Here is a 144,179-nt window from a genome sequence, read left to right as displayed (position 1 = left end):
TAAAACTTGACCGTGTGGAAGACAGACCGGAGGTGGTGGTGCCCAGGTAACTGGAAGTATTATCTGCTATCCAATTAATAACCTGTTCACACTGATCAGTTCGCAATACTGGTGTTGTAGTGTGCTTCCCTAGTAATTCGGTCAAGAAGTGGGAGTGAGAAGATGTGGCTGTTGGTTGTGGCACATTTTCACCTTGGCCACGGCCCTGTCCTCTGCACGCACCATCACCAGAACGTCCAGTTCCACGTCCCTCGCCACGCGCCTTGCCCATTTTAAATAAAGTAAAATAGCTTACACTCGCACTATCAATGGCAAAAGGGTAATAAAAAGAAGATTAGAACCACAGTTCTATTTCTCTGGCCTACACCCGACTCTTTGAAACAGATATATTGGTGTCTGACCAGTCACAGAGACACTGTTACAGTTTTTTTTACGGCAAAAAATGCCAAAAGCAGGATAATACAGAGATTTAGCCCGTGGAACTGCAAAACCACAGTTCTATTTCTCTGGCCTACACCAGACGCTTTTAAACAGATATATTGGTGTCTGAACAGTCACAGACACACTCAATTTTTTTTTTTTGGGGGGGGGGGATAATAAAAGGTTAATAAGACGCATATTTGGACAGTCTGACTGAGGAAAAAGAAAAAAAATACAGGATTTAGATGAAAAAAAAAAGGATTTTTCCTGGCCCCTGAGACCTGGGGATAAGTCTAGCAATTTGACCAGCAGGAGCACACAGGACTGTAATGCAGCGTTTGCTGGTATAACCACTGCGTCTCCTATACAGCCTGCCTGCCTGATATCTGGGATGGATATTAGTCCTGAGAAGGACTGTTTGTTTGATTTGGCAGCCTTTACAGACCCTACGTACTATATATCTCTCCCTTACTCAGCAGCACTGACCCTACACTGGCTGATACGGAGCGACTGTGCACAAGATGGCGGCGCCCGGTTTTAAATACTCGAGGTGACGCTGTGCGGCCAGCCAATCACTGTAATGCCCACAAACAACATGGCTGTGGCATTACAGTGACTGGCAGGCAATCCCTGCATGTTCATTGGCTCTGTAAAGAGCGCCAAACATGCAGGGTGGAGACCCGAGCTCCCGCCCGAGTAACCTGGAAATGCTCGGTGCTCGCCGAACATCCCGAGTAGTGAGATGCTCGGGCGAGTACCGAGCAGTGTCGAGCATGCTCGCTCAACACTACTTGCAATATTTTATCACTTATTTTTACTTAATCCAGATTTTTACCATAACCCTAACCTGAACCCTAAACGTAACCATAACCGTATTCTGAATTCCAACACTAAAGGATACCTTTTTTTTTACACTTGACTTTATTTATAACCATAATTACACCTTGACTCCAGATTAAAGCTCTAATCTTAAATCTAAACAAATTCAACTAATGTGAAAGAATTCCTAAACTCTCAACCGAACCTTAACTGTGAGCAAAGCCTTGTGTAATCTTTACCTACAGATGTCACCCTAACTATCTATTATTTAAGTCTTTAAGGCTGAAGCGTGTGATGATCGAGGTCATTTTAGGAAACACCTGCAGGGTTCACTCTTGGGAGAGTCTCGACCTCTTCGAAATTCTCGGGTGTAGCAAACAAAGAAATGTGAAAAGTGCGGTTTTTGTAATCTTGAAAGCAAAAGTGAAATTATGTTTTATGATATTTGTTTATCTTTCACTTATGAACTTACGGGAAACTGCAGGGTTTATTACAAGAAATCATATCAATGGTTCCTGGAAATAGATAACATTGTCCTAATCTGTTCTTTATGGTACAAAATAAAGGATTTTACCTGCGATCTGTATCAATGATTTCTTTGCAATATTCCTAATGCATCATCGTTCACTGCAGGTATACAGAACATATATGAGGACACTCTATATCAGATCGCAGCTTTGTGATTTAACTTTAAATATTCATTTTATTCATATGGCCAATGAGAAATCTTAACACTGACCTAACTTTAAATATAACCCTAAAATTTGCTCTAATCCCTCTTCTAACATTCACTTTTAACCACAGTCAAAAACTGTAACCCTAACCCTAGCCTTAACTCTAACCCTAGCCCTTACTATAGCTATAAACCAAACTTAAACTGTAATCCTCATTATAAATCTAATGTAAATTCTAACCCCCCTCAAGTTTGTGGATAACTTATTCTAAGTCTGAAATTAACTCCAAACATGACTGTTGCCTTAACTAAATTTAAACCTATCCTTAAAGGTGTTTTCTGGTCTAGGGCTACTTTTTGTCTTACCCTGTAGTATGCCAAATCCTAACCACGTGTAATATGCACACTGTCAGGATTCGGCTCTGGTCGCATGCTGGAGCGGTCATCAGAAGATCACTAATATGTGATTTGCAATCATGAGCTCACCAGTAGTGTTGAGCCACCCCCGTAGTGTTCGAGTTCGGTTCGGTTCGTCGAACACCTGTGTGTTCGCCGAACTGTTCGTCGAACTGTTCGTCGAACACCTTCGAACACCGTTAAAACCAATGGCAGGCAAACAAAAACACATAGAAACACATAGAAAACACCTTCAAAGGTGTCCAAAAGCTGACAAACTGCTCAGAAGACATAACTAACACATGGAAAAGTGACAAGTACATATAGTCATGCGAAAATAAAAGAGGTGGAGGAGTAAAAGGAGGGGGAGACACAGATATAGGCATGTCATGCCCTTCTAAAATCCAAAAAGTGAGAAGCCGACACGGCCAGTCCGCTCCTGCCCGTGCCACCTCCGTGTCGCCGGGTTTGTGCCAGAGCCGCGGTGAACCCTGATGGCCAGCCCCCCTCTCCCAATACTGGTGCCTGTCCGCTGGTGGGTCGAGCGAGCCCCCCTGTGGTGGAGGCAGCTCTAAGCTTTTTAATTTAAATTGTCTCTCTAATTTGAATGAATACACTTTAAATCCATTTACAAGGATCTATTGGAGGGCAAGTCTCATGCCAGCAGCCGCGTAATTCCAGCTCCAGTAGCGTCCACTAAAGCTGCTGCAGTTAAAAAGCTTTTATAAGGATCGAGCTCGGCTGTCCACTGCAAGGCATCCTACTGCCAGTCCCAGCCCCTATGCCTTGGGGTGCCTCCTGATGCTCTTCACTGAGTATCCCATGGTCCCGAAGCATTTCCTTTGAAAAAATTAAGCGTCTAAACTACAGGTGGTGTAGCTTGCTTAACAGCCGGGATAATCCGCTGACTAGCAGACACTGCTACTAGGCACAAAGTATTTCCTGGGCTAGATGCAGTTAAAAATTTGTAATTAGATACTCTCGTTGGATGCTGAGAAAGCATTCCATAGAGTCTCCTGGCACGCCATATATGATTCTCTTAAAAAGCTTGGGGTAGGGGTCTAGGGGACCCTTTTATAGCCAAAATCACGGCCCTGTATCACAATACGTCACCTAGGCTGAAGATAAATGGAACTGTAGCACCCTGAGGGCTCGGTTGCTACAGAGGTATTGCACCTCACCCAGAGGTGTGATATCTCACTCTCAGGTAAAGACGGAGTGTGGATCAGGACCCGACACCTGCATGCATTACACCACATTGCCGTGGGGCAGGGCGACCAATATGCCTCTGAGATGGGCACGACAGTCCCTGTCCCTGGCTGGAGTGGGGGGAGGGAACACTGAGGAAGGGGAACCCTGTAGTGCAGGAGCAGGGAGGAAGCAGTTCCTGGGTGCATTGAGAAAGGAGTATAAAAGGTGGGCACCATCTTAGTTCAGTGCAGAGAAGTCTGAGCAGAAGTGGCAGGGAGCAGGGGCTCTGCATGAGCTCTGCTCCGGAGGCGGGCCTAGTAACAGAGGCCCAGGCCTGGAAGAGGGAGAAGGAAGGAAGAGGAGCGGAGAAGGCTCCAGGAACGAGGAATGAAGGGATCCCAGGGGTGCGGACGGGCGAGTCGCCACCGCACGCCCGAATCCACCTGCGTGGAGGGGTCAGGCCAAAGGGGGAGACCGGTCCCCGAAACTAGTGGAGGCAGGAAACAACCCTCAGCTAGAAACCGGAGGCTGTGACATTTTATGTGGCGCAGCCCCTCGCTACACCCGCTAGGAAGACACCACATAGGGTCAGGGAAACTGGCGCCAAGTTTACCAAGAGGAGGCCCGAGGCAGCCGGACAGAAGGGTTGGTAAGAAAGGCCAGACAAAGGACACACAAAGGGGGTCCTGTGAAGCGCTCCAAAGTTATCTGGGAGTTGTCTGAGCCCCTCACCTGGTGAGCACAGTACGACGTGGGCAGCCGTTACCTGCAGACGTGGTCTGGATAATAAGAACTGTGAGTAAAGGCCCTGGACTGCATCACTGACTCCGTGTCGTTACTGCTGCTGCCCTGCACCATCACCCCCATCCTCCGCATACACTGCCCTGAGGCTATACTCCTCCCGTGGGGAGTTATGCTACGCTCTGCTGCACCCACAACACCAGCCTCAGCGGTCTGCCCTACAGCGGCGGTTCATTCTGACCGCAATCCACGGGTGGCGTAGTCGGACATTTAAACATCAAAACCACATAAATAGTTCCGCCACTGGTTTGACCACCCTGAGCCATGGAACCGGGTCGCCGCCACGAAGACTACAACCACCAGCATCCACCAAAAAGGGTCCGGCTCCGGGTGTCCCAAGGCCCAGGGGGTGCATCAGAACATTTTCATCACCTTTCACAATCACCAATGGGACAAGGCAGGGATGTTCTCTGTCCCCTCTCTTATACATCCTAGTGACGGAGCACCTGCTCTCATCAATTCGCCATAACCCCAATATTAGGTGGATTGAGGTGGGAGGCACCGAGTACAAGTGCTCTCTATTTGCTGATGATGTCCTAGTATATATCACCCAATCACATATATCCATCCGTGCTGTTATGGCTGAAATAGATCACTTTGTTACATGGTCAAATTTTAAAATCAATGCAGCGAAGTCTGAGGCCCTCGATGTCTCCCTCCCCAAATCCATATAGGATTCCATCCAGTCCAACTTTCCCTTTGCCTGGCCCTCACAGGGTATCAAATACTTGGGAATTCCTATTCATAGAGACCTCTCCCATCTATGTTATCTTAATTTTGGGCCCTTTATTGAACAACTCCATACAGACCACGGTTGGCAAGTTAGAACTGTAAGATTCACTACGTGAACCACTGGTGTTTTGTGGAAAAGCACATGTACACTGTGTTCCAAATTATTATGCAAAAAGTGTTTAGGAGTGATAAGGGAAGAATTTGTTTGTTTGTCAGTTAAACTCATTGATGGTGATGTGTGTCAGGGCTCTTTATATCACTGTAAGCAATTGCAGACACCTGTGCTAATTAGTTTGGCAGGTGTGTCCAATGAAAGGCAAGAGTACTTAAGAAGGCTCTCTCACATTATTAAGCAGCCTACATTTTCTGCCAAAATGGGAAAGAAAAAGGATGTGTCGGCTGCTGAGAAGCAACAAATTGTGGAGTGTTTAGGTCAAGGCATGACTACAATCAACATTGTGCGATGATCAGGATGAAGTGTCTTGGCAATCAAGAAGTATGTAGCTGATTCACAGTACACACGTGTGCGTGCTGATAAGGGCAAATTGAGGACTCTTTCCTACAGGCAATTATGTCAGGTTGAAAGAGCAGCGGCAAAAAAGCCTTGTCATAGCAGCAGACAAGTTTTTGAAGCTGCTTGTGCCTCCAACGTCCCCCGAACAACAAGATGCAGGGTCCTTCAGAGGTTTGCAGCTGTGCATACGCCATCCTGTCGACCTCCTCTATCCACTTCACACAAGCAGAAACGGCTCCAGTGGGCCAAACATTACATGAAGACTGATTTCAAAACTGTTTTGTTCACGGATGAGTGCCGTGCAGCGCTCGATGGTCCAGATGAATGGAGTGGAGGATGGCTGGTTGATGGACACCCCACGCAAACACGGCTACAGCGCCAACAAGGAGGAGGTGGAGTAATGTTTTGGGCTGGAATCATGGGGAGAGAGATTGTCGGCCCCTTTAGGATCCCTGAAGGCGCTAAAGATGAACTCCATAATGTATGTGGATTTTCTCAAACAGCACTTCCTGCCATGGTTCAAGAAGAAGAACCGTGTATTTCACAGCAAGATCATTTTTCTGCATGATAATGCACCATCTCATGCTGCACATAAAACATCTGCATCTCTGGCTGATATGGGCATAAAAGGGGACAAACTTATGGTGTGACCCCCATGCTCCCCTGACCTGTACCCCATTCAGAACCTTTGGAGCATCATTAAAAGGAGTGTCTATGATGGCGGGAGGCAGTTCACATCTAAGCAACAGCTCTGGGAGGGTATTCTGTCCTCATGCAAAACAATTGAAGCAGAAACCATCCAAAACCTGACAAATTCAATGGACGAGAGAGTTCAGAAGCTCCTTTCGAACAAGGGGTCCTATGTGAAAATGTAACATCACCTAGAATAAAGTTTTGAGTTGAAAACTGTTTGATTTCAGTTTCTAACAACCTGCTAATGCTTATAATTTTAAAAATGACCATTTTTTTGGTCTTTATTAAAATGAAAAGGTTGATCGAAAAGTTTGGGGGATCTAAGAGTGTGGCAACCCAGTAGTCATGATTACTTCGAATTCTGACAATATGAGGGTCATGCTGCAGGTAGTGCAGCAAGAAGGCACTTATGTGTCTTGCGCATCTCGGAGCCCCAAAATTATTTTCCGGGCTAGATGCAGCTAAAAATTATTATTAATTTTAAATCTGGTGAAGCTTTAGTATAGATGGCCTAATAGGATCAGTGCTGCACACTGCTACAAAGCCCAAATTATTTTCCAGTCAAGATACAGATAAACATGATTAGTAATTTTAAATCTGGTGGAGCTTATTATAGATGGCCTAATAGAATCAGTGCTGCACACTGCTACAAAGCCCAAATTATTTTCCAGCCAAGATACAGATAAACATGATTAGTAATTTGAAAGCTTAAAACGGTTGGTAGGGTGATTTTAACCAATCATCAAGCTTTTACTCTCCCCAGGATGACACAGGGGTAGAAAAGTCGTTTCGGATCCATGATTTGTTCATCTTTATGAACGTGAGTCTGTCTACATTATTAGTGGAGAGCTGCGTGCGCTTATCTGTCAGCACACCACCAGCAGTGCTGAACACACGTTCAGACAGAACGCTGGCTGCGGGGCATGACAAGATCTCCAAGGCGTAAGTGGCTAGCTCCGGCCATTTATCCAGATTGGAAGCCCAAAAAGAGCAAGGGTTCAGTGACACAGTCGTGGCTTCAATGTTTACTTGGAGATACTCCTGTACCATCGTCTCTAGGCGTTGACTATGTGTCAGACTTCTTGTCTCCTGTGGCCTTGCAAAGGATGGGCTAAAAAAGTGGTGAAATGATTCCGCAAAATTGATGTTACCAGCAGATACTGTGGTTCTGTTACGGTTTGAGTGCTGAACACTTGACGGTCCCACGGTTGGCAAGTTGGAACTGTGAGATTCACTACGTGCACCACTGGTATTTTGTGGAAAAGCACATGTAAGATTCTGCAACAGTCTCTGCTGATACTCCTGCATGCGTGCATCCCTTTCTATGGCAGGAATAATTTCTGCAAATTTACTTTTGTACCGGGGATCTAACAGTGTGGCAACCCAGTAGTCAGGATTATTTCTAATTCTCACAATTCGAGGGTCATGTTGCAGGTAGTGCAGCAAGAAGGCACTCATGTGTGTTGCGCATCCAGGAGCACCAAGTCCCTGTTGTGTTGGTGGCGAGGTAACAATCATGCTTCCTTCCTCTGTCCTCTCCCCCCAACCTCGCACAACAGAAATGTGATCAAGGTCTCCCTCATCTGATGAGTCTTCCATCAGTTCGTCCTCCACTTCTTCCTGGGCTCCTGCACCTTCCTCACTAGTTTGGCTGCTACCATGCGCCCTGGTAAAACCATCTCCCCCACCCTCACATGCCTGCCGCCTTGGTGCTGCCGACCGTCTGGACCTTGCAGATGTTAGCCCTTCCGCATACAACTCCTCCTCCTCTACTTCCTCCACCTCCTCTTGTGCCACCACCTGACTCCGAATTCTGTTTAACATGTGCTCCAGCATGTAAATCACCGGAATAGTCATGCTGATAATGGCATCGTCAGCACTAAACATCTTCGTCGCCATTTCAAAACTGTGCAGAAGGGTGCATAGGTCCCTGATCTGAGACCACTCCTCCAGCGTGATTTGCCCCACCTCTGAATCTCGTTGGCCCAGGCTATACGTCAGAACGTATTGCACCAGGGCTTGTCGGTGCTGCCACAGTCGCTGCAACATGTGCAGAGTTGAATTCCACCGGGTAGGCACATCGCATTTTAGCCGGTAAAGTGGCAGGCCCAACGACTTCTGTAGAGATGTAAGTCACTGAGCTGCGGGATGCGAACGGCGGAAGTGAGCACACAGCGACCGTGCCCTCTGCAGAAGGCCATCTAGTCTGGGATAGTGGGCTAAAAATTGCTGGACAACCAGGTTCAACACGTGAGCCATACAAGGCACGTGTGTGACATTGCCCCGGCGAAGGGCCGCACCCAGGTTTGCAGCATTGTCGCACACGGCCTTCCCTGGTTTCAGGTCCAGTGAAGACAACCATTCATGAAATTGGTTCTCCAGAGCTGACCACAACTCCTCAGCTGTGTGACTCACATTTCCCAGACATTTCAATGTAAAAACCGCCTGATGACGTTGAGCCCTACTGCCAGCATAGTAAGGAGGTGTGCAGGATCCCTTCTGCGCAGTTAGAAAGCTTGTGGCATGACCAGACAGGCTTTGGGTGCAGGTGGAAGACCGAGAGGAGGTTGAGGAGGCAGAAGCAGTGGAGGAACTTTGACATAAAGAGGATTGACGCACAACTCGTGGGGGGACGGCAAGACTTGGACAGCAGCCCCTTGTCCTGCTGTCACCATAGTTACCCAGTGCCCAGTCAGCAACATGTAACGCCCCTGTCCATGCCTACTCGTCCAAGTGTCTGTGGTGAAATGCACCCTGTCACACACAGAGTTTCTCAAAGAAGCGGTGATGTTGTGTGCGATATGCTGGTGGAGCGCAGGCACACCTTTCTTTGAGAAGTAGTGCCGACTGGGCATCTGGTACTGGGGCACTGCGACGGACATAAGGTCTCGAAAATCCTCTGTGTCCACCAGGCGGAAAGGCAGCATTTCTGTAGCCAAGAGCTTGCAGATGGTGAAATTCAACCTCTTAGCTTTCTCATGGCTAGGAGGAAATGGTCTTTTACTTGTCCACATCTGAGGGACGGAGGGCTGGCTATTGTGCTTAGACGGGGTTGATAAGGGTGTCCCCGGCAAACTGCCGGTCTGTGAGGAAGATGCAGGCGGACATGTTAGGTTGCCTTGATCCAAAGGTGGTGCTATCGATGTCGGACAGCGCTCAACACCAGCTGGTGTTACCACCTCCAAAGAAAATGATGACCTGCCAATCACGCTGGCTGTTGCGGGTAAAGAGGTGGCAGGTCTGCGCCCCAAAACAGGTGTGACTGCTGTCCCCCCAGTCACAGAGGATGAAGAGGCCGCGGATGCACAAGATATGGCAGACGGTGGTTGGCCCGGCCGGCTAGGCCGCATTGTAGCACACTGAGCTTCCCACTGCAACTTATGCTTCATGTCCATGTGCCGGTTCATGCATGAAGTACTCAAACTATGTATTTTTTGGCCTCTACTTAGCTTTTGCTGACAAATGTTACAGATAACACGAGTTGGGTCATCTTTATCGATCTGAAAAAATGCCCAGGCTATGCAAGGCTTAGCACCCATGCGACCTGAAGAGCCACCACGACTTGTGGTGAGAGGCAGAGTTGTGTTTGAGGATGCAGTTGTTGACGTGCTTCCAGTACTATGTCTCTGTCCAGGAAGGCGCAACCTGACCTCGTCGTCACTAGCATCTTCCTCCACCTCCTCTGCTGACCTCATCTCTTGGCTGACTGTGGGTTAACAGTAAGTGGGATCTCCAACCTCATCATCATCACCCTGTGCGTTATCACACCCGTCGTCCTCAGAGCCAACCTGTTCCTGCCCTGACAAAAAACTAAAGTTGTTGCTCCAATCAGGTATTTGAGTCTTATCATCGTCTTCCTCATTGTCTCCACCAACAGGAGTTACAGTTTGGGAATGAGGGTCTACATTATGGTCAGAACCTTCTGCGTCTGGTCCTGGATCCGACTCATAAAGATTCTGGGCATCAGTGCAGATCATTTCCTCGTCTGGATTCACAGAAGCGCTGGAGTCGACCTCTGATTCCCAGGCTATAGTATGAGTAAACAGCTCTGCAGACTCAACCATCTGTTCTACCTCATACTCAGACGGGCAGCTGGAGATTTGGGAGCTGTGAGGAAGCAAGTGCGATTGGGGTGACACCTTTGAGGACTGGAGTATTTGTGATGTTGAAGTTGATGTGGAGGAGAGCCCACTTAAAGGAGCACTTGATATCCGTTGAAGCACCTGCTGTTTTTGTGCCTCATCTGGAATTTGTAGCGATTGGCGTGGCCGTAAGAAAGGGATCTTATCACATTGTCCGCTAAAAGAAGTAGACATTTTAGTTTGGCTGGAAGATGGTCTTTCTTCTGCAGATGTTACTGTTGCTTTAACACCTACCCCATGGACACAACCTTTTTTCCCCTTCCCAACACGCCTATTCCCCTTTCCACCAGCAGCAGGCCTTTTTCCACTCATTTTGGTGGTTAACTAATTCACAACTCTGGAGTTGTTTGCACAAAAAAACAATGGATGGGAACCGAGCAGAGCTGAGTGGCCAAACTGTGGTATTAGGCCAAAACTATTGGCTGGGTTAGATGCAGAAAAAAATTATATTCAATTTGCAACCTGATTGAGGTCTGTATAGATGGATTAATAGAACAAGTCCCACACACAGCTAGAAGCCCAATATTTTTTCAGAGCTAGATGCAGAAAAAAATATATTCAGTTTGCAACCTGATGGAGGTCAGTATAGATGGATTAATAGAATAAGTCCCACACACAGCTAGAAGCCCAATATTTTTTCAGAGGTAGATGCAGAAAAAAATATATTCAGTTTGCAACCTGATGGAGGTCAGTATAGATGGACTAATAGAATGATGCTATGCCCAAAAGATTTTACTTCACTAGGTGCAGTAAAAAAATTGGTATTCTATACACAGGTGGTGTAGCTTGCAACACAGATAGGCTACTCCACTGACTAACACACTCTGCAATAGGCCAAAAAGGATTAGCTTTGCTAGATTCAGCCAAATGCTGTGAAAAAAACTTGCACAGCACTGGCACAGACCTGCCTGGCAAAAACTGATAGGAACTGATGTAACCTAGTCCTGAAAAGGACTCCAATTACAATTAGTCTTTACTCCCACAATCTATCTATTTAAGAGCACAGACCTGCCTGATAAAAGTCGTAGGAAATGCTGTAACCTAGTCCTTAAAAGGACTGCAATCACAACTATTCCCTACTCCAGGGCCGGCGTCAGCACCCGGCGCACCCGGGCAAATGCCGGGGCCCTGAGCAGGCAGAGGGGCCCACTGGCGGTCGCGCACCCCGCTGGGCTATGGGCGGAGGAGAGCGGTGTCAGCGCCCGCCCTTCTCCGCCGCTTGCTCAGGGCCCCGGCAGCCCGATACTTACCTCTCCCCGTGCCTCCGCAGATCAGCTGTCTTCCTGCTCTGCGCTCCCTGTGACGTCTCAGGTCAGAGGGCGCGGTGACGTCTTTACACCGCGCCCTCCCCTGAGCCGTCACAGGGAGCGCTGAGCGGGAAGACGCCGACAACGCTGGAGTTCGGAGCCGAGCAGCGAGCGGCGGGCAGCAGGCAGCGGGCAGCAGGTAGCAGGTGAGGAGAAGGGAGGTGAGTATTTGATTTTTTTTTTTTTTTTAATGTATGGAGGCATGGGGCATTATAAAGAGGGGAGGGGGGGCATCCTGCATGGGGCATTATAAAGAGGAGGGGTGACAGCCTGCATGGGGCATTATAAGGTGGGGAACAGCCTGCATGGGGCATTATAAAGAGGGGGGTATTCCTGCTTGGGGCATTATAATGAGGAGGGGTGACAGCCTGCATGGGACATTATAAGGTGGGGACCAGCCTGCATGGGGCATTATAAGGTGGGGAACAGCCTGTACGGGGCATTATAAAGAGAGGGGGGGCATCCTGCATGGGGCATTATAAAGAGGAGGGGTGACAGCCTGCATGGGGCATTATAAGGTGGGGAATAGCCTGCATGGGGCATTATAAAGAGGGGGGGATTCCTGCTTGGGGCATTATAATGAGGAGGGGTGACAGCCTGCATGGGGCATCATAAGGTGGGGACAAGCCTGCATGGGGCATTATAAGGTGGGGAACAGCCTGCATGGGGCATTATAAAGAGGGGGGGATTCCTGCTTGGGGCATTATAATGAGGAGGGGTGACAGCCTGCATGGGGCATTATAAGGTGGGGACCAGCCTGCATGGGGCATTATAAGGTGGGGAACAGCCTGCACGGGGCATTATAAAGAGAGGGGGGGCATCCTGCATGGGGCATTATAAAGAGGAGGGGTGACAGCCTGCATGGGGCATTATAAGGTGGGGAACAGCCTGCATGGGGCATTATAAAGAGGGGGGGATTCCTGCTTGGGGCATTATAATGAGGAGGGGTGACAGCCTGCATGGGGCATTATAAGGTGGGGACAAGCCTGCATGGGGCATTATAAGGTGGGGAACAGCCTGCACGGGGCATTATAAAGAGAGGGGGGGACATCCTGCATGGGGCATTATAAAGAGGAGGGGTGACAGCCTGCATGGGGCAGTATAAAGAGGAGGGGTGACAGCCTGCATGGGGCATTATAAAGAGGAGGGGTGACAGCCTGCATGGGGCATTATAAAGAGGAGGGGTGACAGCCTGCATGGGGCAGTATAAAGAGGAGGGGTGACAGCCTGCATGGGGCATTATAAAGAGGGGGGGATTCCTGCTTGGGGCATTATAATGAGGAGGGGTGACAGCCTGCATGGGGCATTATAAGGTGGGGACCAGCCTGCATGGGGCATTATAAGGTGGGGAACAGCCTGCACGGGGCATTATAAAGAGAGGGGGGGACATCCTGCATGGGGCATTATAAAGAGGAGGGGTGACAGCCTGCATGGAGCATTATAAAGAGGAGGGGTGACAGCCTGCATGGGGCATTATAAAGAGGGGGGGCAGCCTGTATGGGGCATTATGTGGGGGGTAACAGCCTGCATGGAGCATTAAAAGGGGGGGGCCTGTATGGGGCATTATGTGGGGGGGAACAGCCTGCATGGAGCATTATAAGGGGGGGGGCAGCCTGTATGGGGCATTATGTGGGGGGTAACAGCCTGCATGGAGCATTAAAAGGGGGGGCCTGTATGGGGCATTATGTGGGGGGGAACAGCCTGCATGGAGCATTATAGGGGGGGGCAGCCTGTATGGGGCATTATGTGGGGGGTAACAGCCTGCATGGAGCATTAAAAGGGAGGGGCCTGTATGGGGCATTATGTGGGGGGTAACAGCCTGCATGGAGCATTATAAGGGGGGGACAGCCTGTATGGGGCATTATGTGGGGGGTAACAGCCTGCATGCAGCATTATATGGGGACCGGTATCCTGTATGGAGCGTTATATGGGGGCCAGTATCCTGTATGGAGCGTTATATGGGGGCCAGTATTCTGTATGGAGCCTTATATGGGGGCCAGTATTCCGTATGGAGCCTTATATGGAAGCCAGTATTCCGTATGGAGCCTTATATGGGGGCCAGTATTCCATATGGGGGCCAGTATTCCGTATGGAGCCTTATATGGGGGCCAGTATTCCGTATGGAGCCTTATATGGGGGCCAGTATTCCTTATGGAGCCTTATATGGGGGCCAGTATTCCATATGGAGCCTTATATAGGGGCCAGTATTCCATAAGGGGCCTTATATGGGGGCCAGTATTCCGTATGGAGCCTTATATGGGGGCCAGTATTCTGTATGGAGCCTTATATGGGGGCCAGTATTCCGCATGGAGCCTTATATGGGGGTCAGTATTCCGCATGGAGCCTTATATGGGGGTCAGTATTCCGCATGGAGCCTTATATGGGGGTCAGTATTCCGCATGGAGCCTTATATGGGGGTCAGTATTCCGCATGGAGCCTTATATGGGGGTCAGTATTCCGTATGGGGCCTTATATGGGGGCCAGTATTCCGTATGGGGTCTTATATGGGGGCCAGTATTCCGTATGGGGTCTTATATGGGGGCCAGTATTCCGTATGGGGTCTTATATGGGGGCCAGTATTCCGTATGGGGCCTTATATGGGGGCCAGTATTCCGTATGGGGCCTTATATGGGGGCCAGTATTCCGTATGGGGTCTTATATGGGGGCCAGTATTCCGTATGGGGTCTTATATGGGGGCCAGTATTCCGTATGGGGCCTTATATGGGGGCAAGTATTCCGTATGGGGCCTTATATGGGGGCCAGTATTCCGTATGAAGCGTTATATGGGGGCCAGTATTCCGTATGGAGCCTTATATGGGGGCCACTATTCTGTGTGGAGCGATTCACCGGTTTCTGAGCTATTGTGGAATTTACAATAGATATCACTCATGAAGTGAAATCTTTGCATTGTACTATATATATATATATTTCTCCGCCGTATCTCTGCATCATGAATCGTAGTATGTGTTAAAGGGGCCCACTGAGACTCTTTCGCCCGGGGCCCAGAAAAACCTGGAGCCGGCCCTGCCCTACTCCCAAGCTATCTGTAGATTTGTGCGAAAATTGGCTTGAAATTAACAAGGTATAGCGCACACAGCAACAGCGGTGCCGTCTAACACGCAGCTGCAGCAGTGAGAAAATGGTGGCGACGGGGAAAATGGCTTGGTCTTATAGGGCAAGGACATGTGACATACACTGCCAATGACACATGCCCTTGCTTGTGTGAAAAAAAGCACTTCGCTCCGTGTGTGCGCTGCTGATAGGCTGACAGATTGCGCCTCCCCACTGCAAATGCGGGAAAGAGAAAAAAAAATGGAGATCTTCATTGTTCCTGCAGAGATCCATCCCCTGCCCCTCCCCCCACCCCGCTGTACACTCAAACTGCGGATTAACATTAATTTTCATCATTACTGAGAAAAAATCCAGTTATGATTTTGGTGCACGAACAGTTATCGAACATAACCTCGAACAGCCGAATTTTTCTCAAATTGTTCGTGTTCGCCGAACGGCTCGAACACCGCCCAAAACAGCTCGAATTTGAGATTGGCGAACAGTTCGAGTAGAACAACGCTCATCTCTACTCACCAGCTTCCCTTCTTGCTTCCTTCAACTTTAATTGAAAAAGGCAGGAAAAGAAGCAGGCAAGTATGAGGGGTCACGTGACGACCACTTGAACAGCAGATCATAATGCGACTTTTCGGCCAGAAACAGCATTTCTCAAGCCACATATAGACAAGCCTGTGAAATACTGGGAGAATATAATCTGGTCAGATGAGACCAAAATTGAACTTTTTGGATGCCATAATACACACCATATTTGGAGGCCAAAAGGCACTGCATATCACCCCAAAAACATCATACCGACTGTTAGGAGGGCGGTTGCAAACAACTTTAATAAATGGAACCCAACCGACCCCGGGGTCCGCAATGCAGCCTGGTGGACTGCTGCCAAACACTTTCCGGGTGGAAAGGAAAGCGACAAACTTAAATGTTAAACCCTTCCGTGTTTCTGCACACAGGAACGGGTATAGCGGTTCGCTCTATCTCCGTTAACTGCACGGGAGAAGAGTGTCCGGGATAGTACCTACTGAACTGATAAACCACTCCGTGTTAAAGCACATGGAGCGGGTTTCAGCGGTTCACACAATCTCCAAGAACCGCAGGGAGACGTGCGACCGAGGGAAAAGCAGTAGCCCTGTCTTCGATACAGGCGCTACGCAATAGGAGTTGGCGCTAAGATGCGTGTGTGACTCACGCCGACGGTACGTGCCCTCTGCCAGCGTGCTACCGGACAGAGGAGTATTTCTCCACGTGGTCCACAGGTGCCTACAGGGAGCAGGACGTCTGCAGGCTGCTCGGGGTGTAAGGCGACCCCCTCTGACAGAGCCAGACTGCAACACAAAGCTACCTGCCTCTATGGAGCTAACCTGCCTCTATGGAGCTAACCTGCCTAGCGGAAACTACACGTGGAGCACAGACGTCCACACAACAGCATTATGCTCAATGATCCGAGCGCGCCGCCATGTTTGTGGGCGGGCCTTTTAAAGACTAAGCCCTGCCAACCGACGCGCCATTGGTGACGATACCCGTGGACCAATCAGGCTGTGCCAGGTCACCGGGTCAGGTGGGTGCCAAACCACCAATCACGATCCCCCAGGTCACGGGCATGCTCAGTACGGCGAATCCTGGACTTAAACTCCAAACACCCTGTCTCCCTCTGCAACCTATGCTTAACCTTGCTAGGTGCCAATACATGGGAGACAATCTGTATGTCTCGTGGACCAGCTAGGCGTTGGGGCTGATGATGATGCTGAGCAGCATCAGCCCTGGCTGGACTGAAATGGGAGACCACAGAAGGTCCTGGACCCATTTTGAATCCAGAACCAGACTGACGCCTAACACCGACAGTGAAGTTTGAAGGTAGGAACATCAAGGTGTGTGGCTGTTTTTCAGCATACAGCACTGGCAAACTTCATATAATTGAAGGAAAGATACATGTACAAAGAGATTCCTGATAAAAATCTGCTGCCATCTACAAGAATGATGAAGATGAAACAAGGGTTCCATTTCAGAAAGACAATGATCTCAAATACACAGCCAAGAAATCTCTCAATTGGTTTCAGAGAAAGAAAATAAATCTGGTAGAATGGCCGAGCCAATCACCGGACCTGAATCCAACAAAAAATGTATGGAAGGAATTAAAGCTCAGAGATCATCAAAGGAGCTCACGGAAGCTTAAGGATGTGACGAGTGTTTATATGCAAGAATGGGCCAAGATCACACCTGAGCAATGCCTGTGACTAGTTTCTCCATACAGGAGGCGTCATGAAGCTTAGAATCATAAAATGTTAGAGTTGGAGGGGATCTGCAGGGTCATCGTGTCAAACCCCCCGGCTCAATGCAGGATTCACTAAATCATCTCAGACAGATGTCTGTCCAGCCTCTGTTTGGAGACGTCCATTGAAGGAGAACTCATCACCTCTCATGGCAGCCTGTTCCACTCATTGATAATCCTCACTGTCAAAAAGTTTTTCTACTATGTATCTTCTTCCTTTCAGTTTCATCCCATTGCTTCCCATGTTTCCATGTGCTAATGAGAATAAGGATGATCCCTCTACACTGTGACAGCCCTTCAAATATTTGTAGACAGCTTCTTTTTCGCAAGCTAAACATTCACAGATCCCTTAACCGTTCCTCGTAGGACATAGTTTGCAGTCCGATCACCATCCTGGTCGCTCTTCTCTGAACTTGCTCTGGTTTTTCGATGTCTTTTTTACAATGTGGTGCCCAGAACTGGACACAGTATCCGGATGAGGTCTGACCAAGGAGGAGTAGAGGGGGCTTCATCACCAACAAAGGCTTTTGTACGAAGTATTAAATAAATGTCAGTAAGTGTGTTCAATACTTTTTCCCTCAGTCATCCCTCATTATTCCACATAATTTATGGACATCTATGGTGATTTCTTTGCCTGTGTGGACTGGATGGGTTGTTATCAATATTTGGTGAGAATTTCATGTCCGTTAGAAATATATTTTACTTAGAAAAATTGGTGACGTGTCCAACACTCATATAACCCGCTGTATATTTGTGTATATCAACAGAAATAGTGATGGTTGCATGTAAGTACATTGTTTCCGCAGTCTTTCATAACATTTTTTATACCTCCATGGAATGCAACAGTTATGATGTTAAATATCGAGGGAGAGGAAATAGAAGAAATGGTGGAGTGGAGAGGAAGGAAACGTAAGAGGACAAAGTATGGGTAGAAATTAGACAGGAACAGGGATACATTGTTCCTGCTTTACGCTTGAATTGTTTCCTAAGTGTATATACACACTATCACTACAGCAACAAAATAAAAAGTAACATAACAAAGACGGAACCAGCTCTGTGTCCTGATAATGTCACATCTCCTCCTGGACCTGCTCCAGCTTCTGTCACCAGGCGTCGCTGGATTTATTTTGCAGGCAATGCTGGTAAAGGAGGCATCAACACCCCCGGGTGCGACCGGCACATTGCAGCCAGAGGTACAGGTGTGACAGGCAGTCTGGGTGTGTGCTATCAAACAGCTGCCTGCTGTTACCTACATAGCAGCACCACACCCTACTTAAACTCCCAGCTTGCTGTGGAAGTCCCCTAGTGATTAGAACTGTATTGTGACTCAGTGGTTAGCACTGTATGGTGGCTCAGTGGTTAGCACTGTTGCTTTGCAGCACTAGTGTCCTGGGTTTAAATTCCACCTGTGTTTTATCTTCCGCAATGTCAAGGGCCAGGCGAAAACCCGGTAGCGTCACTTCCTTTTCTTCCCAAGGCCAAGCTTCCGATAGACCTGTGGGTGGATGGTAATTTTGTATTTTAACTCCTTTTTGAGCTATGATGTAAATTTTTGTCATAGGTTGAAGCTGACTGAGGCGCTGAAGCTGCTTCACACCACATAGATGCTGGCTGTATTACACAGCCGGCATCTGCTTCTAACTGCAGCGACCAGAGCTAGCTCCAATCACTGCACTTTCTCCATTTTAATGCCGCTGTCAGTCATCAGCCAGGTCAGTAGTCTGTGGACCCTGAATGGAGCTCTGCGAATCTACATATCTCCCAGATTTTCTATTGATGAGCCAGGTTAAAGCGACGTCGTGTGTGTCACGCCACAATGATAACAGCGCACCAGCCTGGCCAACCAATGGAAAAGTCAGGAATGCCAAGAGTTAAGGAGATGTGCAGAGCTCCGTCCAGAGGACAAGGATTACTGACCTGACGATGGACCTGGAATCCAGAAAATCAATTCTCTCATCTCTACTTCTGTGAAGCTCAGGTGTAATAGGTAAACCGCGATTTCACAAAATACTACAATGCTACAGTCAAACCCTGGTTCTCCTATGAAGCCCGACCCATGCATAGTATAAGGGGTTAAACAATTGCAGGTCCAAGTCCCCTATGAATGCTAAAAGATAAAGTACAGAATTTTAAAAAAATATTTCCACAATTGGATGTTTAAAATAATGTTCCTGTGCTGAGATAATCTCAGAAATGTGTACTGTGTTATGGTCGTGTCTGACCATAAAGGGACATGGTCTGATCATACCACATCTCCTGGACGGGGAGAAGAAAAAGAGTATACAGACATTACAGCCGGGAATCACAGCTGATGCTTTCTGTGAGGTAAAACATCTCACTGTTTTTCAATGTTTTACCTCACAGAGAGCAGCAGTTGTACACCCTTGTAGTGATGGCCTTTCTATTTGTCTGATCTGCGCCCATCATCCTAAGGCTGTTAATAATTACTGCTGGATCCTCCCTGACCTTTATATTTGCGGCTTTTGTCCTGGGAGAGACGTGTGTGGTAAATATTAGGTTAGCGTTCCCCATAGAAAAGTCTCCTTGTTGCGGCTGGTGGGCTCTCGTGAATTGGCCTTTTTATGCACTTTATTTTATAAGTATCTGTGTGTATGATATGTATGATATATATCTATTAGTGATGAGCGAGTATGTTCGGTTAAACCTTTCGGCGAGTATACTCAGGCGAGTACCGAGTATCTTCAGCGTACTCGGTGTTATGTTTGAATCGCTCCCGTGTGCACGATTTGCGACTGTTTGACAGCTTTAATACATGTGAGGAATGCTTGTTTCTTTCGCATTCCTCACATGTATTAAAGCTGTCAAACAGTTGCAAATCGTGCACACGGGAGTGATTCAGACATATCACCGAGTACGATGAAGATACTCAGAGCTCGCCCGAGCATACTCGCCGAAAAGGTTAACCGAAAAAACTCGCTCATCACTAATATCTATGTATGACGATCTAATCCAGCTATGTTCAAGTATATATTATGTATCTACCCGTATGTATGACTGTATTGTTTTGTATCTTTTAGATATAAGCGAATCTTTTGAGGTTCAATTTCGGCAGAGAAATTTAATTTGCATCAAAAGTCATTCGATTCAAACTGGATATTCCTATTAATGCTCTGGGGTCTCTTCAGAGCATGATAACTGCAAAAGGAAGAAATAAAATTGCTGATACTCACTCGTCATGCCACTGCCACCACCACCACCACCAAACAGCCAGTCGGCAGTGGCCCCTGCTGCACCTCATCTTTATCCTTTAGTTGGGGTCCGTAGGTCTCAGATGTCCTGACACATGATGTTCTGGTACTACATGGCATCACTACGAGCACTGAGACGTCTGAGGTCTAACAGACACCATTATTTATGGATGAGTGCGCCAGTATTTATGTGTATGATATGTGCCCATGTGTGATCATATAACATGTGTCTACTTATGAGGGTATGATATATATGGGAATATTACAGTACGTGCCTACAGGCAGTGTCGGACTGGGGAGCCAAGGGCCCACCAGTAACTAATGCTAGGCTCCCACTTTTTTTCAGCTACATGTAAATGTGACATTATCCTCAATCACAAATTTATATAACAATGAACTGGGTAGATTATTAAATTAATAAGATGCCACCTTAGTCTGTACATAGTGATTCACGTACATGGTGCCAAGAACTGCTGACATAAGAGGTTGGTGGCCCACCAGAGGATTCTCCTGTTCTCCAGTGGGCCAGTCCAAGCCTGCCTACAGGTGTCCTGTTTTCCATGAGTAGAGAAATATATTATGCACTCAGTGTTGATGAGGAGGTGCAGGTTCAACTGGGAGACCCAAGTAGTAGACTTGTAGATAATCACCATCACCGGAAGCGGTGGAGCTCGAGTAACGCTGATATCCCACTCCACCACATTCCAGGATGCAGCGATAAATTTGGAAAAGACCCAGAACGGGTCGAAACATCAAACTTCTAGCACTACTTTTCTCTGTTCTGTCCCCTTATCCAGTACAATGGGGAAATATTGTGGAGATAAACCGGTATCGAACTGAAATCCTTCGTGTGAGTGCGGTTGATTTTCTACAAGTCTGTTTTCCATTGTACAGTCAGTCATCGTTCGCTGGGACCACGCTCTCTGTGTTAGGTGTGGTCTGCTATAACACGTTCACACTAATTGTATCCTTGGACTCTGAACTGAGATAAGAGGGTGCAGATGAGAAGAAGCAATAAACCACCAATAGGAGCGACTATCGAGAAATACTCAGATACAAAGTTCTCCTAGAAGACGCTAATGTCCATCGCATCCTAAACCTCCATTATTTCACCTCTGCTTCTTCTATAACTCTGCTCCTGTGATAAGATTTCTACTAAGTATAGATCCCGATGGTTTTGGAGGTAAACATTTATTCACATTTCCATGATTAATGTTGTTGTTGGAGCAATTCTAACTCCAGTTTAAAAGTTTATGGTCTTGAGATCCAAGAAAATGTACAGATGTGACTTCCAAGATCCTCCACTCAAGGAATGAAGATCTCGTTCATTTATACCCTTGATGAATATAGACGATCCACACATAAATTTAGGCGTTTATTACATAATAGCAAATATCAGAATACATAGCTTCATGAAAAAGAGTGAAAAACAGATGATAAGCGCTCCAACAAGGATAAGAATCACCATAAAATGATAAAATGAAGCTAGGTAGGGATTAACTTGGCCGATATAGTAATATAAGCCTGGCCAACTGTAGCCTGATGGGGACTTATACATTTTTTTCTTGGAAATACTTCTTTATTCCAACAATGTAAATGTGTCAAGTTCTAAATTACCATAAATAATAAGGAAAAATAAAACTTGATCAAAAAGATAAAAAAAATGTAAGAAAAATAAATGGGGGGTGTGAATCCGATCATAGAGGTCATATCCTCATATCATTTATCGGGACCGGAAGTCGTAGAGAAGGACACCTCCATCTGCCTTTATTACATTGTCCCTGCTTTCTTCATAAGAAAACTCAGCCATTCCTGACGTTGTTTTTGGAAATCTGATACATTTTTTATATGGAAATCGACAGATTCCAGGATTTCGTAGAGAATCTTGAGGATTCTGCGGTGCTTATTCGGGAGAGACAAACAATCAGAGAGGATGTAGTTTTCTAAGCAGTGAACATTCTCCATTCCCATTCCAAAAAATGTGTCCTTCAGGGCAGATTTCTCCATGATGCTTCTGGTTAGGACAACGATGGGCAGGATTCCTGGCAATATTAAGCAAAAGATTATTACTACAGCTATGGTTAACGTATCACAGGGACACCGATTCCAGCAACACCGGCCAACAACCTAATGTATAAGGGAGGCTCTCAACTCTAAACTGAAGATGTCAGGGGAAATAAGGATTGAATAGTTTTAATCCAAATGCCCAATCCTTTAGAGAATCTGCCAAATGAGTCTTGGGGAGAAAGAGGAGTCTGGAGGGAACAAAGGTGTCTTGAGGAAGACAAGAATCTGGAGGAAATAGCCAATATGAAAGACAGAGTAGTCTGGAGGAGACAAAGTCGTCTAAAGGAGGAAAGAGCAGTCTGGAGGGGTGACAGAAGAGTCTGGATGGAAGGTACATGGGTATGGAGATGACAGATCAGTCTGGAGAGGACAGAGGAGTCTAAAGGACTGAGAAAGGAATAGTAAAGATGGTTGAAGGAAACAGATGGACCTGGAGTGGAACAATGTGTCTGGAGTAGATAGTGTAGTCTGTCAAGAGCAAAAAAAAGTCTGAGAAAGACAGATAAGAAAAACCTACAAAAGACAAAAAATATATCTCATACCATACCATCATTATATATAAATGTAAAGCAAAGTTGCATATGAAATATAGGGTACTTAGTGAACTATTTTTGATCAAAAAAAGTAAACAAGCCGTCCCACCAGCGACAAGGTGACCCTAAATTGGGACGGTCCTACACTGTCTATATTAAAACCTTACTGTATATCAAAGTTGAAGTAATGCATATGAAAGGGTAGACAAATAGAACCGGGTCCCAATATCAGACCACCTAAGCCCGTGGTAAGCTACATATATGCTAACCAGCTCAACAAGGGGGATGCCACACCCCTAATTTGCACAGAATGCAAACAAGACAAAAAACCAAGCAACGGTCCTATAGACAGTGTAGGACCGTCCCAATTTAGGGTCACCTTGTCGCTGGTGGGACGGCTTGTATACTTTTTTTGATCGAAAATAGTTCACTAAGTACCCTATATTTCATATGCAACTTTGCTTTACATTTATATATAATGATGGTAGGATATGAGATATATTTTTTGTCTTTTGTAGGTTTGCATCTTTTTGCTAGTGTGAACATGCTCCTATTTCTTGCATGTGTACCATCTTAGACCTCAGTTCACATTGCTTGGAAGACAGATAAGGTCTGGAAAAAGAGAAATTAGTCAGGAGGAGAAAAGGGGGTTTGCAGAGACACACAGTAGTCTGGAAGGGTGAAAAAAAGAGTCTGGAGGTGCACAAGAGTCTGGAGAGAGGGGACAGAGGAGACTGGAAGAGACAGAGAAATCAATAGAGAGCAGAGAGGTCTAGTGAGAGGGTACAGAGGGATATGGAGGAGACAGGGATGTCTAGAAAGAATAGAAGAGCATATAGCGGACAGGGGAATTCTGGATGAGGACAACGGAGTATGGAAGCAATGGAGATGTCTACATGGGACAGAAAAGTAGGAGAGGATTGAGGGAACAAAGGAATCTGTGGTAGACAGAAGAGGTATGACAGAGTAGACAGATGTTTTGAGGGAGACTGAGGTGTCTACCTGGAAAAGAGAAGTCTAGAAGAGGCAGATTGTGTTTGGGGCAGGAAAAATGAGTCTAAAGGAGGATGATAATCACCGGAGGAGGACAAAAGAGTCTGGAGGCAGACAGAGGGGTTTGAAGGCTATAAAGGAATCTGGAGGGGTGACAAAGGAGTCTGATGGTGAACACAAGCATCAAGAGGGAGGAGTGTGGAGGAGGAAAAGACTGTAGAGAGAAGATACAGAGTGGTTTGGAAGAGATAGAGAACACTGAAAGAGACAGAGGAATCCAGAGGACACAAGGGTTTGGATGGTAAAGAGGTGTGTGGAGTAGACAGAGGTGTCTGGCAGGGACAGAGAAGTCTGGAAGAGATAAATGGAACAGTGCAGAGGAAGGATACCGAGGGGTAAGGAGAAGGAAGAGGAGCCTGTATGGAACAAAGGTGTCTATCTGGGAGGAGAACTGAGGTCTGTGATATACTGTAACCTAATAATTACCTGTGAGTTTTTGGGCTTGTTTCAGGAATTCTCTGATGTTTCTGTAATACTCATCACTCAGGTTTTGTTGTGAACTGTATTGAAAAATGGACAAAATTTTACAAAATTTTACCATCAATGAATAAATGGTGATTTCCAGCAAAAGAGGCTTTTTATGACAAAACTTATGATGTATCATCCAATTAATTGTTAACAAAGTGTGAAGCCTCACACAAAGAACGAGGATTGGATCGCAAAATTTGTAAGGCACCAAAGGGAGAACTTTATCAAAAACTTTCATACTCTAGTCTTGTTTCGATTCCCATTGGAGTTAGACGCACCAATTATTGATGGCAGGTAACTCTTAACACATTGCTGCCCCTTTGGGCTGTCCATGCGCCACCATTAAGCATCAGTTTCTCGTGTAGATGGTAGTGAATCTGTTGAACAGTGTTTGCCCTCACCCCTTCCACTAGCCACAACTTTTTTCATTCCTTTTTTCAAGTGAAATTTAAATAAAAAAATGAATTCCCTCCCACGTCTCAAGTGTTTAATTTACAACCAGACTTTCTGTAGGTCACGAGGCCATCACCCTCCACCCTCTTCTCTTTCTAGCTCTTTTTACTTCTACTTCTATATCTTTTTCTTTCCTCTCCTTTATCTCCCTATTTTACTTATTTTCTCCTTTCTTTTCCTTGGTTTTTTCTTCCCCTCAATTCCTTTCTTTGATCAACTTGATCTTTTTTTCCTTTTCAATAGAGCTGAGTAAAAACCTTCGTAGGACCCTGGTCCAGCAGCCACCAGTAGCCACGTCAGTAATCCATGGCCAACAGGACTGAGTCCTACAAAACTTCTGCTACCTGTGACATCCCTGACAACTCTTCTGATTAATAGGTTATCATGATGTCATGCGTGACCTGTGCCGTAACGTAATAGGGCTATTATAGTCTACTGATCAGGAGAGGCATTGAGGAGGTCACAAAAAAATGGAGGTTCGCAATGCTCTGGCCGAGTGCCATGGACTACTAAAATGGCCACTAGACCTGGATACTTCCAATATTATTACCCAACTCTACATTTCACTGATACCTGTAAACCAGGACCGGCACAATCACATCAGTGGAGCCCTCTGTGATTCTTTTTGTCACCAGTTTGAAACGATCATTTTGGCTTCTATCCCAGGACACAACTTCATTCAGAGGCACACAATTACCTTAAAATAAGAAAATAATCAGCTAATTTTACACTGTAGAAATAAATATAAGGGTTTTTTTTTTTAATAAGGAAAAGTCTACAAACCATGTTATATCCATCCAGTCGACAGTGTAAAGTAAATTTGACATTGTCTTGCAAAATGGTTCATTTGCCTTTTCTAACAGGCAGAATGGAACATTTTGGTTAAATTTGCATAATGGTTTATTTGCATATACTTACCCCATCCATTTATGTAAGTTGTAAGGATTTCACGCTCCTTTGGCAGCCGTTAACGTTCACACAGGCAATGTCTCTGGTCCAAATGAATTTTGCTTTCATAAAACTTCAATGGTTACAAAAACAAAACAGCCTCTTCTGGGCACAAAAATATAACAGAAAATAAACAGTTCCTGCCCCAGCCAATGTATGGCAGTTCGGACTCACTAGAACAGATTAAAGTCCACTCTGATTCTCTGGCAGAGATTAACCAATTCCACAAGGTCCTTCCCTCCTTCCACACATAGAATAGTGAATGAGCAACTCAGTTGCCTTTTAAACGGATTGTAAAGCCTGGCGTAGGAGCATATGGGAACAGCCAGTGCCACCCAGCTGTTTTGGCCATTCCTAAAACCCGGACCTAAAATCTGGGGTCATTAAAAAACCTGTCAGCAGTAACTATGCAGGAGCCTGCTTTTTTGGGCTCACATAACCGAGGTTAACCACCTTGGTGACACATATCTCCCATCCAGGATCTGTACAGCTGCCACCTTACAACGTGTAGCGGTTTATTTGGTTCATGTATGGAGACCTCTGAAAAGATGAGAGGTGGGAAAAGTTGGGCTTGTTTAGTTTAGAAAAAAGACACCTCAGAAGAGATCTCACTTACATATATAAATATATGTGTGGTCAATACAAAGGTCTAGCACATGACTTATTCCTTCCAAAGACCATACTAAGGACCAGGGGGCGCTCATTATGGGTAGAAGAAAGGCGATTCCAGCAGCTTTTTACTCTCTTACGTTTGCACGTTTGCACTTAAGTATTTGTTCACTCATTAATTATGTGATATTGTTAGTTTTTTTAAGGCATCCCTAATTGTTTTGTGCATATTCTACACTGACTTTACATCACATCACATGGTAATTTTTTTAACTGCTATTATAACGGAGAAATTTTTCGTTATCATATGGGTGGGCCGCTTTGGGTTTCTCCATAATTATTATACTATGAGAAGTTTGTGAACTTTTGTAAATGGTTTCATATGTATGTATATTATATATGTTATAAATGTTATTTTAAAAAAAAATAACATTTGCATTTTTGTATACTTTGGCTGCGTGCAGACCACAAGTTATGGGGCTCTTTCCTTTTCTTTATTACATATTACTATTTTGCCGCAATGTCCTGCTGCACCAAGTTCTGCATATTTTGCTCATTTGTGGAGCTCATCCTCCCTCCTTCTTTCAGGTAAAATCACATCTGTCAGAGGTTCTGGTTATGTGAATCATTACAAAATGTAAGCAAGATGCTGTATAGACAGAGATGGTGGTGTAAGGCTCAGGAGTGCTGGAGGCTGCGTGCATCATGTCACAGGCAGTTGGTAAACTCCACCCACTGTAAGGAGGAGCAGAGATGATTGGTTGTTAATAGCTGTGGATCATCAATAGCAGCTGCCTAGAGGAGTTTTGATCTTTATAGCAGGTTACACAGGGCTGAGAAGATCTTTGGGTTTTCAACCTGGGATTAATTCCTAGAATATTGCTAATTACAGCCTTGAAACATTTTGCCTGATATTGCAGATCAGAAAGTTACAACATACATGATATTTCATAAAGGCCGAGCGGTTCTTTAAATGTGATATATGGAACGTTTACATTTTTGGAAACATTTTGTTGTGTTTGAGTAGTAAGAAAACACTTACAAAGCTGAGCGTAAACTTCCCATTCTTGAGTGGAGTCCATCTTAGAAAGGCCCCTGTTGTCGACAATAGTAATGCTGTTGGTGAGCTTGTACACCCTCCGGTCCATGGTCTTCCCTCCCTGGGTTGTAGCCTCTCCAGCGTAGTCATGAAATCCATCACTGCTCAAGGTAAACAGGCAGGAATTTACGAAGGAAGACTTCCCGTGACCGGCAAAGCCAAAGAGCTGGACGAGAATACGACTGAAGGACCCTTGAGGTAACTGGTAACCCTGTATATACTGCGTCAGTTGTTTAATATTTCTTGGATCGGTCACTTTGAAGATCTTGGACTTTGCAGCTGATAAGAAATGGAAAATGAAAAATTAACAGGAAGAAAGTAAACTTCTTTGTGATATGAGATTACTTTAGGATGATTTAATTTAGAGCAGGTCGAATGAATGTGCCGCGTGTGAAATTCACCATCTACAGGGTGAAGAGGCAGAAGAAGATTTATGAGGGTTCAAAGGAACGGTTCCTCACCTGACATATCTTGGTCAGTCTTTAAGATGCCTTTTTCTATAGGTTCTAATAAGTTCAAAAAGTCTTGGAGGACGTCTGCAGCCTTTTAAAAATGAGAGGAAATGTTAGCTTAAATGTTACATGAATGAAAAACCTGAAAACATGAAATCTCCTTAAAGAAATGCACATCTCAAAACTGATTCATGCCTAGTGCAGGTTCTTCCTGGTGGAGCTGATTTATATCTAGTGCAGGGTCTGCAGGGGTGGAGCTTATTTATATTTAGTGAATGGTCAGCAGGGGGTGCTGATTTATATCTAGTCCAGTGTGGATCTGATTTCTACCTAGTGCAGAATCTGCCTGGTGGAGCTGATTTATACCTACTACAGGGTCTGCGGTGGTGGAGCTGATTTATACCTAGTGCAGGTTCTGCCTGGTGGAGCTGATTTGCATCTAGTGCAGGTTCTGCCTGGTGGAGCTGATTTATACCTAGTGCAGGGTCTGCCTGGTGGAGCTGATTTGCATCTAGTGCAGGTTCTGCCTGGTGGAGCTGATTTATATCTAGTGCAGGTTCTGCCTGGTGGAGCTGATTTATACCTAGTGAAGGGTCTGCCTGGTGGAGCTGATTTATATCTAGTGCAGGTTCTGCCTGGTGGAGCTGATTTATACCTAGTGCAGGTTCTGCCTGGTGGAGATGATTTATATCTAGTGCAGGGTCTGCCTGGTGAAGCTGATTTCTACCTAGTGCAGGATCTGCCTGGTGGAGATGATTAATATCTAGTGCAGGTTCTGCCTGGTGGAGCTGATTTATATCTAGTGCAGGTTCTGCCTGGTGGAGATGATTTATACGTAGTGCAGGGTCTGCCTGGTGGAGCTGATTTATATCTAGTAAGGTTCTGCCTGGTGGAGCTGATTTATATCTAGTGAAGGTTCTGCCTGGTGGAGCTGATTTATATCTAGTGCAGGTTCAACCTGGTGGAGCTGATTTATATCTAGTGCAGGTTCTGCCTGGTGGAGCTGATTTATATCTAGTGCAGGTTCTGCCTGGTGGAGCTGATTTATATCTAGTGCAGGTTCTGCCTGGTGGAGCTGATTTATATCTAGTGCAGGTTCTGCCTGGTGGAGATGATTTATATCTAGTGCAGGTTCTGCCTGGTGGAGCTGATTTATATCTAGTGAAGGTTCTGCCTGGTGGAGCTAATTTATATCTAGTGCAGGTTCTGCCTGGCGGAGCTGATTTATACCTAGTGCAGGTTCTGCCTGGTGGAGATGATTTATATCTAGTGCAGGTTCTGCCTGGTGGAGATGATTTATACGTAGTGCAGGGTCTGCCTGGTGGAGCTGATTTATATCTAGTAAGGTTCTGCCTGGTGGAGCTGATTTATATCTAGTGAAGGTTCTGCCTGGTGGAGCTGATTTATATCTAGTGCAGGTTCAACCTGGTGGAGCTGATTTATATCTAGTGCAGGTTCTGCCTGGTGGAGCTGATTTATATCTAGTGCAGGTTCTGCCTGGTGGAGCTGATTTATATCTAGTGCAGCTTCTGCCTGGTGGAGCTGATTTATATCTAGTGCAGGGTCTGCCTGGTGGAGATGATTTATATCTAGTGCAGGTTCTGCCTGGTGCTGATTTATATCTAGTGAAGGTTCTGCCTGGTGGAGCTGATTTTTATCTAGTGCAGGTTCTGCCTGGCGGAGCTGATTTATACCTAGTGCAGGTTCTGCCTGGTGGAGCTGATTTATATCTAGTGCAGGTTCTGCCTGGTGGAGCTGATTTATATCTAGTGCAGGTTCTGCCTGGTAGAGATGATTTATATCTAGTGCAGGTTCTGCCTGGTGGTGCTGATTTATATCTAGTGCAGGTTCTGCCTGGTGGAGCGGATTTATACGTAGTGCAGGTTCTGACTGGTGGAGCTGATTTATATTTAGTGCAGGTTCTGCCTGGTGGAGCTGATTTATATCTAGTGCAGGTTTTGCCTGGTGGAGCTGATTTATATCTAGTGCAGGTTCTGCCTGGTGGAGCTGATTTGTATCTACTGCAGGATCTGCCTGGTGGAGCTGATTTATATCTAGTGCAGGTTCTGCCTGGTGGAGCTGATTTATATCTAGTGCAGGTTCTGCCTGGTGGAGCTGATTTATATCTAGTGCAGGTTCAGCCTGGTGGAGCTGATTTATATCTATTGCAGGTTCTGCCTGTTGGAGCTGATTTATATCTAGTGCAGGTTCTGCCTGGTGGAGCTGATCTATATCTAGTACAGGTTCTGCCTGTTGGAGCTGATTTATATCTACTGCAGGTTCTGCCTGGTGGAGCTAATTTATATCTAGTGCAGGTTCTGCCTGGTGGAGCTGATTTATATCTAGTGCAGGTTCTGCCTGGTGGAGCTGATTTATATCTAGTGCAGGTTCTGCCTGGTGGAGCTGATTTATATCTAGTGCAGGTTCTGCCTGTTGGAGCTGATTTATATCTAGTGCAGGTTCTACCTGGTTTAGCTGATTTATATCTAGTGCAGGTTTTCCCTGGTGGAGTTGATTTATACCTAGTGCAGGTTCTGCCTGGTGGAGCTGATTTATATCTAGTGCAGGGTCTGCCTGGTGGAGCTGATTTCTACCTAGTGCAGTGTCTGCCTGGTGGAGCTGATCTATATCTAGTGCAGGTTCTGCCTGGTGGAGATGATTTATACCTAGTGCAGGTTCTGCCTGGTGGAGCTGATTTATACCTAGTGCAGGTTCTGCCTGGTGGAGCTGATTTATATCTAGTGCAGGGTCTGCCTGGTGGAGCTGATTTCTACCTAGTGCAGTGTCTGCCTGGTGGAGCTGATTTATATCTAGTGCAGGTTCTGCCTGGTGGAGATGATTTATACCTAGTGCAGGTTCTGCCTGGTGGAGCTGATTTATATCTAGTGAAGGTTCTGCCTGGAGGAGCTGATTTATATCTAGTGCAGGTTCTGCCTGGTGGAGCTGATTTATATCTAGTGCAGGTTCTGCCTGGTGGAGCTGATTTATATCTAGTGCAGGTTCTGCCTGGTGGAGCTGATTTATATCTAGTGCAGGTTCTGCCTGGTGGAGATGATTTATACCTAGTGCAGGTTCTGCCTGGTGGAGCTGATTTATATCTAGTGCAGGTTCTGCCTGGTGGAGCTGATTTATATCTAGTGCAGAGTCTGCCTGGTGGAGCTGATTTCTACCTAGTGCAGGTTCTGCATGGTGGAGATGATGTACAGTACAGACCAATAGTTTGGACACACCTTCTCATTTAAAGATTTTTCTGTATTTTCATGACTATGAAAATTGTACATTCACACTGAAGGCATCAAAACTATGAATTAACACATGTGGAATTATATACTTAACAAAAAAAGTGTGAAACAACTGAAAATATGTATTTTATTCTAGGTTCTTCAAAGTAGCCACCTTTTGCTTTGATGACTGCTTTGCACACTATTGGCATTCTCTTGATGAGCTTCAAGAGGTAGTCACCGGAAATGGTCTTCCAACAATCTTGAAGGAGTTCCCAAAGATGCTTAGCACTTGTTGGCCCTTTTACCTTCACTCTGCGGTCCAGCTCACCCCAAACCATCTCGATTGGGTTCAGGTCTGGTGACTGTGGAGGCCAGGTCATCTGGCGTAGCACCTCATCACTCTCCCTCTTGGTCAAATAGCCCTTACACAGCCTGGAGGTGTGTTTGGGGTCATTGTCCTGTTGAAAAATAAATGATGGTCCAACTAAACACATACCGGATGGAACAGCATGCCGCTGCAAGATGCTGTGATAGCCACGCAGGTTCAGTATGCCTTCAATTTTGAATAAATCCACAACAGTGTCACCAGCAAAGCACCCCCACACCATCACACCTCCTCCTCCACGCTTCACGGTGGGAACCAGTCATGTAGAGTCCATCCGTTCACCTTTTCTGCGTCGCACAAAGACATGGTGGTTGAAACCAAAGATCTCAAATTTGGACTCATCAGACCAAAGCACAGATTTCCACTAGTCTAATGTCCATTCCTTGTGTTCTTTAGCCCAAACAAGTCTCTTCTGCTTGTTGCCTGTCCTTAGCAGTGGTTTCCTAGCAGCTATTTTACCATGAAGGCCTGCTGCACAAAGTCTCCTCTTAACAGTTGTTGTAGAGATGTGTCTGCTGCTAGAACTCTGTGTGGCATTGACCTGGTCTCTAATCTGAGCTGCTGTTAACCTACGATTTCTGAGGCTGGTGACTCGGATAAACTTATCCTCAGAAGCAGAGGTGACTCTTGGTCTTCCTTTCCTGTGGCGGTCCTCATGTGAGCCAGTTTCTTTGTAGCGCTTGATGGCTTTTGCAACTGCACTTGGGGACACTTTCAAAGTTTTCCCTATTTTCCGCACTGACTGGCCTTCATTTCTTAAACTAATGATGGGCACTCGTTTTTCTTTACTTAGCTGCTTTTTTCTTGCCATAATACAAATTCTAACAGTCTATTCAGTAGGACTATCAGCTGTGTATCCACCAGACTTCTGCACAACACAACTGATGGTCCCAACCCCATTTATAAGGCAAGAAATCCTACTTATTAAACCTGACAGGGCACACCTGTGAAGTGAAAACCATTTTCAGTGACTACCTCTTGAAGCTCATCAAGAGAATGCCAATAGTGTGCAAAGCAGTCATCAAAGCAAAAGGTGGCTACTTTGAAGAACCTAGAATATAAGACATATTTTCAGTTGTTTCACACTTCTTTGTTAAGTATATAATTCCACATGTGTGAATTCATAGTTTTGATGCCTTCAGTGTGAATGTACAATTTTCATAGTCATGAAAATACAGAAAAATCTTTAAATGAGAAGGTGTGTCCAAACTTTTGGTCTGTACAGTATATCTAGTGCAGGGTCTGCCTGGTGGAGCTGATTTCTACCTAGTGCAGATTCTGCCTGGTGGAGATGATTTATATCTAGTGCAGGGTCTGCCTGGTGGAGCTGATTTATATCTAGTGCAGATTCTGCCTGGTGGAGATGATTTATATCTAGTGCAGGGTCTGCCTGGTGGAGCTGTTTTCTACCTAGTGCAGAATCTGGAGGGTGGAGCTGATTTATACCTAGTGCAGGGTAAGCTGGTAAAGTTGATTTATAGCTAATGCACCATCTGCAGGGGTGGAGCTGATGTATACCTAGTGCCGGAGTGGAACGTATTTATACCTATTGCAGGGTTTGCAGGGGTGGAGCTGATTTATACCTAGTGCAGGGGTGGAGCTGATTTGTACCTAGTGCAGGGTCTGCAGGAGTGGAGCTGATTTATATCTATTGCTGTGTGGAGCTGATCCACACCTGGTGTAAGGTCTGTGAGGGTGGAAAAGGGTCTGTGCGTCCTTCTCCCCTTCAGGCTCTTACTTGTCAATATACAATATATCAGCTTTGTTTGAAGTGTTCCTTTTGGCCTTCTACTCTACAAAGCCTTCATATAAAGCAAATATTCCATACAATATATTTTATGACACATAAATATCACATTGGAATTAAATATGTCTATATTTGCATGGGAACCGTATAAGCACAGAGAGAATATATAAACCCCATATAGAGTTGAATGGACGCCTTGACCTCCATGCTGGAAATCTGTAATAATAACCACCAAGCCACCATGCTATTCTCTGGAGGCATTCATGGAAAAGAGAAGAAATAATATTTAAAGACAAGCCAGGAGGACCCTCGGTTGTACCTTGATCCCTTTGTCTTGCTCCTGGTTATACTCCTCTAAAATCTCGGTCTTGTCATTAATAAATGCCTTGTGTCCTCCGGGGACGTGATATTTGTTCTTCTTCAGATTTTGGTCTAGCTTACTCTTTATCCGTCTCAGGATATCGTTACATCTGTGCACAGAAGACTCCTCACACATTTTCAAGGTTTCATCTTTTCTCTTCAGTAAATCATCCTGGTCACAAAAAAAAGCAAAAACATTTCACTTATGTGTCCACTGTTAGACAATGCCTTCTGAATCATCCCAAGGTTCATAATGTGACATAACAATGTGACGTGATTGCGAGAGGACACAGTGCCGACATCGGAGGAACGGTGCTCTTCTGGGAGGTCAATAAGCTTTTTTATATTTTCTGATGCACCTTGCGGCAATCCAGAGGGAATGTAGAATAGTCAACACCACCTTTACTTCATCGTTGTATCAGATATAATATGCCAAGTTTATTATAGCATAAAACATGGAACCCATGAGAAAATTGACAATTTATTAGGATTTATACGCAGCTAAGATTGTGCTGCTGGAAGACGTGCTGGAGCTATCTATTCTGAGATCTTTATCCAGGTTCATGTGGGCTTTGACTTCCATCTACTTCGATTACCAAGGATTCTCCTTCAAAGGTAGTTATACCTGACAATGTCCCCGCTTTGTCAGATTCTCCCTTTTGGGCAATCATGGTCGATTGTGAAAGTTATTGGAACGTTGGATGAAGGGCATCCCACAACGGGTGCAGGGTCTGTATTGGAGAAGAGAGGTACACTTTGCTTTATTCATGTACCACCGAAGCAACGTTAACTTTGGAGAAGCCCAATAACTTTTTTTGTACAGCTGGCCACCAACACTTAGGGTTAGGGAAGTCTCAACAACAATGTAGGAATAACAAAAAATCTCACGTGCCGTCAAGAATACAGTTAGGTACCAATGAATAAGGATGGTTCTCTACCTCGAGATCATGCAAATATTCCTCCTGGCTCTTTTCGTGTCTTAGATACAACTTTTTAAATTCTTGCGTGGCCTCTTCGACTGCGGCTTCATGGAGCTGCTGGAATTCTGGTTGGCTGTTCACATGTTGGGAAGATATCTTGTCCTCATAAACCTTAATAGAACTGTTCATAACTTTTATATTTTCATGAGTAAACATGTCTGAAACAGAACTTTCTAAAAAAACGCTATCAGGTCTTGTAACAACATTAATGTATGACTGAAGAAGGTATGCGAATCCTGTAAGGAAAAGAGAGGACAATACGTATTACACATACAAGTCAATGTCAATGTTCTCAACGTAGCGTAAAGTAGAACATTGATATTTATGGCTCTTTTATAACTTAAATACAATGTCACCTAACAAAATGGTTGCACAGTGTCACGGGTGTGTCAGAGGTGACAGTCGCCCTGCAATGGTTTGCAGGAGATCTCCACATTTGGCAATGCAGACAGCTGCCTAGATAGGAGCCTGTGTTTAGGACCTCCCTTTAATCTGGGTGTATATATACCTGGTGTGTCTAGGTGGGCTTCGCCGGTTATACTCCTTCCTACTTGGAACTTGGCTGAAGTAGCATCACGTCCTCTTTGGAGTCTTGAGGCCGTGTGCCCTGTTGGAGTTTCTTCTAAAGCTAAGTGGTAATTCCCCTGTGTTGTTTTCTCCTTTTGTCTTTAGAGTGCTAGCGGAGGTTGACTAGTGCTCATCTCCTTCTACCCCCACTTGTAGCCTTACGCCAGGGATAGTAGGGCGAGGCATGTGATTTGCGACAGCTGCGGAGACTGTATAGGGATGGTAGGGAAATACAGGCTGACGCTAGTCCAGTTTAGGAGGTCACCACTTCCCCTTTCCCTAGTGTGTGGGCTCCCTTCACCTTTCCCCCCTGTATTGCACTCACACCTGGCGTGACACACAGAGAACATTTTTAATGGAGCTCGCTGGGATCACAGTACAGATCTATATATGGTCAAAGTACTTGGGTCTCGAATTCTACTAAATCAGGAGAATCATCTTCTTCTCCACTTTGGTTTAACCACAATGGACAAAATATTTAGTAACTGAAACAACCAACATGGGACAAAATCGATCTACAAGCAATGACCCCATTATTACCGATGACCAACGATTTATTTTTGCATCTATCAATCACCCCATGATCGAGACATCAGACTCACTTGATCCGGTGAGGGCAATTCCTCCTTTTAGTCTTTTCTCTGGAACTTCCTCTAAAATAAATTGACAGAAATTTTTGGTCTGTTCTATAAATTCTGATTGAAGCTTCGTCTCAGAGACTTGGTCTATTGAGCTCAGAATCTCTTTGTCTGATGATGGAAAATCAAAAACAAAGCACTTTCTCTTGGGAAAAAAATTTTGAATTGTTTTTCGTGCTTTATTTTGGTCCTGTGTCCTTGGAGTTTTTACAGCTGAAATAAAAGAAGTTGAAATCAATGGTAAGAACAAAGGAATTTCATACACAGCCAATGTCCTTTCTGAAAGCATAGTAGTCCAATAGGGTCTAAAACTGGAGTGACCAAAGAGGAGAACCGTCATCCACACCATTCTACAGATGGTCAGGAGAATTGGGGTAGGAAATATATTGTTGATTCTTGTTGATGGAGATAAGGGAATCAATTTGCTACAATTTGAATTTGTGTCAAATTGTTAGAAATTCACTAAATCCAACAAATGCAAACAATATGCAATTTTCTTTGGGCAAATTTCTTGACATGATCACCATAATTTTATATAGTGACACTGCACCAGCCAGAAAAGGCTCAAATGACTTCAGGTACATGGGCTTTTCCATAATATCTTCCAGTTATATTACATGTTACAGCACAGCTAATTATCGGGGACTATCATAGCCTGTATAAAAGCAGAGGCAGGGAGTGCAGGAGCCATTTTGTGGTGAATCTGAAGCTCACAGCTTAGCCATAAAGATAGGGAGAGAAAGCCGTAAAACCCAGAAGAAACTGTACAGATAGTGTGTGACATCACAGCAGTGACGAAAAGTAGTGTGTGAGAAAAAGAGAATAGTGTCATACTCGTGTTTCTGGGGGCTTTTGATTACTTTTGCATTACAGAGAATCGAAAATCAAATTTCCAGGCAAAATTTGATGAAACCACCAAATTGATTAGATTCGCTCATCACTAGTAGCTGGGTAATAGGTCAGTGGTTTGACATACGAGTTATTTCCCGCAGAGAGTTTTCCAGGTATTCATCAGCAGTGACTGTTTGACCCTTGATCTCTAGTTTTAGGGTGGCATCCCGCAGGGCCCAAATTAAATGTGGTCTCATGTGATCCTCGCTGTCTGTCTGTGAATGTTGTCCATCCTGTTTGGAAGCCTTCTCAGTGATGAGCCGGTGCGTTCCAGTCATGGAGCTGTGTGATTTTATTTTAAGGAGAATTTTAGTTTGAGATTATATGACATTTTGGAAAAATAAGAATGGAAAATATCTTCGAAGAATGGATTATGCCAGTCTCCTGGGCTGCTGTATAGACATAGATACTACATGTGCCAAAAACCATGTTTGGGAAAATGTATTTCTACACTTGATTCCTCAACTGCTCATTGACGTCATCTATTCCCCGGAGAGCAGCAGCCAAGGGCCACCATGGAGTACCAATATATACAGCAGTACCAGATTCACACCATCAGAGGTAATCGATAAGTTCAGATGGTCATATGTGATGTTCTCCAAGCAGAGCTCCTCCTGCCTTACCTTACACTGAAACACAGACCCATTGCTCTGCGTGCTATTGGGAGGTCCATGTTACATTACGCAGGTTGTATAAGGGGTATCAATGTCTTAGAATGTGGATTTCATCTCATTTTGCTTACATTGGAGCTTCACACCCATGACCCAGCCATCATGATACACCCCAAAGGATACTACAGTTTCTCCACAGCACTTTGGTCTATAGCAGTTTTGCTGTTATAGATGACGGCACTACTCATGAGCATGGCCAGCGACAGGATCATGCGGTCATTCTGCAGGTTGGCCTGAAATACATTGTGTCAATGATTATTCTGAAGATTCCAGAACAAGTTCCCAAGTTCCCTGGTAGAAGATGGTCCTGACTTACCTTCTCCACATCCCCGATACCTTCTGTGTCCAGCAGGATGAGGGTGCGACCACTTTTCTTAGGGTGAGAGACACAACGCATCCAGATGCCTTTGGTATTTGCACTTAATGTATGCCCCAAAGAGAAGCCACCTGTAGTTGGAGAAGGGTGAAAAAGAAGATCCAAGCTCTTCCTCCCTTCATTTTCTGTTTTTCTTTGATCCTTGTTATCTTATATTACTCTTAAAACTGATACATATATCTAAAATTAATCTACACTGTGTCCCAAGTGAAACGCCATGACATCCCGGTCCTGTACAAAACAGTGACTGCTTCTCATGATATATTATACCAAAGGGGTTCTACTTATCAGTGACTATTGGGGGACTCGGGACAATGTAGGACACATTAAACCTTTTTCCATGCACCATTGGAAAGTATTACATGAGGGCACCCATAGGCAATTATGTGTGGGGAACAGCCTGCATGGAGCGTTATATGGGGGCCAGTATCCTGCATGGAGCATTATACAGGGGCCAGTATCCTGCATGGAGCGTTATATGGGGGCCAGTATCCTGCATGGAGCGTTATATGGGGGCCAGTATTCTGTATGGAGCGTTATATGTGGGCCAGTATTCTGTACATGTAAAATTGCAATATGGCGGCTATTTAGCACATGAGCCATTTGGTTAGTTAGGGGATTTAATTTAGTGATTTCATGTGATCATTCTGATTTTCTTTCATTTATACATAGACCAAACAGACCCTATGTCTCAAACCTCCCCTTTCATGGTGGCCTTAGATATCGTCCATAACGCCTGACCTGTGATGTCCGTCCTCCTCTCACCTTCTGAGTCTCCTGAGAGTTTGTTCAGCAGGTAGGATTTTCCAGATCGGTATGGTCCAACAATGGACACCACGACTAGTGGTTGCAAAATGTTCTCTAGAACTTTCTTAGCTTCTTGATTTATAGAAAATTGCTTGTTTTCAGGATTCTCCACCAGACATATGGGTTTGGAAATCTTCTGGATATCAGACATGATGATCTGCAATTGTCGGGTTCAAACATTGATAAATATTACACTATAAAACTCATCATTCTTCAGTCTGATGCCAGAGTCCCAGGGATAATAGTGGAGGTGAGGATCAAATGAAATATTCTCTGGTTTAAGGATATGTGGTGGAAAACAGACCGGCCCCAAACATTGTTTAGTGTTTGCTACCCTTTGGGTCCTGCAGATCAGCTCCTATTCAAGAAAATGGGTGGTGGGGCCACAGAGTCTTCAGCTGATTTGTAGAGGAGCTTTATGTCGGACCCCAGTCTATTTCATACTAATGACTAATCTTACGATAGATCTTCAATGGCTCCTTCGAGGCCAACCCCTTTAATGGAAACCAGACAGTCCAGAGGGCGGTCCTTCCCAGAGATTGGTAGACTTCCCTGTGATTTGGACCACCTACTGGACTTCGAAGCATAGAAAGTGCAGGAATTGTGGTGAATACGGTATGTTATACTAAATCCTTTGCCACAAACCTATATATCAATCTACTCAGCTCAAAAGGATCTATAGTATAATGTTCACAATGTTCTACCCCCCAAACATACTGACAGCTCAGAATTAGGGACCTCGGACCTCACAGCAACCAATCAGAATCCAATATTCAGAATTCTGATAGGCGTCTAATATCTAAGACCTGATTATTGGTTATTGAGTGTGATCACGAAGCTTCTAGAGATCTGAAACAGGAAGAGTTGTTATGAGGAAGCGGACAGAGACGCTTTCCTAATATTGGAATTCAAACACTTTTGACTTTGTGTTTTTTTTTGGGACAAGACATTTTATCTTACTTTATCCCACTTTTTATCATTTACTGGGTCACTAAACCACTGAGCGTGCCATTTTGCAGCTTTAGTGGCCCAGCATGCTCATACCAAACAACAAGAATTGAGAATTTGTCAGTAAAATAGCTTCCAAGAGACGGGAGATAAGTCCGGGATTCTTTGTGGTGGGCATTGTTCAGTCGGAGCTGAGGGCTGGACATTGCTTCACTGCTCATACGTATGGATTTAAACTCTATCTGCTTAAACACATGCTGGAATTTAATGACCTAAAACCAAGAGACCGGTTCAGTCTAAAGAGAATCCATTTGTACTCAACCTCACGCCTCAACCGGGAAAGTACAACGGTGGAGAAAAATAAAGACGAGGACCCAACTCTTACCTGGAATCTTGCTACTGATATCGTTGGTAGAACTTCTGACTTTTAGACCTTGTTTGATGATATATCAAAAAAGTTATAATTGGAGAAGCTTGGTAACTCCTCTTACGGTAAAGACTCTAGAATAAAAAATTATTTTCTTAAGTGTTGATGGTTTATTTTTATCGATTAAATAAATGCAAAGTGAGTGAAGAAAAGAAAAGTATAAATTTCAACAGCTGCAGAATAGATTTAGAGCCGATCAGACGCCTCTCTGATGGTTTTATATGATGGCGAAGTATCTGACGAGTTCCTTCAAAAACTGTCTGCAAGTCTTCCTAGAAGAATCGATGCTCTGATGTCTTGAAGGCGACAGGCGGTCGCCAAATACTGATGGGATTTACTTTTCTTCATTCACTTTGTATTTCTTAATTGTTACAAACAAACTATTAACTCTTCTGTTTTTGAAAGCTTCACACTCTTCAGCATTTTTTTCCAAACCTGTCTAAAACTATTGCCCAGTCCTATATGTCACCAATATTTCCTGCTACATTTTGCTTATCGTACACGCTGGTATGTAAATGAACTAAATCTGCATCTTATTGTACCTTATAGACAGGAGAGCCCCATCACCGGCGCTTCAGCCCAGAGCAGAGACGAGGAAGCAGTTATTCCTCTGCTCTCCAGTTATTTAAGGGAAGACAAACAAAGTCCCTGCTGAGAATCCAAGTAAATTCTCACCGTCGTCACTCCAGGATTCCTCTTGCTTCCGGACTGAGCAGGGTTCCTTTCTAAGTTCATTCAGAGCATAGTAATAAACGCATTAAAATGAAGAATTGAGATGTTTCCTACTTGAATTCAAACTGAAAGTGAAAGGGAAGATCAGAGTTATAAAACTAACAAACATTAGTATCGGAGCAGAGGGTGAAGGTCATCAAGAGAATGCCAAGAGTGTGCAAAGCAGTCATCAAAGCCAAAGGTGGCTACTTTGAAGAACCTAGAATATCTATATATATAATCATCTTATCCCGTCTGTCTGTCTGTCTATCTGTCTGTCTGTCTGTCCAGGAAATCCCGCGTCGCTGATTGGTCCGTCCGCGGCCAATCAACGACGCGGGATTTCAGAAAAAGATGGCGGCCGTTAGCGGCTCATCTGCGGGACGGAGGTCAGCGGCGATGCAGCAGGGAGATGAGCGGCGCAAGGCGCTCATCTCCCCGCTGCTGGCAGCACAAGTACCCCGACAGGCGGCGCCGCTCACCTCCATGCGGCTAACGTCGGGAGATCAGAGGCTTGTCCCGCTGATCTCCGGAGGGCAAGTGTGAACGGAGGACCGGGGGAGCGGCGCCGCTTCTGCTGCGAGTAGCCGCTCATCTCCCGGCTTCTCACAGCGGAAGTAGCCGCACAGGCAGCGCCGCTCCACGGTCCTCACTAATGCGACGCTGATGCGATATTGGCGCCAAATTTAAACACCCCTCTACTGATTGATCGCGACCGCCGGACGCGACCGATCTGCATTATTGGCACCAAATTGAATCACCGCTCTGCTGATTAGTCGCAACCGCCAGCTGCGACCAATCAGCGATATTGGCGCCAAATTTAAACACCGCTCTGCTGATTGGTCGCAACCGCCAGCTGCAACCAATCAGCGATATTGGCGCCAAATTTAAACACTGTTTTGCTGATTGGTCGCGGTCACGACTAATCAGCGATTTTATCGCCAAATTTAAACACGCTCTCCAGTCCTCACTAACACAGTTTGCTGATTGGTCACGGCCGCCACCCGTGGCCAATCACCTATATTGCCGCCAAATTTAAACACCGTTTTGCTGATTGGTCGCGGTTGCCGGCAGCGACCAATCAGCGATTTTGGCAGCAAATTTAAACAACGCTCTGCTGATTGCGCCCGGTCGGCCGCATACATATTCTAGAATACCCGATGCGTTAGAATCGGGCCACCATCTAGTAAGACATATTTTCAGTTGATTCACACTTTTTTGTTCAGTATATAATTCCACATGTGTTAATTCATAGTTTTGATGCCTTCAGTGTGAATGTACAATTTTCATAGTCATGAAAATACAGAAAAATCTTTAAATGAGAAGGTGTGTCCAAACTTTTGGTCTGTACTGTACATTATACAGTTGTGCTCCAAAGTTTACATACCCCGGCAGAATTTTTGCTTTCTTGGCCTTGTTTCAGAGAATATGAATGATGACAAAAAACCTTTTTCTCCCCTCATGGTTATTGGTTGGGTGAAGCCATTTATTGTCAAACTACTGTGTTTTCTCTTTTTAAATCTTAATGACAACCAAAAACATCCAAATGACCCTGATCAAAAGTTCACAGACCCCAGTTCTTAATACCGTGTATTGCCCCCTCTAACATCAATGACAGCTTGAAGTCTTTTGTGGTAGTTGTGGATGAGGTTCTTTATTTTCTCAGATGGTAAAGCTGTCCATTCTTCTTGGCTAAAAGCCTCCAGTTCCTGTAAATTCCTGGGCTGTCTAGCATGAACTGCGCGCTTGAGATCTCCCCAGAGTGGCTCAATGATATTGAGGTCAGGACACTGAGATGGCCACTTCAGAACCTTCACTTTGTTCTGCTGTAGCCAATGACAGGACGACTTGGCCTTGTGTTTTGGATCGTTGTCCAAGTACGTCCCATGTGCGAAAGAATGCTGAGTTGCATCCAAAGAACACCATACCTACTGTGAAGCATAGGGGTGGCAATATCATGCTTTGGGGCTGTTTCTCTGCCAAGGGACCAGATCGACTGATCCGTGTACATGAAAGAATGAATGGGGACATGTATCGTGAGATTTTGAGTGCAAATCTCCTTCCATCAGCAAGGGCATTGAAGATGAAACGTGGCTGGGTCTTTCAGCATGACAATGATCCCAAGCACACCGCCAGGGCAACGAAGGAGAGGTCCTGGAGAGGCCTAACCAGTCTCCAGATCTAAACCCTATAGAAAACCTTTGGAGGGTGGTGAAAGTCCGTGTTGCCCAGCGACAGCCCCAAAACATCACTGCTCTAAAGGAGATCAGCATGGAGGAATGGGCCAACATACCAGCAACAGTGTGCGCCAACCTTGTGAAGACTTACAGAAAACGTTTGACCTCTGTCATTGCCAACAAAGGATATATAACTAAGTATTGAGATAAACTTTTGTAATTGACCAAATACTTATTTTCCACCAAAATTTGAAAAAAAAAATCTTTCCAAATCAGACAAGATTTGTTTCCTTATTTTGTCATTCATAGTTGAGGTCGACCTATGATGTCAATTACAGGCCTCTCTCATCTTTTTAAGTGGGAGAATGTGCACAATTGGTGGCTAACTAAATACTTTTTTTCCCCAATGTGTATATACTGTAGTGCGGCGGTGTTCACATTGTGCAGAGAGGAGGCAGTGACCCAAGAAAAGTCCAACTTAAACGGCTTTATTCAGCAAAACTCACAGTTCAAAACAAAAGCTGTCCTCCAGATCACAGCCGGGATGTCCACACAGTTTGTAAGACTCTGTTGCTGAGGAAGACGGCAGCGCCGTGTCATTCAGGGTCTGTGAGATGCGGAGCCTTCACAGGCCTATGTTCAGCCTCACACAAGCCTGTACAGAGCAGAGCCTTTTGCTCTGCTGCTTGCAAGCCTGAAACTGACAAACCCAAACCTTTGCTGCAAGTTTTAAACAGGAATCTGTGGCCATGAACCACTTGTAAGACCCGGGCTGGAGGGAGTGGACCGCCCCACAGCCATTCCTATAGTCCACTCCAAGAATAAAAGCCCATGCCAGGTTTTATCAAATCTAACTTGGACAACTAGTTTGACCAAGTCCAAACTTACTTTTATTCTGCACTGAAAGCATAGCTATCTCTGTGACTGCAATGCACTCCAGCACATTCTAGGGGAAACATACCGTCCCTCGCATGATTCCGATCACTGGCTCACAATATGTATATAAATATATATATAATGTCTGTATATTAGCTAGAGCATGTGTGCACTTGCATATTAATTTATTATATAGGTGTTCTGGCCTTGTTTTATGTTTGTTGGTACAAATCCATGACTGTGCCATAAAACACTGCCATTGGAGATTAGCCAAGTCACCGCAGCATGATTGTGCCGCAATACTCTACCCCATGACTGTGCCAAAGACACTGCACCATGAATGTGCCCCAAGACACTGCACCATAATTGTGCCCCAAGACACTGCACCATGATTGTGCCCCAAGAGACTGCACCATAATTGTGCCCCAAGACACTGCACCATGATTGTGCCCCAAGACACTGCACCATAATTGTGCCCCAAGACACTGCACCATGATTGTGCCCCAAGACACTACACCATGACTGTGCCCCAAGACACTACACCATGACTGTGCCCCATGGCACTGCACCATGACTGTGCCCCAAGACATTGCACCATGACTGTGCCCCAAGACATTGCATCATGGCTGTACCCCAAGACACTGCACTATGACTGTGCCTCAACATACTGCACCATGATTGTGCCCCAAGACATTGCATCATTACTGTGCCCCAAGACACTGCACTATGACTGTGCCTCAACATACTGCACCATGATTGTGCCCCAAGATATTGCAGCATGATTGTGCCCCAAGACACTGCACCATGACTGCGCCCCAAGACACTGCACTATGACTGTGCCCCAACATACTGCACCATGATTGTGCCCCAAGACATTGCACCATGATTGTGCCCCAAGACACTGCACCATGATTATGCCCCAAGATATTGCACCATGACTGTGCCTCAAGACACTGCTCCATGACTCTGCCTCAATACTCTACACCATGACTGTGCCCCAACACACTGCACCATGACTGTGCCCCAAGACACTGCATCATGACTGTGCCCCAAGACACTGCACCATGACTGTGCCCCAAGACACTGCACCATGACTGTGCCACAAGGCACTGCACCATGACTGTGCCCCAAGACATTGCATCATGACTGTGCCCCAAGACACTGCACTATGACTGTGCCTCAACATACTGCACCATGATTGTGCCCCAAGACATTGCAGCATGATTGTGCCCCAAGACACTGCACCATGACTGTGCCCCAAGACACTGCACTATGATTGTGCCCCAACACACTGTATTATGACTGTGCCCCAAGACACTGCACCATGATTGTGGCCCAAGACACTGCACTATGATTTTACCCCAAGACACTGCACCATGACTATGCCCCAAGACACTGCACCATGATTGTGCCCCAAGACACTGTACCATGGCTGTGCCCCAAGACACTGTACCATAACTGTGCACCAAGACACTGCACCATGATTGTGCCCAAGACATTGCACCATGACTGTGCCCCAAGACGCTGCACCATGACTGTGCCCCAAGACACTGCACCATGACTATGCCCCAAGACATTGCGTCATGGCTGTGCCCCAAGACACTGCACTATGACTGTGCCTCAACATACTGCACCATGATTATGCCCCAAGACAGTGCACCATGACTGTGCCCCAAGACACTGCACCATGATTGTTCCCCAAGACACTGTACCATGGCTGAGCCCCAAGACACTGTATCATGTCTGTGCCCCAAGGCACTGTACCATGAGTATTCCCCAAGACACTGCACCTTGACTGTGCCCCAAGACACTGCACCATGACTGTGCCCCAAGGCACTGCACCATGATTGTGTCCCAAGACATTGCACCATGACTGTGCCCCAAGACATTGCATCATGACTATGCCCCAAGACACTGCACTATGACTGGGCCTCAACATACTGCACCATGAGTATTCCCCAAGACACTGCACCATGACTGTGCCCCAAGACACTGCACCATGATTGTGCCCCAAGACATTGCACCATGACTGTGCCCCAAGACACTGCACTATGACTGCACCTCAACATACTGCACCATGATTGTGCCCCAAGACATTGCACCATGATTGTGCCCCAAGACACTGCACCATGATTATGCCCCAAGATATTGCACCATGACTGTGCCTCAATACTCTACTCCATGACTGTGCCCCAACACACTGCACCATGAGTATGCCCCAAGACACAGCTCCATGACTGTGCCCCAAGACACTGCACCATGACTGTGCCCCAAGACATTGCATCATGACTGTGCCCCAAGACACTTCACCATGATTATGCCTCAAGACACTCCACCATGACTGTGCCTCAAGACACTTCACCTTGATTATGCCCCAAGACACTGCACCATGACTGTGGCGCAAAACATTGTACCATGACTGTGCCCCAAGATACTGCCCTATGGCTGTCCATGACTTTTTAAAATGATATTACTATCTAAAATATACGTAATCTAACAATCACCCATATATTTAGCTATATGCATATTCCAAAAAATACAATGATGCACCTAGTGTTCACAAATTCACACCTCTATGAGTTAGTACTAGCCTCCCTGAATTTCCCGAGCTTCTAGATCAGGAACTTTGGATAAGCAAAGGCATAATCTACCTAGAAAGTGTTTGCATACAGTCTGGGCTTGAGACTTTCCAGACTCTAAAGGAGTAGTACGATCATCTTAAGTCGATGTTATTTGGATATTTAGAGTCCGGACTCCCTGGAACTTCCTGACTTCTCCTACACTGATGAGTTGCCCCAAAGGTAAGATATCAATCAATTATTCCTGTTGACTTAGCAGCCCATAGTAATTCCAACTGGGAGCAGGACCTGGGAAATATAGATCAGAAGACATTCTGCTTGTGCACTCATGAACATCTCCTAGATACCGAGAACATATGATGCAGTGATTGATTATTATACGTATAGCACAACACAGAGACGAGACCTACCTCTACTAGATAGAGACATTCATCCAAAACGTGGCCAAACATCCAGCACCTTGTTTCACTTCCTATGGGATTCTGGGCTCGGTATTCAGTTTTTCCACGACCTCATGGTACACCAGTAGCGCGGGACCCCCGACGCTGCTCACTGGGCCTTTTTTGACCTGCGCCACTGATCAATGGCTAATTCTAGCTTCCTACATGAGGCCATGTTTCAGGCGAGAAAATGAGTTGCCCGATTATGGTTGAATGAACATGTTCCGTCTTTTGCTTCGTGCATTTCCTGCATAGAAAAAATGCTACCGTACCAGAAATTATAAGTTTCCAGACCGGTTTTGTGCAGTGTAGGAGCTTTGGATCAATTCTTCTCGCTCTGTACATTGCAAATATAGCGACAAACCTGGGACATGGTGGCAATTCTAGTTATGTAATATATTAACATGTCCTGATGCAGGCGTACGGCCGGGTGTGTGTAAGAGAGGGAAGGATGATCTGCACCCCCCGAGGATCATATAACAATTGTATTGTGTTATCTTCAGGCATTTTTCAGTCATTGAAAACCTATCTGCCTACCATATAATACATGGTCCGCAAATTCCTATAATAAAAGCAAAACCAAAAAGATCTATGCTGGAGAAAGAAGTTGCAATGGAGGAGAGGAGAAGCCTTTCCCTCCAAAATAGGTGATAATAAAGTCTATTGATAAATATTCTCCAAACAGACACATATAAGGGAAAATAGAGAAAATATTCTTTATTGGAAAAAATATAAATATCATAAAAATTGCAATCAATATATATATAAATAATAAAGTACAAAGTGAGGACAGCAGGGGAGGGGGAGAGAAGACAGCTAAAGAGTAATGTAATAAGATGAATAATATAACAGAGAGACTAACACCCCAGGATAGCATTCAATACATAACTGGTATAAGTATGCTGCCAATGGATGATAAATCCTAATACTGACCATATCAGATAATAATGGTTAGAAATCCTCTAGGGGAAGCTGAGAACATGTCTAGCATAAAACCGATAATCCTGTATATAAAGTACATGCAGGTAGGTATCAGAATGGTTATATGCTGTCAAATAGACTGTAATCATGATAATAAGATATACTTCCCAAAGATATTAACTTCCCATAGTTCACAAAGACCCCCTATGCCCACCAGGTAGACCTATTGTCTCAGACATGGGGGGCCTTTGTGAACCCATATGCCAATTCATTGACTTCTTTCTCAAACAATGTGTAGAAACACTTCCATCCTTTGTGAGGGATACGACCGATGTCTTAAGGAAGCTCGATGGCATAACTCTTGAAGCCGATATGTGGTTTGTCACTTGCGACGTGGAGTCCTTATATACATCTATACAACACAGCGATGGCATTACAGCGGCCAGATTCTTCCTGGAGATGACCAATACCGAACCATCTCTCATTGACTTTATACTGGAACTCTTAGAGTTCATTTTAACACACAATTTTTTCGCGTTCAAGGACCGACCCTTCCTACAGCTCCGGGGGACAGCGATGGGGGCGTCTTGTGCGCCCTCATATGCTAACCTTTTCCTGGGTCTGTGGGAGAGAGATACGGTCCTTGAAACACCTGGTCATGAGTCAGTCATCTCCTGGTCACGCTATATAGATGACGTACTATTTATCTGGCAGGGCTCCACATCGCAACTAGACAAATTCCTCTATCATTTAAATAATAATAAGCTTAACATTAAGCTAACTCACAAATATAGCCAATTTTATATTGACTTCTTGGACATATTCATCACTAGAATGGAAGACGGTAGAATTGGCACGGATATTTTTCGCAAGGAGACTTCGACGAATTCTCTATTGCATTTCACTTCGTCTCATCTCCCCAAACTCAAAAGTTCGATTCCCATCGGCCAGTATCTCAGAGCCCGCCGTATCTGTTCGAGCGATGACAGCTTTAATAATCAAGCGCAGGACCTCTCTAGGAGGTTCTTAAACAGAGGCTATAATATCCGCGATATTAATGGAGCCTATATGAGGGCCAAAAATTCTAATAGACAGAGTCTTCTTGCCACCCAATCAAATTCTAGAGGCAGAGAATCTCCAGAAAACTCATATCCAAGATTTATAACTACATTTAACAATAATTGGATGGCTATCAAAAATATTTTGACAAGACATTGGTCAGTTTTACTAACTGATAAAGAAGATCTGAAAACTCAGCTTCCCAATCAACCAGCTATGACCTGGCGTAGGTCAAATACACTGAGTGACCTACTAACCAGGAGTCACTATATCCCACCAAAAAGTCCTTCCCCATTCGGAAGTAAAGGCCCCCCCATGGGGCAGCTTCTCCTGCGGTAAATGTTCGGTATGCAGATTCTTTCCTAGAGCATCACATTTCTGTAATTCCGACGGGGAAAAGTCCTTTCGCATAGTCCACCATATCACATGCAACACTGAAGCAGTCGTCTACCACCTAACTTGCCCATGCGGACTAATTTATATTGGCATGACCACCAGAGCCTTGAAGGTTTGCATACAAGAACACATAAGAGATATAAATAATGCCTCTTCCTGTACTGATTTACAATTTCTCAAAACAATACCTAAACACTTCTTGGAAATCCACAGAGGCAATCCTCGGGGCCTTACGGTCCGGGGCATTGACCACGTATATATGGACATCAGAGGTGGGAATGTCAAAAAGAAGCTGCTTCGAAAAGAAACACGGTGGATTGTGCTATTGGACACAATTGCCCCAAAAGGATTAAACGATATGGTCAGTCTCAAGTCCTTTCTATAATAATTAGATTGACACCTTTTGTGTTTTATTATTTTTTATATGTTACTTATATTCTTCTTTTTAATAATCCACTTGATTTAGGTGCGCTGTGTTATGGCGATATGGAGGTCCTAAACGGCTTGAAAGAGTCTGACATATGTACCAACTTGACAGAAGATACGAACTATTGAACACATCTCATACAACCTTGAACGGTCAACCTAGATGACAAGAATTACGTGACAAATATTATCTTTATAGTACCTGTATAAATAAGAATGTCTTTTAGATATTAATCCCTTTGTTCCCTTAAATAGTGAATCATCATATAGCTATGGGATATTGTATAACCACTATATAGGAGGATAAATTTGTGAGTTGTTCAATAACTGCTTTATGTACTTCTTTGATGGGTCATTAATCTATTGTGATCGTTTGAACTTTGACTTTTTTGAAACTTTACAAATTGTCATGTATTAGTCCTATAGTAGGGGGTCTCCTATTACAATATATTTCTGTATGTGGTCCTTATGATTTATAAGTCTTATACCTTTTTTTATAGTCCCTCAGTATTTTATCACCCCTAGATTTATATGTAGGAGATGCTGCCCATAATGGACAGCCTTTTTCCTAATCCTTAGAGGAGACTTAAATAGGGCCCCCCCTCTACAATATTCTTCATGAGGCTCACTATTATTGCTCTAACGCTGATGGAGGCTCAGCACTTTGCGACACAGTGAGGTGGCCACTCCGTGTGCCAGCATTGTGCAGAACCTCCCACAGCTTGCTGCCTGTTCATTCAGACCTTCTGTCATGCCTCCTGCACCTTGACATACCTGTCATCGCATGTCTCTGCCCTTCCCGGCGGCGTCTCGGATGGGCTGCGTTGCCGTGGTTACATGGGAGGTGTTCCTCCCTGGCCACGTGTCATACGTGGGAGTCCGCGTCATCGCCGGGGGCGGGACTTTACTGCGTACCTAATTCTGGCCGGCACACTCTGATTGTTCCCGTCCTGGCGGCGTCTCGGACGGGCCGCGTTGCCGTGGTTTCATGGGAGGTGCTCTTGTTCCTTCCTGGCCACGTGTCATACATGGGCGTCCGCGTCATCGCCGGGGGCGGGACTTCATTAAGTACCCTATTCTGATTGGTACACTCTGGTACATAAGGTGTCCCTTTTCCTCATGATAGCCACGCCTCCTGACGAAGCCACTTCCGGGCGAAACGCGCGTCGAGGCTGCCTTGCACTCCTAGCATTCTCTCCCACGCTGCCTTGGACCTTACTGACATGACTCAAGGTAATGGAAGCTCCATGTCTGTTTCTATGACTCACTGACATGTATATCTTATTGCGCAATTATCATGATTACAGTCTATTTGACAGCATATAACCATTCTGATACCTACCTGCATGTACTTTATATACAGGATTATCGGTTTTATGCTAGACATGTTCTCAGCTTCCCCTAGAGGATTTCTAACCATTATTATCTGATATGGTCAGTATTAGGATTTATCATCCATTGGCAGCATACTTATACCAGTTATGTATTGAATGCTATCCTGGAGTGTTAGTCTCTCTGTTATATTATTCATCTTATTACATTACTCTTTAGCTGTCTTCTCTCCCCCTCCCCTGCTGTCCTCACTTTGTACTTTATTATTTATATATATATTGATTGTAATTTTTATGATATTTATATTTTTTCCAATAAAGAATATTTTCTCTATTTTCCCTTATATGTGTCTGTTTGGAGAATATTTATCAATAGACTTTATTATCACCTATTTTGGAGGGAAAGGCTTCTCCTCTCCTCCATTGCAACTTCTTTCTCCAGAATAGATCTTTTTGGTTTTGTTTTTATTTTTCAGTCATTGCAGTGATTTATATGTGCTGTAAAGCTATTGCTGCTGCAGGCATTTTGGGTAACAAAGGGATAAAGTTAGGGTAAGCTCATGGAGGAGCTCCAGATAAATAAGGTCTATTGGGACCTAGTATAGGAGTGCCTGTAGTTACAGCACAAGTGAATATCAGCCGGACTGGAAGCAAGTTCTCTCAGCCAGGAAGCCTACAAGAAAGTGGCAGAAGCAATGTCCTAGAAGTGAGTACAGCTTTGTGGGACGCTAGGAGAGGCCTGAATGGGAACATACAGTAGCTGGGAACCGTGGTGAAGCAGAGCTGTTAGAAGTCCTGAGACTGCTGTGGGCTGGACGAGGTCGTCCTGATACAGTGGTGGACTACAAGTGCCAGCCTAGTGTGGAAGATTTACAGAAGGAAATCTATTTCTTGCCTCATGGAGCATCTGGAGAGGTATCTCCTGCAGCCGCCGTGCAGGGAGAAGTAAAGATGGATTCTGCTATAATGCATTCATCTGACTGTAAGCAGCGACGTAACTTGAAGCTCATGAGCCCCAATACAAAAACTCCAATCAGGCCCCCAATTATTACAAATTTTTTATTTAAGCCAAAGGGAACTTTTGGCCCCCCTTAAGCTTCAGGGCCCTGCACCTATTATAGTTACAGCCTTGACTGTAAGATCGTCTTGAAGAAGAAATGTAAAATTCTGCCATGTACAATCATCTGGGAGCTTTCACATTGTGTTCAGGTGGCCGCTCAGAGGGCCCTTTGGGGATTGCATCTCGACCCCCCCGCAAAACAGGATTCGGACGTATGCGCAGACGGGGGGGGGCCATAGAGTGCACTAGTGCCGATGTGCATCATTTTTGGGAGTGTACACCTACTGGAGGCGGACACCCATATGCAATCTACTACGTCTGAGTCTACTACGTCTGGGTGTCCGCCTCCGGTAGGCGTACACACCCTCAAAAACCATACATGACAGAGCGCACGTTTACTCTGCCGGCACCAGTACAGTCTATGGCCCCATCGGCGTATATGCCTGAATCTAGTTTTATGGGGGCTTCGAACACAAGCCTCAACGGGGCCAAGGAACGGGTGCTTGAACGCACTACTGTGCACATGTGAATACCATCCAAGGTGATGACAGATATCTGCTATGTCTGTTCAAATTCATCTATTTCAGTAGCAGACGCTCTCCGATTAACTACAATGGCCTCTCTGGCTTCCTTGCCTGTCCCCTCCACCACACGATATCACAGACCACTGCCACTGGTCTCCAAGGGAGCATGACCGATGGTGTGAGGGAAGACGGAAGACTTGGTCACTACAGCACGCGTTCTCTGAGGTTCTTTGTTGCAAAATCACCCTCGGCCAAACGAAACCTTACATGTGGACAAGGTTATACACATTCTCTGATGCTGGCTGCAAACGAAGATTCTTTGACCCCAATTAATCTAATTGATCATATTGGTTTTGATAAATGGGTGTGAGGTGCCTGATTCATTAACAGATGTCCGCTTCTTAATGGATCCAGCGAGGTGTGAAGTAGCCTCCGTGTGCGCCCAACCACAAATCTTACTGCAGTCAGGGACATGACAAAGATTTGTGGCACATGATTTTCACAAAAAGGGTTCATCACGGCTTGGCACACCCCGTCCCGCCCAGGCTTTGCCCAATTTGCCGGAGCTGGGCGAAAATGGAATGAGAGCACCAAACGTCATAAAAGTTTTGTTCGACTTTTGAAAACTTTTGTGACTTTTCAAAGTTTTTCTCACTGGTTCTTTGGTGTAAAAGCGTTGATGTATTGGGGCTTTTCTCTCTTGTAGAGATTGTCCTAGTATAAGATGTGTCCAGAAATTTCTCAAAAGTTTATACTTTTGACCCTGAAAAGAAATAACCTCCTGTGGTGCTCAGTATATGGGTAGTAATGGCGTCTGGTCTTTATACCGTCTGGTTACAATCATAGATTGATGTAGGCCGTGCGCTCTGCTGCATTGCCACCATTCAGATCTGCATTTATTTGTTACTTCAATATAAAATGTTTAAATAAAATATAAATCTGCACAGAAATCCATAAGCACAAGAAAGGGTTTATTTTTGTCCACGGTGATTTACATCCTGCAGGGATTTACCTTGCGCTCCATGTACTGAGACCTGTGGGGTTCCCCTTGCTGTGTAAAAAGGACAGTACAAGGTAACAGATAGCTCAGGGCCCTAGGATTCTCAGGTTATGTCTTATAATCTTAAAGCGGTGTTAAAGAATTAAAAACATATTTTCGTTCACCCCCCAAGCAGCGCCACACCTGTCCATCTGACCAGGTCTGGTATTACAACTCAGCTCAATTCACTTAAAAAAAAGATAAAGAAATTATCCAGAAGAGAAAAATTAAGAAATGCAATAATACACAAATATCAGCGAATCTGTCTTATATTTTAGAATGTATGTGTAATTAAAGAATCCTCAGACACAAGTCAACCTAGAAATGCTTGCGCCAATGTTGAAACAACGAAGCTAGCGATACTGCCGTATACCGGTGAGATAGCGATGGCGACGGTGCTGAGCCCAGATATTATAATAGGCAGATAGTTAAAGGAGTTCAATTCTTCTTGCTCATTTCTCAAGTCATTGACCTGTTCCTGGTACATTCTGGCGTGTCCTTCATACCCCTGCGACATGTACATGTCCCGCTCCTGGGAAGACAAGAGAAAGCAGGAAAGGATATGACGGCATTGAAAGGAGATCCATAAAATGTCGGAACGACAACAATTATATTTCCTAGATGATCTGAAGGACAGGACATCTCAAAAAATCCTGATGGGGCAGAGGCAAGACATGAAAAGGCTCCTCAAAAAAATATCAAGTGTCTACTCTACGTCCAATGTGACGAGTAGTTGATCCCCCGAGGAGCCACCTATATGGATGTACCGCATGGATACTGTATATAGACAATAATATGGCATCTCAATGGTTTTTGCCTTCTGCATAACAACACAATGATTGTCCACACTGAATATACACTAGTGTAATGGGCTCACGTGCAGCAGAGCATCGTCCGGTGGATCAGCCAACTCTGGAGAGTGTACTAAGATAGTGTACTGTTCTGTATCTTTTATGTGACTCGTTTCTACTGGAGATGGAGGCGATCAGACTGTGATATTACACAACTTACTCTTTCCTTGTCCTTCATGACCGCCTGGAGCTGTTCCTGCAGGAGGAGCCTATTTTTTTTCTCCTTTTCTAAAGCTTCTTTGAAGTTCTCCTCCAAGATCTTCCTTTGATGCTCCATCTTTTTATTCTCCTCCAATCGTTGACTTTCTTCTATTTTTCGTTGTAGCTCCTCTTTTTCTTTATTCACTTTTTCTTCTGATTGATCAAAAAGGAAAAGAAGTAATGTCTGATGGGAAGACGTAATGTGTCTAACCGTAAGCACAAGTATCCATGTATGTGCTCAATGATCCATGAGCCTTCCATCAACATAACCTCCTTATGTTCTATGTATCAACATGGTTATATGGAGAAGACTAATTAAGCTAGGGAAGAGATCCATGACATACAGACATGACTGGTGAAATCCAGCAGAGGAACAAACAGGTACATGAAGCAGAGACGTAGAAAGGTAGATCATGAGTTCTATACTTTGTCTCATGGAGCTGATAGGTGAAGAAATGTAAAGAAGTCAATGGAACAAAGACTTCTAAACAGCATAGATGAAGCTTTAAACATGTAGCAGAGACACAAAGAAGTCCATAGAACAGAAATGAAGAGAGATCCATTGAGCAGGGATCAGTAAAAAAAAGTCCATGGAGAAGATCAGTGAAGTCCATGGAGCAGAGACATAGAGAAGTCAGTGGAGAAGAGATGCAGAGAGCCCGATGCAACAGAGATGGAAAGAGGTCCAAAGAGCAGAGATTCAAATAGGTCCAATGAGCAAACCATGGAGCTGAGTCAAAGAAAGGACCATGAAACAAAAAAAAAACAGAGATCCAAGGACCACAGACACGGAGAAGTCCACAGAAATAAAGAGGACTCCATAGATTAGAGGGCTATGGAGCAGAGACACTGAAGTCTATGGATCAGAAATGGAGTGGAATCCATGAAGCAGAGTCGTAGTGAATTACAAGTAGAATAGGTACAGAGAGATCCATGGAGAAAAGCCTGGAGTAGAAATTACTGTCCAACTTTATTGTAGTCCACAGAACTCTCAATAAAAACTTGTTCACAAGGAATTTTCAAACTAACAAAAATGTTAAGCTATATCTTGTCACAACTGGCAAGAATCAGGGTTCGATCATGGAGAGCGAGCCTGAGAAACGGCTACCAAACTGATTTAATGAGCCATTCGCAGTTTCACTGTACCGTCCGTGTGTTCTTACACGTGCATGGCTTCATCTTTGAGACAAGCATATGCTACTGACAGGATCAACCAGGTAGATGTGGCACCAATGCTGGTTTTGTCTCTTGGTGGTGAGGATACGCACATCTGTGTTACATTCAGAAATCTGCATCTTACAGCCTAGTCACCAGACTGAGTCACCCCAGTACCCAATCCACACGATCCACCTAAACTCCGCTGCCCGACTAATCCACCGGTCCCCCCGCTAACGCTATTCCCCGGCCTCTCCTCTCTGTCAATCCCTTCACTGGCTCCCCATTTCCCAGTGACTCCAGTTCAAAACCCTAACCATGGCATACAAAAACCATCCACAACCTGTCTCCTCCTTATATCTGTGACCTAGTCTCCCGGTACACACCTGCACGCAATCTCCGATCCTCACAAGATCTCCTTCTCTACTCCCTTCTTATCTCCTCTTCCCACAATCGCATACAAGATTTCTCCCATGCATCCCCCCTACTCTGGAACTCTCTACCCCAACACCAGACTCTCTCCTACCGTGGAAACCTTCAAAAGGAACCTGAAGACCCACCTCTTCCGACAAGCCTACAACCTGCAGTAACCCTCGCTCCACCATACCGCTGCACGGCCAGCTCTACCCTCACCTACTGTATCCTCACCCATCCCTTGTAGACTGTGAGCCCTCGCGGGCAGGGTCCTCGCTCCACCATACCGCTGCACGACCAGCCCTACCCTCACCTACTGTATCCTCACCCATCCCTTGTAGACTGTGAGCCCTCGCGGGCAGGTTCCTCGCTCCTCCTATACCAGTTGCCATCACGTTTTGTTCAAGATTATTGTAATTGTTTTCGCTATGTATACCCCGATCACATGTAAAGCGCCATGGAATAAATGGCGCTATAATAATAAATAATAATAACAACTGTTTAACCGGAGAACCTGTTCGGTGAGATGTTACTGCCAAGTGATTCACCCATCCCTTCATTGCACCGTGGCCACTTACCTTCTGCTTTCTTTTGCTGATCACTAAGAGCTTCATCGCTCTTCCTGATGCTGACAGCGATCAGCTCCTGACGCTCCTTAAACTCCTTAAGAATGTCATCAGCCTAAATATCATTTAGAAAAAGGGAGACTGGTCAACTCCTGTGACCATTATCTCATGGAGTATGTGACAGTGTCCTAATGTCCAGGAGCCCCCTCACTCACCTTTGTGCCCTTCCCTGGCTCATTTTTGTATTTTTCTTCTATGCGCTCCATTTCTTCTTTAAACATTTTGTACCCGCCCAATATTGCGTATGACCCTTGTTCTACTGAATTCTTAAGATCTTCAGAAAGTGTTTCAATCAACTTCTCACAATGAGCACGAGACGCCATGTCATTTTTCTTGAAAAATTCATTTTTTTTCTCCTCCATGATTTCCTATAGATACAGGAGTGAGAAGTCAATTTTGACTAATGAAACAAAAAAATTACAACATTTAGAATAAATATAAAGCAGAAAATTTCCCACCCTGTGACCACCAAATCCAACTTTGTGTCTGTAATTGGCTCATAACATTTTTCAAGGCTCAATGAACCTTCTCAGTATTTAGTGGGGTCTGCCAAACATTTTTGCGCATGCTACATTCATGTCTGAACTCGCCCCTACCACCTCTGACTCTATCACTAGAGGGTGCAGCATTTTCACTGTGAACAGCGCTGGGTGGTGCTAGCACAATAGTATAGCTGGTGCCATCCAGTCCAGGAGCTTGTGGATTGCTGCTACAGAGTACTAATAAGAGAGAAGAAAGTACAATCCGACCATAAAGTCCCAATACGTCGTGTATGGTGAGAACAGGGTAAGTTTTATTATTACAGGTAACAAAAATGGATCACAGAACAATGGCACGCGCGTAGGGGTGGACGCAGCCCGGGCAAGGGAGCCATTTGATTGCAAGTACATAGTACATAGTAGCTATCACCACATGAATCAGACATGATATGCGCGAATGATGTGTTATGAGGAGTACTTTCTGAGCCTGCTTGATTAATAAGATGACTTGATTATTTTTGCTGCTATGTTTGATTTCTACATAGCTTTTACTGCACTTGTTCTATTTTGTACATTCAGGGATGTCTGGGATGCACTAGCACTTTACATTTTTCTTTATAGCATTTACCCTGCAGGAGACCATATTTATATTCATATCTATATTTATTTGTATATATATCCATTTACAGCAGTATTTCTTTATCATTCATTTATTCTTTACTAATCATTTGTATCATCTGTATACTCTATTTGCTGATTTTACATGGTTTTGGTATAATATACGTGTGTATATTCTACTTCAGAACACGTGACATTAATATTTTTGTCTGGCTTCTCCCTTTATGATTTCTACATATTTTCTAGCTTTTAGATGCTTTTTGTTTCTTTTACTCTTCTCGCGCCCCTGTTTTTAGATGATTTTAGTTTGTTTTACTCTTCTCGTCATTGTTCTGTGATCCATTTTTGTTTCCTGTAATAATAAAACTTACCTTGCTTTCACCTTACACGATGTGTTGGGACTTTATCGTCGAATTGTATTTTCTTCCTTTCTCCGTTTTTACCGACTGTCCTCGGGTTTACACTAGTCCGGATTTCTGTTTAGGGCAATATGTATTTTTTATATGCCACCAGGATATACGAGTCCTTATATACACTTACCCATTATCAGGAATACATTTTTTGCTTACGCTTGGTTTATTATTTAGAGTAGTACTAATCAGATCTATTAGCTCTCTGCTGTGAGTATTGGTTGCGCCACACCCTATTTAATCCCCCACCGTAGGCTTCTTGCTGCCAGTTATAGGAGTATACTGCTCTTGTCTGCTGCTTAGTGAATCCCTTCTGGATGTTTCTGCTGTTGTTACTAGTTAATGGCTTGAAATTGTTCTTGACTCCCCAATTGCCTGACGATTCTGACTCTGTCTTCCTGTTATTGATCTTTTTTTCACTTTGTCCTTGACTTCTTATTCTGTCCTAACCCAGCTTTCTCTAGTTTTGACCCTGTATGTTGATTTTCCTCTGCCGGCTCGCTTTACCAGCCAGCAGCCAGTCTTTGAACATAAATGAAAGGGGTCCTGTATAAATCCAGATCTCTGGATTAGGGCTAAAGGATGAAGGTCTGGTTTCCCTAGGACTCACCAAGCAAAGTGAATTAAGTACAGCCTGTCCATAAAGCTAGAGCTGCCAGGCCTTCATGTATGGCTTACAGAGCTGTGATTGAAGAAACTAGAATGACAGGAATCATACGAATCATTTCAATTGGAATAGTCTTCCCAATTTCCCTATTTTGTGCTCCTATGAGGGTCATCATAAGCAGAGGAGACTGCAGGTGGAAATGACTTGGGAGCTTTGTGAGATCGGGGGAACCTTGTGTTTTATTCCCTGATGTACCGTATGCCAATCACAGGTCGAATGTGAACCACAAACCAAACAGGTTTTTGCATCTTCACTTATCATACAGATGTTTTTTGTATTTTTTTTCCCCAAGGTTTTGTTCTTGGGCCTTAATTTTTGACAGAACTTACCAAATATTGCTTATGGAACTGGTGATCATTGTCCTTGAAGGATCTTTTCATGAATATGCTCAGTGCCTCCTTCTCACACTCTGCACTTAGCTTTATAATCTGGTCGTGGGTCTCTGTAGGAAACTTGATTTTTGCTTTCATGGTATTTTCATAGTGTTGTGTCGCCTCTCTCACCGCTTTTGTGTTTTCCGCCACCGATATATTGGCTACCACGTCCTCCATGCAGGCGGCATTAGAGGAGCTTATGGCATTGGTGTACATCACGACCATGTTGGCGACAGCTGGGAATGATGAACAGATTACAAAAATATCCAGGACTTACATCCACACATGGTCTCAGGGCAGTCATAGACAGACATCACTGTGCTAATACTCACTTTCACCTGTTACTGTGTGCACATTATCCATGTACTTGACGTCAGCATTTTTATAAATGTAGTCACAGAATATATTAGTCTTGGTCAGAAACACAGGACTCAGTTGATCCTCAGACACCTCGTCCATGTTCTGGAGGACTTCCTTGTCTCCAGTTGGAAGATCAAACATGAAGCACTTGCGAGTCTTGAAATACATGCGGATGCAGTCCCTGTACCTGTTGTGATTCTCGATCTTCTCCATGCTGTCCTCCATGTTCTCAGCTTTACGAGACAGAAGAATAGACAAAGAATATCTCCACCATCATCAATTTCCTTCCACGCTTCCATCTATATCATTATATCTGACCCAAGACTCATTTACAAAGACGGCACCAATCAATGTAATTGATCCATGCTTCAAGATGGAAGTTGACCATATTATCTATATTCAGAGAGGGGCATCTTGAAACTCGTGAGCCCCAGTACAACATTTCCAACAGGGCCCCGAAACTATCACAGGTCTTCAAAAATATTAGACTTCTTATATGGACTAATTGGACCTTCTCGGCAGCTCCAGGGTCCCGGGTGCGAATAAAACCCCTGCACTTACGATAGTTACACCACTGGATGTATGGTAGGCAGAGCCAACTGTCTTTTTATCACCAATGATAGCAAATATTTCAGGTGTCAGATGTGGAATCGAAGATGTCTGTGGCTTAGTAATGCTGAACAGACGTCTGCAGAGCAGCAACATGAAGATTCGGGATTACGACCATGTGTAATCCCAGGATACCACCACATTCACACTTTATAACACCATCCTTGGTCATTTTCATCCATATTCATAATGACATAGTAACTGTGATGAATTTCAGACCAAGGGTCAGGAGCACGTGTACAGAAGAGAAGACCCCAAAGGGGATGGGCCAAACTGAGCCAGGTACAGCCCCACCAGGGCACCGCTATAAGTTGTACAAATCTAAAAACTAAAGCTCAAAGGCTAAAAATTAACAGGAACGCACACTAGGGCATTAACGAAAACCAATGCTTTAGTAATTAATATTTTTGCGCTCATCTCCTGTGCCTGTGAAAGCATGAAGAAGGCTTAGAATAAAACAGATCCAGGAGCTGCTCCGCTGGTTGGAGGATCCAATGTAGGTAGCCTCAAAAAAGGAATGTGAATAGAGGTTGTGCTACTCGTAAGTACAGGGTGGGCCATTTATATGGATACACCTAAATTAAATGGGAATGGTTGGTGATATCAACTTCCTGTTTGTGGCACATTAGTATATGGGAGGGGGAAAACTTTTCCAGATGGGTGGTGACCATGGCGGCCATTTTGAAGTTGGCCATTTTGGATCTAACTTTATTTTTTTCAATGGGAAGAGGCTCATGTGACACATCAAACCTATTGAGAATTTCATAAGAAAAACAATGGTGTGCTTGGTTTTAACGTAACTTTATTCTTTCATGAGTTTTTTACAAGTTTATGACCACTTATAAAATGCGCTCAAGGTGCTGCCCCTTGTGTTGGATTGTTAATGCAACCCTCTTCTCCCACTCTTGACACACTGATAGCAACACCGCAGAAGAAATGCTAGCACAGGCTTCCAGGATCCGTTGTTTCAGATGCTGCACATCTCGTATCTTCACAGCATAGACAATTGCCTTCAGATGACCCCAAAGATAAAAGTCTAAGAGGGTCAGATCGGGAGACCTAGGTGGCCATTCAACTGGCCCACGACGACCAATCCACTTTTCAGGAAACTGTTCATGTAGGAATGCTCGGACCTGACACCCATAATGTGGTGGTGCACCATTTTGTTGGAAAAACTCAGGGAACGTGCCATCTTCAGTGCATAAAGAGGGCAACACATCATCGCGTAGCAATTTCAGATATCCAGTGTCATTGAGGTTTCCATTGATGAAGAATGGCCCCACTATCTTTGTGCCCCATATTCCACACCATAGCATCAACATACGAGATGTGCAGCATCTGAAACAACGGATCCTGGAAGCCTGTGCCGGCATTTCTTCTGCGGTGTTGCTATCAGTGTGTCAGGAGTGGGAGAAGAGGGTTGCATTGACAATCCAACACAAGGGGCAGCACTTTGAACACATTTTATAAGTGGTCATAAACTTGTAAAAAACTGATGAAAGAATAAAGTTACGTTAAAACCAAGCACACCATTGTTTTTCTTATGAAATTCTCAATAAGTTTGATGTGTCACATGACCCTCTTCCCATTGAAAAAAATAAAGTTGGACCCAAAATGGTCGACTTCAAAATGGCCATCATGGTCACCACCCATCTGGAAAAGTTTCCCCCTCCCATATACCAATGTGCCACAAACAGGAAGTTGATATCACCAACCATTCCCATTTAATTTAGGTGTATCCATATAAATAGCCCACCCTGTATATCTAGAAAATAATGGTGATAAATCAATTGCAGTTTACTTTCAACGCGTTTCGAAGTCGCTCCTACTTGTTCCTCAGAAGAACAACGAGACGATGCAAACAGCAACTTCATGTCGGAATAAATAGTTCAAATGTTCAAAAACTGCTGCTAGGAAAGTTGAAATAAAACATCCATTGGAGGTGCGAGATTTGGGGTTTATTTATATAAAGCAAAACTAAAGTGATGGAATAAAATAAGTAGAGGAGAGTGTACTGGTCCACTGGGCAGTGTAATGGAAGACATAGAGAAGAGCAAGGAGATGAATTACAATCAAGTAGAATAAAAATGTTAAAATCAATAAAGTGGAAAGTGATGCTATAAAGGGGAAAAAGAGAACAACAGAAGATCGTGGGAAAAGGAATAACCTGAACTTGACTTGAACCTCAACGTGAGAATGGGAATTCCCAGTTTTGAGCTTATGGAGGAAGTTTGAACGATGTGGTCGGCGTGGTGTGACACAGAGAGAGGGGTGGAATAGGGGAGAAAAATATATTACACGGGTTTTTCCCTTCCCATCCTCTCCTTGTCTTCTCTTTTTCCCCTTTATATTATCACTTCTCATTTTATTGTTTCTAACATTTTTATTCTACTTGATTCTAATTCATCTCCTTGCTGTTCTCTATGTCTTCCATTACATCGTCCTGTGCACCAGTACACTGTCCTCTATGTTCCTCACCTGTCCCGCCTCCGTACCTCCCTCTCCGTAGTCCACTCTGTTGTGCTCCACGTCGGGCTTTGCAGATGGCCTGCTGTGATCCCATGTGAGCATCTGCGCCCGGGACTATTTAATCCAACATTAAGCCACTGTTTGCCCCATCTTGTGGTTCTCCTGAGGAAGAAGCCAGTGCGACTTTGAAACGCGTTGAGAATAAGCTGCAGTTGATTCATCTGCATTATCTACAGGAATTATCTACCAGCTGCGCAGCGCCTATTCACGATCCTTTACCTGAAAGTAACTCTAGATTCACTCCAAGGCGGCCAAGAAATTCTATTTGCTTTAAATTAATTAATTGAAAATCGAATGTGCCCGGATTATTTTTAAACCTTCCTGATTGGATTTGGAGGAATCAAATTCCTACAAGATTCAGATTCACTAGAATCAGCAAATTTTGGAAAACTGTAAATGAATTTGATCAATTTAGAATCCATTCGTTCATCCTTATACGGACGAAATAGTCTTTACTGGTCCCAGCTCCACTGACAGCATTATGATATTCATGCCTCGCCCATTATCGCACCACCGTGGCGCCGATAATTTCTTCGGAGAAGCCCGTTCTTGTTTTTTTCCTTTCTCGTGCAATTAGACGAGTTTCTTACCTTTCTTCAACGTAAGAGCATTTTCCAAGTATTCATCTTCGGTGATCGGCTTCCCATTGAACTCCAGTTTTAAAGTGACGTCTCTCACCGCCCATACGAAGATGGGGAAGAACCTGGAATACTCGGCTTCATCATCATCATTGTCTTTAGATTTTACTTTAATTAGATCAGCCAATTCCCCCACATAGCTGCACAAGTGATGTAAGGGTAAATAAATCAAGTGTCCAACAATTTCAACAGTTGCAAAAAGAAGAGTGAAGTCAGTTGGTGCCGCACTATAATCATGTGTAGCTGTTATGTTCCGCAACTTAGAACTAAGGAATAGGAGGAAAAAGCTGTCCCTGCCCTGAGACTCAGCTTAACCCTACTCTGGGGTGAGTGTCCTATTCCTTGTGAATAGCCCCACCGAAACTTCTGCACTGAACTCAAACGAAGACCTGTAGGAAGGGGAAAGGGATCCCTAAAAGATCTAAGGACAGGAGACCTCCTAACAGAAAAGTTAGATGCAGAAACGAAGATAAAAGGGAACAAAACAGGCAGAACAAGAAGTCCCAGGATATCAATTGTCCAAAGCACAAACAACTTAACAAGGCAACTTAGCCAGAGCATGAGCGTAAACAACACTGATGTCCAGCGGGGAATGGGAGACAGGTGCTGAGTAATAAAGAATGAAGGGATCACGTGACCAAGACACCCAGCACCAGAGGAAAAGACTAGAAGCCAGCAAACCACAACAAGATGGCCGATAGTAAAACAACATAGATTCTAACAATCTGTGCCACAATACTGTGTATAACTGTCAAGCTCATTGCCTCAGCTGTAAAGTGTAACCACTAAGCTCTGTACTGTACCACAATACTGTGTTTAATGATCAAGCTCTGCACCACAATACTGTGTATAACTGTCAAGCTGTGTACCACAATACTGTGTGAAACTTCCAAGCAATGTACCACAAGAGTGGATTTGACTGTCAAGCTCCTTGCCTCAGCTGTGACGTGGAATCACAAATCTCTGTGCCACAAAACTGTGTATAACGGTCAAACTCTGTACTATAATACTGTTTACCTGCTATCTTAATACTGCTTACAAGTTCTGTAACACTACACTATGTGCAATCACCAAGCTCTTAACCACAATACTATGATCAACCACCAAGTTTTGTGCTACCATACTCTGTGCAACCACCCAGCTCTGTGCCACAAAGTCAAGTGCAATTGCCAAATTTTGTGGCACGACATCATGTGCAACCACCAAGCTTTAAACCACAATACTTTGGGCAACCACCAAAATCTGTGCCACAATATTGCGTTCCGAGTGCCAATCGAAGTGTCACTATACCATGTGCAACCACTAAGCTTTGATCCACAATAATGTGTACAACCACAAGGTTTTGTGCCATCTTTACCATTTGCAACAGCCAAACTCTTTGCAACAAAATTATGTGCAACCGTCAAGGTCTGTGCCTCAAAACTGTGTGCAACGATCAAGCTCTGTGCCATAATATCATGTCCAACTACCAAGCTCTGTGCAACAACAAAACTGGAGGCAGGAAATGAAGAAAATGTTTCAACATTTAGAGGAAGTGAAAAACAAATATCTAGATGCTTTATGGATACTGTAGCTTCTCGATGGCATCTTCATCAATGACGGCTTTGCTGTTGTAGACCAGGGCGCTGCTCAGGAGGACGGCCAGGCAGAAGATCCCCATGTCATTCTTCTTGTCTCCCTGTCACATCAGAATATCACCACAATGGGGTTACATTAACCATAACTTTATAAAACTCCATCAGGTCTGCACCTAGAAATCTAGAATTTGCTTGCGATATTTTGCAGACACGTCTCGTAATCTCGTGTCGTAGATGTATATCTATCAACAGAGTATCTTCATGCTATTGACTGACCTTCTCCACATCTCCCAGACCCTCGGTGTCCAGCAGGACCAGAGTGTGACCTTCCTTAGTGGGATGAGGGAGACATCGCATCCAGATGCCCTTGGTCTGAGCTTGTACAGTTGCTCCTAAATCGAAGCCTACAAGACCAACAGATACTGTCAGACGCAGCACAGATGAGATTGTCACACTTCATTGTGATATTATTGTGCAATTCACGACTGTATAAACTCTGATACTACTGTGTATCTGTCACCCATCCCAACCTGCCTCACCTTTCTGAGATCCGGCCAGCTTGTTCATCAGGTAGGACTTCCCTGTCCGATACAGGCCCACAATGGCGACCACCACCACCGGTTGGGAGATGTTGGACAAGATGTCATTGGCTTTGGGATTAACCTGAAATTTTCCATCTGCTGTATTTTCAATCAGACAAACTGGAAGATCCATCTCGGAATGTAACGAGAGCGAAGACGAACTGACGAGAGAAATGAGAGAAGAAAAGACTCACAAGACAGAAGTGGTACTGTACAGAGTATATATACAGGAGAAGTGGTACTGTGCAGAGTATATATACAGGAGAAGTGGTACTGTGCAGAGTATATATACAGGAGAAGTGGTACTGTGCAGAGTATATATACAGGAGAAGTGGTACTGTGCAGAGTATATAAACAGGAGAAGTGGTACTGTGCAGTGTATATATACAAGACAGAAGTGGTACTGTGCAGGGTATATATACAGGAGAAGTAGTACTGTGCAGAGTATATAAACAGGAGAAGTGGTACTGTGCAGTGTATATATACAAGACAGAAGTGGTGCAGTGCAGGGTATATATACAGGAGAAGTGTTACTGTGCAGTGTATACATACAAGACAGAAGTGGTACTGTGCAGTGTATATATACAAGACAGAAGTGGTACTGTGCAGAGTATATAAACAGGAGAAGTGGTACTGTGCAGTGTATATATACAAGACAGAAGTTGTGCTGTGCAGGGTATATATACAGGAGAAGTGGTACTGTGCAGTGTATATATACAAGACAGAAGTGGTACTGTGCAGTGTATATATACAGGTCAGGAGCAGTGGAACTGTGCAGGGTATATATACAAGAGAAGTGGCACTGTGCAGAGTATATATACAAGACAGAAGTGGTACTGTGCAGGGTATATATACAAGACAGAAGTGGTACTGTGCAGAGTATATATACAGGAGAAGTGGTACTGTGCAGAGCATATATACAGGAGAAGTGGTACTGTGCAGGGTATATATACAAGACAGAAGTGGTACTGTGCAGTGTATATATACAGGACAGGAGCAGTGGAACTGTGCAGGGTATATATACAGGAGAAGTGGTACTGTGCAGAGTATATATACAGGAGAAGTGGTACTGTGCAGAGTATATATACAGGAGAAGTGGTACTGTGCTGGGTATATATACAGGAGAAGTGGTACTGTGCAGAGTATATATACAGGAGAAGTGGTAATGTGCAGAGTATATATACAAGACAGAAGTGGTACTGTGCAGGGTATATATACAAGAAAGAAGTGGTACTGTGCAGTGTATATATACAGGACAGGAGCAGTGGAACTGTGCAGGGTATATATACAAGAGAAGTGGTACTGTGCAGAGTATATATACAAGACAGAAGTGGTACTGTGCAGGGTATATATACAGGAGAAGTGGTACTGTGCAGAGTATATATACAGGAGAAGTGGTACTGTGCAGAGTATATAAACAGGAGAAGTGGTACTGTGCAGTGTATATATACAAGACAGAAGTGGTACTGTGCAGGGTATATATACAGGAGAAGTGGTACTGTGCAGTGTATACATACAAGACAGAAGTGGTACTGTGCAGAGTATATATACAGGAGAAGTGGTACTGTGCAGAGTATATATACAGGAGGAGTGGTACTGTGCAGTGTATGTATACAGGACAGGAGGAGTGGTACTGTGCAGTGTATATATACAACACAGGAGGAGTGGTACTGTGCAGTGTATACACACAGGACAGGAGGAGTGGTGCTGAGAGTAGCACCTGCCTCCTGAGCTCAAGCACTTCCAGGAGGAGGGTCGTCGTCAGCCTCTCTTCTTCCCAATGAGAGGCAGGCCTACTGGGAGGCCGGCATGGCTTCCCAGCCTCCTATCCCCCGGTCTATGCCGGCGAGGGAGAAGGAGCCTCAACAACCGGCCCAGGAGGGAGTGAGGAGATCGGGAAGGGTGAGGAAGAGTACATCCACCTGCTCCAACCCCGAGACTGTTCACCGCCTGCCCAGAGAGGGAGACCGGGGCACCCCAGGCCCCAGGAACAAGAGCCCAGCAAGATCCTGGGGGGAGATGAGCTCCAGCGAGTCCACAAGTTCCTTCTCCTCCCGAGTGGTCGCCACGTTGCAAGAGTATGAGGACGCCAGCAAAGCACTAACCCAGCTGAAAGAGGAGCTGAGGGAGGCCCGGATCCTGAACACCCGGGCGTCCAACAAGGAAAGACTCACGACCTCCCAGAGGTTTAAAGCCCTCAGAGACGAGGTGGTCAGGTTAGTGCTCCTCCGGGAGGGGATTGAGAAAAGCGCAGGTCCCTTCCTGGAGAGGTTTAAGAACCAGCGGCGGTTCTCAGAAATGAAGGGGTTAAACACCTCAGGAGAACCGCCAGCCGGCATCCTTAGTGAAGAGGAGGAGGAAGATGGAGAGGTGACTGGAGTTTCAGTTGCTGGAGCCAGTGAGGGGCAGAGCCGGAGCCCAAGTGGTCTCCCTGCAGGGCAGAGGACTCCGACAGCAGAGGCTGGAGTGTCGGGGGAGGAGGAGGAAGGAAGACTGCTGAGGGAGATCTGACTGCTGGAGTCTCCAGTGGACCTGACGCGGTTTTCCTTCGGAGAGGACAAACCAGTGGAGGAGACCAATTAGCCGGTTATCACCGGGGCTGGGGGGGCCGGGAGGGATGTGAAAAACACATCTGTGAGGAACACTGGGCACACTGCTGCAACAGGGGGGCAGTGTGCCCCAGCGCCCAAAAAGGACACTAAGACCCCAAAGTCTGTGGGTGCAGGGCAGGCAGCGGTGCCCAACAAACAGTCTGCCCAGCACAAGGACCAAAATGCTGCAGTAGGGGGGTGGGGCGCTCCAGGAGACGACCTACAGAAAGCCAGCAGCAACCAAAGGGAAACGGGTGTGGTGCTGCAGGGAAAGGAGTCTCTGGAAGTGCTCCCCTCCCCCGGCCCAGCAGGTGTGAGTGCCGAGACACCAGATACAAGGGAGGAAGGAATGGAGGTGACTGTGGAAGGTGCAGAGAACAGCAGAGGTAATGGGGCGACAAGTAAAGGGAATGGAAGTAGTGGTGCAGTAAATGATGGGAGTAGTGGTGGAGCAGATGGTGGGAGTAATGGTGGAGCAGATGGTGGGAGTAGTGGGAATGGTGGAAGTAGTGGTGTAGCAAATGGTGGGGGTAGTGGTGGAATGAAAGCTGGGAGTAGTGGGAATGGTGGGAGTAGTGGTGTAGCAAATGGTGGGGGTAGTGGTGGAATGAATGGTGGGAGTAGTGGTGCAGTGAATGATTGGAGAAGTAGTACAGTGAATGGTGGGAGTAGTGGTGGAATGAATACTGGGAGTAGTGGGAATGGTGGGAGAAGTGGTGCAGTGAATGATGGGAGTAGTGATGCAGCAAATGGTGGGGGTAGTGGTGGAATGAATGCTGGGAGTAGTGGGAATGTTGGGAGTAGTGGTGTAGCAAATGGTGGGGGTAGTGGTGGAATAAATGGTGGGAGTAGTGATGCAGCAAATGGTGGGAGAAGTAGTGGAGTGAATGATGGGAGTAATGGTCCTGCGAATGGTGGGAGTAGTAGTGGAGTGAATGGTGGGAGCAGCACTGGTGTTGGTGGGGGGAAGTAGGCGCTGGTCCCGCTGCCCCCCCCAGCATTGGCGGGGGTTTCAGCCCAAAGCTATTCAGGAGCTGTCATTGATGGGGGTAGTAGTGCGCCCTCGTCTGGTGGCCCTGGGGATGGTGACTTGCAACAGCGGCTCCTGGACACCCTGAGGAGAGGGGAGAGCTCTATCACTGTAGAGGGGAGGGAGGTTGATCTGTCTTTCTGGATAGAGAGACATGGTCTTTCAGCCTTCCGAGATAGAGGGGCAGAGACTGTCTGGTCTCTGCCAACAACGGGGCAGAGGAGTAACTGTAAGAACGTGGCCCGTCTCCAGTGGGTGAGCAAGGATGCGTGTCCTGATAGGGCGAAGGTGGTTGAGCTCCTGCTGGGGATGGGCTTTGCGGCATATGACATCTTTGCCTTGATCCATCCCTACGGGACCTCTTACTTCGATGTCAGCTTCGTGAGACCGGAGGGCATTCAGCTTTTCTGGTCTCGCCATGAGCTGGCTCGGAGTCGCCCCGAATGGCATGGTCTCTTTCCCCTGGCAATAACCCGCCAAGATTCAGTCAGGAAAGTGACCGTTTTGACTAGTAACAAGTCGCTTTCCTGTATGGACATTACCACCTGGGTGAGTCGATACGGAGAGGTCACCAATATTCCCAAAAAGAATCTGGATGACCATGGTATCTGATCAGGGGCCTGGACCTTCATGGTGAGATTGAAGGTTTCGGGAAACACTGTTACCCATATCCCCTCCTCAACCTTTTTGGGGAGGGATAGGATCTTGATTTTCTACCGGGGGCAGCCTAAGGTCTGTCACAGGTGCGGTAGCCCCACACACTTCAGTGTGCAGTGTACCACCCAGAAATGCACACTGTGTGGGGACCTTGGTCATCTTGCTGCTGCCTGTCGCAGGATTAGGTGTAACTTGTGTGGTGACCTCGGTCACCCGTTCAGTCGCTGTCCGCGTTCCTTCGCCAATGCGGTCCTGAAAGCGGCGAGTGCGGGACAGGCGAAAGCCAGGACTAATCTTGCCGGTGAAGGGACCAGTAGGGGCGGGGGAGGCAGGGAACCGGTGAGGAGCAAGCTGCCGACATCCAACACCAGGCGGCAGGAGCAGCGCCGTGGGGACAGGGGGCAGGGAGTAATGTCCCTAAACTCTGACCCAGGTACTTCACTTGCAGCTGAGGATCCTAAAGACAGCGAATTGAGCGGGAAGGTCAAGAGACTTTAAAGGGAAGAGCGAGAGGACGCCACGTCTTCCCAGGAACCCTCTTCTGATGACAGTCTAGATGAGGGAGAGGGGGAGTGGTCACAGAAAAAGAAAAAGGGTAACAGGAAAACGGCCAGAGGTAGGAGGGGGACCAGGTCTCGAGCTGCCTCTTTGGAGTGCGACCCCTCTGACTCTCTGGCCGTGATCCAAGCGCCATTGGAGGGTTCAGCCGCCCCCCCTCTGGTGGATCTCTTCAACCGGTTCGGGGCTCTCCAGGACCTCCCTCTGGAGCGGGGAAATGGGGACCCGGGGCCGGAGGTTGCGGACAAGGTGGTTGGGGCTCAGGAGATGGCTGGGTCTTCCTCTCGGGGGGCAAATACAAAGCCCTCTGGGGGGACAACTAACCCAGGACCACCAGACGAGGGCAAGAATGTATGTAAGGAGAGAATGGACGAGTCTATTTGCCTTAAGCGCACTAAAAACCCATCATTATCGGAAGAAGAGGTTGGGACTGTCAGTGGTGGGAAGAAAAAGGCTATATAATTCAATCATTCATGATGGCGGCACCAACCCCATTGACGCTGGCAACTATTAATGTTTGCAGCATAAAGTCAGATGCGGCAAGGTACACGGCCTTTCATTTTCTCGGCCAACTTGACGCCGATATTTTATTTTTGAAGGAGACCAGGTTGACCGATATATCAACCTTGCATAAAGCAAGGCGGGAGTGGAGGCATGGGCCCTCCTACTGGCCTCTTGCGGCCGTGCCGTATAGCGGGGTGGCGGTCCTTTTTAAGACCGCAGCGGTTGAATGCAGACGAGTGATCGAATTAGAAATGGGGAGATGCTTGATCCTAGATGTCTCCATGGGGGGACAAGAGATTCGGCTCATTAACATCTATGGTCCGGAGTCCAAGTGGGACCACAAATGTCTCTTCCTGAATATCAAACCTTTTTTATTTTCGAGTCGGCAGGTGGTCTTCGGAGGGGATTTCAACAATGTCACGAGATCCTGTGATAGAGGAGGTTCCGGAGACCGGCTTGCTTATGACTGCATCGCGTTAAACAGGATAGTGAGTGAGGCTCGCCTGGTGGATGTCCACATCCGGCACAACCCGGGCGACGCGGGATTCACCTATTTTAGAGGTAGTCAGTGCAGGGCTAGGCTAGACAGGTTTTATTTAAAAGAGGAGGCCGTCTCTTCACCGTTGTCGGTTGTGGAGGTGGAGTTCTCCGATCACTGTTTGATTATGTTTTCTCTGAATGTTACAGAGACTCCTCGGATGGGAAGAGGTTATTGGAAGCTGAATTCGTCACTCCTTGAGGAAGAAGCTGTAAGACGGTCTTTTGAGGAATTCTTTCAGAGCCAGGTACCATTGCTGGGCCTAAGTAACACTAAGTCAGAGTGGTGGGAGATGTTCAAACATCGAGTGGCGACATTCTTCCGGCAGCTCTCGAACCTCAGAAGCCTGAACAGGGATCGCCTGTATAAGAGCCTGAGGAGGAAACTCGAGCACCTTGTCTCGGCTGGAGGTAGCCGCGAGGAGATCTCCAGAGTGAAGTCCTTGCTGAAGAGGTGTCAGTACGATAGGCACGCATCTTTGGTTTTCGAGAGGGACTACGGGAAGTACTGCTCGCCCGACCCTTACAGAAACTTTAAGATGTCAGTGAATAGTAAGATAGTGACGGGGCTGGTGGACAGTACGGGGTCCCTGAGAAGGTCCAGATCAGGGATCTTGGAGGTCGTCAGTTCCTACTACTCACACCTCTTGGGAAGGAGGGAGCTTGATCGTGACGGGATGTCGTCTTTCCTGACTGAATCTGTTCCTGAGCCAGGGGCTGACCTCTTTCTGGGCGTTTTGGCAGAAGCGATCAAAGAAGAGGAAGTGAGACTGGCGATCGATGGGCTTAGGACCAAAAAGTCGCCTGGTCCGGATGGCTTAACATCCGAGTTCTTTAGGACCTTTAGGGACTCTTTGGTCCCCCTCTTGACTCAGGTGTTTATCGAGTGTCTCTCCTCTGGCACTCTGCCGAGATCGTTAAGGAGGTCAGCTTTGATCATTTTGTCAAAGGGTAAGGATCCGTCATGCATTGAGAACTGGCGTCCCATAGCACTTCTCAATGTGGACAGGAAGATTTTGGCTAAGATACTTTTCAACAGGCTGGTGAAGTTTGCACCCCGGCTCCTTTCGGAGGTTCAGCACTGCTGCGTTCCTGACCGTAGCACTTTTAGTGCTGTTCTAGGTGTCCGAGAGGCCGTGGAGCAAGGCAGAGCAGGCCTCTGGAAGGGGTTCTTGCTGACCCTGGATCAGGCAAAAGCCTTTGATTGGGTTAACCACGAGTACCTCTGGTCCTCTCTTTTGAGGTATGGTCTGCCTGGAGGGTTTGTGGACTGGCTTAAGACCTTATATGCAGGGGCTGAGACTTTCCCTCTGGGGAATGGGTGGATTGGACGACCTTTCGGGGTAGGATCCGGTCTCCATCAGGGCTGTCCTCTTAGCCCTTTGCTTTACGCGTTTGCAATCGATCCCTTCCTCAGAAGGATCGATTGTGGACTGTTGGCGGGGGTGCGGATGGGCGGGGCGGGGCGGCACCGGAGGCTATCCTGAGGGTGGTGGCCTACGCAGATGACGTCACCGTCTTTGTTTCATCGCAAGGGGAGGCAGCGGCGGTGATGTCAGAAGTGGAGCGCTACTCGGAGGCATCCGGGTCCAAGGTCAACCAGGAAAAGTGTGAGAGTCTCTGGCTGAGAGGCGGAGATCCCGGGTTTGATCTTCCGGACACCCTACCCGAACCCCAAGAACATGCCAAAGTCCTGGGCATCGAATTCGGTCAGGGTGATTACCCCACGAAAAACTGGGAAGGCAGAATCAAAGGTGTCGCCCAAAGAGTGGACCAATGGAGGGGTTGGTCTTTGACCATGAGGGAAAGGGTTGGCCTGTGCAAAGCTTTCCTGCTCCCCTTGCTAATCCACCTGGGCAGCATCTGTGTCTTGCCAGAGCCTCTCTGGACACGGGTCTACAGTCTGTTCCTCCAGATGTTATGGGGGAACAGACTGAACCTAGTTAAGCGGGAGGTCACTTACCGCACGAGGAGACTAGGGGGTTTGAATATCGCAAACCCCGTGGTGTTCCTAGTGAACACCTTCTTGAAGGTGAACGTGGCAAACCTCTGGAAAGAGAGGGCTCCTCCGTGGGTATTCTCCTGCAAGGGATGGTTTCAGCCTTTCTTCCAGGAATTGGAGACAGGGGGAAGATTGAAGGATCTTCACACACCACACGGGCATCTCCCAGCTTACATTACCCCGGTTCTGAAAATGATCCGCCGGTGGGGTCTGGGAATGTGGGAGGTGAGGTCCCTCCCGAGGAAACTCTTCGATATGAGGGTCTTGCTTTCTCATTTTCAGAGTCCATTGGCCCTCAAAGACTGCCCAAGTCGGGATCTGGAGGTTGGGTTGAGTTTGTTAAATTCTAGCAGGATCCCCGAGAAGTACTGGGACTTGACTTGGCGCTGCTTCCATGGTAAGCTGTATGTGAGGGACAATTTGAAGTACAGGAGCTCCGAAGACAGGAATTGCCCCTGTGAGGCTTGTGCTAACGTGCTGGAAAGCATGGAGCACTTCCTGCTTCATTGTCCCTTTAATACAGAGGTGTACAACAGGGTGGGGGCTTCCATTGGTTGGCCGCGGCTGGCTACTCTGTCCTACGCCGGGTGGGCCTATGGAGCGTTCGGAGACCTTGGGAGAAGGGACCGAGACACTTTATTCATAGTCCGCGCAGTGGTCAGGTATTTCACGTGGAACGCACGAGTAAAATCCTTCATGTAGATGAAGTCTGTAGGAACATCCTTGGTGACTTGGTGAAGGTACGTTCTCTGGAGAATGAAAGACTGGGTGCCCGGAGGGCGGCCCGTTTCTGGAGGGGCTTTTCCTTCAGGGTGCCTTAGTCCGGTAGTACTCCTTTATCCTGGTGGTGGGCTGATGTCTTTCCACCCTAGATTTTTGTTTTGTATTTCTGTCTCCTGAATAGAAGGTTTGCCGGCATCGAACTTGAGCCTTGGATGGTGAGTGTGTAGGTTGTGTTCTGTATATATTGTATATAATGTATAATAGGGGGTTTTAGTTAGGTTGGATGGGGGATTTGGGGAGGTTCTTCATCAGCGGTGATAAGAGGACTGATCTGGCCTGGTCCAGGCCCCGCCTGGGGAAAAACTCTGGGGCCTGATCCTAGCTCGGAGTAATCCTGAACTTTGTGGCCAGAGCTGGATCAGGGGTGGCGGGATTGTTAGTGTAGGTGTGTGTTTTATATATATATTAAAAAATTACAAAAAAATATATACAAAAAAAAATATACAAAAAAAATATACAAAAAAAAAAAAAGGTTTAAAATTGTTCATGTCACTATTGTATATATTGCTATTTTTGGTTTGCTGTGGTGTGAATGAGGTGCGGTAAGGGTGTGACTAAGGTCAGGCAGTGGGTCCAGTAGGTTAGTGTTAGTTCCCGGTTGTATATACGTTATATTAGGTTTAGTGTTTTATTGTATATAATCTTGTATATAGGACGGTGTTTTATGTGTATATAGGACGGTGTGAGTGTTGTGTGGGATTGTATATAGTAGTATGAATGAAGCTGGGCCGGGGGTTTTATAGGTTTTATAATAGTTATTTCTTGTATATGTATATATTCCTGGGGGGATTTATTTTCTGTGATTTGTCGTCTTGTTTTTTTCTTATGTTTGGTGTCCTGTAATGTATTATTGTTCTGTCATGTACTGTACTTATTCTATCAATAAAAAAAGACCTGCAGTGTATATATACAGGACAGGAGGAGTGGTACTGTGCAGTGTATATATACAGGACAGGAGGAGTGGTACTGTGCAGTGTATATATACAGGACAGGAGGAGTGGTACTGTGCAGTGTATATATACAGGACAGGAGGAGGGGTACTGTGCAGTGTATATATACAGGACAGGAGGAGTGGTACTGTGCAGTGTATACACACAGGACAGGAGGAGTGGTGCTGAGAGTAGCACCTGCCTCCTGAGCCCAAGCACTTCCAGGTGGAGGGTCGTCGTCTGCCTCTCTTCTCCCCAGGGAGAGGCAGGCCTACTGGGAGGCCGGCATGGCTTCCCAGCCTCCTATCCCCCGGTCTATGCCGGCGGGGGAGAAGGAGACTCAACAACCGGCCCAGGAGGGAGTGAGGAGATCGGGAAGGGTGAGGAAGAGTACATCCACCTGCTCCAACATCGAGACTGTTCACAGCCAGCCCAGAGAGGGAGACCGGGGCACCCCAGGCCCCAGGAACAAGAGACCAGTAAGATCCTGGGGCAGATGAGCTCCAGCGAGTCCACAAGTTCCTTCTCCTCCCGAGTGGTCGCCACGTTACGAGAGTACGAGGACGCCGGCAAAGCACTAACCCAGCTGAAAGAGGAGCTGAGGGAGGCCCGGATCCTGAGCACCCGGGTATCCAACAAGGAAAGACCCGCGACCTCCCAGAGGTTTAAAGCCCTCAGAGAAGAGGTGGTCAGGTTAGTGCTCCTCCGGGAGGGGATGGAGAAAAGCGCAGGTCCCTTCCTGGAGAGGTTTAAGAACCAGCGGCGGTTCTCAGAAATGAAGGGGTTAAACACCTCAGGAGAACCGCCAGCCGGCGTCCTTAGTGAAGAGGAGGGGGAGGATGAAGAGGTGACTGGAGTCTCAGTTGCTGGAGCCAGTGAGGGGCAGAGCCGGAGCTCCAGTGGTCTCCCTGCAGGGCAGAGGACTCCGACAGCAGAGGCTGGAGTGTCGGGGGAGGAGGAGGAAGGAGGACTGCTGAGGGAGATCCGACTGCTGGAGTCTCCAGTGGACCTGACACGGTTTTCTTTTGGTGAGGACAAACCAGTGGAGGAGACCAAGAGGAGGAAGAGGAAGACCGGAGGAGCCGCACAGGAGGTGGTGAGTTATAAGTATGTACCAATGTCTGATGTTGCGCCTGCCACCTTCTGTTTAAACCCCACCAAACCTAAAGGCACGGGCTCTGCAGTGGGCTCGAGGCAGAGGCAAGGTGGGGAGAGGCGAAGGACGTCCGGCGATGCTGCCATCTGTGCGGGGAACAGTGCAGGGGGCGAGGCTGTGGAGGTACTCACAGCGCCGGACATAGGAAGTTCTGTGGAGTTTCCCACACTGCCCTCTGTGGCTAAGCCGGTTATCACCGGGGCCGGGGGGGCAGGGAGGGATGTGAAAAACACCTCTGCGAGGAACACTGGGCACACTGCTGCGACAGGGGGGCAGTGTGCCCCAGCGCCCAAAAAGGACACTAAGACCCCAAAGTCTGTGGGTGCAGGGCGGGCAGAGGTGCCGAGGAAACAGTCTGGCCAGAACAAGGACCAAAATGCTGCAGTAGGGGGGCGGGGCGCTCCAGGAGACGACCTGCAGAAAGCCAGCAGCAACCAAAGGGAAACGGGTGTGGTGCTGCAGGGAAAGGAGTCTCTGGGAGTGCTCCCCTCCCCCGGCCCAGCAGGTGTGAGTGCAGAGATACCAGACCCAAGGGAGGAAGGAATGGAGGTGACTGTGGAAGGTGCAGAGAACAGCAGAGGTAATGGGGTGACAAGTAAAGGGAATGGAGATAGTGGTGCAGTGAATGATGGGAGTAATGGTGGAGCAGATGGTGAGAGTAATGGTGGAGCAAATGATGAGAGTAGTAGGAATGGTGGAATTTGTGGTACAGTGAATGATGATGCAGCAAATGGTGGGGGTAGTGGTGCAGTGAATGATGATGTAGCAAATGGTGGGGGTAGTGGTGCAGTGAATGATGATGTAGCAAATGGTGGGGGTAGTGGTGGAATGAATGCTGGGAGTTGTGGGAATGGTGGGAGTTGTGGTGTAGCAAATGTTGGGGGTAGTGGTGTAATGAATGGTGGGAGTAATGGTCCTGCGAATGGTGTGAGTAGTAGTGGAGTGAACGATGGGAGTAATGGTCCTGCGAATGGTGTGAATAGTACTGGAGTGAATGGTGGGAGCAGAACTGGTGTTGGTGGGGGGGAAGTAGGCGCTGGTCCCGCTGCCCCCCCAGCATTGGCGGGGGCTTCAGCCCAAAGCTATTCAGGAGCTGTCAGTGCTGGGGGTAGTAGTGCGCCCTCGTCTGGTGGCCCTGGGGATGGTGACTTGCAACAGCAGCTCCTGGACGCCCTGAGGAGAGGGGAGAGCTCCATCACTGTAGAGGGGAGGGAGGTTGATCTGTCTTTCTGGATAGAGAGACATGGTCTTTCAGCCTTCCGAGATAGAGGGGCAGAGACTGTCTGGTCTCTGCCGACAACGGGGCAGAGGGGTAACCGTAGGAACGTGGTCCGTCTCCAGTGGGTAAGCAAGGATGCTTGTCATGATAGGTCGAAGGTGGTTGAGCTCCTGCTGGGGATGGGCTTTGCGGCATATGACATCTTTGCCTCGATCCATCCCTACGGGACCTCCTACTTCGATGTCAGCTTCGTGAGACCAGAGGGCCTTGAGCTTTTCTGGTCTCGCCATGAGCTGGCTCGGAGTCGCCCCGAATGGCATGGTCTCTTTCCCCTGGTAATAACCCGCCAAGATTCAGTCAGGAAAGTACCTTTTTGACTAGTAACGAGTCGCTTTCCTGTATGGACATTACCACCTGGGTGAGTCGATACGGAGAGGTCACCAATATTCCCAAAAAGAATCTGGATGACCATGGCATCTGGTCAGGGGCCTGGACCTTCATGGTGAGATTGAAGGTTTCGGGAAATACTGTTACCCATATCCCCTCCTCAACCTTTTTTGGGAGGGATAGGATCTTGATTTTCTACCGGGGGCAGCCTAAGGTCTGTCACAGGTGCGGTAGCCCCACACGCTTCAGTGCGCAGTGTACCACCCAGAAATGCGCACTGTGTGGGGACCTCGGTCATCTTGCTGCTGCCTGTCGCAGGATTAGGTGTAACTTGTGTGGTGACCTCGGTCACCCGTTCAGTCGCTGTCCGCGTTCCTTCGCCAATGCGGTCCTGAAAGCGGCGAGTGCGGGACAGGCGAAAGCTGGAACTAATCTTGCCGGTGAAGGGACCAGTAGGGGCGGGGGAGGCAGGGAACCGGTGAGGAGCAAGCTGCCGACATCCACCATCAGGCGGCAGGAGAAGCGCGGTGGGGACAGGGGGCAGGGAGTAATGTCCCTAAACTCTGACCCAGGTACTTCACTTGCAGCTGAGGATCCTAAAGACAGTGAATTGAGCGAGGAAGTCAAGAGACTTGAAAGGGAAGAGCGAGAGGACGCCACGTCTTCCCAGGAACCCTCTTCTGGTGACAGTCTAGATGAGGGAGAGGGGGAGTGGTCACAGAAAAAGAAAAAGGGTAACAGAAAAACGGCCAGAGGTAGGAGGGGGACCAGGTCTCGAGCTGCCTCTTTGGAGTGCGACCCCTCTGACTCTCTGGCCGTGATCCAAGCGCCATTGGAGGGTTCAGCCGCCCCCCCTCTGGTGGATCTCTTCAACCGGTTCGGGGCTCTCCAGGACCCCCCTCTGGAGTGGGGAAGTGGGGACCCGGGGCCGGAGGTTGCGGACAAGGTGGTTGGGGCTCAGGAGATGGCTGGGTCTTCCTCGCGGGGGGCAAATACAAAGCCCTCTGGGGGGACGACTAACCCAGGACCACCAGACGAGGGCAAGAATGTATGTAAGGAGAGAATGGACGAGTCTGTTTGTCTTAAGCGCACTAAAAACCCGTCATTATCGGAGGAAGAGGTTGGGACTGTCAGTGGTGGGAAGAAAAAGGCTATCTAATTCAATCAATCATGATGGCGGCACCCACCCCGTTGACGCTGGCAACTATTAATGTTTGCAGCATAAAGTCAGATGCGGCAAGGTACACGGCCTTTCATTTTCTCGGCCAACTTGACGCCGACATTTTGTTTTTGCAGGAGACCAGGTTGACCGATATATCAACCTTGCATAAAGCAAGGCGGGAGTGGAGGCATGGGCCCTCCTACTGGTCTCTTGCGGCCGAGCCGTATAGCGAGGTGGCGGTCCTTTTTAAGACCGCAGCGGTTGAATGCAGACGAGTGATCGAATTAGAAATGGGGAGATGCTTGATCCTAGATGTCTCCATAGGGGGACAAGAGCTTCGGCTCATTAACATCTATGGTTCCCAGTCCAAGTGGGACCGCAAATGTCTCTTCCTGAAGATCAAACCTTTTTTATTTTCGAGTCGGCAGGTGGTCTTCGGAGGGGATTTCAACAATGTCACGAGATCCTGTGATAGAGGAGGTTCCGGAGACCGGCTGGCTTATGACTGCGTCGCGTTAAACAGGATAGTGAGTGAGGCTCGCCTGGTGGATGTCCACATCCGGCACAACCTGGGCGACACGGGATTCACCTTTTTTAGAGATAGTCAGTGCAGGTCTAGGCTAGACAGGTTTTATTTGAAGGAGGAGGCCGTCTCTTCACCGTTGTCGGTTGTGGAGGTGGAGTTCTCCGATCACTGTTTGATTATGTTTTCTCTGAACGTTACAGAGACTCCTCGGATGGGAAGAGGCTATTGGAAGCTGAATTCATCACTAGAGATGAGCGTTGTTCGACTAGAACTGTTCGCCAATCTCAAATTCGAGCTGTTTTGGGCGGTGTTCGAGTTGTTCGACGAACCCGAACGATTTGCAAAAAATTCGGCTGTTCGAGGTTATGTTCGATAACTGTTCGTGCACCAAAAGCTTGTCCTGCATGTCTGGCGCTATTTAGAGCACCAATCATGCAGGGATTGTCTGCCACTCACTGTAATGCCACAGCCATGGTGGTTGTGGCATTAGTGATTGCCCAAATCGATGGGAACAGTGCTCACAGTGAAACATAAAAAGCCAGCAATTCAGCAGCGGCATACACCTGTACCCGACAATTTAGAACCGAAAGAATAGAGCTTCACACATAGATTAGATAGATAGAAACATGTCAGCCACATATATACGAAGTACAGTGAAAGTGCTGCTTACTGTACTTGTCATTTAGCGTAAAGGATTTATCAAAAAAAATAATAGTGTTTTCATGCACCGTCTCTTTAAAAAAGCCGGCCGGCAATTCAGCAGCGGTACCCGACAATTTATAACAGACAGAATAGAGCTTCACACATAGATTAGATAGATAGAAACATGTCAGTCACATATATATGAAGTACAGTGATAGTGTTGGTTACTGTACTTGTCATTTAGTATTAAAATAAAGGATTTATTATTAAAAAAATTGGCGTGGGGTTCCCCTTAATTTTAGGCTCTAGCGGAGGTTAAGCAGACAGCTGGGGCAGATGTTTGAAGCCTGGGAAGGGGGTAATACCCACGGAGCTTCCCAGGCTACTAATATCAGCCCCCAGCTGAATACATAGCCTTTACTAGCTATTAAAATGGGGGACCCCCCCCAAAAAAATGACGTGGGGTCCCCCCTAATTTAATAGCTAGCAAAGGCTAGGCAGACAGCTGGGGGCTGATATTAATAGCCCAGGAAGGGAGCCATGAATATTGGCCCCCTCCCAGGCTAGAAACACCAGCCGTCAGCCGCCCCAGAAATGGCGCATTCATAGGATGCGCCAATTCTGGCACTTAGCCTCGCTCTTCCCACTGCCCTGTAGCGGTGGCAGTGGGGTAATAGGGTTGGGGTTGATGTCAGCTTATAATGCCAGCTGACATCAAGCCCAGGTTAGTAATGGAGAGGCGTCTATAAGACACCCCCATTACTAACCCCATAGTCAAAGTTAAAAAAAACACAAACACCCAGAATAAAGTCCTTTAATTGAAATAAAGACACAATCCTTTATTGTTCTAAATTAAACCATACTTACCGTCACGCCCATTCCAGCTGAAGCCAACGATCTCCTGCAATAAAAGAAAAATAATAAAGCAACCTCATCCTTACCTTTCCATGGTTCCCACGACAGCTTCAGCTCTGCTACATCGAGATGACAGGCTGGACCGCAGCAGAACGCTGCCATCCAGCCTCTCATCCCGCAGACACTGAGAAGCGCAGGCTTACTTGCGCTGCTCAGCGTCTCTCTGTGACGACATCCAGATGAGCCGAGGTCATGTCCAATGAACTCAGCTCACCTCCTGCACGTCACTGACAGCGTGGGAGAATTCTCCTGCACTCAGCGCTTCAGCGTGAGAATTCTCCCGCTGAAGCGCTGAGTGCAGGAGAATTTTCCCACGCTGTCAGTGACGTGCATAAGGTGAGCTCATGTCCAATGAACTCAGCTCACCTCCTGCACGTCAGTGACAGCGTGGGAGAATTCTCCTGCACTCAGCGCTTCAGTGTGAGAATTCTCCCACGCTGAAGCGGTGAGTGCAGGAGAATTTTCCCACGCTGTCAGTGACGTGCATGAGGTGAGCCGAGTTCATTGGACATGAACTCGGCTCATCTGGATGCCCTCACAGAGAGACACTGAGGAGCGCAAGCATGCCTGCGCTTCTCAGTGTCTGCGGGATGACAGACTGGATGGCAGCGTTCTGCTGCGGTCCAGCCTGTCATCTCGATGTAGCAGAGCTGAAGCTGTCATGGGAACCATGGAAAGGTAAGGATGATGTTGCTTTATTATTTTTCTTTTATTTCAGGAGATCGTTGGCTTCAGCTGGAATGGGCGTGATGGTAAGTATGGTTTAATTTAGAACAATAAAGAATTGTGTGTTTATTTCAATTAAAGGACTTTTTTCTGGGTGTTGTGTTTTTTTTAAATACTTTACTAGAAATTCATGGTGGTCATGTCTAATATTGGCGTGACCCCATGAATTTCGGGCTTAGGGCCAGCTGATAATGCCAAGCTGGCCCTAACCCCTTTATTACCCAGTGAGCCACCGCATCAGGGCCCTGGATGAGTTGGGTACAGCGCCAGAAGATGGCGCTTCTATGAACGCGACATTTTCCGGGGTGGCTGCGTACTGCAATTTGTAGCGGGGGGGGGCCCAGAAAGCTTGGGCCTCCCTGCGCTGCGGATTCCAGCCCCCAGCTGCCTAGTTGTACCTGGCTGGACACAAAAACAGGGCGAAGCCCCACGTCAATTTTCTTTAAATTATTTCATGAAATAATTAAGAAAAAAAGGGCTTCCCTATATTGTTGTGTCCGGCCAGGTACAAATAGGCAGCTGGTGGTTGGGGGCAGCCCGTTCCTGCCTGCTGTACCTGGCTGGACACAAATATAGTGCGAAGCCCCACGTCAATTTTTTTTAAATTATTTCATGAATTTCCTGAAATAATTTAAAAAAATTGAAGTGGGGCTTCGCACTATATTTGTGTCCAGCCAGGTACAGCAGGCAGGAACGGGCTGCCCCCATCCACCAGCTGCCTATTTGTACCTGGCCGGACACAACAATATAGGGAAGCCCTTTTTTTCTTAATTATTTCATGAATTTCATGAAATAATTAAAAAAAATTGAAGTGGGGCTTCGCACTATATTTGTGTCCAGCCAGGTACAGCAGGCAGGAACGGGCTGCCCCCATCCACCAGCTGCCTATTTGCACCTGGCCGGACACAACAATATAGGGAAGGCCTTTTTTTCTTAATTATTTCATGAATTTCATGAAATAATTAAAAAAAATTGAAGTGGGGCTTCGCCCTATTTTTGTGTCCAGCCAGGTACAACTAGGCAGCTGGGGGCTGGAATCTGCAGCGCAGGGAGGCCCAAGCTTTCTGGGCCCCCCCCCCGCTACAAATTGCAGTCCGCAGCCACCCTGGAAAATGGCGCGTTCATAGAAGCGCCATCTTCTGGCGCTGTACCCAACTCATCCAGGGCCCTGGTGCGGTGGCTCACTGGGTAATAAAGGGGTTAGGGCCAGCTTGGTATTATCAGCTGGCCCCAAGCCCAAAATTCATGGGGTCACGCCAGTATTAGACATGACCGCCATGAATTTCTAGTAAAGTAATTAAAAAAAACACAACACCCAGAATAAAGTCCTTTAATTGAAATAAAGACACAATTCTTTATTGTTCTAAATTAAACCATACTTACCATCACACCCATTCCAGCTGAAGCCAACGATCTCCTGCAATAAAAGAAAAATAATAAACCAACCTCATCCTTACCTTTCCATGGTTCCCACGACAGCTTCAGCTCTGCTACATCGAGATGACTGGCTGGACCGCAGCAGAACGCTGCCATCCAGCCTGTCATCCCGCAGACACTGAGAAGCGCAGGCATGCTTGCGCTCCTCACTGTCTCGCTGTGACGGCATCCAGATGAGCCGAGGTCATGTCCAATGAACTCGGCTCACCTCATGCACGTCACTGACAGCGTGGGAAAATTCTCACGCTGAAGTGCTGAGTGCAGGAGAATACTCCCACGCTGTCAGTGATGTGCATGAGGTGAGCTCATGTCCAATGAACTCAGCTCACCTCCTGCACGTCACTGACAGCGTGGGAAAATTCTCCTGCAATCAGCGCTTCAGCGTGAGAATTTTCCCACGCTGTCAGTGACGTGCATGAGGTGAGCCGAGTTCATTGGACATGAACTCGGCTCATCTGGATGTCGTCACAGAGAGACGCTGAGCAGCGCAAGCAAGCCTGCGCTTCTCAGTGTCTGCGGGATGAGAGGCTGGATGGCAGCGTTCTGCTGCGGTCCAGCCTGTCATCTCGATGTAGCAGAGCTGGAGCTGTCGTGGGAACCATGGAAAGGTAAGGATGAGGTTGCTTTATTATTTTTCTTTTATTACAGGAGATCGTTGGCTTCAGCTGGAATGGGCGTGATGGTAAGTATGGTTTAATTTAGAACAATAAAGAATTGTGTCTTTATTTCAATTAAAGGACTTTATTCTGGGTGTTTGTGTTTTTTTTAACTTTGACTATGGGGTTAGTAATGGGGGTGTCTTATAGACGCCTCTCCATTACTAACCTGGGCTTGATGTCAGCTGGCATTATAAGCTGACATCAACCCCAACCCTATTACCCCCTGCCACCGCACCAGGGCAGCGTGGAAGAGCGAGGCTAAGTGCCAGAATTGGCGCATCCTATGAATGCGCCATTTCTGGGGCGGCTGACGGCTGGTGTTTCTAGCCTGGGAGGGGGCCAATATTCATGGCTCCCTTCCTGGGCTATTAATATCAGCCCCCAGCTGTCTGCCTAGCCTTTGCTAGCTATTAAATTAGGGGGGACCCCACGTCATTTTTTGGGGGGGGTCCCCCATTTTAATAGCTAGTAAAGGCTATGTATTCAGCTGGGGGCTGATATTAGTAGCCTGGGAAGTTCCGTGGGTATTACCCCCTTCCCAGGCTTCAAACATCTGCCCCAGCCGTCTGCTTAACCTCCGCTAGAGCCTAAAATTAAGGGGAACCCCACGCCAATTTTTTTAATAATAAATCCTTTATTTTAATACTAAATGACAAGTACAGTAACCAACACTATCACTGTACTTCATATATATGTGACTGACATGTTTCTATCTATCTAATCTATGTGTGATGCTCTATCTTTCTGTTCTAAATTGTCGGGTACCGCTGCTGAATTGCCGGCCGGCTTTTTTAAAGAGACAGTGCATGAAAACACTATTATTTTTTTAAATAAATCCTTTACACTAAATGACAAGTACAGTAAGCAACACTCTCACTGTACTTATTATATATGTGACTGACATGTTTCTATCTATCTAATCTATGTGTGAAGCTCTATTCTTTCTGTTCTAAATTGTCGGGTACAGATGCTGAATTGCCGGCCGGCTTTTTTAAAGAGACGGTGCATGAAAACACTAATATTTTTTTAATAAATCCTTTACACTAAATGACAAGTGCAGTAACCAACACTGTCACTGTGCTTCTTATATGTGTGACTGACATGTTTCTATCTATCTAATCTATGTGTGATGCTCTATTCCTTCTTGTCTAAATTGTCGGGTACCGGTGTATGCCGCTGCTGAATTTGCCGGCCGGCTTTTTTAAAGAGAGTGTCTTCTGAGCAGTTTGTCAGCTTTTGGACACCTTTGCAGGTGTTTTCTATGTGTTTCTATGTGTTTTTGTTTGCCTGCCATTGGTTTTAACGGTGTTCGACGGTGTTCTAAGGTGTTCGACGAACAGTTCGACGAACAGTTCCTCGAACATCCCGGTGTTCGACGAACCGAACCGAACCCGAACACTACGGGGGTGGCTCAACACTATTCATCACTCCTTGAGGAAGAAGCTGTGAGACGGTCTTTTGAGGAATTCTTTCAGAGCCAGGTACCATTGCTGGGCCTAAGTAACACTAAGTCAGAGTGGTGGGAGATGTTCAAACATCGGGTGGCGAGATTCTTCCGGCAGCTCTCGAACCTCAGAAGCCTGAACAGGGATCGCCTGTATCAGAGCCTGAGGAGGAAACTCGAGCATCTTGTCTCGACTGGAGGTAGCCGTGATGAGATCTCCAGAGTGAAGTCCTTGCTGAAGAGGTGTCAGTACGATAGGCACGCATCTTTGGTTTTCGAGAGGGACTACGGGAAGTACTGCTCGCCCGACCCTTACAGAAACTGTAAGATGTCAATGAATAGTAAGATAGTGACGGGGCTGGTGGACAGTACGGGGTCCCTGAGAAGGTCCAGATCAGGGATCTTGGAGGTCGTCAGTTCCTACTACTCGCACCTCTTGGGAAGGAGGGAGCTTGATCGTGACGGGATGTCGGCTTTCCTGGCTGAATCCGTTCCTGAGCCAGGGGCTGACCTCTCGCTGGGCGATTTGGCAGAAGCGATCAAAGAAGAGGAAGTGAGACTGGCGATCGATGGGCTTAGGCCCAAAAAGTCGCCAGGTCCGGATGGCTTAACATCCGAGTTCTTTAGGACCTTTAGGGACTCTTTGGTCCCCCTCTTGACTCAGGTGTTTAACGAGTGTCTCTCCTCGGGCACTCTGCCGAGATCATTAAAGAGGTCAGCTTTGATCATTTTGTCAAAGGGTAAGGATCCGTCACACATTGAGAACTGGCGTCCCATAGCACTTCTCAATGTGGACAGGAAGATTTTGGCTAAGATACTTTTCAACAGGCTGGTGAAGTTTGCACCCCGGCTCCTTTCGGAGGTTCAGCACTGTTGCGTTCCTGGCCGTAGCACTTTTAGTGCTGTTCTAGGTGTCCGAGAGGCCGTGGAGCAAGGCAGGGCGAGCCTCTGTAAGGGGTTCTTGCTGACCCTGGATCAGGCAAAAGCCTTTGATCGGGTTAACCACGAGTACCTCTGGTCCACTCTTTTGAGGTATGGTCTGCCTGGAGGGTTTGTGGACTGGCTTAAGACCTTGTATGCTGGGGCTGAGACTTTCCCTCTGGTGAATGGGTGGATTGGACGACCTTTCGGGGTAGGATCCGGTGTCCATCAGGGCTGTCCTCTTAGCCCTTTGCTTTACGCGTTTGCGATCGATCCCTTCCTCAGAAGGATCGATTGTGGACCGTTGGCGGGGGTGCGGATGGGCGGGGCGGCGCCGGAGGCTATCCTGAGGGTGGTGGCCTACGTGGACGATGTCACCGTCTTTGTTTCTTCGCAAGAGGAGGCAGTGGTGGTGATGTCAGAAGTGGAACGCTACTCGGAGGCATCCGGGTCCAAGGTCAACCAGGATAAGTGTGAGAGTCTCTGGCTGGGAGGCGGAGATCCCGGGTTTGATCTTCCAGACACCCTCCCCGAACCCCAAGAACATGCCAAAGTCCTGGGCATCGAATTCGGCCAGGGTGATTACCCCACGAAAAACTGGGAAGGCAGAATCAAAGGTGTCACCCAAAGAGTGGACCAATGGAGGGGTTGGTCTTTGACCCTGAGGGAAAGGGTTGGCCTGTGCAAAGCTTTCCTGCTCCCCTTGCTTATCTACCTGGGCAGCGTCTGTGTCTTGCCAGAGCCTCTCTGGACACGGGTCTACAGTCTGTTCTTCCAGATGTTATGGGGGAACAGACTGAACCTAGTCAAGCGGGAGGTCACTTACCGCACGAGGAGACTAGGGGGTTTGAATATCGTAAACCCCGTGGTGTTCCTAGTGAACACCTTCTTGAAAGTGAAGGTGGCAAACCTCTGGAAAGAGAGGGCTCCTCCGTGGGTATTCTCCTGCAAGGGATGGTTTCAGCCTTTCTTCCAGGAATGGGAGACAGGGGGAACATTGAAGGATCTTCGCACACCACACGGGCATCTCCCGGCTTATGTTACCCCGGTTCTGAAAATGATCCGCCGGTGGGGTCTGGGAATGTGGGAGGTGAGGTCCCTCCCGAGGAAACTCCTCGATATGAGGGTCTTGCTTTCTCATTTTCAGAGTCCATTGGCCCTCAAAGACTGCCCAAGTCGGGATCTGGAGGTTGGGTTGAGTTTGTTAAATTCTAGCAGGATCCCCGAGAAGTACTGGGACTTGACTTGGCGCTGCTTCCATGGTAAGCTGTATGTGAGGGACAATTTGAAGTTCAGGAGCTCCGAGGACAGGAATTGCCCCCGTGAGGCTTGTGCTAACGTGCTGGAAAGCATGGAGCATTTCCTGCTTCAGTGTCCCTTTAATACAGAGGTGTATAACAGGGTGGGGGCTTCCATTGGTTGGCCGCGGCTGGCTACTCTGTCCTACGCCGGGTGGGCCTATGGAGCGTTCGGAGACCTTGGGAGAAGGGACCGAGACACTTTATTCATAGTCAGTGCAGTGGTGAGGTATTTCACGTGGAACGCACGAGTTTTAGTCTCGACGCAGAGTAAAATCCTCCATGTAGATGAAGTCTGTAGGAACATCCTAGGTGACCTGGTGAAGGTACGTTCTCTGGAGTATGAAAGACTGGGTGCCCGGAGGGCGGCCCGTCTCTGGAGGGGCTTTTCCTTCAGGGTGCCTTAGTCCGGTAGTACTCCTATATCCTGGTGGTGGGCTGATGTCTTTCCACCCTAGATTTTTGTTTTGTATTTCTGTCTACTGGATAGAAGGTTTGCCGGCATCGAACTTGAGCCTTGGATGGTGAGTGTGTAGGTTGTGTTCTGTATATATTGTATATAATGTATAATAGGGGGTTTTAGTTAGGTTGGGTGGGGGATTTGGGGGAGTTCTTCATCAGCGGTGATAAGAGGACTGATCTGGCCTGGTCCAGGCCCCGCCTGGGGAAAAACTTTGGGGCCTGATCCTAGCTCGGAGTAATCCTGAACTTTGTGGCCAGAGCTGGATCAGGGGTGGCGGGATAGTTAGTGTAGGTCTGTGTTTTATATATATATTAAAAAAATACAAAATAAAAAAAATAAAAAAATAAAAAAAAAAGGTTTAAAATTGTTCATGTCACTATTGTATATATTGTTATTTTTGGTTTTCTGTGGTGTGAATGAGGTGCGGTAAGGGGGTGACTAAGGTCAGGCAGTGGGACCAGTAGGTTAGTGTTAGTTCCCGGTTGTATATACGTTATATTAGGTTTAGTGTTTTATTGTATATAATCTTGTATATAGGACGGTGTTTTATGTGTATATAGGACGGTGTGAGCGTTGTGTGGGATTGTATATAGTAGTATGAATGAAGCTGGGCCGGGGGTTTTATAGGTTTTATAATAGTTATTTCTTGTATATGTATATATTCCTGGGGGGATTTATTTTCTGTGATTTGTCGTCTTGTTTTGTTCTTATGTTCGGTGTCCTGTAATGTATTATTGTTCTGTCATGTACTGTACTTATTCTATCAATAAAAAAAAGACCTGCAGTGTATATATACAGGAGGAGTGGTACTGTGCAGTGTATATATACAGGACAGGAGGAGGGGTACTGTGCAGTGTATATATACAGGACAGGAGGAGGGGTACTGTGCAGTGTATATATACAGGACAGGAGGAGTGGTACTGTGCAGTGTATATATACAGGACAGGAGGAGTGGTACTGTGCAGTGTATATATACCGGACAGGAGGAGTGGTACTGTGCAGTGTATATATACAGGACAGGAGGAGTGGTACTGTGCAGTGTATATATACCGGACAGGAGGAGTGGTACTGTGCAGTGTATATATACAGGACAGGAGGAGTGGTACCGTGCAGTGTATATATACAGGACAGGAGGAGTGGTACTGTGCAGTGTATATATACAGGAGGAGTGGTACTGTGCAGTGTATATATACAGGACAGGAGGAGGGGTACTGTGCAGTGTATATATACAGGACAGGAGGAGTGGTACTGTGCAGTGTATATATACAGGACAGGAGGAGTGGTACTGTGCAGTGTATATATACCGGACAGGAGGAGTGGTACTGTGCAGTGTATATATACAGGACAGGAGGAGTGGTACTGTGCAGTGTATATATACCGGACAGGAGGAGTGGTACTGTGCAGTGTATATATACAGGACAGGAGGAGTGGTACCGTGCAGTGTATATATACAGGACAGGAGGAGTGGTACTGTGCAGTGTATATATACAGGAGGAGTGGTACTGTGCAGTGTATATATACAGGACAGGAGGAGAGGTACTGTGCAGTGTATATATACAGGAGGAGTGGTACTGTGCAGTGTATATATACAGGACAGGAGGAGAGGTACTGTGCAGTGTATATATATAGGAGGAGTGGTACTGTGCAGTGTATATATACAGGACAGGAGGAGTGGTACTGTGCAGTGTATATATACAGGACAGGAGGAGTGGTACTGTGCAGTGTATATATACAGGAGGAGTGGTACTGTGCAGTGTATATATACAGGACAGGAGGAGTGGTGCTGTGCAGTGTATATATACAGGACAGGAGGAGTGGTACTGTGCAGTGCATATATACAGGAGGAGTGGTACTGTGCAGTGTATATATACAGGACAGGAGGAGAGGTACTGTGCAGTGTATATACACAGGACAGGAGGAGTGGTACTGTGCAGTGCATATATACAGGAGGAGTGGTACTGTGCAGTGTATATATACAGGACAGGAGGAGCGGTACTGTGCAGTGTATATATACAGGACAGGAGGAGTGGCACTGTGCAGTGTATATATACAGGACAGGAGGAGTGGTACTGTACAGTGTATATATACAGGACAGGAGGAGTGGTGCTGTGCAGTGTATATATACAGGACAGGAGGAGTGGTACTGTGCAGTGCATATATACAGGAGGAGTGGTACTGTGCAGTGTATATATACAGGACAGGAGGAGTGGTACTGTGCAGTGCATATATACAGGAGGAGTGGTACTGTGCAGTGTATATACACAGGACAGGAGGAGTCGTGCTGAGAGTAGCACCTGCCTCCTGAGCTCAAGCACTTCCAGGAGGAGGGTCGTCGTCTGCCTCTCTTCTCCCCAGGGAGAGGCAGGCCTACTGGGAGGCCGGCATGGCTTCCCAGCCTCCTATCCCCCGGTCTATGCCGGCGGGGAAGAAGGAGCCTCAACAACCGGCCCAGTAGGGAGTGAGGAGATCGGGAAGGGTGAGGAAGAATACATCCACCTGCTCCAACCCAGAGACTGTTCACCTCCAGCCCAGAGAAGGAGACCGGGGCACCCCAGGCCCCAGGAACAAGAGCCCAGCAAGATCCTGGGGGGAGATGAGCTCCAGCGAGTCCACAAGTTCCTTCTCCTCCCGAGTGGTCGCCACGTTGCGAGAGTACGAGGACGCCGGCAAAGCACTAACCCAGCTGAAAGAGGAGCTGAGGGAGGCCCGGGTCCTGAACACCAGGGCGTCCAACAAGGAAAGACCCGCGACCTCCCAGAGGTTTAAAGCCCTCAGAGACGAGGTGGTCAGGTTAGTGCTCCTCCGGGAAGGGATTGAGAAAAGCGCAGGTCCCTTCCTGGAGAGGTTTAAGAACCAGCGGCGGTTCTCAGAAATGAAGGGGTTAAACACCTCAGGAGAACCGCCAGCCGGCGTCCTTAGTGAAGAGGAGGAGGAGGATGAAGAGGTGACTGGAGTCTCAGTTGCTGGAGCCAGTGAGGGGCAGAGCCGGAGTTCCAGTGGTCTCCCTGCAGGGCAGAGGACTCCGACAGCAGAGGCTGGAGTGTCGGGGGAGGAGGAGGAAGGAGGACTGCTGAGGGAGATCCGACTGCTGGAGTCTCCAGTGGACCTGACGCGGTTTTCCTTCGGTGAAGACAAACCAGTGGAGGAGACCAAGAGGAGGAAGAGGAAGACCGGAGGAGATGCACAGGAGGTGGTGAGTTATAAGTATGTACCAATGTCTGATGTTGCACCTGCCACCTTCTGTTTAAACCCCACCAAACCTAAAGGCACGGGCTCTGCAGTGGGCTCGAGGCAGAGGCAAGGTGGGGAGAGGAGGAGGACGTCCGGCGATGCTGTCATCTGTGCGGGGAACAGTGCAGGGGGCGAGGCTGTGGAGGTACTCACAGCGCCGGACATAGGAAGTTCTGTGGAGTTTCCCACCCTGCCCTCTGCGGCTAAGCCGGTTATCACCGGGGCCGGGGGGGCAGGGAAGGATGTGAAAAAAACACCTCTGAGGAACACTGGGCACACTGCTGCGACAGGGGGGCAGTGTGCCCCAGCGCCCAAAAAGGACACTAAGACCCCAAAGTCTGTGGGTGCAGGGTGGGCAGAGGTGCCGAGAAAACAGTCTGGCCAGAACAAGGACCAAAATGCTGCAGTAGAGGGGCGGGGCGCTCCAGGAGACGACCTGCAGAAAGACAGCAGCAACCAAAGGGAAACGGGTGTGGTGCTGCAGGGAAAGGAGTCTCTGGGAGTGCTCCCCTCCCCCGGCCCAGCAGGTGTGAGTGCAGAGACACCAGACACAAGGGAGGAAGGAAAGGAGGTGACTGTGGAAGGTGCAGAGAACAGCAGAGGTAATGGGGTGACAAGTAAAGGGAATGGAAATAGTGGTGCAGTGAATGATGGGAGTAATGGTGGAGCAGATGGTGAGAGTAATGGTGGAGCAAATGATGAGAGTAGTAGGAATGGTGGAATTAGTGGTACAGTGAATGATGATGCAGCAAATGGTGGGGGTAGTGGTGCAGTGAATGATGATGTAGCAAATGGTGGAATTAGTGGTACAGTGAATGATGATGCAGCAAATGGTGGGGGTAGTGGTGCAGTGAATGATGATGTAGCAAATGGTGGGGGTAGTGGTGGAATGAATGCTGGGAGTTGTGGGAATGGTGGGAGTTGTGGTGTAGCAAATGTTGGGGGTAGTGGTGTAATGAATGGTGGGAGTAATGGTCCTGCGAATGGTGTGAGTAGTAGTGGAGTGAACGATGGGAGTAATGGTCCTGCGAATGGTGTGAATAGTACTGGAGTGAATGGTGGGAGCAGCACTGGTGTTGGTGGGGGGGAAGTAGGTGCTGGTCCCGCTGCCCTCCCAGCATTGGCGGGGGCTTCAGCCCAAAGCTATTCAGAAGCTATCAGTGCTGGGGGTAGTAGTGCGCCCTCGTCTGGTGGCCCTGGGGATGGTGACTTGCAACAGCAGCTCCTGGACGCCCTGAGGAGAGGGGAGAGCTCCATCACTGTAGAGGGGAGGGAGGTTGATCTGTCTTTCTGGATAGAGAGACATGGTCTTTCAGCCTTCCGAGATAGAGGGGCAGAGACTGTCTGGTCTCTGCCGACAACGGGGCAGAGGAGTAACCGTAGGAACGTGGTCCGTCTCCAGTGGGTAAGCAAGGATGCCTGTCCTGATAGGTCGAAGGTGGTTGAGCTCCTGCTGGGGATGGGCTTTGCGGCATATGACATCTTTGCCTTGATCCATCCCTATGGGACCTCCTACTTCGATGTCAGCTTCGTGAGACCGGAGGGCCTTGAGCTTTTCTGGTCTCGCCATGAGCTGGCTCGGAGTCGCCCCGAATGGCATGGTCTCTTTCCCCTGGCAATAACTCGCCAAGATTCAGTCAGGAAAGTGACCGTTCTGACTAGTAACGAGTCGCTTTCCTGTATGGACATTACCACCTGGGTGAGTAGATACGGAGAGGTCACCAATATTCCCGAAAAGAATCTGGATGACCATGGTATCTGGTCAGGGGCCTGGACCTTCATGGTGAGATTGAAGGTTTCGGGAAACACTGTTACCCATATCCCCTCCTCAACCTTTTTGGGGAGGGATAGGATCTTGATTTTCTACCGGGGGCAGCCTAAGGTCTGTCACAGGTGCGGTAGCCCCACACACTTCAGTGCGCAGTGTACCACCCAGAAATGCGCACTGTGTGGGGACCTCGGTCATCTTGCTGCTGCCTGTCGCAGGATTAGGTGTAACTTGTGTGGTGACCTCGGTCACCCGTTCAGTCGCTGTCCGCGTTCCTTCGCCAATGCGGTCCTGAAAGCGGCGAGTGTGGGACAGGCGCAAGCCGGGACTAATCTTGCCGGTGAAGGGACCAGTAGGGGCGGGGGAGGCAGGGATCCGGTGAGGAGCAAGCTGCCGCCATCCACCATCAGGCGGCAGGAGAAGCGCCGTGGGGACAGGGGGCAGGGAGTAATGTCCCTAAACTCTGACCCAGGTACTTCACTTGCAGCTGAGGATCCTAAAGACAGTGAATTGAGCGAGGAAGTCAAGAGACTTGAAAGGGAAGAGCGAGAGGACGCCACGTCTTCCCAGGAACCCTCTTCTGGTGACAGTCTAGATGAGGGAGAGGGGGAGTGGTCACAGAAAAAGAAAAAGGGTAACAGGAAAACGGCCAGAGGTAGGAGGGGGACCAGGTCTCGAGCTGCCTCTTTGGAGTGCGACCCCTCTGACTCTCTGGCCATGATCCAAGCGCCATTGGAGGGTTCAGCCGCCCCCCCTCTGGTGGATCTCTCCAACCGGTTCGGGGCTCTCCAGGACCTCCCTCTGGAGGGGGGAAGTGGGGACCCGGGGCCGGAGGTTGCGGACAAGGTGGTTGGGGCTCAGGAGATGGCTGGGTCTTCCTCTCGGGGGGCAAATACAAAGCCCTCTGGGGGGATGACTAACCCAGGACCACCAGACGAGGGCAAGAATCTATGTAAGGAGAGAATGGATGAATCTGTTTGTCTTAAGCGCACTAAAAACCCGTCATTATCAGAGGAAGAGGTTGGGACTGTCAGTGGTGGGAAGAAAAAGGCTATCTAATTCAATCAATCATGATGGCGGCACCCACCCCGTTGACGCTGGCAACTATTAATGTTTGCAGCATAAAGTCAGATGCGGCAAGGTACACGGCCTTTCATTTTCTCGGCCAACTTGACGCCGACATTTTGTTTTTGCAGGAGACCAGGTTGACCGATATATCAACCTTGCATAAAGCAAGGCGGGAGTGGAGGCATGGGCCCTCCTACTGGTCTCTTGCGGCCGAGCCGTATAGCGGGGTGGCGGTCCTTTTTAAGACCGCAGCGGTTGAATGCAGACGAGTGATCGAATTAGAAATGGGGAGATGCTTGATCCTAGATGTCTCCATGGGGGGACAAGAGCTTCGGCTCATTAACATCTATGGTTCCCAGTCCAAGTGGGACCGCAAATGTCTCTTCCTGAAGATCAAACCTTTTTTATTTTCGAGTCGGCAGGTGGTCTTCGGAGGGGATTTCAACAATGTCACGAGATCCTGTGATAGAGGAGGTATCGGAGACCGGCTGGCTTATGACTGCGTCGCGTTAAACAGGATAGTGAGTGAGGCTCGCCTGGTGGATGTCCACATCCGGCACAACCCGGGCGACACGGGATTCACCTTTTTTAGAGGTAGTCAGTGCAGGTCTAGGCTAGATAGGTTTTATTTGAAGGAGGAGGCCGTCTCTTCGCCGTTGTCAGTTGTGGAGGTGGAGTTCTCCGATCACTGTTTGATTATGTTTTCTCTCAACGTTACAGAGACTCCTCGGATGGGAAGAGGCTATTGGAAGCTGAATTCATCACTCCTTGAGGAAGAAGCTGTAAGACGGTCTTTTGAGGAATTCTTTCAGAGCCAGGTACCATTGCTGGGCCTAAGTAACACTAAGTCGGAGTGGTGGGAGATGTTCAAACATCGGGTGGCGAGATTCTTCCGGCAGCTCTCGAACCTCAGAAGCCTGAACAGGGATCGCCTGTATCAGAGCCTGAGGAGGAAACTCGAGCATCTTGTCTCGACTGGAGGTAGCCGCGAGGAGATCTCCAGAGTGAAGTCCTTGCTGAAGAGGTGTCAGTACGATAGGCACGCATCTTTGGTTTTCGAGAGGGACTACGGGAAGTACTGCTCGCCCGACCCTTACAGAAACTGTAAGATGTCAGTGAATAGTAAGATAGTGACGGGGCTGGTGGACAGTACGGGGTCCCTGAGAAGGTCCAGATCAGGGATCTTGGAGGTTGTCAGTTCCTACTACTCGCACCTCTTGGGAAGGAGGGAGCTTGATCGTGACGGGATGTCGGCTTTCCTGGCTGAATCTGTTCCTGAGCCAGGGGCTGACCTCTCGCTGGGCGATTTGGCAGAAGTGATCAAAGAAGAGGAAGTGAGACTGGCGATCGATGGGCTTAGGCCCAAAAAGTCGCCAGGTCCGGATGGCTTAACATCCGAGTTCTTTAGGACCTTTAGGGACTCTTTGGTCCCCCTCTTGACTCAGGTGTTTAACGAGTGTCTCTCCTCAGGCACTCTGCCGAGATCATTAAGGAGGTCAGCTTTGATCATTTTGTCAAAGGGTAAGGATCCGTCACGCATTGAGAACTGGCGTCCCATAGCGCTTCTCAATGTGGACAGGAAGATTTTGGCTAAGATACTTTTCAACAGGCTGGTGAAGTTTGCACCCCGGCTCCTTTCGGAGGTTCAGCACTGTTGCGTTCCTGGCCGTAGCACTTTTAGTGCTGTTCTAGGTGTCCGAGAGGCCGTGGAGCAAGGCAGGGCGGGCCTCTGGAAGGGGTTCTTGCTGACCCTGGATCAGGCAAAAGCCTTTGATCGTGTTAACCACGAGTACCTCTGGTCCACTCTTTTGAGGTATGGTCTGCCTGGAGGGTTTGTGGACTGGCTTAAGACCTTGTATGCAGGGGCTGAGACTTTCCCTCTGGTGAATGGGTGGATTGGACGACCTTTCGGGGTAGGATCCGGTGTCCGTCAGGGCTGTCCTCTTAGCCCTTTGCTTTACGCGTTTGCGATCGATCCCTTCCTCAGAAGGATCGATTGTGGACCGTTGGCGGGAGTGCGGATGGGCGGGGCGGCGCCGGAGGCTATCCTGAGGGTGGTGGCCTACGCGGACGATGTCACCGTCTTTGTTTCTTCGCAAGAGGAGGCAGTGGTGGTGATGTCAGAAGTAGAATGCTACTCGGAGGCATCCGGGTCCAAGGTCAACCAGGATAAGTGTGAGAGTCTCTGGCTGGGAGGCGGAGATCCCGGGTTTGATCTTCCGGACACCCTCCCCGAACCCCAAGAACATGCCAAAGTCCTGGGCATCGAATTCGGCCAGGGTGATTACCCCACGAAAAACTGGGAAGGCAGAATCAAAGGTGTCACCCAAAGAGTGGACCAATGGAGGGGTTGGTCTTTGACCCTGAGGGAAAGGGTTGGCCTGTGCAAAGCTTTCCTGCTCCCCTTGCTAATCTACCTGGGCAGCGTCTGTGTCTTGCCAGAGCCTCTCTGGACACGGGTCTACAGTCTGTTCTTCCAGATGTTATGGGGGAACAGACTGAACCTAGTCAAGCGGGAGGTCACTTACCGCACGAGGAGACTAGGAGGTTTGAATATGGTGAACCCCGTGGTGTTCCTAGTGAACACCTTCTTGAAAGTGAACGTTGCAAACCTCTGGAAAGAGAGGGCTCCTCTGTGGGTATTCTCCTGCAAGGGATGGTTTCAGCCTTTCTTCCAGGAATGGGAGACAGGGGGAAGATTGAAGGATCTTCGCACACCACACGGGCATCTCCCGGCTTATGTTACCCCGGTTCTGAAAATGATCCGCCGGTGGGGTCTGGGAATGTGGGAGGTGAGGTCCCTCCCGAGGAAACTCCTCGATATGAGGGTCTTGCTTTCTCATTTTCAGAGTCCATTGGCCCTCAAAGACTGCCCAAGTCGGGATCTGGAGGTTGGGTTGAGTTTGTTAAATTCTAGCAGGATCCCCGAGAAGTACTGGGACTTGACTTGGCGCTGCTTCCATGGTAAGCTGTGTGTGAGGGACAATTTGAAGTTCAGGAGCTCCGAGGACAGGAATTGCCCCCGTGAGGCTTGTGCTAACGTGCTGGAAAGCATGGAGCACTTCCTGCTTCATTGTCCCTTTAATACAGAGGTGTACAACAGGGTGGGGGCTTCCATTGGTTGGCCGCGGCTGGCTACTCTGTCCTACGCCGGGTGGGCCTATGGAGCGTTCGGAGACCTTGGGAGAAGGGACCGAGACACTTTATTCATAGTCAGCGCAGTGGTGAGGTATTTCACGTGGAACGCACGAGTTTTAGTCTCGACGCAGAGTAAAATCCTCCATGTAGATGAAGTCTGTAGGAACATCCTAGGTGTCCTGGTGAAGGTACGCTCTCTGGAGTATGAAAGACTGGGTGCCCGGAGGGCAGCCCGTCTCTGGAGGGGCTTTTCCTTCAGGGTGCCTTAGTCCGGTAGTACTCCTATATCCTGGTGGTGGGCTGATGTCTTTCCACCCTAGATTTTTGTTTTGTATTTCTGTCTCCTGAATAGAAGGTTTGCCGGCATCGAACTTGAGCCTTGGATGGTGAGTGTGTAGGTTGTGTTCTGTTTATATTGTATATAATGTATAATAAGGGGTTTTAGTTAGGTTGGGTGGGGGATTTGGGGGAGTTCTTCATCAGCGGTGATAAGAGGACTGATCTGGCCTGGTCCAGGCCCCGCCTGGGGAAAAACTTTGGGGCCTGATCCTAGCTCGGAGTAATCCTGAACTTTGTGGCCAGAGCTGGATCAGGGGTGGTGGGATAGTTAGTGTAGGTCTGTGTTTTATATATACATTAAAAAATTACAAAATATACAAAAAAAAAAAAAGGTTTAAAATTGTTCATGTCACTATTGTATATATTGTTATTTTTGGTTTTCTGTGGTGTGAATGAGGTGCGGTAAGGGGGTGACTAAGGTCAGGCAGTGGGACCAGTAGGTTAGTGTTAGTGTCCGGTTGTATATACGTTATATTAGGTTTAGTGTTTTATTGTATATAATCTTGTATATAGGACGGTGTTTTATGTGTATATAGGACGGTGTGAGCGTTGTGTGGGATTGTATATAGTAGTATGAATGAAGCTGGGCCGGGGGTTTTATAGGTTTTATAATATTTATTTCCTGTATATATATATATATTCCTGCGGTGATTTATTTTGTTTCTATTTTCTGTGATTTGTCGTCTTGTTTTGTTCTTATGTTTGGTGTCCTGTAATGTATTATTGTTCTGTCATGTAATGTACTTATTCTATCAATAAAAAAAAGACCTGCAGTGTATATATACAGGACAGGAGGAGTGGTACTGTGCAGTGTATATATACAGGAGGAGTGGTACTGTGCAGTGTATATATACAGGACAGGAGGAGTGGTACTGTGCCGAGTATATATACAGGACAGGAGGAGTGGTACTGTGCAGTGTATATATACAGGACAGGAGGAGTGGTGCTGTGCAGTGTATATATACAGGACAGGAGGAGTGGTACTGTGCAGTGTATATATACAGGACTGGAGGAGTGGTACTGTGCAGTGTATATATACAGGACAGGAGGAGTGGTACTGTGCAGTGTATATATACAGGACAGGAGGAGTGGTACTGTGCAGTTTATATATACAGGACAGGAGGAGCGGTACTGTGCAGTGCATATATACAGGAGGAGTGGTACTGTGCAATGTATATATACAGGACAGGAGGAGCGGTACTGTGCAGTGTATATATACAGGACAGGAGGAGTGGTACTGTGCAGGGTATATATACAGGACAGGAGGAGTGGTACTGTGCAGTGCATATATACAGGACAGGAGGAGTGGTACTATGCAGTGTATATATACAGGACAGGAGAAGTGGTACTGTGCAGTGTATATATATACAGGACAGGAGGAGTGGTACTGTGCAGTGTATATATACTAGACAGGAGGAGTGGTACTGTGCAGTGTATATATACAGGACAGGAGGAGTGGTACTGTGCAGTGTATATATACAGGACAGGAGGAGTGGTACTGTGCAGTGTATATATACAGGACAGGAGGAGCGGTACTGTGCAGTGCATATATACAGGAGGAGTGGTACTGTGCAATGTATATATACAGGACAGGAGGAGTGGTACTGTGCAGCATATATATACACAGGACAGGAGGAGTGGTACTGTGCAGCATATATATACACAGGACAGGAGGAGGGGTACTGTGCAGTGTATATATAGAGGACAGGAGGAGTGGTACTGTGCAGTGTATATATACAGGACAGGAGGAGTGGTACTGTGCAGTGTATATATACAGGACAGGAGGAGTGGTACTGTGCAGCATATATATACACAGGACAGGAGGAGTGGTACTGTGCAGAATATATATACACAGGACAGGAGGAGTGGTACTGTGCAGTGTATATATACAGGACAGGAGGAGTGGTACTGTGCAGTGTATATATACAGGACAGGAGGAGTGGTACTGTGCAGTGTATATATACAGGACAGGAGGAGTGGTACTGTGCAGTGTATATATACAGGACAGGAGGAGTGGTGCTGTGCAGTGTATATATACAGGACAGGAGGAGTGGTACTGTGCAGTGTATATACAGGACAGGAGGAGTGGTACTGTGCAGTGTATATACAGGACAGGAGGAGTGGTACTGTGCAGTGTATATATACAGGAGGAGTGGTACTGTGCAGTGTATATATACAGGACAGGAGGAGTGGTACTGTGCAGTGTATCTATACAGGACAGGAGGAGTGGTACTGTGCAGTGTATATATACAGGACAGGAGGAGTGGTACTGTGCAGTGTATATATACAGGACAGGAGGAGTGGTACTGTGCAGTGTATATATACAGGACAGGAGGAGTGGTACTGTGCAGTGTATATATACAGGACAGGAGGAGTGATACTGTGCAGTGTATATATACAGGACAGGAGGAGTGGTACTGTGCAGTGTATATACAGGACAGGAGGAGTGGTACTGTGCAGTGTATATATAGAGGACAGGAGGAGTGGTACTGTGCAGTGTATATATACAGGACAGGAGGAGTGGTGCTGTGCAGTGTATATATACAGGACAGGAGGAGTGGTACTGTGCAGCATATATATACACAGGACAGGAGGAGTGGTACTGTGCAGCATATATATACACAGGACAGGAGGAGTGGTACTGTGCAGTGTATATATACAGGACAGGAGGAGTGGTACTGTGCAGTGTATACACACAGGACAGGAGGAGTGGCGCTGAGAGTAGCACCTGCCTCCTGAGCTCAAGCACTTCCAGGAGGAGGGTCGTCGTCTGCCTCTCTTCTCCCCAGGGAGAGGCAGGCCTACTGGGAGGCCGGCATGGCTTCCCAGCCTCCTATCCCCCGGTCTATGCCGGCGGGGGAAAAGGAGCCTCAACAACCGGCCCAGGAGGGAGTGAGGAGATCGGGAAGGGTGAGGAAGAATACATCCACCTGCTCCAACCCCGAGACTGTTCACCGGCAGCCCAGAGAGGGAGACCGGGGCACCCCAGGCCCCAGGAACAAGAGCCCAGCAAGATCCTGGGGTGAGATGAGCTCCAGCGAGTCCACAAGTTCCTTCTCCTCCCGAGTGGTCGCCACGTTGCGAGAGTACGAGGACGCCAGCAAAGCACTAACCCAGCTGAAAGAGGAGCTGAGGGAGGCCCGGGTCCTGAACACCCGGGCGTCCAACAAGGAAAGACCTGCGACCTCCCAGAGGTTTAAAGCCCTCAGAGACGAGGTGGTCAGGTTAGTGCTCCTCCGGGAGGGGATTGAGAAAAGCGCAGGTCCCTTCCTGGAGAGGTTTAAGAACCAGCGGCGGTTCTCAGAAATGAAGGGGTTAAACACCTCAGGAGAACCGCCAGCCGGCGTCCTTAGTGAAGAGGAGGAGGAGGATGAAGAGGTGACTGGAGTCTCAGGTGCTGGAGCCAGTGAGGGGCAGAGCTGGAGCTCAAGTGGTCTCCCTGCAGGGCAGAGGACTCCCACAGCAGAGGCTGGAGTGTCGGGGGAGGAGGAGGAAGGAGGACTGCTGAGGGAGATCCGACTGCTGGAGTCTCCAGTGGACCTGACGCGGTTTTCCTTCGGTGAGGACAAACCAGTGGAGGAGACAGGGAAGAGGAGGAAGAAGAAGACCGGAGGAGCTGCACAGGAGGTGGTGAGTTACAAGTATGTACCAATGACTGATGTTGCGCCTGCCACCTTCTGTTTAAACCCCACCAAACCTAAAGGCACGGGCTCTGCAGTGGGCTCGAGGCAGAGGCAAGGTGGGGAGAGGAGGAGGACGTCCGGCGATGCTGCCATCTGTGCGGGGAACAGTGCAGGGGGCGAGGCTGTGGAGGTACTCACAGCGCCGGACATAGGAAGTTCTGTGGAGTTTCCCACCCTGCCCCCTGCGGCTAAGCCGGTTATCACTGGGGCTGGGGGGGCAGGAAAGGATGTGAAAAACACATCTGCAAAGAACACTGGGCACACTGCTGCGACAGGGGGGCAGTGTGCCCCAGCGCCCAAAAAGGACACTAAGACCCCAAAGTCTGTGGGTGCAGGGCGGGCAGAGGTGCCGAGAAAACAGTCTGGCCAGAACAAGGACCAAAATGCTGCAGTAGGGGGGCGGGGCTCTCCAGGAGACGACCTGCAGAAAGCCAGCAGCAACCAAAGGGAAACGGGTGTGGTGCTGCAGGGAAAAGAGTCTCTGGAGGTGCTCCCCTCCCCCGGCCCAGCAGGTGTGAGTGCAGAGACACCAGACACAAGGGAGGAAGGAATGGAGGTGACTGTGGAAGGTGCAGAGAACAGCAGAGGTAATGGGGTGACAAGTAAAGGGAATGAAAATAGTGGTGCAGTGAATGATGGGAGTAATGGTGGAGCAGATGGTGAGAGTAATGGTGGAGCAGATGATGAGAGTAGTAGGAATGGTGGAATTAGTGGTACAGTGAATGATGATGCAGCAAATGGTGGGGGTAGTGGTGCAGTGAATGATGATGTAGCAAATGGTGGGGGTAGTGGTGGAATGAATGCTGGGAGTTGTGGTGTAGCAAATGTTGGGGGTAGTGGTGTAATGAATGATGGGAGTAATGGTCCTGCGAATGGTGTGAGTAGTAGTGGAGTGAACGATGGGAGTAATGGTCCTGCGAATGGTGTGAATAGTACTGGAGTGAATGGTGGGAGCAGCACTGGTGTTGGTGGGGGGGAAGTATGCGCTGGTCCCGCTGCCCCCCCAGCATTGGCGGGGGCTTCAGCCCAAAGCTATTCAGGAGCTGTCAGTGCTGGGGGTAGTAGTGCGCCCTCATCTGGTGGCCCTGGGGATGGTGACTTGCAACAGCAGCTCCTGGACGCCCTGAGGAGAGGGGAGAGCTCCATCACTGTAGAGGGGAGGGAGGTTGATCTGTCTTTCTGGATAGAGAGACATGGTCTTTCAGCCTTCCGAGATAGAGGGGCAGAGACTGTCTGGTCTCTGCCGACAACGGGGCAGAGGAGTAACCGTAGGAACGTGGTCCATCTCCAGTGGGTAAGCAAGGATTCCTGTCCTGATAGGTCGAAGGTGGTTGAGCTCCTGCTGGGGATGGGCTTTGCGGCATATGACATCTTTGCCTTGATCTATCCCTACATCCCTACGGGACCTCCTACTTCGATGTCAGCTTCGTGAGACCGGAGGGCCTTGAGCTTTTCTGGTCTCGCCATGAGCTGGCTCGGAGTCGCCCCGAATGGCATGGTCTCTTTCCCCTGGCAATAACCCGCCAAGATTCAGTCAGGAAAGTGACCGTTTTGACTAGTAACGAGTCGCTTTCCTGTATGGACATTACCACCTGGGTGAGTCGATACGGAGAGGTCACCAATATTCCCGAAAAGAATCTGGATGACCATGGTATCTGGTCAGGGGCCTGGACCTTCATGGTGAGATTGAAGGTTTCGGGAAACACTGTTACCCATATCCCCTCCTCAACCTTTTTGGGGAGGGATAGGATCTTGATTTTCTACCGGGGGCAGCCTAAGGTCTGTCACAGGTGCGGTAGTCCCACACACTTCAGTGCGCAGTGTACCACCCAGAAATGCGCACTGTGTGGGGACCTTGGTCATCTTGCTGCTGCCTGTCGCAGGATTAGGTGTAACTTGTGTGGTGACCTCGGTCACCCGTTCAGTCGCTGTCCGCGTTCCTTTGCCAATGCGGTCCTGAAAGCGGCGAGTGCGGGACAGGCGAAAGCTGGAACTAATCTTGCCGGTGAAGGGACCAGTAGGGGCAGGGGAGGCAGGGAACCGGTGAGGAGCAAGCTGCCGCCATCCACCATCAGGCGGCAGGAGAAGCGCCGTGGGGACAGGGGCCAGGGAGTAATGTCCCTAAACTCTGACCCAGGTACTTCACTTGCAGCTGAGGATCCTAAAGACAGTGAATTGAGCGAGGAAGTCAAGAGACTTGAAAGGGAAGAGCGAGAGGACGCCACGTCTTCCCAGGAACCCTCTTCTGGTGACAGTCTAGATGAGGGAGAGGGGGTGTGGTCACAGAAAAAGAAAAAGGGTAACAGAAAAACGGCCAGAGGTAGGAGGGGGACCAGGTCTCGAGCTGCCTCTTTGGAGTGCGACCCCTCTGACTCTCTGGCCGTGATCCAAGCGCCATTGGAGGGTTCAGCCGCCCCCCCTCTGGTGGATCTCTCCAACCGGTTCGGGGCTCTCCAGGACCTCCCTCTGGAGGGGGGAAGTGGGGACCCGGGGCCGGAGGTTGCGGACAAGGTGGTTGGGGCTCAGGAGATGGCTGGGTCTTCCTCTCGGGGGGCAAATACAAAGCCCTCTGGGGGGACGACTAACCCAGGACCACCAGACGAGGGCAAGAATGTATGTAAGGAGAGAATGGACGAGTCTGTTTGTCTTAAGCGCACTAAAAACCCGTCATTATCGGAGGAAGAGGTTGGGACTGTCAGTGGTGGGAAGAAAAAGGCTATCTAATTCAATCAATCATGATGGCGGCACCCACCCCGTTGACGCTGGCAACTATTAATGTTTGCAGCATAAAGTCAGATGCGGCAAGGTACACGGCCTCTCATTTTCTCGGCCAACTTGACGCCGACATTTTGTTTTTGCAGGAGACCAGGTTGACCGATATATCAACCTTGCATAAAGCAAGGCGGGAGTGGAGGCATGGGCCCTCCTACTGGTCTCTTGCGGCCGAGCCGTATAGCGGGGTGGCGGTCCTTTTTAAGACCGCAGCGGTTGAATGCAGACGAGTGATCGAATTAGAAATGGGGAGATGCTTGATCCTAGATGTCTCCATGGGGGGGCAAGAGCTTCGGCTCATCAACATCTATGGTTCCCAGTCCAAGTGGGACCGCAAATGTCTCTTCCTGAAGATCAAACCTTTTTTATTTTCGAGTCGGCAGGTGGTCTTCGGAGGGGATTTCAACAATGTCACGAGATCCTGTGATAGAGGAGGTTCCGGAGACCGGCTGGCTTATGACTGCGTCGCGTTAAACAGGATAGTGAGTGAGGCTCGCCTGGTGGATGTCCACATCCGGCACAACCCGGGCGACACGGGATTCACCTTTTTTAGAGGTAGTCAGTGCAGGTCTAGGCTAGACAGGTTTTATTTGAAGGAGGAGGCCGTCTCTTCACCGTTGTCGGTTGTGGAGGTGGAGTTCTCCGATCACTGTTTGATTATGTTTTCTCTGAACGTTACAGAGACTCCTCGGATGGGAAGAGGCTATTGGAAGCTGAATTCGTCACTCCTTGAGGAAGAAGCTGTGAGACGGTCTTTTGAGGAATTCTTTCAGAGCCAGGTACCATTGCTGGGCCTAAGTAACACTAAGTCAGAGTGGTGGGAGATGTTCAAACATCGGGTGGCGAGATTCTTCCGGCAGCTCTCGAACCTCAGAAGCCTGAACAGGGATCGCCTGTATCAGAGCCTGAGGAGGAAACTCGAGCATCTTGTCTCGACTGGAGGTAGCCGCGAGGAGATCTCCAGAGTGAAGTCCTTGCTGAAGAGCTGTCAGTACGATAGGCACGCATCTTTGGTTTTCGAGAGGGACTACGGGAAGTACTGCTCGCCCGACCCTTACAGAAACTGTAAGATGTCAGTGAATAGTAAGATAGTGACGGGGCTGGTGGACAGTACGGGGTCCCTGAGAAGGTCCAGATCAGGGATCTTGGAGGTCATCAGTTCCTACTACTCGCACCTCTTGGGAAGGAGGGAGCTTGATCGTGACGGGATGTCGGCTTTCCTGGCTGAATCCGTTCCTGAGCCAGGGGCTGACCTCTCGCTGGGCGATTTGGCAGAAGTGATCAAAGAAGAGGAAGTGAGACTGGCGATCGATGGGCTTAGGCCCAAAAAGTCGCCAGGTCCGGATGGCTTAACATCCGAGTTCTTTAGGACCTTTAGGGACTCTTTGGTCCCCCTCTTGACTCAGGTGTTTAACGAGTGTCTCTCCTCGGGCACTCTGCCGAGATCATTAAGGAGGTCAGCTTTGATCATTTTGTCAAAGGGTAAGGATCCGTCACGCATTGAGAACTGGCGTCCCATAGCGCTTCTCAATGTGGACAGGAAGATTTTGGCTAAGATACTTTTCAACAGGCTGGTGAAGTTTGCACCCCGGCTCCTTTCGGAGGTTCAGCACTGTTGCGTTCCTGGCCGTAGCACTTTTAGTGCTGTTCTAGGTGTCCGAGAGGCCGTGGAGCAAGGCAGGGCGGGCCTCTGGAAGGGGTTCTTGCTGACCCTGGATCAGGCAAAAGCCTTTGATCGTGTTAACCACGAGTACCTCTGGTCCACTCTTTTGAGGTATGGTCTGCCTGGAGGGTTTGTGGACTGGCTTAAGACCTTGTATGCAGGGGCTGAGACTTTCCCTCTGGTGAATGGGTGGATTGGACGACCTTTCGGGGTAGGATCCGGTGTCCGTCAGGGCTGTCCTCTTAGCCCTTTGCTTTACGCGTTTGCGATCGATCCCTTCCTCAGAAGGATCGATTGTGGAGCGTTGGCGGGAGTGCGGATGGGCGGGGCGGCGCCGGAGGCTATCCTGAGGGTGGTGGCCTACGCGGACGATGTCACCGTCTTTGTTTCTTCGCAAGAGGAGGCAGTGGTGGTGATGTCAGAAGTAGAACGCTACTCGGAGGCATCCGGGTCCAAGGTCAACCAGGATAAGTGTGAGAGTCTCTGGCTGGGAGGCGGAGATCCCGGGTTTGATCTTCCGGACACCCTCCCCGAACCCCAAGAACATGCCAAAGTCCTGGGCATCGAATTCGGCCAGGGTGATTACCCCACGAAAAACTGGGAAGGCAGAATCAAAGGTGTCACCCAAAGAGTGGACCAATGGAGGGGTTGGTCTTTGACCCTGAGGGAAAGGGTTGGCCTGTGCAAAGCTTTCCTGCTCCCCTTGCTAATCTACCTGGGCAGCGTCTGTGTCTTGCCAGAGCCTCTCTGGACACGGGTCTACAGTCTGTTCTTCCAGATGTTATGGGGGAACAGACTGAACCTAGTCAAGCGGGAGGTCACTTACCGCACGAGGAGACTAGGAGGTTTTAATATGGTGAACCCCGTGGTGTTCCTAGTGAACACCTTCTTGAAAGTGAACGTTGCAAACCTCTGGAAAGAGAGGGCTCCTCCGTGGGTATTCTCCTGCAAGGGATGGTTTCAGCCTTTCTTCCAGGAATGGGAGACAGGGGGAAGATTGAAGGATCTTCGCACACCACACGGGCATCTCCCGGCTTATGTTACCCCGGTTCTGAAAATGATCCGCCGGTGGGGTCTGGGAATGTGGGAGGTGAGGTCCCTCCCGAGGAAACTCCTCGATATGAAGGTCTTGCTTTCTCATTTTCAGAGTCCATTGGCCCTTAAAGACTGCCCAAGTCGGGATCTGGAGGTTGGGTTGAGTTTGTTAAATTCTAGCAGGATCCCCGAGAAGTACTGGGACTTGACTTGGCGCTGCTTCCATGGTAAGCTGTATGTGAGGGACAATTTGAAGTTCAGGAGCTCCGAGGACAGGAATTGCCCCCGTGAGGCTTGTGCTAACGTGCTGGAAAGCATGGAGCACTTCCTGCTTCATTGTCCCTTTAATACAGAGGTGTACAACAGGGTGGGGGCTTCCATTGGTTGGCCGCGGCTGGCTACTCTGTCCTACGCCGGGTGGGCCTATGGAGCGTTCGGAGACCTTGGGAGAAGGGACCGAGACACTTTATTCATAGTCAGCGCAGTGGTGAGGTATTTCACGTGGAACGCACGAGTTTTAGTCTCGACGCAGAGTAAAATCCTCCATGTAGATGAAGTCTGTAGGAACATCCTAGGTGACCTGGTGAAGGTACGTTCTCTGGAGTATGAAAGACTGGGTGCCCGGAGGGCGGCCCGTCTCTGGAGGGGCTTTTCCTTCAGGGTGCCTTAGTCCGGTAGTACTCCTATATCCTGGTGGTGGGCTGATGTCTTTCCACCCTAGATTTTTGTTTTGTATTTCTGTCTCCTGAATAGAAGGTTTGCCGGCATCGAACTTGAGCCTTGGATGGTGAGTGTGTAGGTTGTGTTCTGTATATATTGTATATAATGTATAATAGGGGTTTTTAGTTAGGTTGGGTGGGGGATTTGGGGGAGTTCTTCATCAGCGGTGATAAGAGGACTGATCTGGCCTGGTCCAGGCCCCGCCTGGGGAAAAACTTTGGGGCCTGATCCTAGCTCGGAGTAATCCTGAACTTTGTGGCCAGAGCTGGATCAGGGGTGGTGGGATAGTTAGTGTAGGTCTGTGTTTTATATATATATTAAAAAATTACAAAATATACAAAAAAAAAAAAAATACACAAAAAAAAAAAAAAAAAAAAGGTTTAAAATTGTTCATGTCACTATTGTATATATTGTTATTTTTGGTTTTCTGTGGTGTGAATGAGGTGCGGTAAGGGGGTGACTAAGGTCAGGCAGTGGGACCAGTAGGTTAGTGTTAGTTCCCGGTTGTATATACGTTATATTAGGTTTAGTGTTTTATTGTATATAATCTTGTATATAGGACGGTGTTTTATGTGTATATAGGACGGTGTGAGCGTTGTGTGGGATTGTATATAGTAGTATGAATGAAGCTGGGCCGGGGGTTTTATAGGTTTTATAATAGTTATTTCCTGTATATATATATATATTCCTGGGGGGATTTATTTTGTTTCTATTTTCTGTGATTTGTCGTCTTGTTTTGTTCTTATGTTTGGTGTCCTGTAATGTATTATTGTTCTGTCATGTACTGTACTTATTCTATCAATAAAAAAAAGACCTGCAGTGTATATATACAGGACAGGAGGAGTGGTACTGTGCAGTGTATATATACAGGACAGGAGGAGTGGTACTGTGCAGTGTATATATACAGGACAGGAGGAGTGGTACTGTGCAGTGTATATACAGGACAGGAGGAGTGGTACTGTGCAGTGTATATATACAGGAGGAGTGGTACTGTGCAGTGTATATATACAGGACAGGAGGAGTGGTACTGTGCAGTGTATATATACAGGACAGGAGGAGTGGTACTGTGCAGTGTATATATACAGGACAGGAGGAGTGGTACTGTGCAGTGTATATATACAGGACAGGAGGAGTGGTACTGTGCAGTGTATATATACAGGACAGGAGGAGTGGTGCTGTGCAGTGTATATATACAGGACAGGAGGAGTGGTACTGTGCAGTGTATATACAGGACAGGAGGAGTGGTACTGTGCAGTGTATATATAGAGGACAGGAGGAGTGGTACTGTGCAGTGTATATATACAGGACAGGAGGAGTGGTACTATGCAGTGTATATATACAGGACAGGAGGAGTGGTACTGTGCAGTGTATATATACAGGACAGGAGGAGTGGTACTGTGCAGTGTATATATACAGGAGGAGTGGTACTGTGCAGTGTATATATACTGGACAGGAGGAGTGGTACTGTGCAGTGTATATATACAGGACAGGAGGAGTGGTACTGTGCAGTGTATATATACTAGACAGGAGGAGTGGTACTGTGCAGTGTATATATACAGGACTGGAGGAGTGGTACTGTGCAGTGTATATATACAGGACAGGAGGAGTGGTACTGTGCAGTGTATATATACAGGACAGGAGGAGTGGTACTGTGCAGTGTATATATACAGGACAGGAGGAGCGGTACTGTGCAGTGCATATATACAGGAGGAGTGGTACTGTGCAATGTATATATACAGGACAGGAGGAGCGGTACTGTGCAGTGTATATATACAGGACAGGAGGAGTGGTACTGTGCAGGGTATATATACAGGACAGGAGGAGTGGTACTGTGCAGTGCATATATACAGGACAGGAGGAGTGGTACTATGCAGTGTATATATACAGGACAGGAGGAGTGGTACTGTGCAGTGTATATATACAGGACAGGAGAAGTGGTACTGTGCAGTGTATATATACAGGACAGGAGGAGTGGTACTGTGCAGTGTATATATACTAGACAGGAGGAGTGGTACTGTGCAGTGTATATATACAGGACAGGAGGAGTGGTACTGTGCAGTGTATATATACAGGAGGAGTGGTACTGTGCAGTGTATATATACAGGACAGGAGGAGTGGTACTGTGCAATGTATATATACAGGACAGAAGGAGTGGTACTGTGCAGTGTATATATACAGGACAGGAGAAGTGGTACTGTGCAGTGTATATATACAGGACAGGAGGAGTGGTACTGTGCAGTGTATATACAGGACAGGAGGAGTGGTACTGTGCAGTGTATATATACAGGAGGAGTGGTACTGTGCAGTGTATATACAGGACAGGAGGAGTGGTACTGTGCAGTGTATATACAGGGCAGGAGGAGTGGTACTGTGCAATGTATATATACAGGACAGGAGGAGTGGTACTGTGCAGTGTATATATACAGGACAGGAGAAGTGGTACTGTGCAGTGTATATATACAGGACAAGAGGAGTGGTACTGTGCAGTGTATATATACAGGAGAGGAGGAGTGGTACTGTGCAGTGTATATACAGGACAGGAGGAGTGGTACTGTGCAGTGTATATATACAGGAGGAGTGGTACTGTGCAGTGTATATATACAGGACAGGAGAAGTGGTACTGTGCAATGTATATACAGGACAGGAGGAGTGGTACTGTGCAGTGTATATATACAGGAGGAGTGGTACTGTGCAGTGTATATATACAGGACAGGAGGAGTGGTACTGTGCAGTGTATATATACAGGACAGGAGGAGTGGTACTGTGCAGTGTATATACAGGACAGGAGGAGTGGTACTGTGCAGTGTATATATACAGGAGGAGTGGTACTGTGCAGTGTATATATACAGGACAGGAGGAGTGGTACTGTGCAGTGTATCTATACAGGACAGGAGGAGTGGTACTGTGCAGTGTATCTATACAGGACAGGAGGAGTGGTACTGTGCAGTGTATATATACAGGACAGGAGGAGTGGTACTGTGCAGTGTATATATACAGGACAGGAGGAGTGGTACTGTGCAGTGTATATATACAGGACAGGAGGAGCGGTACTGTGCAGTGCATATATACAGGAGGAGTGGTACTGTGCAATGTATATATACAGGACAGGAGGAGTGGTACTGTGCAGTGTATATATACAGGACAGGAGGAGTGGTACTGTGCAGTGTATATACAGGACAGGAGGAGTGGTACTGTGCAGTGTATATACACAGAACAGGAGGAGTGGTGCTGAGAGTAGCAGCTGTCTGTGGAGCTCAAGCACTTCCAGGAGGAGGGTTGTCGTCTGCCTCTCTTCTCCCCAGGGAGAGGCAGGCTTACTGGGAGGCCGGCATGGCTTCCCAGCCTCCTATCCCCCGGTCTATGCCGGCGGGGGAGAAGGAGCCTCAACAACCGGCCCAGGAGGGAGTGAGGAGATCGGGAAGGGTGAGGAAGAATACATCCACCTGCTCCAACCCCGAGACTGTTCACCGCCAGCCCAGAGAGGGAGACCGGGGCACCCCAGGCCCCAGGAACAAGAGCCCAGCAAGATCCTGGGGGGAGATGAGCTCCAGCGAGTCCACAAGTTCCTTCTCCTCCCGAGTGGTCGCCACGTTGCGAGAGTACGAGGACGCCGGCAAAGCACTAACCCAGCTGAAAGAGGAGGTGAGGGAGGCCCGGGTCCTAAACACCCGGGCGTCCAACAAGGAGAGACCCGCGACCTCCCAGAGGGTTAAAGCCCTCAGAGACGAGGTGGTCAGGTTAGTGCTCCTCCGGGAGGGGATTGAGAAAAGCGCAGGTCCCTTCCTGGAGAGGTTTAAGAACCAGCGGCGGTTCTCAGAAATGAAGGGGTTAAACACCTCAGGAGAACCGCCAGCCGGCGTCCTTAGTGAAGAGGAGGAGGAGGATGAAGAGGTGACTGGAGTCTCAGTTGCTGGAGCCAGTGAGGGGCAGAGCCGGAGCTCAAGTGGTCTCCCTGCAGGGCAGAGGACTCCCACAGCAGAGGCTGGAGTGTCGGGGGAGGAGGAGGAAGGAGGACTGCTGAGGGAGATCCGACTGCTGGAGTCTCCAGTGGACCTGACGCGGTTTTCCTTCGGTGAGGACAAACCAGTGGAGGAGACAGGGAAGAGGAAGAAGAAGAAGACCGGAGGAGCTGCACAGGAGGTGGTGAGTTATAAGTATGTACCAATGTCTGATGTTGCACCTGCCACCTTCTGTTTAAACCCCACCAAACCTAAAGGCACGGGCTCTGCAGTGGGCTCGAGGCAGAGGCAAGGTGGGGAGAGGAGGCGGACGTCCGGCGATGCTGCCATCTGTGCGGGGAACAGTGCAGGGGGCGAGGCTGTGGAGGTACTCACAGCGCCGGACATAGGGAGTTCTGTGGAGTTTCCCACCCTGCCCTCTGCGGCTAAGCCGGTTATCACCGGGGCTGGGGGGGCAGGGAAGGATGTGAAAAACACATCAGCAAAGAACACTGGGCACACTGCTGCGACAGGGGGGCAGTGTGCCCCAGCGCCCAAAAAGGACACTAAGACCCCAAAGTCTGTGGGTGCAGGGCGGGCAGAGGTGCCGAGAAAACAGTCTGGCCAGAACAAGGACCAAAATGCTGCAGTAGGGGGGCGGGGCGCTCCAGGAGACGACCTGCAGAAAGCCAGCAGCAACCAAAGGGAAACGGGTGTGGTGCTGCAGGGAAAGGAGTCTCTGGAAGTGCTCCCCTCCCCCGGCCCAGCAGGTGTGAGTGCAGAGACACCAGACACAAGGGAGGAAGGAATGGAGGTGACTGTGGAAGGTGCAGAGAACAGCAGAGGTAATGGGGTGACAAGTAAAGAGAATAGAAATAGTGGTGTAGTGAATGATGGGAGTAATGGTGGAGCAGATGGTGAGAGTAATGGTGGAGCAGATGATGAGAGTAGTAGGAATGGTGGAATTAGTGGTACAGTGAATGATGATGCAGCAAATGGTGGGGGTAGTGGTGCAGTGAATGATGATGTAGCAAATGGTGGGGGTAGCGGTGGAATGAATGCTGGGAGTTGTGGGAATGGTGGGAGTTGTGGTGTAGCAAATGTTGGGGGTAGTGGTGTAATGAATGGTGGGAGTAATGGTCCTGCGAATGGTGTGAGTAGTAGTGGAGTGAACGATGGGAGTAATGGTCCTGCGAATGGTGTGAATAGTACTGGAGTGAATGGTGGGAGCAGCACTGGTGTTGGTGGGGGGGAAGTAGGTGCTGGTCCTGCTGCCCCCCCAGCATTGGCGGGGGCTTCAGCCCAAAGCTATTCAGAAGCTGTCAGTGCTGGGGGTAGTAGTGCGCCCTCGTCTGGTGGCCCTGGGGATGGTGACTTGCAACAGCAGCTCCTGGACGCCCTGAGGAGAGGGGAGAGCTCCATCACTGTAGAGGGGAGGGAGGTTGATCTGTCTTTCTGGATAGAGAGACATGGTCTTTCAGCCTTCCGAGATAGAGGGGCAGAGACTGTCTGGTCTCTGCCGACAACGGGGCAGAGGAGTAACCGTAGGAACGTGGTCCGTCTCCAGTGGGTAAGCAAGGATGCCTGTCCTGATAGGTCGAAGGTGGTTGAGCTCCTGCTGGGGATGGGCTTTGCGGCATATGACATCTTTGCCTTGATCCATCCCTATGGGACCTCCTACTTCGATGTCAGCTTCGTGAGACCGGAGGGCCTTGAGCTTTTCTGGTCTCGCCATGAGCTGGCTCGGAGTCACCCCGAATGGCATGGTCTCTTTCCCCTGGCAATAACTCGCCAAGATTCAGTCAGGAAAGTGACCGTTCTGACTAGTAACGAGTCGCTTTCCTGTATGGACATTACCACCTGGGTGAGTAGATACGGAGAGGTCACCAATATTCCCGAAAAGAATCTGGATGACCATGGTATCTGGTCAGGGGCTTGGACCTTCATGGTGAGATTGAAGGTTTCGGGAAACACTGTTACCCATATCCCCTCCTCAACCTTTTTGGGGAGGGATAGGATCTTGATTTTCTACCGGGGGCAGCCTAAGGTCTGTCACAGGTGCGGTAGCCCCACACACTTCAGTGCGCAGTGTACCACCCAGAAATGCGCACTGTGTGGGGACCTCGGTCATCTTGCTGCTGCCTGTCGCAGGATTAGGTGTAACTTGTGTGGTGACCTCGGTCACCCGTTCAGTCGCTGTCCGCGTTCCTTCGCCAATGCGGTCCTGAAAGCGGCGAGTGTGGGACAGGCGCAAGCCGGGACTAATCTTGCCGGTGAAGGGACCAGTAGGGGCGGGGGAGGCAGGGATCCGGTGAGGAGCAAGCTGCCGCCATCCACCATCAGGCGGCAGGAGAAGCGCCGTGGGGACAGGGGGCAGGGAGTAATGTCCCTAAACTCTGACCCAGGTACTTCACTTGCAGCTGAGGATCCTAAAGACAGTGAATTGAGCGAGGAAGTCAAGAGACTTGAAAGGGAAGAGCGAGAGGACGCCACGTCTTCCCAGGAACCCTCTTCTGGTGACAGTCTAGAGGGAGGGAGAGGGGGAGTGGTCACAGAAAAAGAAAAAGGGTAACAGGAAAACGACCAGAGGTAGGAGGGGGACCAGGTCTCGAGCTGCCTCTTTGGAGTGCGACCCCTCTGACTCTCTGGCCATGATCCAAGCGCCATTGGAGGGTTCAGCCGCCCCCCCTCTGGTGGATCTCTCCAACCGGTTCGGGGCTCTCCAGGACCTCCCTCTGGAGGGGGGAAGTGGGGACCCGGGGCCGGAGGTTGCGGACAAGGTGGTTGGGGCTCAGGAGATGGCTGGGTCTTCCTCTCGGGGGGCAAATACAAAGCCCTCTGGGGGGATGACTAACCCAGGACCACCAGACGAGGGCAAGAATCTATGTAAGGAGAGAATGGATGAATCTGTTTGTCTTAAGCGCACTAAAAACCCGTCATTATCGGAGGAAGAGGTTGGGACTGTCAGTGGTGGGAAGAAAAAGGCTATCTAATTCAATCAATCATGATGGTGGCACCCACCCCGTTGACGCTGGCAACTATTAATGTTTGCAGCATAAAGTCAGATGCGGCAAGGTACACGGCCTTTCATTTTCTCGGCCAACTTGACGCCGACATTTTGTTTTTGCAGGAGACCAGGTTGACCGATATATCAACCTTGCATAAAGCAAGGCGGGAGTGGAGGCATGGGCCCTCCTACTGGTCTCTTGCGGCCGAGCCGTATAGCGGGGTGGCGGTCCTTTTTAAGACCGCAGCGGTTGAATGCAGACGAGTGATCGAATTAGAAATGGGGAGATGCTTGATCCTAGATGTCTCCATGGGGGGACAAGAGCTTCGGCTCATTAACATCTATGGTTCCCAGTCCAAGTGGGACCGCAAATGTCTCTTCCTGAAGATCAAACCTTTTTTATTTTCGAGTCGGCAGGTGGTCTTCGGAGGGGATTTCAACAATGTCACGAGATCCTGTGATAGAGGAGGTTCCGGAGACCGGCTGGCTTATGACTGCGTCGCGTTAAACAGGATAGTGAGTGAGGCTCGCCTGGTGGATGTCCACATCCGGCACAACCCGGGCGACACGGGATTCACCTTTTTTAGAGGTAGTCAGTGCAGGTCTAGGCTAGATAGGTTTTATTTGAAGGAGGAGGCCGTTTCTTCGCCGTTGTCGGTTGTGGAGGTGGAGTTCTCCGATCACTGTTTGATTATGTTTTCTCTCAACGTTACAGAGACTCCTCGGATGGGAAGAGGCTATTGGAAGCTGAATTCATCACTCCTTGAGGAAGAAGCTGTAAGACGGTCTTTTGAGGAATTCTTTCAGAGCCAGGTACCATTGCTGGGCCTAAGTAACACTAAGTCGGAGTGGTGGGAGATGTTCAAACATCGGGTGGCGAGATTCTTCCGGCAGCTCTCGAGCCTCAGAAGCCTGAACAGGGATTGCCTGTATCAGAGCCTGAGGAGGAAACTCGAGCATCTTGTCTCGACTGGAGGTAGCCGCGAGGAGATCTCCAGAGTGAAGTCCTTGCTGAAGAGGTGTCAGTACGATAGGCACGCATCTTTGGTTTTCGAGAGGGACTACGGGAAGTACTGCTCGCCCGACCCTTACAGAAACTGTAAGATGTCAGTGAATAGTAAGATAGTGACGGGGCTGGTGGACAGTACGGGGTCCCTGAGAAGGTCCAGATCAGGGATCTTGGAGGTTGTCAGTTCCTACTACTCGCACCTCTTGGGAAGGAGGGAGCTTGATCGTGACGGGATGTCGGCTTTCCTGGCTGAATCTGTTCCTGAGCCAGGGGCTGACCTCTCGCTGGGCGATTTGGCAGAAGCGATCAAAGAAGAGGAAGTGAGACTGGCGATCGATGGGCTTAGGCCCAAAAAGTCGCCAGGTCCGGATGGCTTAACATCCGAGTTCTTTAGGACCTTTAGGGACTCTTTGGTCCCCCTCTTGACTCAGGTGTTTAACGAGTGTCTCTCCTCGGGCACTCTGCCGAGATCATTAAGGAGGTCAGCTTTGATCATTTTGTCAAAGGGTAAGGATCCGTCACGCATTGAGAACTGGAGTCCCATAGCACTTCTCAATGTGGACAGGAAGATTTTGGCTAAGATACTTTTCAACAGGCTGGTGAAGTTTGCACCCCGGCTCCTTTCGGAGGTTCAGCACTGTTGCGTTCCTGGCCGTAGCACTTTTAGTGCTGTTCTAGGTGTCCGAGAGGCCGTGGAGCAAGGCAGGGCGGACCTCTGGAAGGGGTTCTTGCTGACCCTGGATCAGGCAAAAGCCTTTGATCGGGTTAACCACGAGTACCTCTGGTCCACTCTTTTGAGGTATGGTCTGCCTGGAGGGTTTGTGGACTGGCTTAAGACCTTGTATGCAGGGGCTGAGACTTTCCCTCTGGTGAATGGGTGGATTGGACGACCTTTTGGGGTAGGATCCGGTGTCCGTCAGGGCTGTCCTCTTAGCCCTTTGCTTTACGCGTTTGCGATCGATCCCTTCCTCAGAAGGATCGATTGTAGACCGTTGGCGGGGGTGCGGATGGGCGGGGCGGCGCCGGAGACTATCCTGAGGGTGGTGGCCTACGCGGACGATGTCACCGTCTTTGTTTCTTCGCAAGAGGAGGCAGCAGCGGTGATGTCAGAAGTGGAGCGCTACTCGGAGGCATCCGGGTCCAAGGTCAGCCAGGATAAGTGTGAGAGTCTCTGGCTGGGAGGCGGAGATCCCGGGTTTGATCTTCCGGACACCCTCCCCGAACCCCAAGAACATGCCAAAGTCCTGGGCATCGAATTCGGCCAGGGTGATTACCCCACGAAAAACTGGGAAGGCAGAATCAAAGGTGTCGCCCAAAGAGTGGACCAATGGAGGGGTTGGTCTTTGACCCTGAGGGAAAGGGTTGGCCTGTGCAAAGCTTTCCTGCTCCCCTTGCTAATCTACCTGGGCAGCGTCTGTGTCTTGCCAGAGCCTCTCTGGACACGGGTCTACAGTCTGTTCTTCCAGATGTTATGGGGGAACAGACTGAACCTAGTCAAGCGGGAGGTCACTTACCGCACGAGGAGACTAGGGGGTTTGAATATGGTGAACCCCGTGGTGTTCCTAGTGAACACCTTCTTGAAAGTGAACGTGGCAAACCTCTGGAAAGAGAGGGCTCCTCCGTGGGTATTCTCCTGCAAGGGATGGTTTCAGCCTTTCTTCCAGGAATGGGAGACAGGGGGAAGATTGAAGGATCTTCGCACACCACACGGGCATCTCCCGGCTTATGTTACCCCGGTTCTGAAAATGATCCGCCGGTGGGGTCTGGGAATGTGGGAGGTGAGGTCGCTCCCGAGGAAACTCCTCGATATGAGGGTCTTGCTTTCTCATTTTCAGAGTCCATTGGCCCTCAAAGACTGCCCAAGTCGGGATCTGGAGGTTGGGTTGAGTTTGTTAAATTCTACCAGGATCCCCGAGAAGTACTGGGACTTGACTTGGCGCTGCTTCCATGGTATTCTGTATGTGAGGGACAATTTGAAGTACAGGAGCTCCGAGGACAGGAATTGCCCCCGTGAGGCTTGTGCTAACGTGCTGGAAAGCATGGAGCACTTCCTGCTTCATTGTCCCTTTAATACAGAGGTGTACAACAGGGTGGGGGCTTCCATTGGTTGGCCGCGGCTGGCTACTCTGTCCTACGCCGGGTGGGCCTATGGAGCGTTCGGAGACCTTGGGAGAAGGGACCGAGACACTTTATTCATAGTCAGCGCAGTGGTGAGGTATTTCACGTGGAACGCACGAGTTTTAGTCTCGACGCAGAGTAAAATCCTCCATGTAGATGAAGTCTGTAGGAACATCCTAGGTGACCTGGTGAAGGTACGTTCTCTGGAGTATGAAAGACTGGGTGCCCGGAGGGCGGCCCGTCTCTGGAGGGGCTTTTCCTTCAGGGTGCCTTAGTCCGGTAGTACTCCTATATCCTGGTGGTGGGCCGATGTCTTTTCACCCTAGATTTTTGTTTTGTATTTCTGTCTCCTGGATAGAAGGTTTGCCGGCATCGAACTTGAGCCTTGGATGGTGAGTGTGTAGGTTGTGTTCTGTATATATTGTATATAATGTATAATAGGGGGTTTTAGTTAGGTTGGGTGGGGGATTTGGGGGGGTTTTCATCGGCGGTGATAAGAGGACTGATCTGGCCTGGTCCAGGCCCCGCCTGGGGAAAAACTTTGGGGCCTGATCCTAGCTCGGAGTAATCCTGAACTTTGTGGCCAGAGCTAGATCAGGGGTGGTGGGATAGTTAGTGTAGGTCTGTGTTTTATGTATATATATTAAAAATTACAAAAAAAATATAAAAAATAAAAAAAATAAAAAAAAAAATTGTTCATGTCACTATTGTATATCTTGTTATTTTTGGTTTTCTGTGGTGTGAATGAGGTGCGGTAAGGGGGTGACTAAGGACAGGCAGTGGGACCAGTAGGTTAGTGTTAGTTCCCGGTTGTATATACGTTATATTAGGTTTAGTGTTTTATTGTATATAATCTTGTATATAGGACGGTGTTTTATGTGTATATAGGACGGTGTGAGCGTTGTGTGGGATTGTATATAGTAGTGTGAATGAAGCTGGGCCGGGGGTTTTATAGGTTTTATAATATTTATTTCCTGTATATATATATATATATTCCTGCGGTGATTTATTTTGTTTCTATTTTCTGTGATTTGTCGTCTTGTTTTGTTCTTATGTTCGGTGTCCTGTAATGTATTATTGTTCTGTCATGTACTGTACTTATTCTATCAATAAAAAAAAGACCTGCAGTGTATATATACAGGAGGAGTGGTACTGTGCAGTGTATATATACAGGACAGGAGGAGTGGTACTGTGCAGTGTATATATACAGGACAGGAGGAGTGGTACTGTGCAGTGTATATATACAGGACAGGAGGAGTGGTACTGTGCAGTGTATATATACAGGACAGGAGGAGTGGTACTGTGCAGTGTATATATACAGGACAGGAGGAGTGGTACTGTGCAGTGTATATATACAGGACAGGAGGAGTGGTACTGTGCAGTGTATATTCACTGGAGAATCTATATAATGCAATGCATTTACTTACCAAATGATCTCTCTGTCACCTTCTGTCGCTGACCATTATTTTTCAGTATTTTAAACTCTTTCACTTTCATTCTCCGTCAGAACAGGCGGGCGGAGGTGCGAGATATGGAAGATTTCATTGCTTACTGAGTGGTTGTAATTGAATAGTGAAGATAACATCTACTACATTATCTGTACTCAGAGAGTTATCACTGTGTTATCTATGGTGTTACATGGGACTGCAGGTGACATCTACTACATTATCTGTACTCAGAGAGTTATCACTGTGTTATCTGTGGTGTTACATAGGACTGCAGGTGACATCTACTACATTATCTGTACTCAGAGAGTTATCACTGTGTTACCTGTGGTGTTACATAGGACTGCAGGTGACATCTACTACATTATCTGTACTCAGAGAGTTATCACTGTGTTATCTGTGGTGTTACATAAGACTGCAGGTGACATCTACTACATTATCTGTACTCAGAGAGTTATCACTGTGTTATCTGTGGTGTTACATAGGACTGCAGGTGACATCTACTACATTATCTGTACTCAGAGAGTTATCACTGTGTTATCTGTGGTGTTACATAAGACTGCAGGTGACATCTACTGCATTATCTGTACTCAGAGAGTGATCACTGTGTTATCTGTGGTGTTACATAGGACTGCAGGTGACATCTACTACATTATCTGTACTCAGAGAGTTATCACTGTGTTATCTGTGGTGTTACATAGGACTGCAGGTGACATCTACTACATTATCTGTACTCAGAGAGTTATCACTGTGTTATCTGTGGTGTTACATAGGACTGCAGGTGACATCTACTACATTATCTGTACTCAGAGAGTTATCACTGTGTTATCTGTGGTGTTACATAGGACTGCAGGTGACATCTACTACATTATCTGTACTCAGAGAGATATCACTGTGTTATCTGTGGTGTTACATAGGACTGCAGGTGACATCTACTACATTACCTGTGCTTATAGTTATCATTGTGTTATCTGTGGTGTTACATAGGACTGCAGGTGACATCTACTGCATTATCTGTACTCAGAGAGTGATCACTGTGTTATCTGTGGTGTTACATAGGACTGCAGGTGACATCTACTACATTATCTGTACTCAGAGAGTTATCACTGTGTTATCTGTGGTATTACATAGGACTGCAGGTGACATCTACTACATTATCTGTACTCAGAGAGTTATCACTGTGTTATCTGTGGTATTACATAGGACTGCAGGTGACATCCACTACATTATCTGTACTCAGAGAGATATCACTGTGTTATCTGTGGTGTTACATAGGACTGCAGGTGACATCTACTACATTATCTGTACTCAGAGAGTTATCACTGTGTTATCTGTGGTGTTACATAGGACTGCAGGTGACATCTACTACATTATCTGTACTCAGAGAGTTATCACTGTGCTATCTGTGGTGTTACATAGGACTGCAGGTGACATCTACTACATTATCTGTACTCAGAGAGTTATCACTGTGTTATCTGTGGTGTTACATAGGACTGCAGGTGACATCTACAACATTATCTGTACTCAGAGAGATATCACTGTGTTATCTGTGGTGTTACATAGGACTGCAGGTGACATCTACTACATTATCTGTACTCAGAGAGTTATCACTGTGTTATCTGTGGTGTTACATAGGACTGCAGGTGACATCTACTACATTATCTGTACTCAGAGAGATATCACTGTGTTATCTGTGGTGTTACATAGGACTGCAGGTGACATCTACTACATTATCTGTACTCAGAGAGATATCACTGTGTTATCTGTGGTGTTACATAGGACTGCAGGTGACATCTACTACATTATCTGTACTCAGAGAGATATCACTGTGTTACCTGTGGTGTTACATAGGACTGCAGGTGACATCTACTACATTATCTGTACTCAGAGAGTTATCACTGTGTTATCTGTGGTGTTACATAGGACTGCAGGTGAGATCTACTACATTATCTGTACTCAGAGAGTTATCACTGTGTTATCTGTGGTGTTACATAGGACTGCAGGTGAGATCTACTACATTATCTGTACTCAGAGAGTTATCACTGTGTTATCTGTGGTGTTACATAGGACTGCAGGTGACATCTACTACATTATCTGTACTCAGAGAGATATCACTGTGTTATCTGTGGTGTTACATAGGACTGCAGGTGACATCTACTACATTACCTGTGCTTATAGTTATCATTGTGTTATCTGTGGTGTTACATAGGACTGCAGGTGACATCTACTGCATTATCTGTACTCAGAGAGTTATCACTGTGTTATCTGTGGTGTTACATAGGACTGCAGGTGATATCTACTACATTATCTGTACTCAGAGAGATATCACTGTGTTATCTGTGGTGTTACATAGGACTGCAGGTGACATCTACTACATTATCTGTACTCAGAGAGTTATCACTGTGTTATCTGTGGTGTTACATAGGACTGCAGGTGACATCTACTACATTATCTGTACTCAGAGAGTTATCACTGTGTTATCTGTGGTGTTACATAGGACTGCAGGTGACATCTACTACATTATTTGTACTCAGAGAGATATCACTGTGTTATCTGTGGTGTTACATAGGACTGCAGGTGACATCTACTACATTATCTGTACTCAGAGAGTTATCACTGTGTTATCTGTGGTGTTACATAGGACTGCAGGTGACATCTACATTATCTGTACTCAGAGAGTTATCACTGTGTTATCTGTGGTGTTACATAGGACTGCAGGTGACATCTACTACATTATCTGTACTCAGAGAGTTATCACTGTGTTATCTGTGGTGTTACATAGGACTGCAGGTGACATCTACATTATCTGTACTCAGAGAGTTATCACTGTGTTATCTGTGGTGTTACATAGGACTGCAGGTGACATCTAATACATTATCTGTACTCAGAGAGATATCACTGTGTTATCTGTGGTGTTACATAGGACTGCAGGTGACATCTACTACATTATCTGTACTCAGAGAGATATCACTGTGTTATCTGTGGTGTTACATAGGACTGCAGGTGACATCTACTACATTATCTGTACTCAGAGAGATATCACTGTGTTATCTGTGGTGTTACATAGGACTGCAGGTGACATCTACTACATTATCTGTACTCAGAGAGTTATCACTGTGTTATCTGTGGTGTTACATAGGACTGCAGGTGACATCTACATTATCTGTACTCAGAGAGTTATCACTGTGTTATCTGTGGTGTTACATAGGACTGCAGGTGACATCTAATACATTATCTGTACTCAGAGAGATATCACTGTGTTATCTGTGGTGTTACATAGGACTGCAGGTGACATCTACTACATTATCTGTACTCAGAGAGATATCACTGTGTTATCTGTGGTGTTACATAGGACTGCAGGTGACATCTACTACATTATCTGTACTCAGAGAGTTATCACTGTGTTATCTGTGGTGTTACATAGGACTGCAGGTGACATCTAATACATTATCTGTACTCAGAGAGATATCACTGTGTTATCTGTGGTGTTACATAGGACTGCAGGTGACATCTACTACATTATCTGTACTCAGAGAGATATCACTGTGTTATCTGTGGTGTTACATAGGACTGCAGGTGACATCTACTACATTATCTGTACTCAGAGAGTTATCACTGTGTTATCTGTGGTGTTACATAGGACTGCAGGTGACATCTACTACATTATCTGTACTCAGAGAGTTATCACTGTGTTATCTGTGGTGTTACATAGGACTGCAGGTGAGATCTACTACATTATCTGTACTCAGAGAGTTATCACTGTGTTATCTGTGGTGTTACATAGGACTGCAGGTGACATCTACTACATTATCTGTACTCAGGGAGTTATCACTGTGTTATCTGTGGTGTTACATAGGACTGCAGGTGACATCTACTACATTATCTGTACTCAGAGAGATATCACTGTGTTATCTGTGGTGTTACATAGGACTGCAGGTGGCATCTACTATATTATCTGTACTCAGAGAGTTATCACTGTGTTATCTGTGGTGTTACATAGGACTGCGGGTGACATCTACTACATTATCTGTACTCAGAGAGTTATCACTGTGTTATCTGTGGTGTTACATAGGACTGCGGGTGATATCTACTACATTATCTGTACTCAGAGAGTTATCACTGTGTTATCTGTGGTGTTACATAGGACTGCGGGTGATATCTACTACATTATCTGTACTCAGAGAGATATCACTGTGTTGCACTGTTTGGTTTTGCAGAAACTAAAGGTTTAATGCATGACCTACAACTTGCTGGCTTTTTGTGCCGGCATCCTCCATCAAATGTGACAGAATTAGGGAATTAGCTCACTTGATGACCGTCTCCTGGGCAAGATGAGTACTTCACGCACTGAAGAAGTACAAGGTGCACAGTGCTCGGAGACATGGCCGAGGTGAGGAGGCCGAACCCGACCACCACTGAGCAAGACACAGAAGTACAAGGTGCTCAGTGCTCAAAGACACAACTGAGGTGAGGAGGCCGAGCCTGACCACCACTGAGCAAGATATAGAAGTACAAGTGTGTCACCCCAGGCCTGGATGCCACAAATAATAAAGGCTGTGTCTGAGAGCAGGAGGGAGGTTCCCTGGTTAGGGACAATTAGCATGCAGCACCTCCTGTCCCAGGCCAGTAGGGGGAGCAGGCTGCCCTATAAAAGCTGGAACTGGGGGCAGGGTTAGAGAGACCTGGGAGACCTGAGACCGTGACAGAGTCTAGGCCCAGAGAGGAAGGGTCAGCAGCAGGCTGAGGAGGTCGTGAGGCAGTGGAGGAACTGCTAGCCAGGGACGTACGGTGCTGAGAGCCTGTCCTGGCAGAAAGGGAGAACTACCTACCGGACATTGGGGTCCGAGGCTGTAAAGACTCTAAGTCCAGCAGCAGAGAACCAATCCGCGAGGGATTTCACGTCCTTTGGTCTAAAAAGCCCGGAGGCTCCGCCACAACAGAAGGGACCAGCAAAGCCAAGAGAGGCCAGAGGTAAAAGGAGCCAAAGTTGCAAGCCATACGGGTGAGAATACACGGCACGCTCAGGGACGTGGGCTATTTTACCATTAAGAGGGGAATAGTCAGAAAGAGCATAGAGAGCATGATAGGCCTACACCCTCACCCTGACCAGAGGGGCTTCCCGAGTGTTCTCAGACATCCAGGCCCCCTTCTAGCCGGTACTGTTGTTGGGTCATTACCATCTGTTACAATAAAGACCCTGAACTATTTAAGCGGACTCTGCATTCTAACTTCCGCGGCTATCACCCCCCAACATCCACCTACATTGCCCTGGGGCTACACTCCTCCCGTGGGGAGTTATACCATTCCTGTGCTACACACCAATACCAGCCCATGTGGTCTGTCCTGCAGCGGTGGTTATCCCTGACCGCAATCCACGGGTGGAGTAGTCGGACTTTCACATATATACAGTACAGACCAAAAGTTTGGACACACCTTCTCATTTAAAGATTTTTCTGTATTTTCCTGACTATGAAAATTGTACATTCACACTGAAGGCATCAAAACTATGAATTACCACATGTGGAATTATATACTTAACAAAAAAGTGTGAAACAACTGAAAATATGTCTTATATTCTAGGTTCTTCAAAGTAGCCACCTTTTGCTTTGATGACTGCTTTGCACACTCTTGGCATTCTCTTGATGAGCTTCAAGAGGTAGTCACCGGAAATGGTCTTCCAACAATCTTGAAGGAGTTCCCAGAGATGCTTAGCACTTGTTGGCCCTTTTGCCTTCACTCTGCGGTCCAGCTCACTCCAAACCATCTCGATTGGGTTCAGGTCTGGTGACTGTGGAGGCCAGGTCATCTGGCGTAGCCCCCCATCACTCTCCTTCTTGGTCAAATAGCCCTTACACAACCTGGAGGTGTGTTTGGGGTCATTGTCCTGTTGAAAAATAAATGATGGTCCAACTAAACACAAACCGGATGGAATAGCATGCCGCTGCAAGATGCTGTGGTAGCCATGCTGGTTCAGTATGCCTTCAATTTTGAATAAATCCCAGACAGTGTCACCAGCAAAGCACCCCCACACCATCACACCTCCTCCTCCATGCTTCACAGTGGGAACCAGGCATGTAGAGCCCATCCGTTCACCTTTTCTGCGTCGCACAAAGACACGGTGGTTGGAACCAAAGATCTCAAATTTGGACTCATCATCCCAAAGCACAGATTTCCACTGGTCTAATGTCCATTCCTTGTGTTCTTTATCCCAAACAAGTCTCTTCTGCTTGTTGCCTGTCCTTAGCAGTGGTTTCCTAGCAGCTATTTTACCATGAAGGCCTGCTGCACAAAGTCTCCTCTTAACAGTTGTTGTAGAGATTAGAGATGAGCGTTGTTCTACTCGAACTGTTCGCCAATCTCAAATTCGAGCTGTTTTGGGCGGTGTTCGAGCCGTTCGGCGAACACGAACAATTTGAGAAAAATTCGGCTGTTCGAGGTTATGTTCGATAACTGTTCGTGCACCAAAATCATAACTGGATTTTTTCTCAGTAATGATGAAAATTAATGTTAATACGCAGTTTGAGTGTACAGCGGGGCGGGGGGAGGGGCAGGGGATGGATCTCTACAGGAACAATGAAGATCTCCATTTTTTTTTTCTCTTTCCCGCATTTACAGTGGGGAGGTGCAATCTGTCAGCCTATCAGCAGCGCACACACGGAGCGAAGTGCTTTTTTTCACACAAGCAAGGGCATGTGTCATTGGCTGTGTATGTCACATGTCCTTGCCCTATAAGACCAAGCCATTTTCCCCGTCGCCACCATTTTCTCACTGCTGCAGCTGCGTGTTAGACGGCACCGCTGTTGCTGTGTGCGCTATACCTTGTTAATTTCAAGCCAATTTTCGCACAAATCTACAGATAGCTTGGGAGTAGGGAATAGTTGTGATTGCAGTCCTTTTAAGGACTAGGTTACAGCATTTCCTACGACTTTTATCAGGCAGGTCTGTGCTCTTAAATAGATAGATTGTGGGAGTAAAGACTAATTGTAATTGCAGTCCTTTTCAGGACTAGGTTACATCAGTTCCTATCAGTTTTTGCCAGGCAGGTCTGTGCCAGTGCTGTGCAAGTTTTTTTCACAGCATTTGGCTGAATCTAGCAAAGCTAATCCTTTTTGGCCTATTGCAGAGTGTGTTAGTCAGTGGAGTAGCCTATCTGTGTTGCAAGATATACCACCTGTGTATAGAATACCAATTTTTTTACTGCACCTAGTGAAGTAAAATCTTTTGGGCATAGCATCATTCTATTAGTCCATCTATACTGACCTCCATCAGGTTGCAAATTGAATATAATTTTTTCCTACATCTAGCTCTGAAAAAATATTGGGCTTCTAGCAGTGTGTGGGACTTGGTCTATTAATCCATCTATACTGACCTCCATCAGGTTGCAAACTGCATATATTTTTTTCTTCATCTACCTCTGAAAAAATATTGGGCTTCTAGCTGTGTGTGGGACTTGTTGTATTAGTCCATCTATACTGACCTCCATCAGGTTGCAAATTGAATATAATTTTTTTCTGCATCTAGCTCTGAAAAAATATTGGGCCTCTAGCTGTGTGTGGGACTTGTTGTATTAGTCCATCTATACTGACCTCCATCAGGTTGCAAACTGAATATATTTTTTTCTGCATCTACCTCTGAAAAAATATTGGGCTTCTAGCTGTGTGTGGGACTTGTTCTATTAATCCATCTATACAGACCTCCATCAGGTTGCAAATTAAAAATAATTTTTATCTGCATCTAGCTCTGAAAAAATATTTGGCCTTCTAGCAGTGTGTGGGACTTTCTCTATTAGTCCATCTATACTGACCTCCATCAGGTTGCAAATTAAAAATAATTTTTATCTGCATCTAGCTCTGAAAAAATATTTGGCCTTCTAGCAGTGTGTGGGACTTTCTCTATTAGTCCATCTATACTGACCTCCATCAGGTTGCAAATTGAATATAATTTTTTCTGCATCTAACCCAGCCAATAGTTTTGGCCTAATACCACAGTTTGGCCACTCAGCTCTGCTCGGTTCCCATCCATTGTTTTTTTGTGCAAACAACTCCAGAGTTGTGAATTAGTTAACCACCAAAATGAGTGGAAAAAGGCCTGCTGCTGGTGGAAAGGGGAATAGGCGTGTTGGGAAGGGGAAAAAAGGTTGTGTCCGTGGGGTAGGTGTTAAAGCAACAGTAACATCTGCAGAAGAAAGACCATCTTCCAGCCAAACTAAAATGTCTACTTCTTTTAGCGGACAATGTGATAAGATCCCTTTCTTACGGCCACGCCAATCGCTACAAATTCCAGATGAGGCACAAAAACAGCAGGTGCTTCAATGGATATCAAGTGCTCCTTTAAGTGGGCTCTCCTCCACATCAACTTCAACATCACAAATACTCCAGTCCTCAAAGGTGTCACCCAAATCGCACTTGCTTCCTCACAGCTCCCAAATCTCCAGCTGCCCGTCTGAGTATGAGGTAGAACAGATGGTTGAGTCTGCAGAGCTGTTTACTCATACTATAGCCTGGGAATCAGAGGTCGACTCCAGCGCTTCTGTGAATCCAGACGAGGAAATGATCTGCACTGATGCCCAGAATCTTTATGAGTCGGATCCAGGACCAGACGCAGAAGGTTCTGACCATAATGTAGACCCTCATTCCCAAACTGTAACTCCTGTTGGTGGAGACAATGAGGAAGACGATGATAAGACTCAAATACCTGATTGGAGCGACAACTTTAGTTTTTTGTCAGGGCAGGAACAGGTTGGCTCTGAGGACGACGGGTGTGATAACGCACAGGGTGATGATGATGAGGTTGGAGATCCCACTTACTGTCAACCCACAGTCAGCCAAGAGATGAGGTCAGCAGAGGAGGTGGAGGAAGATGCTAGTGACGACGAGGTCAGGTTGCGCCTTCCTGGACAGAAACGTAGTACTGGAAGCACGTCAACAACTGCATCCTCAAACACAACTCTGCCTCTCACCACAAGTCGTGGTGGCTCTTCAGGTCGCATGGGTGCTAAGCCTTGCATAGCCTGGGCATTTTTTCAGATCGATAAAGATGACCCAACTCGTGTTATCTGTAACATTTGTCAGCAAAAGCTAAGTAGAGGCCAAAAAATACATAGTTTGAGTACTTCATGCATGAACCGGCACATGGACATGAAGCATAAGTTGCAGTGGGAAGCTCAGTGTGCTACAATGCGGCCTAGCCGGCCGGGCCAACCACCGTCTGCCATATCTTGTGCATCCGCGGCCTCTTCATCCTCTGTGACTGGGGGGACAGCAGTCACACCTGTTTTGGGGCGCAGACCTGCCACCTCTTTACCCGCAACAGCCAGCGTGATTGGCAGGTCATCATTTTCTTTGGAGGTGGTAACACCAGCTGGTGTTGAGCGCTGTCCGACATCGATAGCACCACCTTTGGATCAAGGCAACCTAACATGTCCGCCTGCATCTTCCTCACAGACCGGCAGTTTGCCGGGGACACCCTTATCAACCCCGTCTAAGCACAATAGCCAACCCTCGGTCCCTCAGATGTGGACAAGTAAAAGACCATTTCCTCCTAGCCATGAGAAAGCTAAGAGGTTGAATTTCACCATCTGCAAGTTCTTGGCTACAGAAATGCTGCCTTTCCGCCTGGTGGACACAGAGGATTTTCGAGACCTTATGTCCGTCGCAGTGCCCCAGTACCAGATGCCCAGTTGGCACTACTTCTCAAAGAAAGGTGTGCCTGCGCTCCACCAGCATGTCGCACACAACATCACCGCTTCTTTGAGAAACTCTGTGTGTGACAGGGTGCATTTCACCACAGACACTTGGACGAGTAGGCATGGACAGGGGCGTTACATGTCGCTGACTGGGCACTGGGTAACTATGGTGACAGCAGGACAAGGGGCTGCTGTCCAAGTCTTGCCGTCCCCACGAGTTGTGCGTCAATCCTCTTTATGTCAAAGTTCCTCCACTGCTTCTGCCTCCTCAACCTCCTCTCGGTCTTCCACCTGCACCCAAAGCCTGTCTGGTCATGCCACAAGCTTTCTAACTGCGCAGAAGGGATCCTGCACACCTCCTTACTATGCTGGCAGTAGGGCTCAACGTCGTCAGGCGGTTTTTACATTGAAATGTCTGGGAAATGTGAGTCACACAGCTGAGGAGTTGTGGTCAGCTCTGGAGAACCAATTTCATGAATGGTTGTCTCCACTGGACCTGAAACCAGGGAAGGCCGTGTGCGACAATGCTGCAAACCTGGGTGCGGTCCTTCGCCGGGGCAATGTCACACACATGCCTTGTATGGCTCACGTGTTGAACCTGGTTGTCCAGCAATTTTTAGCCCACTATCCCAGACTAGATGGCCTTCTGCAGAGGGCACGGTCGCTGTGTGCTCACTTCCGCCGTTCGCATCCCGCAGCTCAGCGACTTACATCTCTACAGAAGTCGTTGGGCCTGCCACTTCACCGGCTAAAATGCGATGTGCCTACCCGGTGGAATTCAACTCTGCACATGTTGCAGCGACTGTGGCAGCACCGACAAGCCCTGGTGCAATACGTTCTGACGTATAGCCTGGGCCAACGAGATCCAGAGGTGGGGCAAATCACGCTGGAGGAGTGGTCTCAGATCAGGGACCTATGCACCCTTCTGCACAGTTTTGAAATGGCGACGAAGATGTTTAGTGCTGACGATGCCATTATCAGCATGACTATTCCGGTGATTTACATGCTGGAGCACATGTTAAACAGAATTTGGAGTCAGGTGGTGGCACAAGAGGAGGTGGAGGAAGTAGAGGAGGAGGAGTTGTATGCGGAAGGGCTAACATCTGCAAGGTCCAGACGGTCGGCAGCACCAAGGCGGCAGGCATGTGAGGGTGGGGGAGATGGTTTTACCAGGGCACATGGTAGCAGCCAAACTAGTGAGGAAGGTGCAGGAGCCCAGGAAGAAGTGGAGGACGAACTGATGGAAGACTCATCAGATGAGGGAGACCTTGATCACATTTCTGTTGTGCGAGGTTGGGGGAGAGGACAGAGGAAGGAAGCATGATTGTTACCTCGCCACCAACACAACAGGGACTTGGTGCTCCTGGATGCGCAACACACATGAGTGCCTTCTTGCTGCACTACCTGCAACATGACCCTCGAATTGTGAGAATTAGAAATAATCCTGACTACTGGGTTGCCACACTGTTAGATCCCCGGTACAAAAGTAAATTTGCAGAAATTATTCCTGCCATAGAAAGGGATGCACGCATGCAGGAGTATCAGCAGAGACTGTTGCAGAATCTTACATGTGCTTTTCCACAAAATACCAGTGGTGCACGTAGTGAATCTCACAGTTCCAACTTGCCAACCGTGGGACCGTCAAGTGTTCAGCACTCAAACCGTAACAGAACCACAGTATCTGCTGGTAACATCAATTTTGCGGAATCATTTCACCACTTTTTTAGCCCATCCTTTGCAAGGCCACAGGAGACAAGAAGTCTGACACATAGTCAACGCCTAGAGACGATGGTACATCAGTATCTCCAAGTAAACATTGAAGCCACGACTGTGTCACTGGACCCTTGCTCTTTTTGGGCTTCCAATCTGGATAAATGGCCGGAGCTAGCCACTTACGCCTTGGAGATCTTGTCATGCCCCGCAGCCAGCGTTCTGTCTGAACGTGTGTTCAGCGCTGCTGGTGGTGTGCTGACAGATAAGCGCACGCGGCTCTCCACTGATAATGTAGACAGACTCACGTTCATAAAGATGAACAAATCATGGATACGAAACGACTTTTCTACCCCTGTGTCATCCTGGGGAGAGTAAAAGCTTGATGATTGGTTAAAATCACCCTACCAACCGTTTTAAGCTTTCAAATTACTAATCATGTTTATCTGTATCTTGGCTGGAAAATAATTTGGGCTTTGTAGTAGTGTGCAGCACTGATTCTATTAGGCCATCTATAATAAGCTCCACCAGATTTAAAATTACTAATCATGTTTATCTGTATCTTGACTGGAAAATAATTTGGGCTTTGTAGCAGTGTGCAGCACTGATCCTATTAGGCCATCTATACTAAGCTCCACCAGATTTAAAATTAATAATAATTTTTAGCTGCATCTAGCCCGGAAAATAATTTTGGGGCTCCGAGATGCGCAAGACACATAAGTGCCTTCTTGCTGCACTACCTGCAGCATGACCCTCATATTGTCAGAATTCGAAGTAATCATGACTACTGGGTTGCCACACTCTTAGATCCCCCAAACTTTTCGATCAACCTTTTCATTTTAATAAAGACCAAAAAAATGGTCATTTTTGAAATTATAAGCATTAGCAGGTTGTTAGAAACTGAAATCAAACAGTTTTCAACTCAAAACTTTATTCTAGGTGATGTTACATTTTCACATAGGACCCCTTGTTCGAAAGGAGCTTCTGAACTCTCTCGTCCATTGAATTTGTCAGGTTTTGGATGGTTTCTGCTTCAATTGTTTTGCATGAGGACAGAATACCCTCCCAGAGCTGTTGCTTAGATGTGAACTGCCTCCCGCCATCATAGACACTCCTTTTAATGATGCTCCAAAGGTTCTGAATGGGGTAGAGGTCAGGGGAGCATGGGGGTCACACCATAAGTTTGTCCCCTTTTATGCCCATATCAGCCAGAGATGCAGATGTTTTATGTGCAGCATGAGATGGTGCATTATCATGCAGAAAAATGATCTTGCTGTGAAATACACGGTTCTTCTTCTTGAACCATGGCAGGAAGTGCTGTTTGAGAAAATCCACATACATTATGGAGTTCATCTTTAGCACCTTCAGGGATCCTAAAGGGGCCGACAATCTCTCTCCCCATGATTCCAGCCCAAAACATTACTCCACCTCCTCCTTGTTGGCGCTGTAGCCGTGTTTGCGTGGGGTGTCCATCAACCAGCCATCCTCCACTCCATCCATCTGGACCATCGAGCGCTGCACGGCACTCATCCGTGAACAAAACAGTTTTGAAATCAGTCTTCATGTAATGTTTGGCCCACTGGAGCCGTTTCTGCTTGTGTGAAGTGGATAGAGGAGGTCGACAGGATGGCGTATGCACAGCTGCAAACCTCTGAAGGACCCTGCATCTTGTTGTTCGGGGGACGTTGGAGGCACCAGCAGCTTCAAAAACTTGTCTGCTGCTATGACAAGGCTTTTTTGCCGCTGCTCTTTCAACCTGACGTAATTGCCTGTAGGAAAGAGTCCTCAATTTGCCCTTATCAGCACGCACACGTGTGTACTGTGAATCAGCTACATACTTCTTGATTGCCAAGACACTTCATCCTGATCATCGCACAATGTTGATTGTAGTCATGCCTTGACCTAAACACTCCACAATTTGTTGCTTCTCAGCAGCCGACACATCCTTTTTCTTTCCCATTTTGGCAGAAAATGTAGGCTGCTTAATAATGTGAGACAGCCTTCTTAAGTAGTCTTGCCTTTCATTGGACACACCTGCCAAACTAATTAGCACAGGCGTCTGCAATTGCTTACAGTGATATAAAGAGCCCTGACACACATCACCATCAATGAGTTTAACTGACAAACAAATTCTTCCCTTATCACTCCTAAACACTTTTTGCATAATAATTTGGAACACAGTGTACATGTGCTTTTCCACAAAACACCAGTGGTTCACGTAGTGAATCTTACAGTTCTAACTTGCCAACCGTGGTCTGTATGGAGTTGTTCAATAAAGGGCCCAAAATTAAGATAACATAGATGGGAGAGGTCTCTATGAATAGGAATTCCTAAGTATTTGATACCCTGTGAGGGCCAGGCAAAGGGAAAGTTGGACTGGATGGAATCCTATATGGATTTGGGGAGGGAGACATCGAGGGCCTCAGACTTCGCTGCATTGATTTTAAAATTTGACCATGTAACAAAGTGATCTATTTCAGCCATAACAGCATGAATGGATATATGTGATTGAGTGATATATACTAGGACATCATCAGCAAATAGAGAGCACTTGTACTCCGTGCCTCCCACCTCAATCCACCTAATATTGGGGTTATGGCGAATTGATGAGAGCAGGTGCTCCGTCACTAGGATGTATAAGAGAGGGGACAGAGGACATCCCTGCCTTGTCCCATTGGTGATTGTGAAAGGTGATGAAAATGTTCTGACGCGCCCCCTGGGCCTTGGGACACCCGGAGCCGGACCCTTTTTGGTGGATGCTGGTGGTTGTAGTCTCCGTGGCGGCAACCCGGTTCCGTGGCTCAGGGCGGTCAAACCAGTGGCAGAACTATTTATGTGGTTTTGATGTTTAAATATCCGACTACGCCACCCGTGGATTGCGGTCAGAGTGAACCGCCGCTCCAGGGCAGACCGCTGAGGCTGGTGTTGTGGGTGCAGCAGAGCGTAGCATAACTCCCCACGGGAGGAGTATAGCCTCAGGGCAGTGTATGCGGAGGATGGGGGTGATGGTGCAGGGCAGCAGCAGTAATGACACGGAGTCAGTGATGCAGTCCAGGGCCTTTACTCACAGTTCTTATTATCCAGACCACGTCTGCAGGTAACGGCTGCCCACGTCGTACTGTGCTCACCAGGTGAGGGGCTCAGACAACTCCCAGATAACTTTGGAGTGCTTCACAGGACCCCCTTTGTGTGTCCTTTGTCTGGCCTTTCTTACCAACCCTTCTGTCCGGCTGCCTCGGGCCTCCTCTTGGTAAACTTGGCGCCAGTTTCCCTGACCCTATGTGGTGCCTTCCTAGCGGGTGTAGCGAGGGGCTGCGCCACATAAAATGTCACAGCCTCCTGTTTCTAGCTGAGGGTCGTTTCCTGCCTCCACTAGTTTCGGGGACCGGTCTCCCCCTTTGGCCTGACCCCTCCACGCAGGTGGATTCGGGCGTGCGGTGGTGACTCGCCCGTCCGCACCCCTGAGATCCCTTCGTTCCTCGTTCCTGGAGCCTTCTCCGCTCCTCTTCCTTCCTTCTCCCTCTTCCAGGCCTGGGCCTCTGTTACTAGGCCCGCCTCCGGAGCAGAGCTCATGCAGAGCCCCTGCTCCCTGCCACTTCTGCTCAGACTTCTCTGCACTGAACTAAGATGGTGCCCACCTTTTATACTCCCTTCTCAATGCACCCAGGAACTGCTTCCTCCCTGCTCCTGCACTACAGGGTTCCCCTTCCTCAGTGTTCCCTCCCCCCCACTCCAGCCAGGGACAGGGACTGTCGTGCCCATCTCAGGGGCATATTGGTCGCCCTGCCCCACGGCAATGTGGTGTAATGCATGCAGGTGTCGGGTCCTGATCCACACTCCATCCTTACCTGAGAGTGAGATATCACACCTCTGGGTAAGGTGCAAAACCTCTGTAGCAACCGAGCCCTCAGGGTGCTACAGTTCCATTTATCTTCAGCCTAGGTGACGTATTGCGATACAGGGCCGTGATTTTGGCTATAAAAGGGTCCCCTAGACCCCTACCCCAAGCTTTTTAAGAGAATCATATATGGCGTGCCAGGAGACTCTATGGAATGCTTTCTCAGCATCCAACGAGAGTATCTAATTACAAATTTTTAACTGCATCTAGCCCAGGAAATACTTTGTGCCTAGTAGCAGGGTCTGCTAGTCAGCGGATTATCCCGGCTGTTAAGCAAGCTACACCACCTGTAGTTTGGACACTTCATTTTTTCAAAGGAAATGCTTCGGGACCACGGGATACTCAGTGAAGAGCATCAGGAGGCACCCCAAGGCATAGGGGCTCGGACTGGCAGTAGGATGCCTTGCGGTGGACAGCCGAGCTCAATCCTTATAAAAGCTTTTTAACTGCAGCAGCTTTAGTGGACGCTACTGGAGCTGGAATTACGCGGCTGCTGGCATGAGACTTGCCCTCCAATAGATCCTTGTAAATGGATTTAAAGTGTATTTATTCAAATTAGAGAGACAATTTAAATTAAAAAGCTTAGAGCTGCCTCCACTACAGGGGGGCTCGCTCGACCCACCAGCGGACAGGCACCAGTATTGGGAGAGGGGGGCTGGCCGTCAGGGTTCACCGCGGCTCTGGCACAAACCCGGCGACACGGAGGTGGCACGGGCAGGAGCGGACTGAACGTGTCGGCTTCTCACTTTTTGGATTTTAGAAGGGCATGACATGCCTATATCTGTGTCTCCCCCTCCTTTTACTCCTCCACCTCTTTTCTTTTCGCATGACTATATGTACTTGTCACTTTTCCATGTGTTAGTTGTGTCTTCTGAGCAGTTTGTCAGCTTTTGGACACCTTTGAAGGTGTTTTCTATGTGTTTCTATGTGTTTTTGTTTGCCTGCCATTGGTTTTAACGGTGTTCGAAGGTGTTCGACGAACAGTTCGACGAACAGTTCGGCGAACACACGGGTGTTCGACGAACTGAACCGAACTCGAACACTACGGGGGTGGCTCAACACTAGTAGAGATGTGTCTGCTGCTAGAACTCTGTGTGACATTGACCTGGTCTCTAATCTGAGCTGCTGTTAACCTGCGATTTCTGAGGCTGGTGACTCGAATAAACTTATCCTCAGAAGCAAGGGTGACTCTTGGTCTTCCTTTCCTGGGGCGGTCCTCATGTGAGCCAGTTTCTTTGTAGCTCTTGATGGTTTTTGCAACTGCACTTGGGGACACTTTCAAAGTTTTCCCAATTTTTCGGACTGACTGACCTTCATTTCTTAAAGTAATGATGGCCACTCGTTTATCTTTACTGAACTGCTTTTTTCTTGCCATAATAAAAATTCTAACAGTCTATTCAGTAGGACTATCAGCTGTGTATCCACCAGACTTCTGCACAACACAACTGATGGTCCCAACCCCATTTATAAGGCAAGAAATCCCACTTATTAAACCTGACAGGGCACACCTGTGAAGTGAAAACCATTTCCGGTGACTACCTCTTGAAGCTCATCAAGAGAATGCCAAGAGTGTGCAAAGCAGTCATCAAAGCAAAAGGTGGCTACTTTGAAGAATCTAGAATATAAGACATATTTTCAGTTGTTTCACACTTTTTTGTTAAGTATATAATTCCACATGTGTTAATTCATAGTTTTGATGCCTTCAGTGTGAATGTACAATTTTCATAGTCAGGAAAATACAGAAAAATCTTTAAATGAGAAGGTGTGTCCAAAATTTTGGTCTGTACTGTATATATAAAGAGACTGCCACCATTTTAGCCTGACACCCTGAGCACGGGACTGGGTTGCCACTACTACCCCCATCAGCACCACGCAACTCAGAGACCCGGTCTTGAGTAACCCATGGCCCAGGGGGTGAGTCACAAGGTGCTCAGAGACATGGCCGAGGTGAGGAGGCTGAGCCTGACCACCACTGAGCAAGATACAGAAGTACAAGGTGCTCAGAGACATGGCCGAGGAGAGGAGGCTGAGCCTGACCACCACTGAGCAAGATACAGAAGTACAAGGTGCTCAAAGACACAACTGAGGTGAGGAGGCTGAGCCCGACCACCACTGAACAAGATACCGAAGTACAAGGTGCTCAGAGACATGGCCGAGGAGAGGAGGCTAAACCCGTCCACCGCTGTGCAAGACACCAAAGAGAAACGTCAGGACTGGGCTAAGGAATATCTGATATAGATTGTTCCTGGGTTTTATGGACTGATGATATGGCTCTCAACGGAGCAGATGGATGGGCCGCGGCTGGATCAGTACTGGGCACAGACCTCTACTTCTCAGACACCAGTGAGGTGGAGGTGGACATTGCTATGGGTTGGGATAATTGTTATAGAGGGGCTCATTGGACCTTTTCTGGTTAGAAAAGATGGACTCTGTTGGCTGCAGGATAAGAAGCCGACAGGCTCTATGGATAGAGCTTATGGCTTTTACTGAACAGAAGGGTGGCCATATTATTATATCATCACTGAGATTTGTGGAAATGTCAGGAATATGTGGCTCCCTGCTGCGCACTGGTGCCACAGAACCCAGAAGGGTGCATGGATGGACTTCTCCACAAGAGGCCCTCACACATTCACACACCTCCACCCTACCACCTCAGACCAGCAGAGGGAGCCCTGATAGGGATATATATAGGGAGGGTGGAGTTAGGCAGGTAGTTGGTTCAGTACCTGCTCAGACACAGAGAGGGACAGAGCTCAGAGTGAGCTGAGAGCATGCTGACGCTCAGAAAGCAGCGGAGAGGCAGCACTCTGGCTGCCATGCTTAGGCGAGCCAAGGCCTACAGCACATGGTGAAGCCTAGTGAGGGCCCTGAGTGTGGCCGAAGGCGAGAGGAAGAGAGGAGAAGGAAGAAGTAGCAAGGGGGCAGAGGAGCATACCAGGTTCACCCCGAGATATATACCGGACACCGGGTCCGCACCTACAGGGACTCTTTACACCCAGTAGGGACCACCGGAACCCCTGGAGGACTACAGGTCCCAGGTTTGCCAAACGCTGACTACAGTACCAGGGCTAGGAGTCACGAAGGCCCCAACGTCCAGGGAGAGTGATCTCCGAAAGAAGGCCCTACCACCAGTTCAGCAGGCGCAAGGGAGAGAGAGACAGTAACCAAGCTAGGCCTAGCTCCAGGAAGGTCAGAAGCTTAGCAAGAGGAAGCAATGGATCAGGAGGCCCTATACCCGCTCACTGGGGAGAGTCCAAAAGAGCACCCTTCACCTGGAGTACCCTGGACCGTGCCTGCAACATCACCAGTAAAGGTACCGAAGCTTACCCCCCTGTGAGTGTCTGTCTTTCTTCCGGGACTGTCCTGCCATCTCTCCCCTGCACCACCATTTACCCCTACACTGCCCTGGAGCTAGCTCTACCTGTGGAGAGCCACACTATCCCTGCTGCCGTAACACCAGCTCCAGAGGTCTGCTCCGCAGCAGCGGCTCCCTTTAGCCGCATTCCACAGGTGGCATCACGAACTTTCCAAATCCACTAACATTTCCCCTTTTTAGTGACCGCCCTGGGCCACAGACCGGGCCAGCCACCATGATATCCCCCAACTGGCATCCAGAGGCCCAGCTGCCGAGTACCCCACGGCCCTGGGGGCGCGTCATATTTAGCGAACAGGATTCCGTGCCTGTTGCCACCGGGTACTGTGCGCCTTAAAAGACTGTGATACTCACTGTGGTGAAGGTTTACCGCTATTCCTGAGATTTCCCGTCATTGTCTGCCATTTTCCTGTCGCCACGCAGGAAGAAGAGGGGCGTAACCGCGGGAATCGGAGAGGCGTAACCGCTGGAAGTGCGCAAAGCCTAAGACACGCCCCGCCCCTGACGTCGAACCAGGAAGCGTCAGGTCCTGGAAGGAGCCGAGAGGACGCTCTGACGTCAGACGCGAGCGACGCAAGGTCCTGGAAGAAGACCATCGCCCGCGGAGCTGCGGCCTACCGGATGAGAAGTGAAGAAGGTAGGCTCCGGTTCATTAGGGGGGTGCAGTGATGTCCGAAGCCCAGCAGAATGCTGGAGTACCGGTTAACGGCCCCGATGTTCCACTTGCGCTCGGCGCTGAGCAGGCTGAAGCAGCCGCTCCACCAGCAGGGCCTGTAATCCCTGTCATACCCATGGCCCTACCGTACATCCCTGGAGTGAAGTGGCTCCCCCAGTACAGCGGCAGACCAGATACGCTGTCCGGATTTAAAAGGAGAATATGCGGTATACTGGACATGTACTCGATGACAGGCAAACAGAGAGCCGCTGTTGTACTTGGACAATTGACTGGTGCTGCGGAGCAGGAAGTTGAAACCTGGTCAGCCGCAGACCAAGAGTCAGTATCCGCAATATTTAAAAAGCTGCAAGCTGTGTTTGAAAACCGCACTGAGACAGATCTCCGGATGAGGTTCTACCACTGTGTCCAGAAGCCTGAGGACAGTGTCCGGGACTACGCCTGGCGCTTACAGGAAGCCCTGCGGGCCCTGAAACGGGTTAGTCCAGCCAGCATACAAAATGAAAATAAAATGCTGACGGAACAGTTCATCCGGGGGTTGAGGTCCCAGGAGGAGAGCAGAACTGTACGGTGGTGGGCCTTAGACCATCCAGATGCCACCTTTGACACCCTTAAGGACATGGCTATAAAGGGTCTGCAACCCCTGGAAACATCAAATACTGCTATCCAGCGTTACCAGGGTGGGGCCACCCCAGTGCCCGCAGCACCCACTGCTCCTTCAGTAACGGCTGAAACAAAGATGCAAACAGTGCCCCCTAGCGAGCTGGACAGCCTGCGCTCTGAAGTGCGTCAGTTAAGCAAAACTCTAACCACTGTCATGAGCGCCCTGCAGCTACAGACGGAGCCTGAGCCGGAGGGAAGGATCCTGCTAGCCGACAGCCCGGAGGATGTCCCCTGGATGAGGAGAAGAAGGAGAGCAACGCCACCCCGTGGGAGGACCAGCGACCAACGCCGCCCTTCCTATGGAAGTCATCTGCTATCACTGCCAGAAGGCAGGCCACACAGCGCGGAACGGTCCTTTAAACGAGCAAACCCTGGGGCCGAGGGCCGACACCCAGGAGTAGACCCCCCAGGCCCATCAAACTGGTACCGCGGGTTCGTGGGAGGAAGACCTTTCCTGTCCACTGTGCTGGACGGCATCGCGACACCTGCCCTGCTGGACACAGGATCTCAGGTAACCATCATGCCTGATGTCCTCTACAAAAGGTTCTGGTCCATAGACGAACTTCACCCGCCAGATCCAAACCTTTCCGTGTATGCCTCAAATGGCCTTCCCCTTAACCTAGTCGGGGTTAAGGATGTGGCAGTAAAGGTGGGAAGAATGGAACTGAAGGACCAGGGACTAATTGTAGTAGAGACTAATCCTGGTGATACAGACTTGTATATGGTACTTGGCACAAATATTGTTAGTAACTGTTTGGGAGAAGTGTTGTTCTTGCTCCAACAGATGGCTGACACCGCCAGACCAGGGCAGAGAAGGGCGCTCCAGAAAGATATCCAAGCCCTTATGTACCAGCAACAGGTAAAGCTAACAGGTGGTGAAATTGGTAATGTACGGGTGACAGACCCGATACCCATTGTGATCCCCCCGATGAGCGAGATGCTGATTTGGTGTAGAGCAGCAATAGGTCTCAAAGGACGGAGCTACCAGGCGGTGGTAGAGCCCCTTAGCTCGGAGCATAGACCTACACTCTTAACTGCTAGAGGGGTAGTGGATGTACGCAATGGGAGGGTGCCTGTACGCCTCCTAAACTATGGGGAGGACGAGGTTAGATTACCACGCTACGCCACTGTTGCAAACTGTACACAGTAGATAACAACTCCATACACACGGCGGAGTCCTTAACCTCACCAGATGAAGTGGAGGATAATGACCCGGGAACCCAGGTGGAGGATTGGGGTCAACAGCTCCATGTTGGGACAGACACCACTCCTGCCCATCAGAAGCAGGGTGTACACCGGGTGGTTCAGGAATACGAGCAGGTATTCAGTAAACACCCACTTGACTTTGGGAGGATTAAAGGGGTACAACACCATATACATACCATATACACGCAGCATTGTCTGGCAATCTGGGGTGAGGGATTGATGTCCTCCCCAGGACCCCTGATGAACCCTGGTGGAAACTAGGGGGAAACGCATTGGGACTACTAAGGATAAGTGTCATTTTTTACTTATTAATGATAATCTATTTTTTGACTGCTGGGACTAGCGACCATTAAGAATAAGTGTTACTGTTTACTTATTAATGAAAATTTATATTCTGATTGCCATTCTCTAGTCATTTGAAAAGGAATAGGGACTATTAATGATAAGCGTTTTTTCTGTCTACTATTTTGTACATCTATAATAGATAAAATCTGGACCTGATACCATGTTATAAGATGTTATGCTTTTTCAGATACCAGTACCAAAATCCCATTTGATGTATGGGGAGACATTTACCTGGGTGGGTTTTTGGAGCCTTTTTGGGGTGCATAGCTGGATTATCAAAGTGGAGCATGTACCTATACATTGATTGATTGCTCTGGCTGTTATCTGATTTTGATCTGGCTATGGCAAAACGAACACTGTGCTCTTCTACTCTAGAGCATTTATGCATACCCTACCAAATGAATTTGGCCATCTATAACTATTGATTCATTATCGGCTTCTTTACTTATACGTTCACTTTTTCTACCCTTTCTCACCATTGTGGTTTTGTTTAATCTAAGATAAGGGTCCTTGTAGGGACATTAGGGATACCGATGTTGAGCGGGGGCGCCACGAAGTATAAATTAGGGTGCCAACCTCGGCTGTCAAGTAGGGAGAGGATTTAGGGACAGAACAGGGACAGCTTTAACTTGTATTCCCTCCCGGTTGGTTTATTACCCTAGTCTATATGTCCTACCATTAAGAGTTTTATTGTTGTTTGTCTATGGACTTTCGGGTCCTTTTTAGAGATAATCAATAAAAGGTATTTTTTAGGGGGGCTGTGTGTCTGCTGGTTGTCTCTATTTATTAGGCCCCTCATGTGATATTTTGTTTAGGTGTCTACAACACCATATACCCACAGGTGACCATCCACCCATCAAAGAACGTTACAGGCCAATCCCACCACACACTACTAGAAAGCAAAGGAAATGTTGCATGACATGAAGAAGGCAGGGGTAATAAGAGATAGCTGTAGCCCCTGGGTAGCTCCCCTGGTCCTGGTCAGGAAAAAGGATGGAAGCATGAGAATGTGCGTAGATTACAGACAGGTAAATCGCATAACACACAAAGATGCATACCCTTTGCCCCATATAGAGGAATCCCTGGCTGCATTAAAGTATACAAATTACTTCTCCACCCTTGACCTCACTAGTGGGTACTGGCAAGTAGCTGTTGCTGAGGAGGATCGGGAGAAGATGACCTTTACTACCCCGATGGGACTCTGCGAGTTCAACAGTATGCCGCTCGGACTCTGCAACGCCCCCGGAAGATTCCAGAGATTGATGGAGTGCTGCCTGGGACACCGCAACTTCGAGACTGTACTGCTATACCTGGAAGACGTGATAGTGTACTCCAAAACGTAAGAGGACCATTTGAAGCACCTGGCAGAGGTATTTGAGTCGCTGTCCCGGTATGGGATGCAGCTGAAGCCCTCCAAGTGCCACCTGCTCAAGCGAAAGGTACAGTACCTGGGGCACATCGTTAGTCCAGAAGGAGTAGCACAGGACCCGGAGAAGGTCACTGCCATCCAGAAATGGCCAGAGCCGGAGAGCCTCAAGGAGGTACGTCAGTTCCTGGGACTAGTCGGGTATTACCGGAGGTTTGTGAAGGACTATACCAAGAAAGCGGCGCCTTTGCAAGATCTCCTGGTAGGACAGTCCGGGAGAGGCAGAAACCCCCCGTTCCAGTGGGGTAAGGAGCAAGCTGAATCCTTTGAAGTGATCAAGGAGATCCTGACCGGTGAAGAGATCCTAGCCTACCCTGACTACAGCCAACCGTTCCTGCTGTACACTGATGCCAGCAATGAGGGATTAGGAACTGTGTTAAGTCAGAAACAGGATGGCCGAGAGAAGGTGATCGCCTATGCAAGCAGGAAGCTCCGCCCAACCGAGAGGAACCAAGAGAACTATAGCAGCTTCAAGTTGGAGTTCCTGGCCCTGGTCTGGGCCATCACGAGCGGTTCAAGCACTACCTAGCCTCCAGTAAGTTCACTGCCTACACTGATAATAACCCCTTGACTCATCTGGAAACAGCCAAGTTAGGAGCCATGGAACAACGATGGATGGCTCGGCTGTCAAACTACCAGTTCACCATTAAGTACCGGGCAGGCCGCAAGAATGCCAACGCCGATGCCCTGTCCAGGATGCCTCACCAGTCAGACACTGAAGAAGAAGTGGATGACCTGGAGGAGATTGAGCTACCTGCCTTCCACCATAATGGAATGGTCCACAAGCAACGAGCCTCCAGGAGGCATCGCGGTAAGACGTTAAACCCTTTGCCTCTCCACAGCTGGAAGGAGACCCAGGACAGCGACCCGGTTGTCAGCCGTATTAAAGAACTAATAACCCAGGAAGGTTCCTCCCTGGAGAAGGACACGTCTCCACAAGCCAAGCAGCTGTGGAATGAGAGGAGCTGGCTGTTCATCTATAGGGAGAAGCTGTGCCGAAGGTATGTCAACCCGAGGACCCATGAGATGGCATGGCAGATCGTAGTGCCTAGGACGGACATCCAGATGGTGTTGGAGGCCTACCACGATCAAGCGGGGCACTTTGGGTGGAAGAAGCTAGAAACCCTGCTGAAAGGTCTGTTTTATTGGGTTGGAATGCGCAGTTCCATAGAGAGATAGTGCCAGGATTGTGGACCCTGTAGCCTCAGAAGAAAAGACTACAGCAGCCAGAAGGAACCCCTGCAACCCATCAAGACAACTCGACCCTTGGAGATCGTGGCCCTGGATCATGTCAAGCTGTCACCCAGCAGGTCAGGATATTCCTATGCCCTGACCATGGTGATTCACTACTCCCGGTTCCTGGTGGTCGCCCCCGTCAAGGATCTGACGGCAGAAACTGCGGCGAAGACATTTCAGGCATACTTATGCAGGCCCCATGGATACCCGGAGCAGGTGCTGACAGATCAAGGCACTGCCTTCGAAGCCAAACTGTTCAAAGAGTTTTGCCATCTGTACGGGTGTAAGAAGATCCGGACTACACCGTACCACCCCCAAACCAATGGGTTATGTGAAAAGATGAATAATATAGTCATCGAACTGTTGAAGACCTTACCTCTAGAGGAAAGAAACCAGTGGCCAGACAAGCTACCTGACCTGGTAGATCTGTACAACCACATACCTGTGAGTTCCACAAATTGTACTCCAGCATATCTCATATGAGCAAGACCCGGAAAGTTGCCCATGGACCTGGAGCTTGGAGTGGTAGAGCCAGAAGCAGATATGTCCACTGAAGACTGGGATATGACGCGACAGGAGCAGTACAGGATAGTACAGGCCTGTGCCAAAGACAGTCTAAGTAGGGTAAGAGACAAGCAGGAAGCACAGTACAACAAGAGTGCACCAGCAGAACCCTTTACACCTGGAGAAGTTGTGCTAAAGAGAAAAAGAAGAAACCACAAACTTGATGACCAGTGGGAGAGGGAACCCTACACTGTGTTAAATTCAAGATTTGATAACAGGAAGACCTGTTTAATTACCAAGGACGGAGGAAGAACGACTGCAACGGTATCTAGAGACCATCTGAAGTTGTGTCCAGGTCTGCTAAAGCCCCAGGAAGAAGTGCCTCTCATCGTACCGGAGGAGCCTAAAGAAGCAGTA

The 144,179-nt window shown here is 47.8% G+C and overlaps 2 protein-coding genes across 3 annotated transcripts; both read right to left on the bottom strand.

Annotated features, from left to right (window-relative positions):
• Nucleotides 1-21,594: 21,594 nt before the first annotated feature.
• Nucleotides 21,595-40,747, bottom strand: LOC141162640 (guanylate-binding protein 5-like). 2 transcript variants are annotated; one of them, XM_073648933.1, is made up of 14 exons: nucleotides 40,611-40,747; nucleotides 39,894-40,009; nucleotides 38,519-38,717; nucleotides 37,694-37,824; nucleotides 37,501-37,610; nucleotides 36,792-36,988; nucleotides 35,780-36,028; nucleotides 34,569-34,846; nucleotides 33,590-33,802; nucleotides 27,924-28,005; nucleotides 27,406-27,741; nucleotides 25,380-25,503; nucleotides 24,312-24,385; nucleotides 21,595-22,274 (listed from the first exon to the last, which is right to left on the bottom strand). In XM_073648933.1, the coding sequence occupies exons 3-14, from the start codon at nucleotides 38,709-38,711 to the stop codon at nucleotides 22,003-22,005; spliced, it is 2,259 nt and encodes a 752-aa protein (XP_073505034.1). In that variant the 5' UTR covers nucleotides 38,712-38,717; nucleotides 39,894-40,009; nucleotides 40,611-40,747; the 3' UTR covers nucleotides 21,595-22,002. The 2 variants fall into 2 exon arrangements, with proteins under 2 accessions (XP_073505034.1, XP_073505033.1); XM_073648932.1 differs by having other exon boundaries at nucleotides 40,478-40,741.
• A 12,642-nt stretch (nucleotides 40,748-53,389) lies between these two features.
• On the bottom strand, nucleotides 53,390-119,151 carry LOC141161263 (guanylate-binding protein 6-like). Its single transcript, XM_073646048.1, has 11 exons — nucleotides 119,026-119,151; nucleotides 65,522-65,724; nucleotides 65,259-65,386; nucleotides 64,974-65,083; nucleotides 63,358-63,545; nucleotides 59,602-59,862; nucleotides 59,225-59,505; nucleotides 56,877-57,089; nucleotides 56,674-56,776; nucleotides 54,486-54,679; nucleotides 53,390-54,006 (listed from the first exon to the last, which is right to left on the bottom strand). The coding sequence occupies exons 2-11, from the start codon at nucleotides 65,694-65,696 to the stop codon at nucleotides 53,788-53,790; spliced, it is 1,872 nt and encodes a 623-aa protein (XP_073502149.1). The 5' UTR covers nucleotides 65,697-65,724; nucleotides 119,026-119,151; the 3' UTR covers nucleotides 53,390-53,787.
• Nucleotides 119,152-144,179: the final 25,028 nt, after the last annotated feature.

Source organism: Phyllobates terribilis, unplaced genomic scaffold (genome assembly GCF_046119375.1).
Source record: "Phyllobates terribilis strain yellow unplaced genomic scaffold, ASM4611937v1 Scaffold_9__5_contigs__length_417890890, whole genome shotgun sequence".
Lineage (NCBI taxonomy): Eukaryota > Metazoa > Chordata > Amphibia > Anura > Dendrobatidae > Phyllobates > Phyllobates terribilis.
The sequence above is the reverse complement of the archived record's forward strand: the minus strand, read 5'-3'. Positions and strand labels throughout refer to the sequence as shown.

Bases quoted from the DNA above. Each gene is read 5' to 3' on its own strand.
- LOC141162640 (XM_073648933.1), bottom strand. From the start codon at position 38,711: ATGTCTGATATCCAGAAGATTTCCAAACCCATATGTCTGGTGGAGAAT. The intron at 27,742-27,923 runs GTGAGGAACCGT...ATTTCTTATCAG, and splicing joins GACTGACCAAGATATGTCAG to CTGCAAAGTCCAAGATCTTC. The intron at 22,275-24,311 runs GTAATTATTAGG...TAATATTGCCAG, and splicing joins ACAAGCCCAAAAACTCACAG to GAATCCTGCCCATCGTTGTC.
- LOC141161263 (XM_073646048.1), bottom strand. From the start codon at position 65,696: ATGGATCTTCCAGTTTGTCTGATTGAAAATACAGCAGATGGAAAATTT. The intron at 63,546-64,973 runs GTATCCATAAAG...TCACTTGTGCAG, and splicing joins GATGCCATCGAGAAGCTACA to CTATGTGGGGGAATTGGCTG. The intron at 56,777-56,876 runs GTGAGTGAGGGG...AATGATATTTAG, and splicing joins AGCCAGGGAAGGGCACAAAG to GCTGATGACATTCTTAAGGA.